The 144179-nt window shown below is 41.6% G+C and overlaps 3 protein-coding genes across 8 annotated transcripts in view; 2 read left to right on the forward strand and 1 right to left on the reverse strand.

The window, feature by feature from the left end:
* Positions 1–9589, forward strand: part of LOC121289413 (vascular cell adhesion protein 1-like) — a 9606-nt gene extending 17 nt beyond the window's left edge. The window contains exons 1-11 of one of the 2 annotated variants that reach the window (XM_041208869.1): positions 1–251; positions 754–1029; positions 1311–1604; positions 2166–2432; positions 2525–2788; positions 4027–4290; positions 4993–5256; positions 6495–6758; positions 7462–7725; positions 7841–8095; positions 8201–9589. The exon at positions 1–251 is cut by the window's left edge and continues 17 nt beyond it. In XM_041208869.1, coding sequence (XP_041064803.1) covers positions 191–251; positions 754–1029; positions 1311–1604; positions 2166–2432; positions 2525–2788; positions 4027–4290; positions 4993–5256; positions 6495–6758; positions 7462–7725; positions 7841–8095; positions 8201–8370 — 2643 coding nt within the window. In that variant the 5' untranslated portion in view covers positions 1–190 and the 3' untranslated portion in view covers positions 8371–9589. The remainder of the gene's footprint in view (positions 252–753; positions 1030–1310; positions 1605–2165; positions 2433–2524; positions 2789–4026; positions 4291–4992; positions 5257–6494; positions 6759–7461; positions 7726–7840; positions 8096–8200) is intronic. The other variant, XM_041208870.1, reaches the window with a different exon arrangement.
* A 30762-nt stretch (positions 9590–40351) lies between these two features.
* Positions 40352–52951, reverse strand: extl2 (exostosin-like glycosyltransferase 2). 3 transcript variants are annotated; one of them, XM_041207739.1, is made up of 4 exons: positions 52782–52951; positions 50134–50546; positions 49232–49302; positions 40352–42260 (listed from the first exon to the last, which is right to left on the reverse strand). In XM_041207739.1, exons 1-4 carry the CDS (start codon positions 52934–52936, stop codon positions 41769–41771), a joined length of 1131 nt encoding a protein of 376 aa, XP_041063673.1. In that variant the 5' UTR covers positions 52937–52951; the 3' UTR covers positions 40352–41768. The 3 variants fall into 3 exon arrangements, with proteins under 3 accessions (XP_041063673.1, XP_041063675.1, XP_041063676.1); XM_041207741.1 differs by lacking the exon at positions 52782–52951 and adding an exon at positions 52645–52673; XM_041207742.1 differs by lacking the exon at positions 52782–52951 and adding an exon at positions 51769–52638.
* Positions 52952–53700: 749 nt separating this feature from the next.
* Positions 53701–119551, forward strand: slc30a7 (solute carrier family 30 member 7). Of its 3 annotated transcripts, XM_041207736.1 has the most exons (11): positions 53701–53862; positions 54053–54154; positions 68096–68209; positions 69047–69134; positions 71356–71482; positions 82896–83075; positions 85460–85516; positions 85732–85867; positions 114146–114236; positions 114338–114487; positions 116839–119551. In XM_041207736.1, the coding sequence occupies exons 1-11, from the start codon at positions 53702–53704 to the stop codon at positions 116884–116886; spliced, it is 1254 nt and encodes a 417-aa protein (XP_041063670.1). In that variant the 5' UTR covers position 53701; the 3' UTR covers positions 116887–119551. The 3 variants fall into 3 exon arrangements, with proteins under 3 accessions (XP_041063670.1, XP_041063671.1, XP_041063672.1); XM_041207737.1 differs by lacking the exon at positions 68096–68209; XM_041207738.1 differs by lacking the exons at positions 114146–114236; positions 114338–114487; positions 116839–119551 and adding an exon at positions 87384–87539.
* Positions 119552–144179: the final 24628 nt, after the last annotated feature.

A 144179-nucleotide genomic window follows, 5' to 3' on the forward strand; every position in this document is an offset into this window, starting at 1 on the left:
ATAGAATGTCAAGGGAGCGTGTTGGAGCACGTGGTTGGGAATTTCTTTTCAGTGCCGCGGGAAATTCCCAAGTCAGACAAACAGCGCTATAAAATAGGACAGCGGAGCCAAGAAATCTGTTAGCTGACTGCTTTCTCTGATCAGAAGTGAACTTCATACCCAGCACCTTGTTTTCAGTGGACGCTGCAAAATGGCCAGTGGAAGACCCTACCTGTACGGTGCACTGACTCTCGCAGTCCTGATCGCAACTGGTAAATCTTTCGATTTGATATCCTTATTCTTACTGTACCTTATTTTTTATTATTACCTACGTGTCATTATAATTAGTTCATCATCAAAAACGAATTAAAAAGACCCTTTTGTCTGCCCTCTCCTCTCATTTAAAAAATAATACTCTTAAAAAGTTTTTAAAAAACTTACACTCCAAGGCTGCATGTCCCTGTTCCATTTTTAACATAAGATCTGTCAAGTTTAAATGATTGAAAACTTGCTATAAATTTGTAAATTTTTAAAACACTACATTTATAAACTTCTCTAAAACTAAGTTTTTTAATATACATGTGTAAATGTTTTAATTAACTTGTGAACTTTTAAGTGAAATTAGTAAATTATAAAGTTATAAGGTTTGTTTTATGAAGTTAATGATCTGATTATAAGCGTTCAAACATTTTTTATAGTTTTGAACTTCTTAAAATATGTGTAAGCTTGTGAAGTTTTTTTTAACAAAATAAGTTTGTAAATCCCCCTACACAGGATCTACTTTCAGTTTGAAGCTGCAGCCAAAGTCCAAGCTGTGGACCCGGATAGGAGAGAAGCTAGTGCTGAGCTGCGAAAGCATAGACTGTCCCTCTCCTACTTTCAGCTGGAGAACCGTTACCGATAACCCTCTTGGGGGAACGGTCAACAGCCAGGGCTCAGTGTCTACCCTCACCTTCTCCCCGGTGACTCGGCAGAACGAGAACACATATATCTGCTCTGTAACGTACAAGGGCGAGACACAGCAGAGACGCGTGCAAGTGAACGTTTATTGTGAGTACTTCATTCATGGCTGACTTGAATTTGTTTTATATTTCGGATGGGGTATCATCAATTCCGGGTGATTTATTTTAAAATAATTTAGAAAAGAGTTTAAAATTGTAGAAAATACAAAGTATTTCTAACCCTTTCAGAAGTCTTTGGTCAATCTTGGTATTATTTGTCAGCAGTTTGAGTCTATTGGTGAATGACTGGATTTCAGTAGATTTGGAATAGTTTAATGGGCAGGAAAGGCTGTTATCACTAAACTGTATTGTTTGATTCTGTGACTGCAGCTTTTCCAGATGAACCAGTCCTGGAGACAGTCGGTCCACTGGAAGTCGGCAAGAATGGCACCTTGAGATGTACCGTTCCTGATGTTTATCCGGTTAGCTTGGAAGTAGAATTGCTGAAAGGAGAGACAAGTTTAAATAAACAGAATTTTTTCCGGACGCCAAAAGTGACCATCAGCAGTCAACTAGTGCCTGAAGTAGGGGACTCGGGGAAAGAGGTCACTTGCCGTGCTCGGTTCCTCATTAACGACATACAAGACAAGTCTTTGGAGGGGAAATTAACGTTACAAGTTCTGTGTAAGTATCGAGATAGAGATTTGACCTCAACTTTCAAGTGGGGAGGGGGAGGGGAACGGGTTGGGGGTTGGGGGGACTCACTAAAAATGTAAAACTCGGTGGCATTTGAGTTGGTTAGGATTATATTCGCTGGAGTTCAGCGAATATAAACCTATAAAATTCTAACAGGACTAGACAGGGTAGATTCAGGAAGGATGATCCCGATGGTGGGAGAGTCCAGAACCAGGGGTCACAGTCTGAGGATACGGGGTAGACCATTTAGCACTGAGATGAGGAGAAATTTCTTCACCAGAGAGTGGTGAGCCTGTGGAATTCACTACCACAGAAAGTAATTGAGGCCAAAACATTGTATGTTTTCAAGAAAGAGTTAGATATAGCTTTTGGGGTGAAAGGGATCAAAGGATATGGGGAGAAAGCGGGAGCAGGCTATTGAGTTGGATGATCAGCCATGATCATAATGAATGGTGGAGCAGGCTCGAAGGGCTGAATGGCCTTCTCCTGCTCCTAGTTTCTGTGTTTCTATTGCACTTACTAAAATCTTTCTTCTCCCCCCTTCTATAGATGCTCCCAGAATGACAAACATTTCTGTAACACCATCTCACACCGTGAGGGAAGGTCAGGATGTGCGGCTGATCTGTGCTACCGACAGCAGTCCCCCTGCCAGAATTGTGTGGAGCAAAGCATCAGCCGATGGCTGGTCAGTGATTGCTGAGGAGAAGCTATCTCTTCAGTTGCCAGCAGCTCAGGTTGCAGATACTGGAATGTACCGCTGTGAAGCCAGCAATAAGCTTGGCGGGGAGGCCAGAGAGCTGGAGATTCACATTCAGGGTAAGTGGACCTTGGTCCAGATCAATTCAATAATATTTGTTTGAAATAGCCTCCTGTTATTCACCCATTTCACTCCGTGTCTTTCTGCACAGGTGCCCCCAGAGACACCCGTCTGTCTGTCACTCCCTCTGTTGTGAAGGAAGGAGACTACGTCAGTGTTACCTGCACCAGCCACTCAAACCCGTCTGCTCACATTGTACTGAGGAAGAAGTCAGAAACTGGACTGACGGTGCTGGACTCGGAGAATGGAACATTTACAATTGATGCAGCTCAGTTTGGTGATGCAGGGCAGTATGAATGCGAGGCCAGTAATGATCTGGGGACAGACAACACAACGGCGGAACTGACTGTTCTAGGTTGGTTCCCTATCTCTGAAATATTTTGATTGTATTTTATATAGTGTAAGATTACTCAACATAGAAACACACCACAGGCACTCACTTCTCCCAATAGCACTGGTCTGTAAAGTAAGGCTGGGGTTATCCAGGGAGAACAGCCTTCATGGGAAGGATTGAACCTGCTAGCAATTATATTTTCATAAATGATGAGCTCAACAAAATGGGGGCTGTTAGCACTGCCAGTTAGAACACGTTCCCATTGTTATTATCCACTGTCGGCATTACATCCGTCCAAGTTAGGTACAACCTGGGCTAGGTACAAAGTAAAGTCTCTCCTATTTACCTCAAGAATCTAATGATCATCATGTACTGAAGTGCTCTCTCATTTCAAGTTTCACTTATCCTCATGGTCTTTGAGTTTGCTTTTCTGTGTCAATGCCAGGGCAGCTCTTGAGTTGCTGTTTGTACCCATTAGAAATTGGCTGGAAGCTTTCAAACTCATACAGGCTATGGGAGGAACAGATCAGAAATACAGTTGTCTATAGCTGGCTCAGAGGACCTTCTCTTGACTTAACAGAAATCATATGGCCAGCAGCACAGGGCTGGATTTTATGGTGGTGGCAGATGTCATGCTGCTGGAGCCAAAAGTAGGGGATGTACCTTCTTCTGTGGTCTGCTGGACTCAGGGCAGCATCTTGTCAGTGGCAACAGTGAAGTGGCAGATGGTGCCTTTGCCACAGGATGCTGTTGCTGCTGGGAGCTTCTGCTTTGGTCAGAAAGTTCCTGAAAAGGAGGCCCTCCCAACCCCCCCGAGCCCACCAAAAAGCCACTAGTTTTACCTGGCAGTCTCTCCATGCAGCGGAGGGCCCTCTAGTCATTGGTAAAATACCAGTAGAGATGGGAAGAAGCATTAATTGGCCACTTAAGTGGCCCGATTGGGCTCTGAGCAGGTGGGCTGCCCACCACCTTGCCCAACACAGGCAAAATGGCATGGGGTCAAAAAGACAAGGGGAATGCCAGCTGCCACCTTCCTAGTGCCAGTTTACCAATTGTCTGGCCTTTCAGTGCATCCCCAAAGGGTTGGTAAAATCCATCTTATTAAGTCACGATATGTGATCTTTAAGCCAACCCACCAACCACAGCTGCCTGGTATTGCTGGGTATTTCTGAATATAACTAGAGTGTTCGATTAATAATGATTGTAACCAAACCAACTTCATATGTGAATATAATGGGAAATATCCTCTTTCTGCACAGGTGCCCCCAGAGACACCCGTCTGTCTGTCACTCCCTCTGTTGTGAAGGAAGGAGACTACATCAGTGTTACCTGCACCAGCCACTCAAACCCGTCTGCTCACATTGTACTGAGGAAGAAGTCAGAAAGTGGACTGACGGTGCTGGACTCGGAGAATGGAATATTTACAATTGATGCAGCTCAGTTTGGTGATGCAGGGCAGTATGAATGCGAGGCCAGTAATGATCTGGGGACAGACAACACAATGGCGGAACTGACTGTTCTAGGTTGGTTCCCTATCTCTGAAATATTTTGATTGTATTTTATATAGTGTAAGATTACTCAACATAGAAACACACCACAGGCACTCACTTCTCCCAATAGCACTGGTCTGTAAAGTAAGGCTGGGGTTATCCAGGGAGAACAGCCTTCATGGGAAGGATTGAACCTGCTAGCAATTATATTTTCATAAATGATGAGCTCAACAAAATGGGGGCTGTTAGCACTGCCAGTTAGAACACGTTCCCATTGTTATTATCCACTGTTGGCATCACATCAGTTCAAGTTAGGTACAACCTGGGCTAGGTACAAAGCAAAGTCTGTCCTATTTCCCTCAAGAATCTAATGATCATCATGCACTGAAGTGCTCTCTCGTTTCAAGTTTCACTAATCCTCATGGTCTTTGAGTTTGCTTTTCTGTGTCAATGCCAGGGCAGCTCTTGCGTTGCTGTTTGTACCCATTAGAAATTGGATGGAAGCTTTCAAACTCATACAGGCTATGGGAGGAACAGATCAGAGATATAGTTGTTTATTGTTGGCTCAGAGGATCTTCTCTTGTTTTAACAGAAGTCACATGGCCAGCTGCATAAAGCCACAAAATGTGACCTCTGAGCCAAACCCATTATCCACATCTGCCTGGTATTGCTGACTATTTCTGAATATAACTGGAGTGTCAGATTGATAATGGGAAATATCCTCTTTCTGCACAGGTGCCCCCAGAGACACCCGTCTGTCTGTCACTCCCTCTGTTGTGAAGGAAGGAGACTACGTCAGTGTTACCTGCACCAGCCACTCAAACCCGTCTGCTCACATTGTACTGAGGAAGAAGTCAGAAACTGGACTGACGGTGCTGGACTCGGAGAATGGAATATTTATAATTGATGCAGCTCAGTTTGTTGATGCAGGGCAGTATGAATGCGAGGCCAGTAATGATCTGGGGACAGACAACACAATGGCGGAACTGACTGTTCTAGGTTGGTTCCCTATCTCTGAAATATTTTAATTGTATTTTATATAGTGTAAGATTACTCAACATAGAAACACACCACAGGCACTCACTTCTCCCAATAGCACTGGTCTGTAAAGTAAGGCTGGGGTTATCCAGGGAGAACAGCCTTCATGGGAAGGATTGAACCTGCTAGCAATTATATTTTCATAAATGATGAGCTCAACAAAATGGGGGCTGTTAGCACTGCCAGTTAGAACACGTTCCCATTGTTATTATCCACTGTCGGCATCACATCAGTTCAAGTTAGGTACAACCTGGGCTAGGTACAAAGCAAAGTTGCTCCTATTTCCCTCAAGAATCTAATGATCATCATGTACTGAAGTGCTCTCTCATTTCAAGTTTCACTTATCCTCATGGTCTTTGAGTTTGCTTTTCTGTGTCAATGCCAGGGCAGCTCTTCAGTTGCTGTTTGTACCCATTAGAAATTGGCTGGAAGCTTTCAAACTCATACAGGCTATGGGAGGAACAGATCAGAAATATAGTTGTCTATAGCTGGCTCAGAGGACCTTCTCTTGTTTTAACAGAAATCATATGGCCAGCAGCACAGGGCTGGATTTTATGGTGGTGGCAGATGTCATGCTGCTGGAGCCAAAAGTAGGGGATGTACCTTCTTCTGTGGTCTGCTGGACTCAGGGCAGCATCTTGTCAGTGGCAACAGTGAAGTGGCAGATGGTGCCTTTGCCACAGGATGCTGTTGCTGCTGGGAGCTTCTGCTTTGGTCAGAAAGTTCCTGAAAAGGAGGCCCTCCCAACCCCCCCGAGCCCACCAAAAAGCCACTAGTTTTACCTGGCAGTCTCTCCATGCAGTGGAGGGCCCTCTAGTCATTGGTAAAATACCAGTAGAGATGGGAAGAAGCATTAATTGGCCACTTAAGTGGCCCGATTGGGCTCTGAGCAGGTGGGCTGCCCACCACCTTGCCCAACACAGACAAAATGGCATGGGGTCAAAAAGACAAGGGGAATGCCAGCTGCCACCTTCCTAGTGCCAGTTTACCAATCTTCTGGCCTTTCAGTGCATCCCCAAAGGGCTGGTAAAATCCATCTTATTAAGTCATGATATGTGACCTTTAAGCCAACCCACCAACCACAGCTGCCTGGTATTGCTGGGTATTTCTGAATATAACTAGAGTGTTTGATTAATAATGATTGTAACCAAACCAACTCCATATGTGAATATAATGGGAAATATCCTCTTTCTGCACAGGTGCCCCCAGAGACACCCGTCTGTCTGTCACTCCCTCTGTTGTGAAGGAAGGAGACTACGTCAGTGTTACCTGCACCAGCCACTCAAACCCGTCTGCTCACATTGTACTGAGGAAGAAGTCAGAAACTGGACTGACGGTGCTGGACTCGGAAAATGGAACATTTACAATTGATGCAGCTCAGTTTGGTGATGCAGGGCAGTATGAATGCGAGGCCAGTAATGATCTGGGGACAGACAACACAATGGCGGAACTGACTGTTCTAGGTTGGTTCCCTATCTCTGAAATATTTTAATTGTATTTTATATAGTGTAAGATTACTCAACATAGAAACACACCACAGGCACTCACTTCTCCCAATAGCACTGGTCTGTAAAGTAAGGCTGGGGTTATCCAGGGAGAACAGCCTTCATGGGAAGGATTGAACCTGCTAGCAATTATATTTTCATAAATGATGAGCTCAACAAAATGGGGGCTGTTAGCACTGCCAGTTAGAACACGTTCCCATTGTTATTATCCACTGTCGGCATCACATCCGTCCAAGTTAGGTACAACCTGGGCTAGGTACAAAGCAAAGTCTGTCCTATTTCCCTCAAGAATCTAATGATCATCATGCACTGAAGTGCTCTCTCATTTCAAGTTTCACTAATCCTCATGGTCTTTGAGTTTGCTTTTCTGTGTCAATGCCAGGGCAGCTCTTGTGTTGCTGTTTGTACCCATTAGAAATTGGATGGAAGCTTTCAAACTCATACAGGCTATGGGAGGAACAGATCAGAGATATAGTTTGTTTATTGTTGGCTCAGAGGATCTTCTCTTGTGTTAACAGAAGTCACATGGCCAGCTGCATAAAGCCACAAAATGTGACCTCTGAGCCAAACACGCTATCCACATCTGCCTGGTATTGCTGACTATTTCTGAATATGACTGGAGTGTCGGATTGATAATGGGAAATATCCTCTTTCTGCATAGGTGCCCCCAGAGACACCCGTCTGTCTGTCACTCCATCTGTTGTGAAGGAAGGAGACTACGTCAGTGTTACCTGCACCAGCCACTCAAACCCGTCTGCTCACATTGTACTGAGGAAGAAGTCAGAAACTGGACTGATGGTGTTGGACTCGAAGAATGGAATATTTATAATTGATGCAGCTCAGTTTGTTGATGCAGGGCAGTATGAATGCGAGGCCAGTAATGATATGGGAAGGCAGATCCAGAGCACAGAGCTCATTGTTCAAGGTTTGTGAGAAAATGAATAAATGTATCTCAACACATTCAACCTTCTAGGAAAAAAAATCTATTATCACATAAATTATTATTAATGAAAATATAACTTTCTTTTCTCACCCGACAGTTCTGACTCTTTGGGCACACCCTTCCATGTTGGTCAGTGAAGGTGAGAATGTCACCATTGGCTGCACTGTTCACAGCAATTCCTCTGCCAAGTTTACCTGGAAGAAATTAGAGACCAACAGTGAAGTCACACTATGTTCTACCAGTGATTATTTTACAATCCATGAAATATCTCAAAGTGATGCTGGACTTTATGAGGTTGAAGTAATCAATGAATTGGGGAATCAAACAGGATTTGTGGAAATAACAGTTATGGGTAAGTAAAATATACTTTTAGCATATTATTGTAAGAGATATTGGTGTTTGGTGCTGGTACTTTACTGAAATTTATTTCTAAACCTATTCTCCTGTCTGTCTACAGAAAGAAAACTAGATGTAATACCCGTTGAAACGAATCCCACAGGAATCCTAGTAACAACCAGTTGTGGGGCACTGGCATCTACAGGAGTACTGCTTAGTGCTCTGTATTATATCTATCGCAAAAGCAACCTCAGAGGATCATACCATATGCCAAGAGAACAGATCTTGTGAAGAAATAAAGGACCGGAGGAATGAACTCACTGTTTAATCTCCAGTGCTCAACAACTCTACTGTTGGGAGCAGCATAGTGAACCGGAGAGACAAATGAAGCATAAGAGTGTAATATGATTATGATTCAACGGCATTACCAACAGCTGGCATCCAGAGAATGGAAGGCGAAGGACACTTGAATTTGAGACACTTTATTGTAGATAGTCCTTAGAATTTATTGAGTATCTTGGAGTGAATAATTCTGTGATATTTATGGATCTGTACTGTATATTATGTTGATGGAAATGATGTACAAACAATTCATTTTAAAATAGTCGTTGGCAATAGCAAATGGCCTATGATGTCTTATCACCCATGGATATCAGGGCACATAATCAGACTTCTAGCACTCAATATTGAAGCTGATATGGTTTTCCACCTGCAGTAGACCTTGTATTATTATTAAATGGATAAACCAGGTGAAACAGTGTTGATCTCCAGTTTATAAAAAAATAATTAAAATAATTCAACCATCTGCAGGGTAATGCTGTAGATTATACTGAATTTTTATGTTGCAGCAGCACTCCCAGCCAACACATATGGGATTGGTTCTACAATTAGTTCCAAGTGTATAGATCCAGGCTGCTATCCACTGTTGTGAATCAAGGCAATGACTGCTGGGTTAGACTAGGGGACTGTGCGCTGGGCTGAGACACCATATGTTGGGCTAGAATCAGTCTCTGAAGCTGGGGCTGGAAATCTTGCCCATTATGACTTGTATACTGTAACATAAATTAAACAATTTGCATTACAGTCCGATTTGGATAATTCAAAATATTTTTTGTGCAAAATTTTAAATTATCCAGTAATTTGAACTAAGCAACTTAATAAAAACAGCATTTACTTTTGTTCACTCAAAAAAACGAAATTAATTTATAATTCAAATTACCTGAATAAACTTATTTGCCAAATGTATTTTTATCACAGCTTCTCTATTTCATGTGAGTTTCCTTGCAGAAAAGAATGTGAAGTGGGGGATAAGAATTGTCTTGACGCTTGGTGATTTGAAAGTTTTCACTGGGTCTATCCTGTACATCCATGAAGGAGTCACCAAATGGAATTAATGTTTTGATTGATTCTAAAGCTGATTGAATATCTGGAACTATTAAGTGTAAATGTTTGACAGATTATACTGACTGACAATTGTGTTTTTAATAAATTGAAGATTTTTTTTTAAAAAGCTTTTGCTGGTGAAATCTTGTGGATACTGCTGGGCTGGGAGTAAAATATAAGCTCAACAATGTCACTATTAGTCTTGACAGGGGATGAGTCCTAAGTGTGACAAGTTTTTCTGTGAAAGGTTTGGCTCTGCATTAGTACAATGATTAACTTTAGTATTGAGAAGGCAACTTAAAATTTCCACACAATTTTGAGCTTCAGTTGAAATAATCTACCCTGGTTCCTCAAACGTTTCTGAAACTGAAATCCCATAGAAATCATGACAGATATTATCTAGTACTCAGAAATAACTGAACCTTTTTTTAAAACAAATTGTTGACATCTAAGTCAAAGGCCATTGAGTACATGATATTACTACAGGATAAAGAAAGTAAAATTAGAAAAAAAAATCATTAAATAAGTTCATTGATGCCAATTTTGTTTTTTAAACTATTGTAAATTACAGGAGGCAGACTATTTATGGGCTTGCAAGCCAAAGTAGCATAAATAATCCATAAACATTGTGACAGAGAGGCTGTTGGCTACAGATGACACAAAGATTGCAAAGCACTAAAACGAGACATCTCCATTGGTGCATATGGCAGTCCAACATTAGTGATTCAATAATTTTGCATTTACTACAATCTTAGTTTTGATATGAAGTCTTTCCTCCTTTGCATTAATTGTGGTGTAAAGCACCCTAAGACAACCAGCCCCAGCTCGCTGAATTCAGGCTGGACTCAGGATGACTTTAGACTAGTGTTATATTGTACTTAATGTATCAAAGAATTACAGTTAAATACAGAAACTGCATGCTAATTGGTCTATACACCATAATTCCAATATGTCAGGATACGTTTCACTCTGAAGATTGAGTCAGACACAAAGAGGAATTCTGCAGTCTGGATATGAATGACAGAGTTTGGTTGATCACAGAAATTTCCTTTTTTATGACACAGCAGTTGGTAAAGGCTGAATTATTTAAAATCCCAGAGAGAAACTTTAAAGAAAACTGTCATTACCTATACTTTCAATTGGTATGTTTGAGATGCAGCTCTGAATTCATAAATGAAACCACCAAGCCGCCAGAGGTTTTTATATAAATTAAATTAAACATTTATTAATTTAACAAGGAATTAAACACATACACATGTCTACAAATTACTACCATAATAACTTTTAAACAAATCCTCAAATGAATCACTCCCAGGTAAACCTTCACCAAGACAACAATAACCCATAGACTTAAACACACACCTGACAAAGCACATTTTATCTTAGGAATTCAAAATAAGGTTCCTTTGCACAGTTATAGGCTTATAGGTGGCATGCCTCTAACCCACACATACAAAACTCTTCTCTGTATATACCTAGCCTTCCCTTTGAATGCAAATTCTCATTGTAGCAGGGCCTTTGAACTCCATCTCTTCTAACAATAAAACCCTTTTCATTGTACCAATTTTATTAGTAATATAAATATAATGCTTGGTGTCTCCTAGCTAGGTGCAAGATTTCATCCCCAGTCTTTGAATGGTTTATTCAACAAAATGCAATGTACCTGAGTCCTGGCTCCAGCTGTGGGCAGCCCGGGGAGTGGCACAAGGAGAGGCCCGGGGACCTGCCCGGGACAGGCAGCCCTGTCGGGGTCATAAGAAGACACCCTCAGATGATGAGCTGTACCAGCACACCAGAATGAACACGCTGGAGTGAGAATTGCACAATGTCATGTTCATCGATGGTTACAGCAAGCATGGTTTCATTATTAATGGGGAGCGAGTCTTTGGCTCATGTGCAGTGATTCCACAGGCAGTCCTACAGTGGGATGTTGGAAGTTACAAGGACATCAGTGAGGACAGTCTTGCTCTGCTTTACATACTGGAGCCTAAAATAGAGATTCTGGTTTTGAATATAGATGATTGAATCTAGAGACTGGACCCCAAACTGTTGATGTTTATGGAGATCAAGGGGATCACTGTGAAGATACAGGATACGTCAAACGCCTGTGTGACATTCAGCCGTGGGGCACAGTATAAACCAGGAAATACTGGGAGCATGTAAGAAAGGCACAGCAATAATCATGGGTGATTTTAATATGCATATAGACTGGACTAATCAAATTGGCAAGGGTAGCCTAGAGGGAGAGTTCATGGAGTGTTTTAGAGATTGTTTCTTGGAACAATATGTTGCGGAACCAACCAGGGAGCAGGCTATTCTGGATTTGGTTTTGTGTAATGAGATGGGATTAATTAATGATCTCATAGTAAAGGATCCTCTAGGGAAGAGTGATCACAGCATGCTAGAATTTCAAGTTCAGTTTGAGGGTGAGAAACCTGAGTCCCACACTAGTGTTCTGGAGTTAAACAAAGGTAACTACATAGGCATGAGGGCAGATTTGGCCCTAGTGGACTGGGCAGGAAGACTACAAGGTATGACCAGTGGAACAGTGGCAGATATTTAAGGAGATATTCAATTCCTCCCAAGTAAAATATATTCCAAAGAGGAAGAAAGATGGTAAGGGGGGAAAAAGCATCCATGGCTAAACAAGGAAGTTAAAGATAAAATAAAGGCAAAAACTAAGGCATACCAAATTGCAAAGGTCAGTGGCAGGCTGGAAGGTTGGGAAACTTTTAAAGATCAACAAAGGGTTACTAAAAAAAATATTAAAAAGAACAAAGGTATATTGTGAAAGAAAACTAGCACAAAATGTAAAAACTGAAAGCAAAAGCTTCTACAAGTATATAAAAGGAAAGAGAGTAGCTAAAGTGAATGTTAGTCCCTTGGAAGATGAGACTGTGGAGTTAATACTGGGGAACGCAGAAATGGCAGAGATGCTTAATCAATATTTTGCCTCAGTTTTCACGGTGGAGAACACTAGTGCCACCCCAATAGTAACAGGTAGTGCAGAGGGTATAGAGAAGGAGGAACTTAGAACAATCACCATCACTAGAGAAAAGGTACTGAGTAAACTATTGGGATTAAAGGGTGACAAGTCCCCAGGACCTGATGGCCAACAACACAAGGTCTTAAAGGAAGTAGCAGTGGAGATAGTGGATGCATTGGATATAATATTCCAAGATTCTCTGAATTCTGGAAAGGTTCCAGTGAATTGGAAGAATGCTAATATAATGCCCTTATTCAAAAAGGGGGAAGGGGGAGGCAGAAAGTAGGAAACTATACACCAGTTAGTTTAACATCTGTCGTTGGGAAATTGCTGGAATCCATTATTAAGGAAGTAGTAATGGGGCATTTGGAAAGTCAAAATGCAATCCATCAGAATCAGCATGGTTTTATGAAGAGTAAATCGTGTTTGACTAATTTGCTAGAGCTCTTTGATGATGTGACAAGCTAAGTGGATAATGGGGATCCTGTAGATGTAGTATATCTGGACTTCCAGAAGGCCTTTGATAAGGTGCCGCACAAAAGATTAATACACAAGATTAGATCACATGGAGTTACAGGTAATATATTAGCTTGGATAGAGGATTGGCTAACCAACAGAAAGCAGAGAGTCGGGATAAATGGGTCTTTTACTGGGTGACAAGCTGTAACTAGTGGGGTGCCACAGGATTCGATCCTTATTAATCTATATTAATGACTTGGATTCAGGGGTAGAAAGTACTATAGCTAAATTTGCAGATGACACCAAAATAAATGGGAAAGTAAGTTGCAATGAAGAAATAAGAAATTTACAAATGGATATGGACAAGTTAGGTGAATGGGCCAAAATTTGGCAGATGGAGTTTAACATGGATAAGAGTGAGGTTATCCATTTTGGTCGGAAGAATAAAAAGACGACTTATTGTTTAAATGGAGAGAAACTTCAGAATGCTTCAGTGCAGAGGGATCTGTGTGTCCTTGTGCATGAATCGCTGAAACCTAGTATGCAGGTATAGCAGGTAATAAGGAAGGCACATGGAATTTTGGCATTTATTGCTAAAGGAATAGAGTATAAAATATGAAAGTGTTGTTCGAACTTTACAAGGCATTGGTGAGACTGCACCTGGAGTACTGTGCACAGTTTTGGTCCCCTTACTTGAGGAAGGATGTAGTTGCACTGGAGGTGGCTCAGAGGAGGTTCACTAGATTGATTCCAGAGATGTGGGGCTTGTCTTATGAGGAGAGATTGAGCAGTTTAGGCCTATACTCACTAGAGTTTAGAAGGATGAGAGGAGATCTAATTGAAGTATATAAAATGCTAAAGGGGATAGACAAAGTAGACATGGAGCAGATGTTTCCCCTTGTGGGGTATTCTAGAATGAGAGGCCATAGTTTTAGGCTAAGGTGTGGTAGATTTAAATCAGAGATGAAAAGGAATTACTTTTCTCAAAGGGTCGTGAATCTGGAATTCACTACCTCAGAGTCCAGTGGATAGCGGGATGCTGAATAAATTTAAGGAGGAAATAGACAGATTTTTAATTAGTAAAGGGTTGAAAGGTTATGGGGAGAGGGTGGGAAATTGGAGTTGAGGCCGAAATGAGATCAGCCATGTTCGTAATGAATGGCGCGGCAGGCTCGAGGGACTGAATTGCCTACTCCTGCTCCTAGTTCTCATGTTTTTTAACTTCCTAATGAGTGAGAAAAGACACACAGCAGCTGCACTGATCTCACTACCTCTCTGTAGAGCTGGAGTAACTCACAGTAGTGTTTGAGGAACCTTTCTGCAATTGTACAGGGTAATTAAACTGTGTCTGTGTCAAGAAAAAAAAAGCACCCAGATTAGCTGGTTTTAATCCAATTAAGACACACACTCTCACACCCATAGACACAGACCCTGCTACAAGTCCAATTAAAAATAATTTCCAATAACATTATATACATTAATATCTTCATGACGCCTTTCAGAGTAATTCTGCTGCTCCAAATTAAAAGGTTGTTCTTGTTTTATTCATCAGACAGGGACAATTCAAAGCACCTGCTAACCCACGTGCAGAGCATCCCTGTTTGCATGGAAGAGAGCACCAGGCACTCAGCTGCATAAGTCTTCCAGAGGTCTGACTTATCTTCCCAGTCATGCAAAATTACTAATTAAACAGCTGCTCACGGGTCCAGGAAGTGAAAGAGTGAATTATATTTAATGACTGTTCTATGTCTGGGGAAATAGAGCAAGGCAAAAATCTTATACACCATGTCTATTGATGGGCAGTGGAGACAGGAGAAATTGCTGCCGGAAAAGAGAGAATCTGGAGATCTCCGCAGTAAGAGGGAAAGCACAAAGAATTATTAGGGAATAAGAGGGGAAACTTAGAGAGTAAGAGGGAGAGTAATAAAAGCACAAGGCAACTGTGAGAAAGAAAAGCACAAGATTTAAAGCTTCTGTGTTGTAATTTGTGTAACTCTATGTAATTGCGAATGGTCGACTTGTTATGCTGTGTCCTTACAACTAAATTAAGTAACTCACCAATGTCTAACAATCCAGTACTAGGGGCTGACTGTTAGTTTGTGTGTGGAACAGGCACCAAGTCATACCAGTTTCAGTCAAAAAATAGTTTTACCAAAACTTGCCGAGCATTATTTTCTGAATAAAATGTCCTTCATTTACCTTGCTCTGTAAAGTTCAAAGGAAGTCAAAGTTTGGGTTTCTGTTGTGCTCAGTGGCTTTTGGGAGTTACCAATTTTATCTTTTATGAAAAGGGGAATTTTACTGAGTCATGCTTCTATTTTTTAAAATCAAGGAGGAACAACAATGTCACCACTTAATGGAATTTAAACTGAGATCCGCAAAGCATCAATAGTGATTGCAGTTACCAGGAACCAAAAGTAAAACCAGAAAGTTCTTGAAATACTTAACTCGTCAGTCAGAAAGTACAGCAATGAGTTTTCTGGGCTTCGGGCTGTCAAGAGCTGCCACACCTCACCACTAGCCATCACTAGCTGGCTGGCCAATGTGGGGAGGGGGAAGGGCCGATTACAGTGTGTGTTGGGGGGAAGAGAGGCTTCAAGGAGGCTCCCGTCACAAGGGAATATGAAGAGTTTTGCTGAAACCCATATGAGTACATAAAATATTAACATTTTACAAAGTACTTTAGAAACATAGATTTTCATATTTATATGTTGATCTGTAATACAGAAACTTTAATAATTATATACTGAATGCTAATATACTGCTTTATTTACTTTTTGTTTTTGTTGACTTCTGGGGTCACCTTCATTTAAAATGGGGTCACATTGGAAAATAGTTTGGGAAGCACTGATTGACAGATTCTAGTCATTCATCAACACCAGAAGAAAGATAAACCAGCCTATAGTTTCCTGGCTTACTGCTATATCCTTTTTCAAAAATGAAACTCATTGCAGAACCTTCCAGTCCTTTGACAGGTAGAGTATCTAAAATCCAGCTAGAAAATACAATAAACAAGAAAACCTCTCACAAAGCACACAGCAATTCAATAAATAAATACAGTAAAAAATTGAAAGGATAGTTTTACCAAGGACAATATTCCTTTCGGAACATTGAGCAATCATTTAACAGTAGATAATGCTAAGGAATAAATTGTTATCTATGAAGGAAGAGAATAGAACCTGAAGACAAGGCAGTTACAACACTCAAATTTTGACCATGAAATCAAATCAAACCCCTTTCTCACCTTACCCTACCCCACTCCAAAAAAAGCAGGAATCTCTGGTCCTAAATTTACCCACCATTTTTGATGGTGGATTATTACATCAGCATTTTCAAGCCTGCTAATTCAGGCGAGTCTCCATCCGAGTCAACGCACTTCAGTTTGGGATGCTTAACTAACCATCCATGTGATCAACTGCATAGCTCCCATTGAGCTATTTAAATGAAGGGCAATAGCGTTGGTGCACCAAATTCCCAGAAGTTACATACACAGTGCACCAGGTATAAGTTAGAATGATTTAAATGAGACATACCTGCTACCAGCAAGAGTGAGGACCAGAGAAAATGAACCTGATGATTGAAGAAAATTTGAGAAGCATTGGACTTAGTAAGTATTTTTAATGTGTTTTCATTTTTGGATCTTCACCTACACAGCATTGGACTTGCCCCTGATTGCCTGAGCAACAATGAGACCACTGGGTTATTTTGCTTTCGCTGGCAGTCAGAGAGTTTGAGGACCGGATGAGGATTCCTTATCAACATCCGATTGTTTGCTCTTATCATGGAAGAGCAGGGGCAGCTGGTGAGGATGCAGGAAAAGAGACTGAGGGAATGTATGATAAGGTAGAGCCCTTCAAGATATTACCCCAATCCAAAGAACCTATAGGTTACACAGATCCTACGAACACCTTAGGGAGGAGCTTTGTATCAAAGTGGCAATAGGTGTACTGCATGAAGACTGGCAACTAAGGTCAACTGCTCTGACAGCACTGCCTGTGGCAGTGAAGGTGATGATCGCATGTATTCCAAGCAGCTATGGTATTCTGGGCAATCTCAGCTTGGGTTCCATCTGAGAAACCTCTGAGAAGAGCGATTCATCCAGTTTGACCTTACAGCAAGGCAGCAACAGGTCGGTCCATTGAAATCTAGAATATTGCTGGCATCCTGAAACCACAGAGTGCAATAGATGACACACATATAGCATTGCAAGCTACAGTTAATTTTCTCAACTTCCTTTACACAAATGTCCAGACTGGAAGTGAGACAAGATGCAAAGGATCTGCCACATCAGTGCACAATTCGTTGGAAGTTGCATGGTATATTGCCCTTAGAAAATTTACCCTCTCTGAACTCTGTAACAGATAATCGAATGAACAGGTTGTCTGTGGGTGCTAAGGTATTGTTTTTCTGTCATGTCCTCCTGCTAAGAACAGCAAGAACAGCAGCTGAAATGTATTACAGAAAGGCACATGTCTCTATCAGGGTAATCACTGGGAAGACCAATGTGGTCTTGAAGGGACTTCTTAGTATCTGGATGGATCTGCAGAGGCTCTAACATATGTTTCAGATTGTGTGTCTGACATATTTATAACCTGCACACTTTTACCACTTGAAATGAGCTGGACATGGAGATTCCGGGAGAGTTGATCTTCCTTACTTACCCAGTTGTTTTGCTTTGAATGGATCATCAGGAGGGCAGTGACCACCGAGGACTCTTCAGTGACAGCTGTCAGTGTCATCAGAACTCAACTTACTAATGAAGTATTCTCATCTGTTTAACAATCTCTTTTAAGGGCAACAGACAGAGAAGTGGGAGTTGCTCTTGCAGAGAGCCAGCATGGCCACATAAGGTTGAATGGCCTCCTTAACAGTGACACCAGAGGGCAGTTGATCTTTGATGAGGTCAATAGCCACAGTCAGGTAGAATGTAAATAGTATTGGGGCAATCAGACAGCCTTGCTCAGCCCCAGTCCAGATTTTAGGGCACTGTTTCAGATTTCTCACAACCTGTGAAAGAATTTTTAAGAAAAATTATCCCCCTTCTTGTGGTTACAATTGTCACATTCCTGAAGTTGAGGGTCATTTTTTTCTCTCCCAAATTTGTAGGATGAGTGCAGAGGAATTTTGATGTGATCAAAAGCCCATCAGCTTGAAGACCTCAGTTGGAATACCATGGGGGCTGCAGCCTTTCTTGTTTATCATCGTTTGATTACTTGTTGCAGCTCTCCCATCGATCATGGTTCACCAATGGATTCTATCACGGTACTGGAGATAGCCTGGAGAGTGTCAGCTCTTCACTGCAGATTCACAGTTGAGGAATTGTTGAAAATGTTCTTTCCAGCTTTGATGGATGGCATTGGCATCCTGCGGATGATGGGGATTTTGTCCATTTGACTTGGGTCCATAGATGGTCTCGGTGGCTTCATGAAAGCTTTGCATATCATGATGATCAATATATTGTTAGATCTGGAATGCTGCCTTTTTGAGTTGCCATCTTGGGTTGCTCAGCCAGGCAATGAAAGCTGCTTGGTTTTGTTCCAGGAGGTCATATGTTTCAGTGTAATTTTTGTTGAATTTAGTCCCAGTGCTGATGATACTCAAACCCAATGATCTTAGCACAGGAGTCTAGTACAACTGACTTTATTTGATCCCACTTTTCTGAAATTGAGTTGGATCTGTGAAGATTTTCCAGAATGGTCATGAGCTGCACATGTCATTCCTAGTTCTTCAATAACAAACCTAAGACCTATTATTAAGTTGCTTATTATTAAGTAGCAGTTAATGTATAAATGTATAGTTCCCAATCTGCCGTCTTACTGTTATCTAACTCCATAGAAATGAATTTTTACCTCCGACTGGCTTTTATCAAGTAATTAAATTGTTCTCATAATTTTTTGTGGCTGTTTACACCAAAAAATGGTTGTTTTACAAAAAGATGTCACTCAGATTGGCTTGTGAAATTCCCTCATTGTGAACAGACAAGAATAAATGGTTCTTTGCCAAGAAATAATAGTGAAAGGAATTTGAATTCATCTTGTGTCACTTGACTAATATTCCTTGCAAGATTTATTGCTTTACTGACCCTTGTCTTCTTATATAGGACAATGGGGCAAAACTTGAGAGGGGATACAACACCTGAGCTGAAAGACATATGTACAACTTTAGTTTAGCGAAATTCCAATGCAATTGAGAGCGCAGGTTGATATCCCTGAGTGGCTGGAAACTGGATGAAAACCAAGCCAAATGCTCAGGAAATGAAAAAACACACAAAAACAGAGAACTGGACATTCAATTATCTTCCTTTTAATACAATCGTGTTCTAGGATTCAGTGAAAGGCAGAATTAGTGCAAACTACATCCAAAATAAACATGTTTGCATATATTTCATTACGGACAAAACATGGAGAGAATATGGTTATAGAAGTGGGGGCAGTTCTGTCCTCTTTGGCTTTTTAGAGGTTTATTTTGTTCAGTTAGTCATAAAGAGTTTAAAACTCTTTATGACTCAATTTTAAATCAATTAAAATGATGTAAGTTTTGTCAATTGAATGCAAAGTTTGAGGGAGGGTCCAATCTAGCTTGAACAGTGACTGTGGTCTTGATATTAACTGTGAGACATGTTAGGTGTTTGGGACCAGGGTGCAGGGAATCTAATGTCTCATGAGAAACACAGAAGTAATTTCAGTGATTCTCTGTGGAATTTTAACGCAGCCTTATATTTGACTTCTGAATTTGGCATTGAAGGCATGGCAACAGACATAATGCATATGACTGGAGCTGAACTCTAGTATTTAAAGCGAGTATTCAAAGATGCCATATGGAGAAGTCGGAAGGTTTGGCACAAAGACAGCCATATCATGAAGGTCTCAAGAAGCTTAGAGCCTGTGTCCAACTTTAATGACACATGTACTGATGGGATCAGTGAGGAGACCCCTTATTTTAAACTGTGCCTCCTAGTTCTAGATTCCCCCAGGAGGGGAAACATCCTCTCAGAATCTACCATGTCAAGCTCCCTTAGAGTCTTATGTTTCAATAAGGTCACATCTCATTCTTCTAAATTCTGTTATGATCTCTGTAGAATGGTGAGAGATTGCAGAGCTCTGAGATTCAGAGGGATCAAGGTGTCCTCGTGCATGAATCACAAAAGGTTAGTCTGCAGGTACAGCAGGTAATTAGGAAAGCTAATAGGACGTTATCATTTATTGAGAGGGGAATTGATTACAAAAGTAGGGAGGTTATGCTTCAGTTGTACAGAGCATTGGTGAGACCACATCTGGACTATTGTGTCTCCTTACTTAAATAAAGATGTAAATGCATTGGAAACAGTTCGGAGAAGATTTACTAGGCTGACTCTAGGAATAGGAGGGTTGTCTTATGAGGAAAGGCGGGACAGGTTAGGCTTGTATCCACTGGAATTTAGAAGAGTAAGAGACAACTTGATTGAAACCTTTAAGATCCTGAGGGGTCTTGTCAGGGTGGATGTAGAGAGGATGTGTCCTCTTTTCGGAGAACTAGAGGTCACTGTTTAAAAATAAGGGATTGCTTATTTAAGACAGATGAGAATTTTTTTCTCTCAGAGGGTTCAGAGTCTTTGGAACTCTTCCTCAACAGGCGATGGAAGTAGAGTCTTTGAATATTTTTAAGGCAGAGCTAGATAGATTCTTGATTAACAAGGGGGTGAAAAGTTATCAGGGGTAGGCAGTAATGTAGGGTTGAGCTTACATTCAGATCAGCCATCATCTTATTGAATGGCGGAGCAGGCTTGTGGGGCTGAGTGACCTATTCCTGCTCCTAATTCGTATGATCATACGTAAACAGATAACTTTTAAAGAGAATTTCAAACTTCCAGTTAACAACTGAAAGAATGACATCATGATTTCACATTTTAAAATTCTTATTGTAACAAATGACTAAAGAAACACTATTGACCAAATGTTATTTTATTTTCATAGGCAACTTATATCTTAAATTACAGAGAGGTTCCCCATTTAATTTTTAGCACAACTAAAAATCTCCCATTATGGTAAGGGACACAATTCCTTGTGTGGACACTTCATCCTCCATGAATGAGTCTAAAATTATTCTCAGCTCCCGATGGCCAGCTTTATTTTTACTTTCCCAAGACTGCCTTTCACGGTGAGGGCTACGTTGTAGATCCCTTCCTCTAGCTCCAAGCTAGGCAAAACTTCTAGCTTCCTTTAAAGCATCACAAAATCAGTCATCAAACTGAACATGAGTTCTCACTCACATTCTGCTTGGTCAATGAGAGTCTGAATTTGCTCTGTTTAAGGTGCAGGCTTGGCTGCTTCTATCTCTTGCTCCCTAACTTTCAGATGGCCATAGACCACACAAGTCAAAATTGCAAACTGTCTGTGATATTCATGGATTTATAGGGAAGCCTGCAACCTGATCTCAAAATGGCTCCCTCTACCCTCTTCCACATGGAATTGGAAACACATTAGCTTTGTATTTAAGCAGGAATGCTAATTCATTATCCTTGATCCTAATTCTTTTTCATCTTTGAAGTAAATCGATAGTTTACAGCACCATTGTTTACAACTTGATACTTCTAACACCTTTCTAGGACTTTGGGAGACTCAGGGTCTACTCATGGTATACTCAGGGGCTCCGGCTATTGACTCCAAGCATAAATATCTTGCAACTCCTTAGTGAAATAATTTGAGTCTTCCTTTGATCCCTAACAATCAAACTACCTATGCTTACTGTCAGGTAGATTGCAGGCAGGTCACATGGCCTCCTTTACTTACCCAAAATTTAAAGACAGGATCTCAAAATATAATAATTTTATTAACTTCATAACTGTAACAACTCCAATGAGTATAGGCCCAACTTGCTAAACCTCTTATAAGCCAACCCCTTCATACCAGGAATCAGCCTAGTTAACCTTCCCTGAACTGCTTTCAAGTATATCCCTCCTTAAGTAAGGAGTCCAAAACTGTACATAGTACTCTAGGTGCAGTCTCACCAATGTGCTTTATAGTTGCAGCAAGACCTTCCTACTTTTATACTATATCCCCCTTGCAATAAAGGTCAACATTCCATTTAGCTTCCTAGTTACCTGCTGTGCCTGCATGCTGACTTTTTGTGAATCATGTACTTCAGGCCAATTAACCCAATATCAGTCTTTGGGAAAATGCTAGAACCTATTATTAAGGAAGTCTTAACAATGCACTTAGAAAGCACAGTGATTAGAACAAGTCAAGATCGTTTTACAAAAGGGAAATCATATTTGAGAAATTTATTAGAGTTTTTTTTTAGGATGTAACCAGCAGGGTAGATAAAGGGAAACCAGTAGATGTAGTATATCTGAATTTCTAAAAGGCATTCAATAAGTAGCCATACAAAAGGTTAATGGGCAAGTTCAGGGCTCATGGAGTTGGGGGGGTAATATATTAACATGGATAGAGGATTGGCAAATGCACAGGAGGCAAAGAGTAGGCATAAACAAAGCATTTTCAAGTTGGCAGGCTGTGACCAGCGGAGTGCTGCAAGGATCAGTGCTGAGGTCTCAGCTATTACAATCTATATTCATGACTTAAACAAAGAGACAGAAAGGAATGTATCTAGGTTTGATGATACAAAGCTAGGTGGAAAGATAAGGTGTAGGGAGGTCATGGAGAGGCTGCAAAAAGATATAGATAGGGTGAGTGAGTGAACAAGATGGCGGGTGGAGTGTAATGTGATGAAGCGCGAAGTTTTTCACTTTGATCATTAGAAAAGCAGAATAGTTTTTAAAAGGTGTGAAACTTGTAAATGTTGATGTTCAGAGAAACTTGGGTGTGCTTGTACAAGGAACAAGGAAAGTTTGCATGCAGATACAGCAAGCAATTAGAAAGGCAAATGGCATGTTGGCCTTTATTACAGGGGGATTGGCATACAGCAATAAAGAAGTCTTGCTACAATTGTACAGGGCATGAGTGAGGCCAAGTCTAGAATATTGTGTGCAGCTTTGGTTTGCATATTTAAGGAAGGATACTTGCATTGTAAGCATTATAGTGAAGATTCACTAAATTGGTCCCTGGGATGAGGGCTGTCCTACAATGAGAGGTTGAGTAAACTCTCTGGAGTTTAGAAAAATGAGAGATGATCTCATTGAAACATATAAGATTCTGAAGGGACTTGATGGGGTAGATGCTAAGAGATTGTTTCCACTGGTCAGGTAATGTAAAACAGTCTCAGGATAAGGGACTGATCATTTAGGACTGAGATGAAGAGAAACTACTTTACTCAAAGGTTTGTGAATCTTCAAAATTCTCTGTCCCAAAGGGTAGCAGATTCTCCATCATTGAGTCCATTTAAGACTGGGATAGACAGGTTTTTGGTCTCTCAGAGAATTAAGGGATCTGGGGACCAGTTGGGAAAGTGGAGTTGAAGCTCAAGATTGGCCATGATCCTACTGAATATCAGAGTAGCTCAATGGGCCAAATGTCTACTCCTGCTCCTATTTCTTGCATTCTTACAAGTTCAAGGACACTCTGATTCCTGGCTCCATTTAAATAATATCCTGTTTACCTATTCTTCCCGCCAAAGTGGACAACCTCACATTTTCCCAATTTTTGCCCCCTCACCTAAACTATCTACATCACTTTCAGACTCTTTGTGTCCTCACAACTGGCTTTCCTACCTATCTTTGTATTGTCAGTAATCATCCGAGGGTTAATTTATACTTTAGGTGATCTTATTTCAGATATGAATTGTATTCCAGTGTAAAAGATTGCTCATTGCAACAGGCGAGACTCTGCACTAGCAGGATTCACTGGAGGGAGAGATCACTGTTACAGGACAAACATACTTGTAACTGGTTTTGCTGATGCACATCCTTGCCACTGGCTATAATACAGCCACCCTCCCAATCTCAAATTGCAGGATGAGAATTGGTGGGGTGGGGTAAAGGGTAGGGTGAAGCCTTGCAAGGGGCAGGTTTAAAAGTCTTTCCAACAAATTCCTTTTTCATGCATCTATATTTGGTTGTGTTAATTTGATTCCCGAATATTTATATTTGATACACAGTTAATAGAAACAAGACAGAATGATGCTGGATTCTTTATCTTGAAGTTGTAGACAGGCAGGTAGGTAAAAAGAAGATATTCCATACCAAAAGTTCTCTGCACAATATTCTCTTTTCACACACAATTAATGCTGTGGAAGTGACCATTAACTATGTGAAAATGTTGTGCTAGGATATATAACAGCAGGTTTGATGGTGAAATTTGATGGTGTTATTTCTATTGGGTACCCTATAGGTAACATATTTTGCTGTAGCTTCCAACTAGTGTCGGAAAGTGCAGACCCACAGGAATTGGAAGAAATAAATGCCCACTTAGCTGGTCAGGAAAATTACGCTGACCCTTCCGTTCGCCACAGCTTCTTGGGACCTGCATCGAAAGACTCCTCACAGGCCCCAGAGAAATGTGGCACCAGTGTATTCAAGGAGGCCACACTCCCTTTTTTAGGGCATGTGCTGCTGTAAACCAGGTAAGTTTAAAGGGCCAGGGAAACTGACAGGCCAGGGAGAGGATAAGTCAATAGGATTTGGGCAGTTGGGTTGGGGGGCGGGGGGGGGGGGGGGGGGGGGGGGGGGGGTGGTGGTGGTGCTTGGGGGTCCAAGGGGCTGGGGGGTGGGAGTGGTGGGGGCAGTCCGTCAGAGGTCCAGAAGTGTGGGGGTGGGGTCAGAGATCCAGGGGAGTGGGGGTGGGGGTGTGGAGATGTTTGCAGGTCCAAGGAGGTGGGGAGGTTCGAGGTTGGAGGGGCTCGGAGACATTGGAGTTCGGGAGATGTCGGACGTCAAAGGGGGTTGGGGGAAATTGGAGGTCAATGGGTTGGAGGTGTCGGAGGTCAGGGGGGTTGGGGGATTTCAAGGGTCGGGTGATGGGTGTCTAGGGATGGTGGGGGTTGTGGGTGATGGGAGGTGGGAGTCTGGTGGGGTAGGCCTGGGTCTTTACTATAGTTACCCAGAAGTTAGGAGAGGTCTTAATTCCTCTAACTTTTTCTGAGTAACTATTGGTAAAATCCTGGCGTTGTAGTTTACCTACAATCCTCAAAGGTATTCCCATGAAAAATAAAACACAACTCTGGACCAACCTGCATTACTCTCAGATAGGGTTAGTTGCACATTGCCTCAATCAAGTACTTCATAAGAAGCGCCCCGCTCAGAATGCAGGTGGTACCAAATAAAGGCTTCAGAACTTTCACATTCCCATTAATGGATTGGGTATTTCCACAACGGAAAGTTCATGCTAAGGCTCAGCTCCAACACAGCTTGGAAATTTTACACCGTTCTGACTATTCAATTCCTCAGGGAAATTTAACTATTGCAGGAAGTGAAACTGTTCATTTAAATGGTAGCTTGGAACATGTTTTTGGCCCCTGTATTCTTAAAATTGTCTAGCTTAATGCAAGGTTCAAGGAAATACTAAAAATAGCAAAAAGCTGTCCGCAGAGATTTGGACTATGACTTCTAAGGAAGACTTTCATTTTTCTAGTGTATGCACTGGTAATCAGGATGTGTTTTTTTGCTGACAGATTGTGCAGTGTTTTGCTAACAGCTGAAACCTCTGACCCTATCTCCCTGTACATGCTTTCTGTTGCTTGATGCTCTGGAACATTTTTATGTTCATTTAAACACAATCAATATTTCAGTGAGGTACATTCAAAGATATTTTTAAATAAACACTCACTAAAATTCAGGCTGAACAGAAACAGCAGATGAAACTTTCAAACATTGGCCTCCAATTTTCCTGCATCAGTATGTTTGTGTTGGGGCTAGATGTTTGACAGCCACTTGATTCCATCACAAACCCACTAGTTCTTCCCCCTGATATCTTAACTAGATATGTGGAGTTCATCGTCACTGGCAAAGTAATCCAGAAGCAGAGGCTCTGTGGACACTGGGTTCAGATCTCACCAAGGCAGCTGGTGCAATTTAATAACAATTAATTAATAATAAAATCTGGAATTGAAATGTAGTCTCAGTAATGGTACTCATGAATCAATCATCGATTGTCATGAAAACTCATCCGGTTCCTTTAGGGAAGGAAATCTGCAGTCCTCACCTGATCTGGCTTCCAGGTGACTCCAGAATCACAGCACTGTGGCTGTCTCTTAACATTCTTTAAAATTATTTTTAATTCTTGAGGTGTGCACATCTCTGGCTAGGCCAGCATTTATTGTCCAGCCCTAATCGCCGTCGAGAAGGTGGGGGTGAGCTACCTTCTTGAGCTGCTGCAGTCCATCTGGTGTAGGTACACCCACAGTGCTGTCAGGAAGGGAGTTCTAGGATGTTGGTCCAGCGACACCAAAGTAACGGTGATATAGTTTCAAGTCAAGATGATGTGCGGCTTGGAGGGAAACTTCTAGGTGGTGGTGTTCCCATGTATCTGCTGCCCTTGTCCTTCAAGGTTGTAGAGGTCACTGGTTTGGAAGATTGAGTGAGTTGGTGAGTTCCTGCAGTACATCTTGTGGATGGTATACACTGCTGCCAGCCACTGTGTGTTGGTGGTGGAGGGAGTAAGTGTTTAAGGTGGTGGATGGGGTGCCAATCAAACAGGCTGCTTTATTCTGGATGGTGTCAAGCTTCGAGTGTTGCTGAAACTGCACTCATCCAGGCAAGTATAGAGCATTCCATCAAACCCTTGACTTGTGCCCTATAAATGGTGGACAGCTTTGGGGAATCAGGAGGTGAATTACTCTCTGCAGAAATCCCAACCTCTGGCCTACTCTTGTAGCCACAGTATTTATATGGCTGGTCCAGCTCACTTTCTGCCCTCTGAAATAGCCTAGTAAGTCACTCATTGTACAAAATCACTACGTAATATTGTACCAGATGGACTACAATGGTTCAGGCGGTGGTTCACCATCACCTTCTCAAGGGCAATTATGGATGAAAACAAATCACTTGCCAGTGATGCCCACATCCCATGACAGAATCAAAAAAAACACTCCTCATTGGACCATTGCTGCTGGGAGGGAGGGAATTACAATGATATATTCCTTAAAATGTTGCAGTCAATTGAAGAGGGGCCATAATGATTGATAAAGCATTCATGGGGATGAAGGTGGAAGAAGTTAGCAGCAGAAAGGGGTTCCAGATACATCTGTGGATATTTTACCAGCTGAAACAAGTGCCAGAAGGGAAAAACATTTGTAGACTGAAAGCTGGAAGGCCAACACGGATGATCCAGGTGCTATGGAAAGAGGCTGTTTTGTACAATCTCCAACACCCAAAAACACAGTAAGAAATAATTCCAATGATGTCACAAGGATGCCTAAGATACATTATAGCACTGTTCCCAAAGCATACCTGCAATAACTAGAGATTTCACTCAGCTGTTTGCCAATCATGATCTGTGTCATCATCTGGGTGTCAGGGAAACCCACAATTATGTAACAGGAAACTTTTGAAAATAGCAAAATGCTAGGTTAATTAATGATGACTACCAATTCACATTGTTATCACAAGGTGTTCTGCTAATCTTGGAAAGGCAGCTGGTTTGAAGGGACAATACACCTTCAGGTCATAGTTGCATGCAGTCATAAGGGTGAATGAGGTCACATTTCTTTACCATTGTGTTTTCTCCATTGCAAAAGAGAAAGCTCACATAAATTATTAGAGAAATGCAATTGGAGGAGCAGCACCATTACTCAAAACCTGAGTCAATACAAGTGGCACTAATTCACTATCAAACCCAAAGTCTGCCTGTCAAACCCACAAGACACTTTTCTTCTCCGCCGATGCTGCCAGACCTGCTGAGTTTTTCCAGGTAATTCTGTTTTTGTTTTGGATTTCCAGCATCCACAGTTTTTTGTTTTTACCACAAGACACGTGCTTACTTAGCTGTACCCTTGTTTGAAAATCTAGATGCAAAGGAATTGACTGAACTTTCATTATCAACAGACCTTGTAACCTGCTGTAACATTCAATCAAGTCGGTGACACAGGAACATTTGCCATAAGGGAAAAACATTTGTAGACTGAAAGACATGTTCAGATTGCCCAATACCCTTTGCTCCTTAGATGTGCTTACGTTACATTGCTCATGATACCTTTCAGTAGTTTGCCTGCAACTGGAAAACTAATGCAACAATGCTCGGTTCTGATTTACTGTCCATTCAGGCACCACATGGGAACTATCCCTGATCTCAGTGAGCTGTAAAATATTTCAGCCAGCGGTTTCCATAGTACAGCCTCCTTTTCTTTTAGCACCATGGGGTAAATACCATCAAAGCCAGTAACCCTGTCTGCTTTTAGAGACCTAATTCTAGCAAGGACTATGTCCATACACACTTCTAAATATTTTGTTTTAGCATCACCTTTATCCAACATCATTGATAACTTAGCGCCATATTTAGTAATTTAAGCCTCAGCCATACCTTGGAACTCCACTCAAATCTGTCCCAGTGGGGGCACATCAGCCTTTTAAAACAGCTTGGAATGGAAAATCTGCTAGTGTGTCCATTTTAAGATTATATATGATAATAGACTGATGTAATTTCCACTGGATTTCACCCCCCAACAAGTGATGCTTTTTAGCACATATATATGCTCAACAGAATACTGAACTTCACAGGCTGGCTTCTAACAATAACTAAAGGAGAGGCATGGGTCAAGTATTTATGTAAAATGACGACACAAATTGAGGCTATTTACAGCCAGGCAGGCACAGTAACTTATGTGCCCTAATGTTACAGTGCCTGCTTGGTTGTAAATAGCCTCAACTCCCTCATATCAACAGCAGGCAGAAGAGGCAGTCTGACATTGAAAAGGGATTTGCGAACTCCAGTCTTAAAACAGATTGCAAAGCCAAGAAAGTAACTACTAGATGAATCGTTTCAATTTTTGAGGAGGTGGTTTTATGCTTAATTCAAAATGGTTCAGAACCTACTACAGTGGCTATCATTTTAATAAATGAGTATAGGTAGAAATAGAGAAAATGAAGGCAACATGTAAAAGGGAAAAGAAAAAGCACAGTAAGTGAAGGAAAGCAGTTAAAGCAAAGAAGAAACGGCTCACTACGAATGAGGGCAACAGATTAAATTCATGTTCTTTCATTGGATGAGTCTGCTTGCTGTTCTCGCAGTGCTCCAAGGTGGAAATTTGGTTGTTTCAAGTTATCAAATCAAGATCCCACTGAACTAGACTGTAAAACAAAAGCACAGAATCTCTCCGTGCAGAAGAGACCCTTCGGCCCATCGAGTCTGCACCGACACATGAGAAATACCTGACCTACCTACCTAATCCCATTTACCAGCACTTGGCCCATAGTCTTAAATGTCATGATGTGCCAAGTGCTCACCCAGCTACTTTTTAAAGGATGTGACGCAACCCGCCTCCACCACCCTCCCAGGCGGCATGTTCCAGACCGTCACCACCCTTTGAGTAAAATAGTTTTTCCTCACATCCCCCCCTAAACCTCCTGCCCCTCACCTTGAATTTATGTCCTCTCATGACTGACCCTTCAATTAAGGGCAACAGCTGCTCCCTATCCACCCTGCCCATGCCCCTCATAATCTTGTACACCTCGATCAGGTCGCCCCTCAGTCTTCTCTGCTCCAATGAAAACAACCCAAGTCTTTCCAACCTCTCTTCATAACTTAAATGTTTCATCCCAGTGAATCTCCTCTGCACCCCCTCCAGTGCAATCACATCCTTCCTATAACATGGCAACCAGAACTGCACAGTACTCCAGCTGTGGCCTCACCAAGGTTCTATACACTCCAACATAACCTCCCTACTTTTTTAATCTATGCCCCGATTGATAAAGGCAAGTGTCCCATATGCTTTTTTCACCACCCCACTAACATGCCCCTCTGCCTTCACGCACGCCAAGGTCCCTTTGTTCCTCAGAACTTCCTAGTGTCATGCCGTTCATTGAATATTTCCTTGTCAAATTACTTCTTCCAAAGTGTATCACCTCACACTTTTCAGGGTTAAATTCCATCTGCTACTTATCTGCTCATTTGACCATTCCATCTATATCTTCCTGTAGCCCAAGACACTCAATCTCACTGTTAACCACCCGGCCAATCTTTGTATCGTCCGCAAACTTACTAATCCTAGCCCCCACATAGTCATCTATGTCGTTTATATAAATGATGAATAACAGGGGACCCAGCACAGATCCCTGTGGTACTGGCTTCCAATCACTAAAGCACCCTTCTGTCATCACCCTCTGTCTCCTACAATTAAGCCAATTTTGAATCCACCTTATCAAATTACCCTATATCCCATGTGCATTTGCCTTCTTTATAAGTCTCCCAAATGGAAAATGCAGAACAATGAAAGAAATGAGCTAGTTTGTGTGTTTTGGTTACCAGCATTTGCACAAAATCCAGGAAGGAACTGAACTGACAGAAAAATGTGGTCATTGAGGAAATGGCAGAGGGTGTAGCAATTCTTATGCAAAATGTGAAATTGGTAAAAAGGTCAAACTATCATATGCTTTATGCTGACAAGAATGATGCTTAAAAAACCCCAAAGAGAATGAAATTTGAGGAAGAGTAAAGAAAAACCTTTAAACTACATGTATGTGAAAGGATTCCATCTTACTCCTTGCCTCTACCACAGGGTGGATCATCAAACTGACCACAACACCATGGAATCAGAGAAACAAAGAACAGTTACAGTACAAAAATGAGGTCATTCAGCCCATCAATTCTGCAGCAGCTCTCTTCAAGGCCAAATCAGCTAGTTCCACTCCCCACCTTACCTCATAACCCTGAACTTTTTTTACAAATAATTTTCAGGTGTTTACCAATTCCCCTTTGAAAGCCCTGATTGAATCTGCCTTCATCACCCTCTCAGGAAGTGCATTCCAGATCATAAACACTCTGCACAAAAAAATGTTTTCTCATGTCACCTTTGGTTCTTTAGCCAATCATCTTAAATCTGTAACCTCTGGTCCTCAACCGCTCCATCAATGGGAACAATTTTTCTCTATCTACTCACCCACGATTTTGAACACCTCTATCAAATCGCCTCTCAAAGTTCTCTAATGAGAACAACCCCAGCTTAGCCAATCTATCCTCGTCACTGCGGTCTTTCATTCCTGGAACCATTCTTGTAAATCTTTTATGCACTCATTCTTAAGCTTTCACATCCTTTCTAAAGTGCAGTGCCCAGAATTGGACACACACTACAGGATGCCATTCAACTGGGTGGTGTGGAAAGGAATTTGTAGTGATAGGGGACAAGAGAGGGGAATAGATACCGTTTTTGCAGCCACAAATGTGAATTCCGAAGGTTGCGCTGTTTGTCCTGTGCCAGGGTTAAGAACATCTTCTCATGGTTAGAGAAGAACTTGAGGTGGGAGGGAAGTTGTCATGGTGTACATAGGAATGAATAACAAAGGTAGAATAAGGCATGAGATTCAGTTGAGCACGTTTTGAGGAGCTAGGGTTGAAATTAATAAGCAGAACCTCAAAGGTAATAATCTCTGGATAACTACCTGAGCAACGCACAATTTGATAAAGCATTAAAAAGATCAGGGAGTGGAATGCGGGCTCAGGGAGCAATGTTGGAAACAATGGTTTTGATTCATGAGGTATTGGCGTCAGTACTGGGGAGAAAGGGAGCTGTTCTATTGGGATGGGCTCCAATTAAACTGTCCTAGGACCAGTGTCCTGGCGAATTACACAAGGGCTTTAAACTGAAAAGTTGGAGTGGGGGTTTCAATGAGGAGAAATTTATGAATCTAAAGAGTCAAGTCCTCAGGACATTGTAGTTAGTTGAATAAAGATAAGTGGAATGTGACAGGAAGGGACAAAATGTTCAATGGTAATAATGTATCTCTGAATAAGGTCGAATCAGGGAAAAATGGTAAAAAGCAAAAATTAAAGGTGTTTTATCTGAATGTATGAAGCATTCGTGATAAGGTAGTCAAACTAATGGCACAAATAGAGATAAATGGGTTTGATCTAATAGCCTTAACAGAGATATGGTTGCGTGGTGACCAAGTAGAAAGTAGATATTCTTGATGTTAACAAAAAATCGTTGATGTTAAACGTGATGTTTTGAAAAGAAAGGCTGAGTAGCCCTGACAATAAAGGAGGTCATAAGGACAGCAGTGAGAAAGGATCTTGGCTCCAAAGAGCAGGAATTAGTATGGGAGAAGATAACAAGGTTCAGAAAACATTGGTGGGAGTAATTTATAGATTCCCCAACAGCAGTCATACTGTTAGGCAGATTAATCATCAGGAAATAAGAGGAATTTGCAACAAAAACAATCTTTATACAGATTGAACAAATCAAAGTCAGAAAAAAGAGATAAAAGCAAAATACTGTGGATGCTGGAAATTGGAAACAAAAACAAAAATAGCTGGACAAACTCAGCAGGTCTGACAGCATCTGCGGAGAGGAACACAGTTAACATTTTGAGTCCGTATGACTCTTCATCAGAAATAAGGAAATATAGAAATGTGGTGAAATATAAGCTGGTTGAGGGGGGTGGGACAGGTAGAGCTGGATAGAGGGCCAGTGATAGGTGGAGGCAAAGAGATTGCCAAAGATGTCATAGACAAAAGGACAAAGGGGTGTTGATGGTGTTGATATTATCTAAGGAATGTGCTAATGGTGACATTAAGGGTAGAAAGCAGGACAAGCAAGTGACAAATGGCCCTAGTGGAGGTGGGGTAGGGGAAAGGGATTGAAATGGGCTAAAAGGTGGAGATAAAACGATAGGTCAAAATAAATTTAAAAATAGGTGGGAAAAGAAAAATATATTTAAAAAATCATAAATTATTGGAAAAAGAGGGATCCGAAAGGGGGTGGGGATGGAGGAGAGAGTCAGAAAAAAAAGTCTGGAGGACGAGTTCATGGAATGTATTCGAAATAGTTTTCTAGAACACCACATTGCGGAGCCAGCCAGGGTGAATTAGTATTCTTATAGGGAGGGATACTTTAGGAAAGACTGATGAGAATAAACTCATTCTGAAATTCTAACATGAGAGTCTGAAACTAGAGTAATTGAACTTTAATAAAACTAATTACATAGATATGAAGGATGAATTGGCTAAGGTAAATTAGGAAATTGAATTAAAATGTATGATGGCAGATGAGCAATGGCAAACATGCAAATAAATATTTCATAATTCTCAATGAATCTGTATTCCAAAGAGAAGTATTAGCTCCCTAGGAAAAGTTATCCATCTGTGGCTAACTAAAAAGAGTAAGAATACATTAGATTAAAAGAGGCGGCTTATAATAGTCAACAATAGTAGTAAACCTGAGGATTGGGAGAGTTTAAGCAAAGGATCATGAGAAAATGGATAAAGAGGGAGAAAATAGAATATGAGTAAATTAGCAAGAAATATAAAAACAGATTATAAAAGCTTCTAGTCATGTAAAATGGAAGAGAGTAATGAAGTAAACTTGGGTCCCGAAGTGGCTAAGACAGGAAAAATTATAATGGAGAATATGGAAATGGCAGAGACATTAAACAAATATTTTGCATCTGTCTTCACAGTGGAATGCACAAAAAACATACCAGAAAAAATGGGGAAACAAAGGGTCTAATGAGAGTGAAGAACTTAAAAGTAATTAATAAGTGCTAAAGAAATCAATGAGGCTGAAAGCCAATAAGTCTCCAGGACCTGCTGGCCTACATCCTAAAGTTACATAAGAGGTGGCATATAGAGATAATGGATGCATGGATTGTGAGCTTCCAAAATTATCAAGATTCTGGAATGGGTCCAGTGGTTTGAAAGGTAGTGCAGGGAGGGGTATGAATGAAGGCAGAGGAGAAAGGAGCAGTGTTGGGGAAGAAAAGGGAGGGGAGGTGATAAAGAAAAAGACAAATGGGTAAGAGAAGGAAAGAGAAAATTGGGAAGGGGAGATGGTACCCACAAAATGAAAGAGATAGAAGGGCTGTTTTCCACCCCTGCCCTACATCATTTATGACCTGGCATGCTAAAAGAATGTGAACATTATCTTCCAGCCCCTTGGCATAAGAACATTAGAATTAGCAAGAGTAAGGGTCCCTCCAAGCTTGCTCTGCCATTTAATAAGAACATGACTCAACCTCAACTCCACTTTCCTGCCCAATCCCCATATCCCTTGATTTCCTTAGAGTTCAAAAATCTATCAATCTCAACTTTGAATATACTCAACAATTGAGCATCCACAGCTCTCGGGGGTAGAGAATTCCAAAGGTTCAGAACCTTCTGAGTGAAAAAATTTCTCTTCATCTGGGATCTAAATGGCTTCATTCTGATTCTATGTCTCCTGGTTCTAGACTCTCCAAGTAAGAGAAATAGCCTCTAAGCATTTACTCTGTCAAGCCCTCTCAGAATCTTTTGTATTTCAACGAGGTCACCTCTCCTCCTTCTAAACTCCAGAGAGTGTAGGCCATTCTACTCAATCTCACCCAATAGGACAACACTCTAATCCCAGGATTCGATCCAATGAATCTTCATGGCACCTTTTCTAAGGCAAATATATCCTTCCTTAGGTACAGGGACCAAAACTGTGCACAGTACTCTAGGTGGGTTCTCACCAAATCTCTGCACAATTACAGCAAGACTTCCTAACTCTTGTATTCAAACCTCCTTACAATAAAGGCCAACACATCAATTGCCTGTTGTACCTAGAATCACCTTCCTTGCTGAAGACAAATGCAAGGTACTTATTTAGTACTTTAGGCAGGCCCTCTCATATACTCAATTATTTGAGAATCTGAGAGCTGAATAAAGTAGTACATGTTCACCACTCTTCTATGATTCAAATATAAAAGTGCCTCAAGATTATACATGTAGTTTGCAGAAGGATCAAGTTTGAAAGGTCAAATTACTTTTCCTTGTTCCTTGCTTTCTTAAGTTCCTTGCAAATTACAACCGTTAGAAAAGTCACACCCATTCTGCGAATGATTCCTCACATTATGATTCATATCATTCCACCCGAATAAAAAAGCCAAAAAAGAAATTTGCAAGAAATTGAAACCAACTCTGAATGAATTAATTCCAGTAAACTATCCTTTTCCCATACCTTTTACATTTTATTTTTCATGTATTAATTCATTTCCTTTTCAAAAGCTTCATGAAGTTTGTTTCAAACACTGTTTCTCATGGGGATTTCCACAATCTAACAACAATGTGCAAAAATATTTCCCTCAACCTCTCTCCATCTCAAATTTACCCCCTCCAGTTACCAACTCACCCATTAGTGGAAATAGTATCTATCTACTTTATCAAAACCCTCCATAATTTCCAATACCTCTGTTAGATCCCCTTTTAACCTTTTTTGTTCTGTTGAAAAAAGCGCCAGTTTCTCTGACACTGATATTTTAACAAAAAACCCTCAAAACCTCTATCAAAACAACCATGGGTTTTACCAGGTATTTTTCTTGTTTACAATCAGTCCTCAATGTGACCCAAACAATTAATAACTTTAGCATAACTGTGAGATTTCATATGAAACACATATCCGTATGAACATGCTTTCCTCATCTTTTTCTGACTAATTGCTTTTTCATATTTCAATCTGTTTTTATTCCTTCCATATTTAGATATCTGTCCTGGACTTATATCTTGTGTACCATTGATAGTTTGACCAGCTTCATGACAACTACACAAAGATAATTAAAAAATAGACAATATTTATGACCTATGTACTGCTGGAATAAATAGGTAGTTGAAGTTGTGGGACTGAATCATATTCCTTTCTGCACATTATCTTAAGTAATGTTTAGCACTGCTCTTCATGAGCTATATTATCCTCCTCAATTTCTTTTCCTCTTCACGAAAGTGCTGACTCGAGCTGCCATTTCATTCACAAGGTCTCGCAGCTCTTTGGTATCTTTTCCAAGTGGTTATTCTTCAAGGCAAACTGTGTCCAGCAAATCAAAATTTTTTAAAAATGTAATATAAAAATCCATCACAAATGTACCCACCTGGCCCTGCCCACCAGCAGGGTCTTCCACACCTGCAGAAGTTAATGTACTTTTAGCTGGCTTGGAAAATCCCAGCCATGTGTGAAAGGATAAAGTTTGATGGGCCAGCCCTCCTGTATCAGCCCTCCTTGTTCCTTGTTTTCTTAATTTCCATCAACCTTAGGAAAGGCTGACTCTTTATCATTCCGCACAGATGTGAACAGCCAACATTACAAATGTTTCAACAAAAGTCCCTAGAAATTTATACTAAGATCCCAACAGATTGCAGCAAATCCTTTTGTGTCTATAAACAATGAATCAGCAGTCTGTTTGACTGGCACCACTCCTGCGCCTTATTCTGCTCTCATCCATTTCAAACATGTACAGGGACTGATGAGGTTACTTGAAGCCCCTTCCTCAAGCCCCATCACCACCAACAACTTTCTTTCCCCACTGCTTTGGAAATCATCAGCTAATTTAACATAAACCACAAACTGAATTTGGGACTTCCCTAATCTGAAAAGCTCAGTACCACACAGGCAGCACATTTTTTCAGAGTCACATGCGACCTCTTTCCCATTTAATTTTTTCATTAGGAACTGTAACAATGACAATCGGGTATTTGTCTTTCTACAAGTTTTACCCTTAATTTATTCCAAATCGTGCCTGAATTGATCACAAACAAGGAATGAAAGCAAGCCTGAACGAAACAATTGTGCACTGTCTAGGTCACAATTTTATATACACATACTTTTTATTTACCTCGCAGGCCTTAAACTTAGCTGGTACTGTTGCCTACTCGATCAACCAGTATGATCCTTGGCTCATGCAAGCAGCAGTCCAAAAACCCAGGTAGAATTCTCCCTAACCCGCAGCCCTCTAGCTCCCTACCAAGTCATCTCTTTTTTGTTTTCTCCCAGCAGTCCTTGCCACCCTCCTTCAGCTCAACATACCAACCTTATCCTATTTCTGCTCATTAGCAATTCCATACCACTTCTCTTTCTAAATTGGAGCATCTAATTGGGCTACATGTGAGATCATGTAATGAAATTGCCGTGAATTTGTCCAGCCAAAGTTGGCAATCCTCAGCTCACCAGAGTCTTGGTCCCATGTGGTCTAGCCAAGAACATTTCTCCTCATCTTGGCCTGCTCCCTGGACTCTGCCCCTCATCACCACTAAACAATTCACTAAAGCACTAAACAATTAAAAACAATTGCTTGCTAACTTGTGTTGAGAACCAGATTTCATTTTAGATGTCAGTTGTGGTTCAGTGGTAGCACTCTCGCCGCCTAGTTAGAAAGTTGTGGGTTCAAGTCCTACAGTAGTCACTGGAGCACAAAATCGGGAGCACTACACTGTAGGAGTTGCCATCTCTCAAATGAGACATTAGACCAAGATCCTGTCAGATGTACATACAGCAACTTTATTTATATAGCATCTTCAATGTAATAAAATATCCCAAGCCGCTTCACAGGAGCATTATAAAACAAAATATGACATTGAGCTACATAAGGAGATATTAGGTCAGATGATCAAAAGCTTTGTCAGAGAGGTAGGTTCCAAGGAGTGTCTTAAAGGAGGAAAGAGTTTTTAGGGAGGTTGTTCCAGAGCTTAGGGCCTAGACAACTGAAAGCGTGGCCATCACTGCTGGAGTGATTAAAATCAGGGATGCTCATGAGACCAGAATTAGAGGAGTGTAGATATTTCAGAGGGATTTGGGATTAGAAGAAATTACAGAGTTAGGGAGGCAGAAGGCCATTAAGAGATTTGAAAACAAGGATGAGAATTTTAAAATCAAGTTTTTGCTTGACCAGGAGCCAATGTCGGTCAGTGAGCACAGAAGCGATAGGTGAATGGGACTTGGTGCGAGTTAAGGCACGAGCAGCAGACTTTTGGATGCTCTCATGTTTACTGCAGCTAAAATGTGGGAGACCAGTCAGGAGTGCATTTGAATATTGATGACTAAAAGTAACAAAGCATGAATGAGGGTTTCAGCAGCAGATGAGCTGAGACAGAGAAAGGCTGGATGATGCTACAGAGTTGGAAATAGGCACTCTTAGTGATGGCCTGAATGTAAGGCCAGGAGTTCACCTCAGGTTCAACTATGACTCCAAGATTGCGAAGAGTGGTTTAATCTCAGATTGTTGCCAGGAAGAGGGATGGAATTGATTTCTAGGGAATGAGTTTGGAGCAGGGACTGAAAACAATGGTTTCAATCTTCCCAATATATAATTGGGAGGAAATTTCTGCTCATCTACTAAGTTTAAGATATCAGATAGGCTGATAATTTAGCAACATTGGAGCCATTGAGAAAGGTGGTAGTGAGGTAGACCTCGGTGTCATCAGTGCATGTGTGAAAACTAATGCTGAGTTTTCAGATAATGTCGCCAAGGGGGATCATGTAGATGAGACATAGCAGCGATATATCCTTAGGAGGCACCAGAGATAATGCAGCAGGAGCACGAGGAGAAACCATTGCAAGTGATCCCGTGACACAATTTTGAAAAAAGAGCAGGGCATCCTGCACAATAATTATTCCTCAATCAACATCACTAAAACAGATATCAAGAGTCATGTGCCAATAGAATGTCACTGCTAGTTCAAGATATTCTCATTTGTACATGGAATTGTTATTTGTGGTGCTTGTAAGCTTCAAGTCTTATGGATGTTACTGTCTGGGTATTGAGCAATGTTCAAAGAATTGGAGCTGGTTGCATAATATGAATGACCAAGTTGTGTGTAATTGTCCGACAAAGCCCTGACTTAGTGCATCATACTGAAACCTGAGCTTTTGATGGGCTTTATAAATAGAGGAATAAAGTGCAAAAGCCAAGAAGTTTTGCTAAACCTATATATAACAGTTCAACCTCACTGTGACTATGGTTCCTATTTCTAGTACCCAAGGGATGTGAAGGGAGGGTTTTGGGGAGTGGAGGAGGGGGGTGGATGGTGGGATAAGGGGCCCAGAAATAGGAAAAGTACCAGGGTCAATGATTTCTTTCCCTGGCCATTCCTTAAGATCATTGCCGCCAACTGTACTTCATCTTTAACCCATTTTGCTCCTTGCCACCAAGGCCCTTCTCCCTTGACAACTCCTTCACTTGTAGATAATTTACAGAAATGAATGACCATCTTCTTTAAACATTAACAAAAAAGGCAACAAGTCTGTTTTGAACCTTAATGCTACACTTACTAAATACCAGAGGGACCTCTTGTGGTCAATGCCTGTAGTACAAGCATTATCATCGCACAAGTCAAACATCAAAATGATTAATCATTTACATTTATCCTACGCAGAGCTTCCCTCTTTCCCCAGACCACTGCCCCCTATTGCTTACTTTCTGAAAATAGTTTTGTTCCTACTTACTACATGCAGTCAAGGATGGATGAAAATCATTAGGAATGTTAAGTTTGTGACATGAAGAGTCTTCAAAAACATAGAATTTTTCAATTCTAATATCCAGAGATCCACTTTGAAATCATGATACAACTGATTTTTTTGATTCAAATTAATTTTGAAAAGTTTAAAGTAACACTGCTCAAACTGTTACCAATAACTGCCTCAGTCTTCAAAGCCAAAATTAGACATCTTTTGGATTGCAATGTTTCCCGCCCTGCCACCTGAAGAGTCAGCAGTGAACGCATCCCCTGCTGATACCAGCTGTCCTCAGCCATTTAACACTAAGCGAGGCATTAATTGGCTAAAAGCAAGACTGCTACCCCCATCTGGTGAGATAGACCCACCTTAAGAGAGGTGCTGGCCAATCTAATGGCCGGCAATTCTGTAGTCCCAGCAGTGTCAGGTTTGAGTGGTGGCTGCTGCTGGAGATACAGCCAGCTTCTGAAGAGGAGCTAACGGGGCCCAAACTAAAAGTATGTCCAGGGTGCCAGCGAGGCCTGGCTGGCAGACTCCAGTGAGGGGAATAGGGGGCCAGATTTGAGGGGCTGGGGGGGGTGGGGAGTGGGTTGCATCCGATGGGCACAGGGATCCCCAAAGGAGGTAGCCCCCCCCCAGACCCACTAGCCTGTCACTAGACCCCGCAGCTAAAGTTGCTAGGCTACCACTTGGAGTGGGCCTTCCCCTGCAATGGGTAAAATAGTAGGCCTCAATAGGCCCAAGGATAGGCAGGCCACCCCAAAGTCTCCACTGCCCCCCTAAAATGGGAGGCGGGTGTCACCAGGGGGTGGGGGCGGTGGGGTGGGTAGGTAGCTGGCAGGCACACACTACATTTTATGAGTCTGCCCGACCTTCCAACACACCTGCAGGGGCCAGTAAAATTTCACCTATGGTTTCAATGTTAAAAATACAGGCAAAAAGTAAAGGGCCTCAGCTCTGACGTGAAGTAAATTTGTGTATAGATGAAAATGAAAAGTTATTGAAGTCCATTTGTTTTTCTCAGTAATGCCAAATCAATCCCTATTGAGACTTCAGCAAGCACACTTTCCCTTAATTGATTTTTCAAACAATATTATCAGTAATACTTCATGATCATTCAATATGGTGTCTGGATTGTGCTTTATCAGTTCTAATACCAGCACATAATCAGCAATAGTATCAAAAAGGTTAAAGACTTGTACTGTATTGGTAATGACATAAAAATGCTCCCAAGATAACTAACAGCAAATGATCTTGTCAAGATACAAACAATTTGAGCACCAAAAGTTTCAATTATTATGTCATTCCTAGTTGTGCTGAAGTTGAATATTTCAAGCAGTTTGATCGCAACTAGAAGTTACATCATATCCTTTGGTGAGTAAATGTACCACAAGAGTTATCTGACCTCTTAATGCTGTTAGAATTAGAGAAGAGTAGTTAAAATATCAGCAAGGCTTCCAGCTCCTGATTGTTGCATGATAACTGTCACTAGAAAGTGCAACACGTAAAGGTTAAAAATGAGCAAAATTGAACTGCTGCAAAATGCTCACAGTTGAATAGCCAGACAACACTCCAACACAAAGAGCAGCAACTGGGCCAGAACAGGAGCATGGCTGACATCAGTGAAACTTTACCCCAATGTGAAACACTGCTTCCAGCAGGACAGATGGAGAAGTGAAAATGAAAAATAGTACATAAAAACATTTTACAAAAATTATTCTAAGCATTATAATTGCTCCCAAGTTTTACTTAAGCAGTACAGGAACCAGGATGACCCAGGACAACAGATAGGAGACTTTGGGAATGACAGTGAAGAAGGGAGATAAAATAGAAATTAATTTCAAAAACTGACACAGCATTTTCTCCCTCCTTTCAAAGAGCATGAAGATAGCAGGTATGGGAGAGAGAGAGAGAGAGACAGACAGACAGAGGGAGACAGAGAGAGGGAGACAGACAGAGGATCCTTTGTTTAGAATTATTGGGAGATTTATTCACTAAAGGCATACACATCATAGTATCCTGAGAACACACATGTACATCAAATTAAAGTCACCAGCAATAGTTAAAAGTATAAAGGACAGGAGTGAAATAAAGCAAATTGACAGAAGCAGAGTGATTCAGACATAACCTTTTCAAAGTATTTTAACAGTGGGTGAGGCACATCATTAATCACTTGTAAAGGTGAAGATATTGAAGCAGACTCAACAATCTACAAATTGGCTACTCCAGTAACTAGTGGCAATACTAGTGGTAATAGTTGGTCAAGACATCACTGCCCTATGGACAAGCAGCAACAAAGACAATTGAACAAAATGCAGTACACAACAAAGCTTCTACAGAATTGCAGACTGTTACATAAAGACTTACGGCAGTTGTAAAAATTAAAAATAGCAATACTTGACAGCATCTGCTTCAATAACAGCGTCTGCTTCAATAACAGCACCTGCACAGTAAGTGGAAGCAAAAGATTCATTTCTATTGCATCTCCCTCTGCTGGACCAGCTGGGGAAATGCATCAAAATCAGATCAATCTTTGTCCAGTCTCAACCTCCTTGTAGAAGTCTGTAATAGCAATTAACACACCAGCAACTGTACCGTGTATTCTTCAACTTTTTGTTTTGTGATTTGCATAGTTAGGAAACCCAAATTGCGAGATCATAATGTTGGAATATTTCAGAGGCATGCTGCCATAGATAGCAGCCAGTTGATTCAGACACCAAGATCTTTGAAGCAAGTGCTCTGCCCGGTGCCACATCCCATTGAAGCCACTGTTGGAATCTTTTTCCAAATTCCTCATATCCACTGGCTTCACAAACACTCCTGATGGCTTCCCGGTAAACTTTGCAACTATAAAATTCATGGCAATGTCGTCACAGTTCTGGGTCTTGTCTATTAGGCTGTGGACAGCTGGGAGTTGGACTTTAAACTTCTCGAGGTAACTGGCATGGAAAAATGCAGCTCCAATTAGCACCATGGAGTAATGGTCACCACTCCCACCCAGTGCGTTCTGGAGTTCAAAACTGCCATAGCTGTAAATTCCCGAGGAAGTTGTGACATGTTTCCGTGGGACAAACCCGACTATTTGATCTGGAAATTGCTGAAATACAAAACAGAGTGAAGAAAGTTTTCCCAGTATCAGCTTTAAATTTATTCCACACCAAATTAAGACAAAGTTTTCTCATGCCACAGTCCTGGGTTGACATTTACCCATTTAATATACCTTGATGAGGTTTCCTCTTAAGTCATAACATTCAAGGCTATGGGCCAAGTGCTGGTAAATAAGATTAGGTAGGTAGGTCAGGTGTTTCTCACGTGTTGGTGCAGACTCGATGGGACGAAGGACCTCTTCTGCACTCGTGATTCTGCGAAGTACCATCTTCCTAAATTCTACAGCTCAGCCCACTATCAATCATTCCCTTTACAGCAGTGGTCATTTTTCTTGTTTTTCTTTGTATGAATACAACAGTTGCTGCACTAACACTTTATGATAAATTAGAGTCTCAGCTTAGATTCAAATCTCTCCATGGCCTCACCCCTTCCCATCTCTGTAAGCTCCTCCAGTCCTGTATTCCTCTGAAATCTCAGCAATCCTCCAATTCCGGCCTCTTGACACGCCACATTTCAATTGCTTCACCACTGGCTGCCGTGCCTTCCACAGTCAAGAGCCCCAGGATCTGGATTTTCCTCCCAAAACCTCCTTTCCCCGACTCTCTCTTCTCCTTTAACAGAGTCCTTAAAGTCTACCTCTTTGATTAAGCTTTTTGGTCACGGTCTCACAACCTCCTAATATGGCTCGGCATCATGTTTTGTTTGATAACCCTCCTGTGAAATGCCTTGGGGTGTTTTACTATATAAAGGTGCTATATAAATGCAATTTCTTGTTGTAAATTTGCCAGAGGATATGGCAGTGAGCCATTCAGACCAGGAGATTTCCGGGTTCAATCCCTGATCTGTGCATGAGCTAAACTTTGACAGTAGTGTACTGGGACCCAGGGTCCACAAGTTAGGGTTTGAAGAGAAAACAAAATGCCAGACTTTGTGCTCCTGATTGCTATCAAATACATCCTGCTCAAATGTGCAATTGTATGAAATCAGACAAGGACAAGATCGAATTCAGTTGCAATATTTCCAAAGATGAACTGCAAGCCAACACTCCCTCTCTCTATGATTACCATTTGGTCATGATAGGAGGGTAGCTGGCAACAGTAGAATTGCACCTGTCGGCATTTTTAGTAGACTAGAAAGAAAAAAATTGGTGGGGGGGGCGGTTAGTTGAGAGGGGAGAGTGGGAGGTGGGAGTGGAGTGCAAACCAGAAGTGTGTCCTTAACCACTGCACCAAAACTTCTTAGTATAGCCTCTACAGTAATGGCTATCTATTTAACTGTCTTATTGCATTGTTCAGGTATTGGAAATAACGAGCCTAATATCATTTGTTGATCTGCACTCAGGATGGTGTGGGGCTTGAAAGGGAACTTGCAGGTGGTGGTGTTCCCAAGAATCTGCTGCCCTTGCCCTTTTAGGTGATAGAGCTTAGGGGTTTAGAAGGTGCTGTTGAAGGAGCATTGGTGAGTTGTTGCAGTGCAACTTGTATACATCTATCCGGCAACATGGAAAATTGCCAAGGTGGGTCCTGTACACAAAAAGCAGGACAAGTATAACCCGGCCAATTACTGCCCCATCAATCTACTCTCCATCATCAGTAAAGTGATGGAAGGGGTCATCAACAGTGCTGTCAAGCAGCACTTGCTTAGCAATAGCCTGCTCAGTTCAGGTTCCACCAGGATCACTCAGCTCCTGACCTCAGAACAGCCTTGGTTCAAACATGGACAAAAGGACCGAAGAGGTGAGAGTGACTGCCCTTGACATCAAGGCAGCATTTGACTGAGTGTAGCATCAAGGGGCCCTAGCAAAACTGGAGTCAATGGCAACCAGGAGGAAAACGTGCTGCTGATTGGAGTCATGCCTAGCACAAAGGAAGATGGTTGTTGGAGGACAATCATCTCAATTCCAGGACATCACTGCAGGAATTCCTCAGGGTAGTGTCCGTGGCCCAACCATCTTCAGTTGCTTCATCAATGACATTCCTTCCATCATAAGGTCAGAAGTGGTTCGCTGATGGTTGCTCAATGTTCAGCACCATTTGCGACTCCTCAAGTTATTGAAGCAGTCCATGTCCAAATACAGCAAGACCTGGACAATATCAAGGCCTGGGTTGACAAATAGCAAGTAACAATCGTGCCAGATAATGACTATCTCCAACAAAAGAGAACCTAACCATTGCCCCTTGACATTCAATGGCATTACCATCGCTGAATCCCCCACTACCAACATCCTGGGGAGTTATCATTGACCAGGAACTGAACTGGACCAGCCATATAAATACTGTGGCTACAAGGGGGAGATGGTTAAATGGTCAGGAAAGAGGTTCAGCATAGAGAATATGAGGAACTAAGCACTAAATTAAAAAGCAGAACTTCAAAGGTAATAATCTCAATTATTACCTGAGCCACGTGCAAATTGCAAAGGGTCAATAAGATTAGAGAAATGAGTGCTCGGCTCAGAGACTGGGGAGGGAAAAGTGGGTTCTGGTTCGTGGGGCACTGGCACCAGTACTGCGGAAAGTGGGAGCTGTACCATTGGGACGGTCTACACCTGAACCATGCTGGGATCAGTGTTCTAGCGAGCCGTGTAACTTGAGAGGTAGAGAGGGTTTTAAACTAAATAGTGGGGACAAAGGATCACATTTGGAAAGGTGTGGTAAATCAAATAGTAATGACAAAGCAAGAGAGAAAGGTATTAATATGGGAAAGGATAAACAGGCTATGACAGGAAGAGAAAGAGTACAAACTGAAGAGTAAATAAGCAGATAAGCCTAGAGGTTACAAAAATAATAAAAGCATAAAACTAAAGGCTCTGTATCTGACTGCATGTAGTATTCAAAGAACAGATGAACTGATAGTGCAAATATAAATAAATAAGTACAATCTGATAGCCATTACAGAGACATGGCTGCAGGATAACATAGTTGGGACCTGAATATTGAAGGGTACATGACATTTAGGAAGGACAGGAAGCGAGGAAAAGGTGGAGGGGTGACTTTGTTAATTAATTATGGTATTAGCACAATGGCGAGGAATGACCTAAGTTTAGGAAATCAGTATGTAGAAGTGGTGTGGGTAGAGATGAGAAATGATAAAGGCAAGGAGTCACTTGTGAGAGGGGTGTACAGGTCCCCAAACAGTAACCACATAGTAGGGCAGAGTATAAAGGAAGAAACAATGGGAACTTATCAGAAAAGTACGGCGATAATAATGAAAGATTTTAATCTACATATAGACTGCAAAAAGCAGATGGGTTAGGGGGTAGCCTAGCTGAGGAATTCATAGAATGCTTTTGGGATAGTTTCTTAGAGTAACACGTTCTGGCACCAACCAGAGAGCTGGCTATACTAGACCTGTGCAACGAGATAGGACTAATTAATGACCTCATAGTGAAAGTGCCCCTAGATAGCAGCAATCATAATATGATTGAATTTTACATTCAGTTTGAGGGAGAGAACAGAGGATCTAAGACTAGTATTTTAAATTAAATAAGGGTAATTATGAGGGCATGAAAATAGAACTAGCCAAGATGAACTAGCAAATTAGGTTAAGGGATAGGCCAACAGAGATGCAGTGGCAGACATTTAAGGAGATATTTCAGAATACACAAAATAGATATATTCCAACAAGAAAGAAAAATTCCAAGGGGAGGATCCACCATCTGTAGGTAATTAAAAAAAGTTAAAGATAGTATCAAACTTCAAGAAAAACCATCTAATTACATAAGGATGGGTGGCAGGTCAGAAGATTGGACAGAATATAAAAATCAGCAAAGAAGAACTAAAAGGTCAATAAGGAGAGCAAAATTAGAGTACAAGAGAAAGCTGGCTAGAAATATAAAAACAGATAGTAAGAGTTTCTGTAGATATTTTAAAAAGAATTAAAGTGAGCATTGAACCCATGGAAAGTGAATCTGAGGAATTAATAATGTAAGATAAGGAGATGGCAGATGAATTGAACAAGTATTTTGCATTGGTCTTCACTATAGAGGATACAAGCAACATCCCAGAAATAGCTGTAAATCAGGAAATGGAAGGGAGGGAGGAACTGAAGAAAATTACAGTCACCAGGAAAGTGATGCTGAGCAAATTGTTGGAACTGCAGTTTAACAAGTTCCAAGGTCCTGATGGATCTCATCCTAGGGTCCTAAAGGAAATGGCTAGGGAGATGGTTGGCGCATTGATTTTAATTTTCCAAAATTCCCTGGATTTGGGGAAGGTTCCATTTGATTGGAAAATAGCAAATGTAACTCCTTTATTCAAAAGGATGGGGAACAGAAATCAGGAAGCTATAGGCCAGTTAGCTTAACATCTGCAATTGGGAAGATGCTAGAGCTTAATATTAAAGACATTATTAACAGGGCACTTGCAAAAATTTGAGGTAATCAGACAGAGTCGATGTGGTTTTGTGAAAGGGAGATCATCTTTAACCAATTTATTGGAGTTCTTTGAAGAAGTAGCATATGCTGTGGTTAAAGAGGAGCCGGTAAATGTACTGTACTTAGGTTTCTAGAATGCATTTGATAAGGAGCCACATCAAAGGTTATGGTGAAAAATAAAAGCTCATGGTGTAGGAGGTAACATATTGGCATGGAAAGAAGATTGGCTAGGTAACAGGAAACAGAGAGTAGGCATACGAATAGGTCATTGTCTGGTTGGCAAGATGTAACAAATGGTGTGCCACAGGGGTCAGTACTGGGGCCTCAAACTTTTACAATTACAGAAATGACTTCAATGAAGGTTCCAAAGGTATGGTTGCTAAATTTGTGATGACACAAAGGCAGGCAGGAAAGTAAGTTGTGAAAAGGACGCAAGGAGGCTACAAAGGGATACAGATAGGTTAAATGAGTGGGCAAAGACCTGGCAAATGGAGTATAATGTGGTAAAATGCGATTGTCCATTTTGGCAGGAAATATAAAAAAGCAGCTTTTGATCTAAACGAGATTGCAGAGCTCTGAGACACAGAAGGATCTAGCTGTTCTCGTGCATGAATCACGAAAGGTTAGTATGCAGCTACAGCAAGTAATTAGGAAATCTAATCAAATGTTATTGTTTATTGCGAGGAGAATTGATTACAAATGTAGGGGGGTTATGCTTCAGTTATACAGTGCATCGGTGAGATCACATCTGGAATACTGTGCACAGTATTGGTCTCCTTATTTAAGGAAGGATGTAAATATATTGGAAGCAGTTCAGAGAAGATTTACTAGACGAATACCTGGAACGGGCGTGTTTCTTATGAGGAAAGGTTAGGTTAGGCTTGTATCCGCTGGAATTTAAAGAGTAAGAGGTGATCTAATTGAAATATGTAAGGTCCTGAATGGTCTTGACAGGGCTGATGTGGAAATTATGATATTTCTTATGGGAGAATCTAGAACTGAGGTCTGAGTTTAAAAATAAGGAGTCACTCATTTAAGCATTTAAGACAGAGATGAGGAGAATTTTTTTTCTCTCAAAGGGTCATAAGTCTTTGGAACTCTGTTCTTCAAAAAGTGATGGAAGCAGAGGTAGATAGATTCTTGATAAGCAATGGGGTGAAAGGTTATCGCGGGTGAACAGGAATGTGGAGTGGAGGTTATAATCAGATCAGCCATGATCTCATTGAATGGTTGAACAGTCTCGAGGGGCCTTCTCCTGTTCCTAATTCGTATGTTCATATGACAGATTCATCTGCGACAGGTAGACTGGTGAAGATGAAGTCAACTAGATTTTTCCCTCATCAACTGCCGCAGGCCCAGTCTGGCAGATATGTCCTTCAGGACTCAGCCAGGTCGGTCAGTAGTGGTGCTACTGAGCCACCCTTCAAAATGGACATGGAAGGCTCCCAGACGAAGTACAATCTGTGCACTTGCCACCTTCAGTGCTTCCTCCAAGTCGTGTTCAACATGGAGGAGTACTGATTCATCAACTGAGGGAGGGCAATAAGTGGTAATCCGTAAGGTTTCCCTGTTTGACTCAACGCCATGAGACTTCATGGGGTCTGGAGTCAATGTAGAAGACTCCAAGAGAAACTCCCTCTTAACTGTATAACACCGTGCTGCCACCTCTGCTGGGTTTGTCATATCCAATGGGACAAGACATACCCAGAAATGTTGGTGGTGGTGACTGGGAGATTGGCTGTAAGGTATGATTCGGCGAGTATAATGATATCAGGCTGTTGCTTGAATCGTCTGTGGGACAGCTCTCCCAATTTTGGCACAAGCTCCCCATTTTAGTAAGGAGGGCTTTGGAGGGTTGACAGAACAGGATGTGCCATTGTCATTTCTAATGCCTAAGTCAACATCACGTGGTTCATTCATCCAGCTTTGCTCCTTTTTGACTTTTCTGTAGTTGTTTAGTACAACTGAGTGGTTTGCTCAGCTGCTTCAGAGGGGGATTTAAGAGTCAACCAGTGGGTCTGGACTCGCATGTAGGCCAGACCAAGTAAAGGAAGGCAGATTTCCTTCCCTAAAGGTCATTCGTGGACATTTTATAGCAATCAATGATAGTTTCATGGTGCCATTGCTAAGACAAGCTTTCAATTCCAAATTTATTCATTAATTGAATTTAAATTCTACCAGATGCCATGGTGGGACTTGAACCTGTGTCCCCTGGGTTATTAGCCTGGGCCCCTGGATTACTAGTCCATTAACATTACCACTATGCATCAATCCCTCCTCATTATTTACGCTAAACAAGATTTTTTAAAAATATATTAAATCAAAGTGAAAGGACTTAGAAAAAGTTACCTTCAATGTAAACAAGCAACTATCCAGCCAGTCAGGAAAATATTTAAAAGCAAACCTATTGCACTGATGGTTAAAATATGAAGATTTGACTCAGCGACTTAATTTTAAAATAATATTATCTATATCATCCCTGTCATTAACTAATGGTTCCTCACAAGATTTATTTTATTCCTTAGTGCATTCTGCTGCCTGAATCACAACATCTACCCAGCCAGTCAGTAAAATATTTAGTAGTATACCTGCCACACTGAGTAGGCAAAATCAAGGTCATAGGCGCTAATTAAAATATCATCATCAAGCATCAAGACAGCTGGAAAAAAAGGGAAAATACATTAAAAATGTTGCTTTATAATCGTACAAATTATCATATAATATACAGATATTGGACAAAATTTCGCAGACATATTCCATAAGAGTAGATAGAAATCAAGGGGAAAATGGAAGTATTTTAAGTACTGAAGGCCATTTTCCCAAAAAGCTTGTCTATTTTTCACTGATCTCGGCTTGATCTACTCACCACTATATCACTCAGTAATTCTTTCGAGAAATGCATCTGTCTTTTCAACCCATTTATACTGTCCATTTAATGGCCTCCTATGACAACAGCTTTTTTTTTGTTATTTGTTCATGAGATGTGGCATCACTAGCAAAACCAGCGTTTATTGCACATGTCTAACATTTTGGGGGGAAAGATTCATGCATGGCTTCCTCCAAACTATCTAATCTTTAGCTGTATCTTCTAGTACTTGGATCTTTCATCATAGTGAAGAATTTGCTTGAATTAACTTTTGTTAATTGTAATCATAATATTGAAAATGTGGGTTTGGTGGCCTTGAACTCACTTCTTCAAAGAGAAACAGCTCCACTTCACAAACTATTTCTCAGAACTTAAATTTAAAAATTTACTGATTGAGAACCAGACTATGAAAACCAGGTGTGGATTGTAACTGAGAAAAGAGTAGCAAGACACCTTTAACAATCAAAGGAGAGGCAGTCCAATGAAAAATTTTAGTTACAGAAATACAATCTAATAAATTTTGTTTCTAATAGCACTGGGGAAGGAGAGAACAAAAAAAAGGTAAAAACCAGATTTAGCCAATTTAGACCAACAATAAAATTTTGATATTTCACAAAAGTTTACCTTTGGTTTCCAGTTCTGGAATCGGCTCCAGTCGGTTCCGCATTCTATTCACAGTCTGTTCCTTAAAAATAACAGGGATGGGATGTGGTCCCAGTGAATCCCATAAGTCTTTTGGCACTTTTATTCCAACACTATTCCAAACCACAATGATTTTGTGTAGATTTGGAATGGCCTGATAATGATTCAGCAGTTTAAGAAGCAGGTCCGTCCTGTTGTAGGACTGCATGATAATGGTGAAGGAGCTCTGAGCATCGGTTCTCTGGTCAACCTGCTCCCTACGGTCAACAACAACTCCACTTTCCACAACTTTGGGCAATAACATGGTTAGTGCAGCTCCCACAAAAAAGACAATTAGGACAGCCATCACTAAATAAGGAGGAAGTGTCCTGCCACCAAACAGTCGCCTTGTAAATCTGTGGATGTCAAAGATACTAAGTACAATATTCAAAAATAATCGAATGGTAAACTGTGCAGGATCCCAACCCACCCATCTGCTGCACCCAGGATAAAGTTCTTAGATCTCTTACCATTTTGCTAAAAGACAAACAACGTAGCTAATTAGATAGAAAAAAGCCAATAAATTTATACTTTTTAAAATATCTTAATCCTATCCAGTCCTTTCACCAAAGATGAGAACAGAGGAACGTGTTAGGACAGCGGTTCCCAAAGTTTGGATTGTGACTCCCCAATGGGGATGCAGAACCAGCATTTAGAGTCACAAGGACCCCCTCTTCCAAGGCAGCAATGGAAACTGTGGAGAGATTCTGGTGGGACGGCCTTGGACTCACTGGATTGATGCTGCTAAACAGCAAAAGGGCGGATGGAGAGCTCAAAGTGCCCCTCAACCTTAGGAAGCACTTCTGGTGATGAGCGCCAAGTAGACCTGGGATGTTTATGCACCAACTTGGCACAGGCCGAGACAGGTGCTCAGTCACCAAGTGTGGGAAAAATCAGGAAGTCAAGTGGCTGAGCTGGGCAGGTGAGTGGAAGCTTTAAGAAGGCAGTTCACCACCATCTTCTGAAAGACAAGTGGAGCTGAGGAACAGGTTACATCCCATGAAAGAATAAAAAAAGTGGTCAGAAGCTCATTTGGGGTCAAATATGACAAGATGGTTGTGAACCATCTGGTTCAGCTTCAAAGAGAGATGGGATCAGTGGCAAGGGAGTTTGTAGTGGGAACTAAAGACAATGACTTTGGTCTTTGCAATATTGAATGGAAATTTCTGCACATCAAGTACAGGATGTCAGAAAAGCAGTCCGATAATTTAAAGACAGTGGATGTTGAGAGGTTGTGATGAGGTAGAACTTGGTATGTGTGTGGAAGCTGCCACTGTTTTCAGATGATGTTCTGAAGGGGCAGTGTATAGGCGAGAAATAGGGGCTAAGGATAGATCCTCGGGGGACACTAGAGGTATGAGTGCAGGAATGGGATGAGAAGCAATTGCAGCCAATTCTCTGGTTACAATTAGACGGATTGGAACGGAAGCAGCATCTGTTGACAAGCTGTTTGTAAAGATAATTCTGATGAAAGATTATGGAACTGAAACATTAACACTGCTTCTTTCTCCAGATACTGCCTGAACGGTTGAGTGTTTCCAGCATTTTTAGTTTGTGAAAAATCACAACTATTCTTACCCAACATCCACGCATGTTCCAGTAGGAGTCACTGTGTTATCTAGTCGAAATCACTGACTAGCCATATCTTGGTTACAATGAGCATGCAGACCTTATTAAAGTACATTTATTTGTCTCGTATGAATGAATGCAAGGTATTTTTTTACTAAACTTATTGCAGCTGGCTAAAACAACGTAAACCGTAGCCAAGCTTACAAGATAGTCAGCAACTTTTATTGCATGACATTGGTAGAGGGGCGCTGAGGCTAATTAAAACATTGACACCAATAACAGTTTACACACCACAAAACAAGGTTGGGAGTTGTGACCTTGTTTTCAGAGAGGCCGAGCTCACCAGGCAATGATTTACTTATCAAGCCGTCGGAGCTCCTGTATCTGAAGTTCTAAGGCAGATGTGTTTGTTCGTAAGTAACCTTTTAAAAGAGACATGGCTTGTCCCATTGGGATGCAAGCAGCCAGAACCACCCAACAAGTGAAAATGGGGGGGGAAAAAAACAAACTCAGGTTACGCACAGGCAGAAACAAAAAAAAAAAGAAAAATCTATTAATTGATTATAATATGTATTTTCAGGCCCCTGCACAAAACGGGGCCCACTCGTCGTCGACGAGGATGCGCCGCAATTAATTGGCGCCCCAGAAACACCGCTCTGGACACGGCCGAGGTTTACTCTCTCCAGACGCCCACCAGCCTCTGTTACCAGGCCTCGGCACCACGGCCATCGTCCCTCACACCCGCTCCTTGGATCGTGGGGAGCAGCGGTAGCTTCTTCACGGGCAGGCCGGAATCTCGAAGAGGACGGAGGGACATGATAACGGCTGGAAAGCCGTGTCCGTAGCTTTAACCACATAAACCCCGCCGCAGCCGTCGGGTCTCACCTCATTATGGCGGCAGCGACACCACCCCCCCCCCCCCCCAAACAACAACTGCACACACTGCCGGCTCCCGAGCTCGCACCTGGGCCGGCAGCGCGCATGCGCTACAGCCAGCCGCTTCTGGGGGGGGGGGCTCTCACCTGGTGCACATGCGCAACAGCCAGCTCACATTCCATCTCAATTCCAACTTCAACTTTCTATTGAACCGTACTGCCCGTTGTGACTCCCAAGAGCAGCTGACCTTCAGGTAATTATCTAATTCCCTTTTCAAAGTCATGATTGAAAATGCCTCCATCGCACTCTCAGGCAGTGCATTCCAGATTCCAGTCACTCGCTATGCAAAAAGTTTTTCCCTCTTGTTGCTGTTACTTCTTTTCCCATTCAACTTAAGTCGGTATCCTCTCATGTTCAACCCTTTTGTCATTGGGGATAGTTTTTCGCTATCTATTCTTGTTCAGACGCTTCATGGTTTTAAACTGCTCTATCAAATCTCCTCGCAACCTTCTGTAAGAACAACTTCAGCTTCTTCAACCTATCCATTGAACTGAAGTCCCCCGTCCCTAGAACCATTATCATAAATCTTTTTTGCACCCTCTCTAGAGCCTTCACATCCATCTTAAAGTGCAATGCCCAGAATTGGGCACAATTATTCCAGCTGAGGCTGAACCAATGTTTTATAAAGTTTCATCATAACCTCAACAAAAACAGAATTACCTGGAAAAACTCAGCAGGTCTGGCAGCATCGGCGGAGAAGAAAAGAGTTGACGTTTCGAGTCCTCATGACCCTTCGACAGAACTTAGAGCTGAAATATTTCAGCTCTTTCTTGGACTCGAACTCAAGTTCTGTCGAAGGGTGATGAGGACTCGAAACGTCAACTCTTTTCTTCTCCGCCGGTGCTGCCAGACCTGCTGAGTTTTTCCAGGTAATTCTGTTTTTGTTTTGGATTTCCAGCATCCGCAGTTTTTTTGTTTTTATAATCGTAGCATTGTCTGTTGTACGGCATGGCACGGCTCTGCCGTGCGTCACTGTACGTCAGTGCGCAAGCGCCCTGCTCGCTGTATGGCACTGACCGGAAGTTGCGGCAAGCAGCGAGAGTCAGTGCAGTTGCCGTGGAGCGGCGGCCGCGGCCTCGACTTTACCATGTTACCCCTCTCCATAAAGGACGATGAGTACAAGCCGCCCCGCCTCAATCTGCTGCGCAAGGTCTCAGGCTGGTTCAGGTAGGCACCAGGGACGGGACGAGGAAGGAAGCGTGGTGGGGGGAGGGCTGCTGGACACCGTGAGCGTCGGCCGGCTTCAGCGGCAGGCCGTGCGGCTGGCGTCTGGCCTGGGGTTCGGGAAGTGAGTACAGGGCCGGGCCGGGCCGTCGGTGTCTCTGCAGCTGACGCCCTTTCTCTTCCCTCCTCCTAGGTCCATCCTGTCGGACTCCACATCCCGGAACCTCTTCTTCTTTCTGATGCTGAACCTCTCCTTCGCTTTCGTCGAGCTGCTGTACGGGATCTGGAGCAACAGGTGAGAGCCGCGGGGAGAATGGGCCCAAGCCTCTCTGCATTGCCACGTCGCGCTTAATAGGAGGAAGTGGAGAAAACGCCACGGGCCGTCTGCACTTCCCCCGCTGCCAGGAATGAAGCCATCACATCCACACACCGTTGGGGTCTGTTGCTGGGCCAATAACAACAGAATGCAATGTTTGACTTGGTTCTGGTATATCAGCTTGTTTGTGAGATAATTGTCAGCTGGGAAGGAAAGAGCTTACATTAATTTAGTGTTTTCATTCAATGTAATTTGAAAGTTCCAAAACCATCATAACAAATTAGGTATTTGTGAAATATAGTCACTGGCGATAATCATGGCAACCTAATTGCTTATGAGTGAAACAACCATCTAATCTTTTGGTTGAGGGATAAATGCTGGCCTGGGCACATGGATTCCAGATGACCCACAAATTACGTGGTGACCAGTGAAATACGTTTGAAGGGTGGTCACTGTTGTGATGTAAGCAACTTGGCAGCCAAGTTGCGCATAGCAAAGGTCTGCAAACAGCAATGGACTGCATCGGTACAAGAAGGCAGTTCGCCACCACCTTCTCAAGGGCAATTAGGGATGGGCAATAAATACTAGTCTAGCCAGCAACACCCACATCCCATAAATGGGGAAAATAGAAAGAGGCAATGAATAAATCTGTTTGTGTTATTGATTGAAATATAACTATGGCCGGACACAAGGAAAACTTTCCTGCTCTCCTTTGAAATAGTGTGAGGGAACACTGAGATCCACCTCCTGACAGATGAGGCCTGGTTTAATATCTGATCTGAAAGAATGAAGCATTCCATTAGTCATCGACACTGCACTAAAGTGTCATCCCAGGCATCTGGGTTAAGTTCCTGGAGTTGGGTTTGAACCCACGATCTTGAGATCAGCTGATCTCCCTTTCCTTGTTTGTCAAGCATACACATTAAAATACAAACAAGTTACAACATGGAAACAGACCATTGAGCCCAACTAGCTTCTGTTGGCCACTTACCTTCTATGTGAGCAGACAGTTCCAACTATATTAACCCACCCGCTCCTACATCTTTTTGTCAAGGTAATCCTGAATGTTGATCTAGTTGCTGCCTCAACCACTAACACTGGAGTTACGTTCCACAACTCTTGAAAGTAATTTTTCCTATGCATTTGTCAATTTCTTGCATTTAATCTTGAAACTGTGTCCCCTTTTCTTGGCTCCACTACTACTGAAAATGGTCTGTTTCTACATACGAACATAAAAGCTAGAAGTAGGAGTAGGCCCCTTGAGCCTGCTCCACCATTCTGTAAGATCATGGCTGATTTGTAACTTCAACTCCACATTCCTGCCTTTTCCTGATAACCTTTCACCCCCTTGCTTCTCAAGAATCTATCTACCTTTGCCTTGAAAATATTCAAAGACTCTGCTTCTATTGTCTTTTGAGGAAGAGAGTTCCAAAGACTCTCAGCCCTCTGAGAGAAAAAATAAATCTCTTCATCTGTCTTAAATGAGTGATCCCTTATTTTTAAACTGTAACCTTCGTTCTAGATCCTCCCACAAGAGGAAACATTCTTTCCACATCCACCCCATCAAGACCCCTCAGGATCTTAAGTATTTCGATTAAGCTGCCTCTTACTCTTTAAATTCCAGTGGATACAAGCCTAGCCTGTCCAACCTTTCCTCATAAGAAACTTGCCCGTTCCAGGTATTAGTAAACCTTCTCTGAATTGCTTCCAACACATTTAAATCCTTCCTTTAAATAAGGCGACCAAAATTGCACACAGCACTCCAGATGTGGTATATACCATGGTCTTGTATAACTGAAACATAACCTCCCTATTTTTGTATTCAATTCCCAACGCAATAAACAATAACATTTCTATTAGGTTTCCTAATTACTTGCTGCACCTGTATACTAACCTTTTGCGATATATGCACTAGAACACCCAGATCCCTCTGCATCAGAGCTTTCCAGTCACTCACCATTTAGATAATATGCTTTTTTATTCTTCCTGCCAAAATGGACAATTTCACATTTTCCCTCCTCATTCCATTTGCCAGATCTTTGTCCACTCACCTTGACCTATCTATATCCCTTTGTATCCTCCTTATGTCTTCTTCATAACTTACTTTCCTACCTATCTTTGTGTCATCAGCAAATTTAGCAACCATGTCTTCAGTTCCTTCAAGTCATTTATATAAATTGAAAATAGTTGAGGTCCAGCACTGATCCCTGTGGCACACCATTTATTACATCTTGCCAACCAGAAAAAGACCCATTTATGCCTACAGTTTCCCGGTAGCTAGCCAATCTTCTATCCGTGCCACTATGTTACTCCCTACACCCTGAGCTCTTATTTTCTGCAGTAACCTTTGATGTGGCACCTTATCAAATGCCTCCTGGAAATCTAAGTACACTGATCCATATCCATAGCACATGTTACTACTTCAAAGAGCTCCAATAAATTGGTTAACCAGATTTCCCCCCTCAAAACCATGTTGGTTCTGTCCGTTTACCTTGAATTTTTCCTAGTGCCCTGTTAATAATGTCTTTAATAACTTCTAACATTTTTCCTATTGCAGATGTCAAGCTAACTGGCCTATTATTTCCTGGTTTCTGTCTCCCTCCCTTTTTGAATAAGAGTTACATTTGCCATTTTTCAGTCTAATGGAACCTTATGTGAATCTGGGGAATTTTAGAAAATTAAAACCAATGCATTAACTATCCCACTAGCCACTTCTCGTGAGAGCCTAGGATGAAGTCCATCAGGACCCGGGGACTTGTCAGCCCACGGTTCCTACAATTTACTCAGTACCACTTCCCTGGTGATCGTAATTTTTCCTGAGTTTTGCTCCCTCCCTTCCATTTCCTGAATTACAGCTATTTCTGGAATGTTACTTGTTCTATAGTGAAGACTGAAGCAAAGCACCTATTCAATTCATCTGCACGCTCTTTGCTTTCCATTATTAATTCCATTATTTCTAGCTAACTTTCTCTCGCACTCTAATTTTTCCCTCATTAATCTTTTAGTCATTCTTTGCTGTTTTTATATTTTGTCCCAATCTTCTGACCTGCCACCCAGCTTTACACAATTATATACTTTTTCGTTAAGTTTGATACTACCTATAACTTTTTTAGTTAACCACGGTTGGTGAGTCCTCCCCCTGGAATTTTTTTCCTAATTGGAATGTACCTATTTTGTGTATTCTGAAATATCCTCTTAAATGTCTACCACTGCATCTCTATTGAACTATACCTTAACCTAATTTGCCTGTTCCCTTTAGCTAGCTCTACTTTCATACCCGCGTAATTGCCCTTATTTAAGCTTTAAAATACTAGTCTTAGACTCACGTTTCTCTCCATCAAACTGAATGTAAAATTCAATCATTTTACGATTGCTGCTACCAATGAAGTCATTAATTAATCCTATCTTGTTGCAAGTCTAGTATAGCTTGCTGTCTGGTCGATGCCAGAACATGCTGTTCAAGACATTATCCTGCAAACACTCAATGAACTCCTCATCTTGGCTACTTTTGCCCATTGCTTTTTCCAGTCTATATGTAGATTAAAAGCCCCCATGATTATCACTGAATCTTCCCGACAAGCTCCCATTGTTTCTTCCTTTATATTCTGTCCTACCATGTGGTTACTCTTGGGGGCCTGTACACCACTCCCAAAAGTGACTTCTTGCCTTTATCATTTCTCATCTATACCCAAACTGCTTCTACATCCTGCCTTCCTGAACTTAGGTCATCCATCTCTATTGTGCTAATACCATCATTAATTAACAGTCACCCCTACACCTTTTACTAGCTTCCCGTCCTTCCTAAATGCCATGTGCCCTTCAATATTCAGGTCCCAAAAAATAATTGGCAATCTAGTTGTGCAAGGCCCCTTGGGGATGCAAGACCATAATATGATAGAATTCTTCATCAAGATGGAGATTGGTGTAGTTGATTCTGAGACTAGGGTCCTGAATCTTAACAAAGGAAATTACGATGGTATGAGGTGTGAGTTGGCTATGATGGATTGGGAAACATTGCTTAAAGGGATGACGGTGGATAGGCAATGGCAAATATTCAAAGAGCGCATGGGTGAACTGCAATAATTGTTTATTCCTGTCTGGCGCAAAAGTAAAACAGGCAAAGTGGCCAAACCAAGGCTTACAAGGGAAATTAGATATAGTATTAGATGCAAGGAAGAGGCATACAAATTGGCTAGAAAAAACAACAGACCTAAGGATTGGGAGCAGTTTAGAATTCAGCAATGGAGGACCAAGGGATTGATTAAGAAGGGGAAAATAGAGTAAGAGAGTAAGCTTGTGGGGAACATAAAAACTGACTGTAAAAGTTTCTATAGGTATATGAAGAAACAAAGATTGGTGAAGACAAATGTAGGTCCCTCACAGTCAGAAACAGGGAAATTTATAATGGGGAACAAAAAAATGACTGACCAACTAAATATATACTATGGTTCTGCTTTCACCAAGGAGGACACAAATAATATGCCAGAAATGTTGGGAACACATGGTTTAATGAGAGGGAGGAACTGAAAGAAATCAGTATTAGTAGGGAAATGGTGTTGGAGGAATTGATGGGATTGAAGGCCGATAAATCCCCAGGGCCTGATAATCTACATCCCAGAGTACTTAAGGAAGTGGCCCTAGAAATAATGGATGCATTGGTGGCCATCTTCCGAGATTCTTTAGACGGTGGATTAGTTCCTACAGATTGGAGGGTAGCTAATGTAACCCCACTATTTAAAAAGGGAGGTAGGGAGAAAACAGGGAATTATAGACCAGTCAGCCTGACGTCAGTAGTGGGAAAAATTCTAGCGTCCATTATAAAAGATTTTATAAGCACGTGGAAAACAGTAGCAGAATCGGACAAGAGTCAGCATGGATTTTTCGAAAGGGAAATCATGCTTTACAAATCTACAGGAATTTTTCAAGGATGTAACAGTAGAGTTGATGAGAGGGAGCCAGTGGATGTGGTTTATTTGGAGTTTCAGAAGGCTTTCAACAAAGTCCTACATAAGAGATTGGCGTGTAAAATTAAAGCACATGGGATTGGGGGTGGTATATTGAGATAGATGGAAAACTGGTTGGCAGACAGGAAACAAAGAGTAGAAATAAAAGGGTCTTTTTCCGAATGGCAGGCAGTGACTAGTGGGGTACCGCAGGGATCGGTGCTGGACCCCAGCTATTCACAATATATATATATGAATGATTTAGATGAGGGAACGAAATGTAATATCTTCAGGTGTGCAGATGACACAAAGCTGGGTGGGAGGGTGAGCTGTGAGGAAGATGCAGAGATGCTTCAGTGTGATTTGGACACGCTGAGTGAGTGGGCAAATGCATGGCAGATGCAGGAAAATGTTGATAAATGTGAGGTTATCCATTTTGGTAGCAAAAACAGGAAGACGGATTATTATCTGAGTGGCTATAAATTGAGAGAGGGGAACATGCAACGAGAACTGGGCGACCTCATACACTAGTCGTTGAAGTTAAGCATGCAGGAGCAGCAGGCGGTAAAGAAGGCAAATGGTATGTTGGCCTTCATAGCGAAAGGATTCGAGTACAGGAACAGGGTTGTCTTGCTGCAATTGCACAGGGCCTTGCTGAGACCGCACCTGGAATATTGTGTGCAGTTTTGATCTCCATATCTGAGGAAGGATGTTCTTGCTATAGAGGGAGTTCAGCGAAGGTTTACCAGATTGATTCCTGGGATGACGGGACTGACATGTGAGGAGAGATTGAGTCAGTTAGGATTATATTCACAGGAGTTCGGAAGAACGAGGGGGTTTTTCATAAAAACCTATAAAATTCTAACAGGACTAGACAGGGTAGATGCAGGAAGGATGTTCCTGATGGTGGGGGAGTCCAGAACCAGGGGTCACAGTCTGAGATACAGGGTAGACCATTTCGGACTGAGATGAGAAATTTCTTCACCCAGAGTGGTGAACATGTGGAATTCACTACCAGAGAAAGTAGTTGAGGCCAAAACATTCCATGTTTTCAAGAAGGAGTTAGATATAGCTCTTGGGGTGAAAAAGATCAAAGGATATGGGGAGAAAGTAGGAGCAGGCTATTGAGTTGGGTGATCAGCCATGATTATAATGAATGGTGGAGCAGGTTCGAAGGGCCAAATGGCCTACTCCTGCTATTTTCAATGTATGTCATTCTGCAGCCACGTCTCTGTAGTTTCTACCAGATTATACTTATTTCTATTTACACTACCAGTTCATCTGTTTTGAATGCTACCTTAGCTTGTTCTATTATCTTTCATAATAGTAAACACTTGAATTACAAAAGCAAAATACTGTGGATGCAGGAAATCTGAAATAAATGCAGAAATAGCTGCAAATTCTCAGCAGTGTGTGTCAGCATCTGTGGAGAGAAAGACAGTTAATGTCCTGGAACCCCTGTTCTGCTGACTAAAAGGATCAGTTTTCCAAGTTTTTCTTTGTATTTGCAAATCCTCGTGGGTTCTAGTGAATCAGTGTTGTACCCTTGCTGAAGCCTAAATCCTTCCTATAGTATGGAGGCCAATACTGCACAGGGTGTTTTTACCTAGGGTCTTAATATTTTATACCATCAGTTTATAGTAAACAAAGCTGCAGAGACTAGTCCCCTCTTCTGCAAGGAAATCTTTCCAATAAAAGATGTGCTTAACATTTCGTCCCATTTCATTTGTAACTTTTATCCTTGAGGCATTTTAAGAAGGCCACTCTCCACCATCTTTTCAAGGACAATTATGAATGGGCAATAAATGCTGGCCTTGCCAGTGACTCCCAGATCCCATAAAAAGAGAGTTCTATTCCATTTAATTAAGGAACCATGGGATCCACTCAGCTACAAGCACATTACTTCTGCTTGCACTATTGCTCCTATGTTTTATTCACATCATCTCAGTTTTTATGTTCAATAAACCTGGAGAATTCCATGATCTTATCAACCAGAATCATTAATATCTCTAGACATATATCCCTAAATTGCTCTGCCCTTTCACAGAACTGAAAGCATCATTATAAAAGCATTTTTTGTAAGAAGTCTGTTTGAAAGCTTCATTGTAGTTGTAGTCAAACGTTCATAACAATTTTTACATGTTATCATTTTCTTCTTTCCAGTTCTCCAGCCCCCACCCTACCCCAATCATGAAGGCATTGATTCCTTGCTGGAATGAGACTTTGGAGGCTTCTGGCATCTTACAAATGTGATCATTATTCATGCTTAAATTTTGACATACGTATCTGCGACCTTTTGATCTTCCACTCATTTTTGGCTGATTTAATAGAAGAGCTCATAAAGCTGTATCTACTGCTTTGAGTGCGATCGTGCAACTCATCACGGATTAATGAACAAACCCGGGACCTGGCTGTTGTGATTATTGGTCATCTGCATATGCGCTGAGATTGGTTGAGTCTTCAACCACTTTTAGGAGCAACAATAATATGCTTGTACAGCATGGATCCCTTGGTGCCTAAACCAAATAAAATAGGGTTTTCTTTTTATATTCATCCATGGGATCTGGGTGTCATTGGCAAGGCCAGGATTTACTCCCCATCCATGATTTTCCATTGAAAAGATGGTGATGAGGTGCCGCCTTAAACCCCTCAAGGATAAAAGATGCAAGTAAAATGGGATGAAATATTAATTTTGGGAATGATTTCCTTGCAAAGCAGAAGACAAGTCTGCACATTTGCATCAGTTTATGGTAAACAAATCAATCCTCCTTTTGTATGCTAAGCTTCGATACTCTTTTTAAGGCTCTGTTAGGGCTTTTGTGCAGTTTTGTTTTTGTGATTTTTTTTAAAAGGGTTTAAATGCACAGGCTCTCAAAGTGGTTTCATAAATAAGAGGCTGAATTAAGTGACCACTATATTTAAAAACAAATTGCATCTTTTACAAAGTATTTACAGCATAGATTCAGGTCATTTCAGTAGGTCCATGCCAGTATTTGTGCTCTTCATGTCTCCCCCCATCCTCCTTCATGTAACCCATCAATAAATCCTTTTATTCCTGATAAGCTTACCTAGTTTTCCCCTTAAAAGCTTCTATTCTACTTACCTCAACTACTCCTGATGGTTCTACATTCTAACTACTCTTTGGTTAATGAAGTTTCTCTTGAATTCCCTATTGGATTTATTGTTGACCATCTTTTATTTATGACCGCTGATTCTAGTCTTGTCTGCAAGTGGAAAAATGTTCTCTATATCAATCCTATCAAACCCCTCCATCATCTTAATCTCTATCAGGCCTATGTTTCTAGAAAAAAAAGTATCCTGACTGTTAACATAAGAAATAGGAGCAAGAGTAGACCATGGGGCCCATTGGACCTTCTCCACCATTCAGTATGACCATTGCTGATCTTCGACCTCAACACTGCTTTCCCACTGCTCCCCATATCCCATGATTTGCTGAGACACCAGAATTCTGTGTCTCGGCCTTAAATGCATTCAACGATGGAGTATCCACAACCCTCAGGTAGAGATTTCCAAAGATTGAAGAAACTTTTCCTCTCCTCAGTCTGAAATAATTGCCCCCTTATTCTGAGACTGTTTTAGCTTCCAAAGCCAGGAAAAACAGCCTCTCTGTCCACCCTGTTAAGCCACCGTTAAATCTTTCTGATGGGCATAACCTTTCAGTTCTGTTATCATTTCGTAAAACTGTTTTGTATCTTCTCTAGTGCCTCTGTCCTTTTTATGATTAAGAGACCAGAACTGATCACAATACACTGTGTGGTCTAATCAAGGGGCTGCACAAGTTAACATAACTTCTCTACTTTTTCTTAATTCTATCTTTCCAGAAATGAAGCTCAGCGTTTTTGTTTTTATTTTTAATGGCCTGATTAACATTTTGATGATTTGTATATTTGTCCTGGGATGATGATAGCAGATTTAAAGGAGGCAGATTATCAGTACCTGAGGAGAGCAACATCTCACATGGAGGCCAGGAAGGGAAATGGAGTGGTCAGTTTGATGGGAGTAAGATTTCAAGAGCAAGTAGTGGATTCCATGGACAAGTTGAGCTCTGAAGGCACTCTTATTTGCTGGGTTTTTGCCCACTCGCTTAACCTATCTATATCCCTTTGTAGCCTCCTTACATCCTTTTCACAACTTACTTTCCTACCTATCTTTGTGTAATCAGAACTTGGTAACCATACCCTTGGTCCCCTCATCCTAGTTATTTATATAATTTGTAAGAGGTTGGCGCCCCAGTACTGATCCCTGTGGCACACCACTCGTCACATCTTGCCAACCAGAAAATGACCCATTTATGCCTATCCTGTTTCCTGCTGGTTAGACAATCTTCTATGCATGCCAATATGCTACCCCTTACACCATAAGCTGTTATTTTCTGCAATAACCTTTGATGTGGCACTTTATCAAATGCCTTCTGGAAATCTTAAATAGAGTACATTCACTGGGTTCCCTTTATCCACAGCAAATGTTACTTCCCCCAAAAATTCCAATAAATTAGTTAATCATGATTTCCCTCTCAAAACCATGTTGACTGCCTCACTGCTGTGACTTTACGTTAGTGCCCTGCTATAACGTCTTTAATCGTAGCTTCTCGTGTCTTCCCTTTGACAGATGTTAAGTTATAACTGGCCTATTGTTTCCTGCTTTCTGCCTGTCTCCCCTTTTGAATAAAGGAGTTATTTTCACTATTTTCCAATCAAATGGAACCTTCCCCAAATCTAGGGAACTTTGGAAAATTAAAACCAATGCACCAACTCTATCTCACTAGCCACTTCTTTTAAGACCCTAGGATGCAGCCCATCAGGGCCTGGGCACTTGTTAGCCTGCAGCTCCAACAATTCGCTCAATATTATTTCCCTAGTGATTGTAATTTTCTTGAGTTCCTCCCTCCTTTCCATTACCTGAATTACAGCTATTTCTGGGATGTTATTTGTATCCTCTATAATGAAGATCGATGCAAAATACCTGTTCAATTCATCTGCCATCTCCTTATTTTCCATTATTAATTCCCCAGACTTACTGTCCATAGGACCAACGCTCACTTTGTTGACTTTTTTTAAATACCTATAGAAACTCTTACTATCTGTCTTTATTTTTATAGTTAGCCTTCTCTTCTACTCTTATTTTTCCCTCCTTATTAGTCATTCTTTACTGTTTTTATATTCTGTCCAATCTTCTGATCTCCCACTCATTTTTGCACAATTATATACTTTTGACAATATATCTTTAGTTAACCACAGATGGTGGGTCCACCCCTTGAGTTGTTCTTTCTCATTGGCATGGATCTAATTTGTGTACCCTGAAATATCCCCTTACATGTCTGCCCCTGCAACTCTGTTGACCTATCCCTTAATCTAATTTGCCAGTTCACTTTGACTAACTCTGCTTTCATGCCCTCCTAATTGCCCTTATTTAAGTTTAAAATACAAGTCTTAGACCCACTCTTTCCACTTTCAAATTGAATGTAAAATTCAATCATATTATGATTGCTGCTACCTAAGGGTGCCTTCACTGTGAAGCCATTAATTAGTCCTATCACACTGGACAAAGCCTGCTCTCTTGTCACCAGAACATGCTATTCAAAAAAACTATCCCGAAAACATTCTCTGAATTCCTCATCTAGGCTACCTTTGCTGATCTGCTTTTTCTAATCTGTATGTAGATTAAAATCCCCCATGATTATCACAGCACCTTTTTGACAAGCTCCTATTTTTTCTTTCTTTTATAACCCGTCCTACCATGTGGTTACTGTTGGGGTCCTGTACACCACTCCCACAAGTGACTTCTTGCCTTTATCATTTATCATCTCTACCCAACCATTTCTACATCCTGGTTTCCTGAACTTCTCTATTGTGCTAATACCATCATTAATTAACAGAGTCATCTCTCCACCTTTTCCTGGCTTCCTGTCCTTCCTAAATGTCATGTGCCCTTCAATATTCAGGTCCCAATCAATGTCATCCTGCAGCCATGTCTCTGGAATGTCTATCAGCTCATATATATTTCTATTCAGTTCACCTGTTTTGTTTTGAATGCCATGTGCATTCAGATACATAGCCTTGGTTTTGTCCTTTGATTATTTGTGTAACGTCTAGCCTTATCTGCTGTTTTATTCTTAGATTTGTACTCTTCTGTCCTTTCCTGTCACAGTCTGTTTATCTTTTCCCATATTAATACCATTTTCTCTTGCCTTGTTTCTCCTCTGATTTGCCACATCTGATCCCCTGCTGTCACTATTTAGTTTCAACCCCTTTCCACTCCATACTACTACTCCATTGCTTTTAAACCACCCCCCCCGCCAATCACTGAGGAAGAGAAGTTGATCGATTCAGAGGCTGATTGAGGAAAGTGATGAAGATAACTTTCATCAGTTCTGATGAAAGGTCACAGGCCTGAAACATTAACTGCTTTTCTCTTCATAGATGCTGTCTGACCTCAGTATTTCCAGCATTTTCTGTATTTATTTCAGATTTCCAGCATTGGCAGTGTTGACTTTTGTCTTCATGTAGGTACGATGGGAAACTTAGTTTGTTATGAGTAGGTGGTAGGAATTTAAATGGGGTGAGGGAGTGGATCAAGGCAAGATTTTCAAAGGGGAAGAAGGTGGTGGGGGAGTAGGGGACAGACCAAACTGTGATTTGGTGCTGAAGGCTGAGGCCACCACAGCAGTTAAGGCCACACTAATGATGTCATTGATAGGGAGCTTGTGCATTTCAAGAGCCTTGTTCACAAATAAATTGACAGTTAAAGTGGGACACTGGGCCAATTTGCTATCAGAGTCAATGTTGGGAAGGCTGTTTGGGACAGGAAGGATGTTGATGAAATGGATAGGGGCGTTCAGAGTTGCTGCTCATAGGAAGGCAGCTATGGGCGTCTTTGTGTAGCTTTCGGTTGAGAGCAGCACTGAGGGAAATTGTAGGCTATCTGAGAAAGAGGCCAACTTGGGACAGTGGCATGAAAGTAAAAGAAAGACTTGCATCCATTCATGCCTTTCATGATGCTAGGGCTTCCCAAAACCCTTTTGAAAAATACTTCATTAGCCATAGTGTAGTCACTGTTGTAATGTAGCCAATGCTGCTGCCTATTTGTATACTGCAAGCTCCCACAAGTATCAATGTGATAATGACCAGATAATCTGTGTTTTGGAATACTGATTGAGGAATAAATATTAACTGGGACATGGTGGATGTGTCCCTTGCTCTTCTTCAAAATAGTGCCTTGAGGTCTCATATGTCCACTTGGGAGAACAAATGGGGCTTCCAACAGCCAAGTTCTCCCTCAACTCTGCACTAAAGTATCCTGGGATGGGACTTGAACCCACAACTTTCTGACGAAGGCCAAATTGCTACCAAATGAGCCACTGCTAATGGTGTGGAAAGTTGAAGAATGTGGGAAGCTTGCCGTGGAGATTTGAGGGAGCTAAGTATCGGTGGGAGGGGATGAAGGATGAATAAAGAAAAATAATGTAAAGGGGAATGGAAGTGATTGGCTTCACTCTGGAGCGATTGCGAAAGCAACTTTAAGCTGACATAGAGATAAAAGCAGAAAACTGCGGATGCTGGAAATCCAAAACAGAAACAGAAATACCTGGAAAAACTCAGCAGGTCTGGCAGCATCGGCAGAGAAGAGCACAGTTGACGTTTCGAGTCCTCATGACCCTTCAACAGTTCAGAACTGTTGAACGGTCATGAGGACTCGAAACGTCAGCTGTGCTGTTCTCCGCTGATGCTGCCAGACCTGCTGAGTTTTTCCAGGTGTTTCTGTTTCTGTTTTTGTTTTAAGCTGACATACATTCAAATGACATTTTTGAAATCTGTTTAGTAATATTGCCACTGATTCCTTTGCAGAGTCTCCACTTTATTCTTCTTGCTCTCCCCTAGTTCAGCTCTCTTTTCCTAATGCCTACTTGATAAGCGATTGGTGACATTACACAAAAGATGTTATATAGATCCAGCAGCATCTGTGAAGAGGACAAGTTCTAACAAAGGGTGCAAACCTGGTCTGCTGAGTGTTTCCAGCATCTGCAGTACTTCGTTCACATAAATGTTCTTCCTATTCCTCTTCCTTATCACTGGGGCTTTGATACTTAGAAATTTTGTGTAGCCCTTTGAAAAGTTGGTGAGAGAGGTTAAACAGGGTATGTTAAAAGAATATTTATTTATTCCTTCTTGATTATTCACCTGAATCGGAAGGTTTCACTCTCCCCATTTTCACCTGTTTTCTGGACCTCAGGACTAACCTGAAGATAGGTGTTTTCTCAAGGAGAGGAAATAACTGAGTTACCCCTTGCTTTGGAACTTTAAAGAGGTTGCGGAAAAGATTTATGAATGGTTTCGGTCAGGTGGTTAGATTGGAGAAGTTGGACTGGGTCTCCTTCCAGAATACCTTGATTGAGGTATTCAAAATTATGCAGAGTAAATGGAAACTATTCCCTTTGGCAGAAGGGTCAGGAATAGGAGGACGTTGATCTTAAGGTGATCAACAAAAGAACAAACTGCAACACGCAGAAAATCCTTTTTGTGCGCCAAATAATTAGAATGTGGAATACGCTGCCTGTGAGAGGGGTGGAGGCTGTTTCAATTGTGGCTTTCAAAAGGATATTGGCTATTATCTGAAGAGAGAAAATTTGCAGGGCTATGGGGAAAAATGTGGGGAATGGACTGGCTGAGTTGCTATTGTGAAGAGTAAGCACAGATGGGCTGGGCTGATTGCTCTCCTGTGCTGTAACCATCCTATTACATAGCAACAGGAGTAGACCATTCTGCCCCTTGAACCTGTTTTAAAATTTGCTGAAATCATGGCTGATCTGTGTCACTTTCAAACAGTCTTGGGCGAGGAAGAGAGAAGTTCATTGTGGTCTGAAATATGATTGAGTTCCATTGTATGGACTGAAATTGAATTTTATATTAACTATGGAGTTCTATTGGAAATGCGTTGACGTTTGTCTGTTGTGCTTTAGTTTAGGTCTCATTTCAGACTCGTTCCACATGTTCTTTGACTGTACAGCTCTTCTGGCTGGACTGGCAGCATCTGTGATCTCCAGATGGAGGTCGAATGATACCTTTTCCTATGGGTAAGAGCAAGTGGGCTTATTAACGTTAAATTGAATAGCGATACCTATATTCGGCAGTCAAGCCTTCCTCCTGTTTTCCCTCCAGCTGATGATTGGCTTTTAGGATGATTGCCGCATTGCTAGCTCTTAACAGAATGAAACACAAACTAGCTGAAAGTTTGTTTTAATCTCCTGAATAAATTTTAAGCTCTCCCTTGCATCTCTGCAAAAGCCATTAACCTGTTGATTTTTGTTTTTATTTGTCTGAAGTAAAACAGAAATTTGACATTATTTCTCCCCCCCCCCCCACCACCACCACCACCACCACCACCACCACCACCACCCCCACCACCACCACCACCACCACCACCCCCACCACCACCACCACCACCACCACCCCATTTGGGTTCTATGAGCATCACAAATAACACAATGTGACAGATCCTTTGCTTTTTTTCTGTAACATTTTAATTTTGCTTGGGGGTTTCAGTTTGATGCTATTATTAATATGCTAATGTGATCTATTCAAGTTTGGGATCAAGAAATGGTTAAATTTAGTAGACAAACTGGAAACGCCTTTACTCTAAATTAAAACATAACCCAAAGTCAACATTATGTTGATGATTGCATTATGATTGTGACAATGCAAACAATGTGTAGATATCTGAATGTACAGATTCAGCTATATCATCAGAAGAAGAATTACAAAATGGGCAATTGGAGCAAGACGCATAATTGTTTACACTCTATTTTTAACAGTTGTGTTTACTGATTTTGAAGAAACCAGTTGATCCTCCTGGTCATGTGGTAGCAAGGTGTTATCCATTTCCTTCACCTGCATCTTGTTTCCTTTGGCAGATATGTGCGAGCAGAAGTTTTGGCTGGATTTGTGAATGGATTATTTCTGATCTTCACAGCCTTCTTCATTTTCTCAGAAGGAATAGAGGTTGGTTGACTGTATGTCAGCTGAGGGATTTCACTCCCAGCAAATTACACTCTGTTCCTGAAAGGAATACATTGATAGTCAGATCTGAATTGTAACCGAAGATTGTGAATGTCTGTTTGATTTATATGGAATTTACAACAGTTGCTTGGTGAAGGGTTCTTTGCTGGGTATTTCTAGATTTTAAAAATAATTTTTGATGACGTGTGCAATAGAAAAGGCAGCTCATACCTCACTGTACAGATTCAGTTGCATCATCTTCAGAAGTGACCTCCATTTTTCTTTGCTCCCACTTTTCTCTCTCGAAGACATTACCTCCTTTCTTCTGAGCATATGCTCCCTGTAGTACTTCAGTTTTCTTTTTGACCTTACACAGCAATTGCCAGTGAGCTTTTCGATTGCAACATCCATCACAGCCAAGCCCAATTCCTAATGCATCTGTGTGCTCATGGTGTCGGCAGTAGTTACTGAATAAGAACCTTAAGCTGAAACCCTGGTTGATTTTTCTCCACACCAACATTCTGGCATCTTGAGAATCCCAAATTTTAACTGCTCCATCATTGTTGCCTTGACCCTAAGCACTGGACTTCACCCCCGAAACCATTCCTCTCCTACTCTCTTTCTTCCTGTAAGATGCTCCTTAAAACCTACCTCACTGACCAAGTTTTGCCCATCTGCACTTAAAACCACTTCGTGTCTCCCATGTTGTTACAGGGGAAGGTGTAGGCTCATCGGATGTTCACTGATGCCTTTGGGAAGGTTGTCCAGATTAGTTTGTAATGTCTCTCCTGACAATGAAGCAACCCCTTCCTCTCTATGTCCTGTAGGAGGTAGACTGCTCCAAAAGAAAATGTATCCTGGTTACAGTACAGTGGTTACAAATAGTTGAAATAGCCAATCTTAGGGAGACAAGTTGAAGAGGAGAAGGTCAGCTTGAAGAAATAAGAGCAGGATACACTTTCTTTTGGAGCGGTCTACTTCATGCAGGACATAGAGCAGAAGGGGTTGTTATGCTGTCAAGAGAGACATTACAAACAATCTGGACAACCTTCCCAAAGGCATCAGTGAACACCCGATGAACCTACACTTTCCCCTGCAACAACAGGGGAGACATGAAGTAGTTATAAGTGCAGATGGGCAAAAAACTGGTCAGCGAGGTAGGTTTTAAGGAGCATCTTAAAGGAAGACAGAGCGTAGGAGAGGAATGGTTTACGGAGCGAATTCCAGTTTTTAGGACCAAGGCAACAATGATAGAGCAGTTAAAATTTGTGATTCTTAAGATGGCAGAATTAGATGAGTGCAGATATCTTCGGGGAGGGGGTGTGTTTATTGGACTGGAGGAGATTACAGGGATGGAGAGGGTATGAGATCATAAAGGATTTGAAAGCGAGGATGAGGCGTTGCTTGACCAAGAGCTGGTGTAAATTAATAGCCGTGGCTTAATGGATGAACAGAACTTTATGTGAGTAAGGACATGGGCAGCAGAGTTTTGGATGACCTCAAGTTTACAGAGGGTGGTATGTGGGAGGCTAGCCAGCAGTGTGTTGGAATAATTAAGTGTAGAGGTAACAAAGACACAGGTGAGGCTTTTGACAGCAGATGAGCTGAGGCAGGGGTGGAGTTGGACAAACTTATGAACGTTCAAATAGGCAGCCATAGTGATGGCAGGATATGTGGTTGGAAGCTCATCTGAATTGGATATGACACCAGGGTTGTGAACAGTCTGATCTAGCTTAAGAAAGTTACCAGGGAGAGGGATGGAGACCAAAAACAATGGTTTTGGCCTCCCTGATTATTAAATGGCGGAAATTTCTCATATCCAGTAATGGCAGTCAAACAAGCAGTGTGGTAATTTAAAGACAGTGAAGAGAAGTGATAATGTGGTAGAGCTGGGTGTCATCAGTGTACATATGACAATAAAATAAAGCCTTTAACAACATTGCTAGAAAACACAACTACTACTTTCTGATGCAGAATTTTTCTAGTGTTTTGTCAGTCGGTTTGCAAACAAAAAAAAAACCCTTTTCTCCCAAAAGTAAATAATAAAGGCCTTTATACATTCCTGACTGCAGTTGAATGGTATTTGAATTGAACCCAGTGTAGCAACATGCTAGAAATCGGACATTCTTAATATGGAATGGAACTTATGCCCCCTCTCATTCTTCTATCTATCAGACTGTATCAACCTTTAGTTTCCTTTCATCTCGGATTATTTTTCTTTCAGAGAGCCCTGGAACCCCCTGAAGTACATCACGACCGGCTGCTGTCTATTTCTGTGCTTGGGTTTCTTGTGAATTTGGTTGGCATTTTTGTATTTAAACACGGTGGCCATGGACATTCTCATGATGGTGGTAAGGGAACAGTTCTGTTAACTTGCAGGTAGCCTGCAAGTGTTCAAATTGTTAGTTTCTTTGAGTAGGTAAAGACACTATCATGGGAAGGAACATTTTCGAGAGACACTAGTAAATGGAGTTACTTTCAGTCTGAAGTGTTTAGTTATATTTAATATTTTAGAAACAACAATTTGTCAGTTCTGACTTGCTCAAGTTCCTGCATTTTCTCTTAATTTTCCATCTCATGCCCCAGACCCCATCCCCAACCAAATGGGGTAAAAACATAGCTCAGAATCAGCAAATTAGATGTGCTGATTTTTGCTGGCCTAAGCTTGCACAGATATCTACATCCTTTGCTTGAGTTATTTGTGAACGAGCCAGGTCAGAAAATGTTAACAGGTTTTTTTGACTGTCAGGGCATCACACCCAATCAACTTGCTGCTCTCATTGACAAAACTTCAATGTTACTCATACTTCAATGTTACTTACACATGTCCCAGAAAACTAGCAAAGATGCTTTGGGGGCAGTGTTAAACTAACCTATCTGTTTGAAACTAGGGTGGGGGTATGTGTAAAAATGGCATTTCATCTCACCTTGTGGGTTTTCCACTTGATGAGTTGGGTTAAAATGACCCCTTTTTGTTTCCATCGTCGAGTGCCAACTGTCATCTTGGAATAAAGAGAGTGGCCAAAGAGGGGTGCCAATCAAGCAGGCTGCTTTGTCCTGAATGGTGTCAAGCTTCTTGAGTTTGAAGCTCCATTGTCCAAGCAAGTAGAGTATTCCATCACACTCCTGACTTGTGCTTTTATAGATGGTGAACAGGCTTTGGGGAGTCAGGAAGTGAGTTACTTACAGCAGAATTTCCATCCCCTGACCTGTTCTTGTAGCCCCACAGTATTTATATGGCTGGTCCAGTTCAGTTTCTGGTCAGTAATAACCCCAGGATGTTGTGATAAAGAAGGATTCAGCAATTGAGTGTCAAGGGGAAATGGTTAGATTCTCTCTTGCTGGAGATGGTTATTGTCTGGCATGTGTGATGCAAATGTTGCTTGCCACTGAACTTCGTCAATGACTTTCTCTCCATAAGGTCAGAAGTAGGATTGTTCACAGATGATTGCACAATATTCAGCACCATTTGTGACTCCCTGGATACTGAGGCAGTCTGTGTCCATATGCAGCTAGACTTGGACAATACCCAGATTTGGGCTGACAAGTGGCAAGTAACTTGCGCATCATACAAGTGCCAGACAATGATCATCTCCAACAAGGGAGTATCTAACCATCGTCCCTTGCGTTACCTCCTCTGTCAACTTCCTAGGGTTATCATTGACCAGAAACTGAACTGGGCCAGCCTTAAAAATACTGTGGGGCTACAAGAACAGGTCAAAGGCTAGGAATTCTGCAGTGAGTAACTCACCACATGATTCCCCAAAGCCTGTCCAACACCTACAGGCACAAGTCAGGAGCTTGATGGAATCCTCTTCATTTGTCTGGATGAGTGCAGCTCCAACACCACTCAAGAAGCTTGACACCATCCAGGACAAAGCAGCCACTTGTTTGGCATCCTAACCACCATTTTAAACGTTCACTTCCTCTGCCACCAATGCACAATGGCAGCAGTGTGTGCCATCTATAAGATGCCCTGCAGCAACTCACCAAGGCTCTTTTACAGCACCTTCTAAACCAGCAACCTCTAACATCTTGAAGGACAGGGGCAGCAGATGCTTGGGAACACCACCATCTGCAAGTTCCCTCGCAAGCCATACACCATCCTTACTTGGAACTATATCATGTTCCTTCACTGTTGCTGGTGAAAATCCTGGAACTCCCTAACGGGGGCTGCAGTAATTCAAGAAAGCAGCTCACCACCACCTTCTCTAAGGTTGTTAGGGGTGGGCAATAAATGCTGGCCTGTCCAGTGGTGCCCACATCTTGTCAACAAATAAATAAAAACAAGCAGGCACCAGACCTGACTGCCATCCTGTTATGATTCTCCCTCTACTTTGGCCTTTGTTCCTGTGAGAGAGTTGCTGACCAGCATTTGACTCCTTTTCCAATGAATTGTACCATCTAACCAGAGAGTTATGCACCTTTGTAATGTATATGTGGCAAAAAGGGGGTTTCAATGAGAATTGTATAGTGGCATCAGATGAGTTTTGCTGCGTAAATTGTTGAAAGTGACATATTCAAAAGGGTATCATCATCCAGAATTGGTAGCCTACTTGTAAAATGGAAGTATTTCTCAAAGGCAACAGGATGTTGATGATATAACAATTAATTGGAATTTATACTTGAGTCTGAGACAATCCATACTGTAGTGCATTGATACACTAATATGTGATAAGATGTACATTTACCTCAACCATTCAAGATGCAGAAGGGTGAGAGGTGCAAGGGAGATGTGGGGGAGAATTTTTTTTACGCAGTGAGTCGTAAATACCTGGAAAACTCTGCCTATGAGTGTGATGGAAGTGGAGATGATGAATGACTTCAAAAGGAAATTGGACAGGCCCCTGAGGAAAATAAACTTGCAGAGCTACAGGGATAGAGTGGGGAAATGGGGCTGACTGGATTGGTCCACAGAGAGCCAACATGGACTCGGTGGGCTGAATGGTCTCCTGTGTAATGATTTTTTATCAATCTTTGACATTTCATGTGCTCTTGGCCTGAGTTTTGCATTTACACATTGTGCCACTAGGAGGAGCCCCAGACTTAAACCTCAGTAAAATACTTTCCCTTGAGGGAGTGAAATAAGACTCCTTGTTCCTTCTCCCATACAAATGTTAGTATTCCATTCCACTGACATCTTCCCTGGCAGGTATTCCCTTTCCACTCTTAATCTTCCTTTTTGTTTATTGTACACAGTTAAAATCAGTAATTTACTTGAAATGTAAATCTGCTTTCAATCAATCCATAAGATCATAAATAGCAGCAGGAGTAGGCCATGTAGTGCATCAAGCCTACTCCAGTATTGAGTAAGATCATGACTCATCTCATTGTGGCCTTACCCCTGCTTTCCTACCAAGCTTTGACTCCCTTGTAGATCAAAATCTATCTAACTCGGCCTTGCGCATATTCAATGACCCAGGCTCCACTGCTCTGTAGAAGAGAATTCCAAAGACTGATGACTATCAGAGAAGAAATTCCTCCTCATTCTGTCTTAAATTGGAGACCCCTTATTTTAAAATTGTGGTCCCCCCCCAAATTCTAGATTCTCCCATAAGAGGAAACATCCCAACTTCCACCCTGTCAAGCATCCTTGGAATCTATATGTTTCAATAAGATCACCTCTCATTGTTATAATTCCAATGAGTATAGGCCCAACCTGCTCAACCTTTCCCCATAAGACAACCCCTTCTTCCCAGGAATCTGTCCAGTGAACCTTCTCTGAACTGCTTCCATTGCAAGTATATCCCTCTGTAAGACCAGCACTGTACAGTACTCTAGGTATCACCAATGCACTGTGGTTGTAGCAAGACTTCCCTATTTTTATACTCCATCCCCCTTGCAATAAAGGCCAATATTCTATCAACATTCGTAATTGCTTGCTGTATCTACATGCTGACTTTTTGTGATTCATGTACAAGGACACCCAGATCATTATATACTGCAGCATTCTGCAATCTCTCTTCATTTAAATAATATCCTGTTTATCTATTGTTCCTGCCAAAGTGGACAACCTCACATTTTCCCACATTATATTCCATCTGCCAAATTTTTCTCCCCTCTCTTAACCTATTTATATCCCTTTGTAGACTTTATATCTTCCTCACATCTTGCTTTCCTACCTACCTTTGTATTGTCAACAAATTTGGCTATATAAGTTGGTCTCTTCATCCAAATCATGAATAAATAGTTGATTCACCAGCACCAATCCCTGTGGCATTCCACTAGTTAGTTTGCCAACATGAAAATGACCCAATTGTCCCAACTCTGTTTCTTGTTAGATATCCATGCTCTATCCATGCTAATATATCACCCCCAACACCATGAGCTGTTATCTTGTACAGTAACCTCATATGTGGCACCTTATCGAATGTCTTTTGGAAATCCAAATGTACAACATCTACTGGTGTCCCTTTACCTACCCTGCTTGTTATGTCATCAGACATATCTAATAAATTTGTCAAACATGATTTCCCTGTCACCAAACCATGTTGATTCTACTCTGCTTGATTTCTTGCTACTACCTCCTTAATTGTAGATTTTTAAAATGTTCCCAATCTTCTGGCCTACCACTAATCTTTGCAGCATTGTATGTCTTTTCTTTCAATTTGATACCATTCTTAACTTACTTAGTTAGCCATCAGTGGTGCCTCCTCCATTTACATAATCTTAGTATCTCCTTAAATATCTGTCATTGCTTCTCTACCATCTACCTTTAACCTATTTTCCTAGTCCACTGTAGCCAACTCTGACTTCATACCCTTGTGGTTGTCTTTATTTAAGTTTACTACTCTAGTTCCACATTTCTCACCCTCATGTTTTGATCATTTACCTAGAAGTTATTAATTAATCTTGTCTTGTTACTCATTTACACATCTAAAATAGCCTGTTCCCTAATTGATTCCAGAATGTTCTGTTCTAAGAAACTGTCCCAAATACACTTTACAAACTCATCCTCCAGGCTACTTTTGCCAATTTGATTAGTCTATTCTATATGAAGATTAAAATTGCCCACAATCATTGTAGCACCTTTCTTATAAGCCCTTGATTTATACTCTGCCCTGCAATGTACTTACTGTTAGGGGGACTATAAATTACTCCCACCAGTAACTTTCCTTTGCTATTTCTTAACTCCGTCCAAACTAATTCTATACCTAGATTCTCTGGCCAAGATCATTTCTCACTTTATAAAAGAGCTATCCCACCTCCTTTTCCTTTCTTCTTCCAAAATGTCAAATACCCTTAAATATTCAGTTCTTATTCCTACCTATGTCTTTGATACCTACATAAACCAGGACAACTGAATTCTTCCCCTCCCCAGATTCTGTTCTTAGACAGCACCTTCCAAACCCATGACCACTACCATCTAGAAGGATGAGGGCAGCAGATGCATGGGAACACCACCACCTGGAAGTTCTCCAAGTCACTTACCATCCTGACTTGGAAATATATTGCCATTCCTTCACTGTCACAGGGTCAAAATCCTGGAACTCCCTTTCTAACAGTACTGTGGGTGTACCTACACCACATGGACTGCAGCAATTCAAGAAGGCTCACCACCCCCACCTCAAGGGCAACTAGGGATGGGCAATAAATGCTGGTCCAGCCAGCAAAGCCCACATCCTGTGAATGAAAAAAAAAGTCCTGAGATGTCCACAACCCTGGCACCAGGCAAGCAACACAGCCTTCTGGACTCAGGCTCTTGGCTGCAGAGAACTCTACCCAACTAACTATTCTGTCCCCTGCTACTATATTCCTTTTCGCTCCCCCACTTGAATGGACTGCTGCAACATTTTGCCGTGGGCAGTTTGCTCATCCTGAATACCTCCCTGTTCTCATCCACACAGCTGTAAGAACATCAAACCTGTTGCACCCAGCAGGGGTTGATGCTTCTCAATTAGTACTTTTTGGATCCCCTTGCCTGCCTCTCTTTCAGCCACACCCTCTTATGCCTGACCATTGCTTAAATGCGGTGTACCTAAGTTAAGGGTTGTGATTGTCTCCTGGAACAAAATATCCAGGTAGCTTTTTCCCAGCTTCATCTATTGCAGTATTCGAAGCTGAGACTCCAGCTCTTCAACTCTGAGCCAAGGTTCCTCATGCTGCAGCCGCTTACTGCAGATGTGTTTGTTGTGGATCATATTGGTTTCCAGAAGCTCCCACATGCTACAGCTGCAACATCTCACCTGCTGTGCCATCTTTATTGTTTATTTAACTAATTAGGTTTCAAGTTTAGAAACAATTATTTGTATTTATTAAGGAGTTTAACTAGTTAAGCTATAAATATAATAAATACTTGTATCTCCTCAGTACCAGTTTAAATAATTGCCCCAGTTTGGAGAAAAAAAGCATTAAAACTCAGGAACCAATCAATCACCTGCTTACCTAATTAGTTCCTCTGAGCTTCAGCTCTCTGGTCTCACTGTCTGCTGCTCCCTCGCTTGGACCACTCCTTTTTGTGTAAAAGACAAAAACAGTTCCTCCTCTCTCAAAATTCCCAAAGTTAAGCACTCTGCCTCACTGCAGTCAGTCAAGCTGCACCTTTGTGCTACTTACTTTCAGCATCTGCAAAACCTCCTCTATTTATACAAGCTGAAATTCTAGAGACCTGATTCAGGCCTAAGATGCAGGTGATCAACATGCCACTTTTTTTTAAACAGATCTGGTAAAGTGACTCCATGTGCTTCCAGATAAAAGCAAAATATTGCAGGTGCTGTAAATATGAAACAAAACCAGAAAATGCTGGGAAAACTCAGCAGATCTGGGAACATCTGTGGAGAGAGAAACAGTTAATGTTTCAGGTCCATATGACTCTTCAGAGCGAAAGAGAAGTAGAAATGTGAAATTTATACTGTTTAAGTGGGGTGGAGCAGGTGAAGATGGATGGAACACCAGCGATAGGTGGGGACAAAGGAGAAATTGACAAAGATGTCGTGAACATAAGGATAAAGGGAGTGTTAATGGTAGTGCTAAGGGCTAATAATGGTGCTGATAGTGGCATAAAGGTAAGAAAGCAGAATAGAACAAGGTAAGCACTGTGTGAAAGAACATGGAACAAGTAACAGATGGCTTTTGGGGATGGTGGTGGGGAAAAAAAGAGAAAATGAGGTGAAAGGGATAAAAGTGGATAAAAAAAAAGGGTTTGAAAGAGGGGTGAGGATAGAGGAGAGAGTTCATGGTCTGAAGTTGAACATAAGAACTAGGAGTAGGCAATTCAGCCCCTCGAACCTGCCCCGCCATTCAATACAATCATGACTGATCTCATTTCGGCCTCAACTCCAATTTCCCACCCTCTCCCCATAACCTTTTAATCCGTTAATAATTAAAAATCTGTCTATCTCCTCAAATTTATTCAGTATCCCAGCATCCACTGCACTCTGTGGCAGTGAATTGCACAGATTCACGACCCTTTGGGAAAAGTAATTCCTCCTCATTTCTGATTTAAATCTACCATCCCTTAGTCTAAAACTATGGCCTATCATTCTAAAATGCCCCACAAAGGGAAACATCCTCTCCACGTCTACTTTTTCTATTCCCTTTAGCATCTTATATACCTCAATTAGATCTCCTCTCATCCTTCTAAGCTTCAGCGAACATAGGCCTAAACTGCTCGGTCTCTCCTCATAAGACAAGCCCCACATCTCTAGAATCAATCTAGTGAACTGCCTGCAAAGCAACTACATCCTTCCTCAAGTAAGGGGACCAAACTGTGCACAGAACTCCAGGTGTGGTCTCACCAATGCCTTGTACAGTTGCAACTACACTTTTCTATTTTTATACTCTATTCCTTTAGCAATAAATGCCAAAATTCCATTTGCCTCCTTTATTACCTGCTGTACCTGCATACTAGCTTTCAGCGATTCATGCACAAGGACACCCAGATCCCTCTGCACTGAAGCATTCTGAAGTTTCTCTCCATTTAAATAACAAGTCGCCTTTTTATTCTTCCGACCAAAATGGATAACCTCACTCTTATCCATGTTAAACTCCATCTGCCAAATTTTGGCCCATTCACCTAACCTGTCCATATCCGTTTGTAAATTTCTTATTTCTTCATTGCAATTTATTTTCCCACCTATTTTGGTGTCATCTGCAAATTTAGCTGTAGTACCTTCTATCCCTGAATCTAAGTCATTAATATCGATTATAAATTGTTGGGGCCCAAGGATCGAACCCTGTGGCACCCCATTAGTTACAGCTTGCCATCCAGAAAAAGACCCATTTATCCCGATTCTCTGCTTTCTGTTGGTTAGCCAATCCTCTATCCAAGCTAATGTATTACCCCTAACTCAGTGTGATCTTATCTTGTGTATTAATCTTTTGTGTGGCACCTTATCAAAGGCTTTCTGTAAGTCCAGATATACTACATCTACAGGATCCCCATTGTCCACTTTGCTTGTCGTATCTTCAAAGAACTCTAGGAAAATAGTCAAACACTATATTTACAGTTCACAAAACCATGCTGACTCTGATGGATTGCATTTTGACTTTCCAACTACCTCATTACTACTTCCTTAGTAATGAATTCCAACAAGTTCCCAATGACAGACCTTAAACTAACTGGTCTATAGTTTCCTACTTTCTGCGCCCCCCCCCTTTTTTTTTTTTGAATAAGGGGCGTTACATTAGTATTTTTCTAATCCACTGGAACCTTTCCTGAACCCAGGGAATTTTGGAATATTATAGCCAATGCATCCACTATCTCCGCTGCCACTTCCTTTGCGCCCCTGGGATGTAGGCCATCAGGTCCTGGGGACTTGTCACCCTTTAATCCCAATAGTTTGCTCAGTACTTTTTCTCCAGTGATGGTGATTGTTCTAAGTTTCTACTTCTCTATACCCTCTGCACTACCTGTTACTATTGGTGTGGTACTAGTGTCCTCCACTGTGAAAACTGAGGCAATATATTGATTAAGTGTCTCTGCCATTTCTGCGTTCCCCACTATTAACTCCACAGTCTCATCCTCCAAGGGACCAACATTCACTTTAGCTACTCTCTTTCCTTTTTTATACTTGTAGAAGCTTTTGCTATCAGTTTTTACATTTTGTGCTAGTTTTCTTTCATAATTTATCTTTGCTCTTTTTATTATATTTTATTATCCCTTTGTTGATCTTTAAAAGTTTCCTAATCTTCCAGCCTGCCACTGACCTTTGCAATTTGGCATGCCTTAGTTTTTGCCTTTAACTTCCTTGCTTAGCCGCGGATGCTTTTTCCCCCCTCTTAACATCTATCTTTCACTTTGGAATGTATTTTACTTGAGAGGAATTGAATATCTCCTTAAATATCTGCCACTGTTCATCAACTGTCCTACCTTGTAATCTTTCTGCCCAGTCCACTAGGGCCAAATCTACCCTCATTCCTATGTAGTTACCTTTGTTTAACTCCAGAACAGTAGTGTGGGACTCAAGTTCATTGCTCTCAACCAAACTTGAAATTTTATCATGCTATGATCACTCTTCCCTAGAGGATCCTTTACTATGAGATCATTAATTAATCCCATCTCATTACACAAAACCAGATCCAGAATAGCCTGCTGCTTGGTTGGTTCCACAACACATAGCTCCAAGAAACAATATCTAATACATCCTATGAAGTCTCCCTCGAGGCTGCCCTTGCCAATTTGATTAGTCCAGTCTATTTGCATATTAAAATCACCCATGATAATTGCCATGTCTTTCTTACATGTTCCCAGTATTTCCTGGTTTTTACTGTGCCCTACTGCTGAACTACTGTTTGGGGACCTATAGATTACTTCCACCAGGGATTTTTTTCTCTTGCTATTTCTTATTTCTACCCAGACTGACTCTACATCTTGTTCTCTAGTGCCTACATCATTCCTCACTATAGCACTGATCTCTTCCTTTACTAACAAAGCTACACCACCTCCTTTTCCTTCCTGCCTATCCTTCCGAAACACTGACTACCTTTTGGATATTCGACTCCCAAACCTGTTCTCCCTGTAACCGCTTATTCGTAATCGCCACCAAATCATACTTATTTATCTCTCTTTGCGCTGTTAACTCATTAGTTTTATTCCGAATGCTATGCGCATTCAGATACAAAGCCTTTAAGTTTGCCCTTTTGTCAATTTTCCCTACTCTTATATGATTCTTTGGTCCAATATGGCGTTCACACACTCTGACCCTCCTTTTCACTTTTTGGTAACCATCAGCCTTGTCACTAACCTGCACTCGTACCCTCTCCTTAAACTTTGATTTTTTATATTTCCATGCAACTGAACCCTCCTCCCCACTATTTAGTTTAAAGCCCTATCTACAACCCTAGCTATGCGATTTGCCAGGACAGTGGTCCCAGCATGATTCAAGTGGAGCCCTTCCAAACGGAAAGACTCCCTCTTTCCCCAATACTGGTGCCAATGTCCCATGAATGCGAACCCATTTCTCCCACACCAATCTTTGAGCCACATATTTACCTCTTTAATCTTATTGACCCTGTGCCAATTAGCTCGTGGCTTAGGTAGTAATCCAGAGATTATTATCTTTGTGGTTCTGCTTTTTAATTTAGCCCCTAGCTGCTCGTATTCCGTCAGCAGAATCTCTTTCCCCATTCTACCTGTATGGTTGGTACCTACGTGGACCACGACAACTGGATCTTTTCCCTCCCACTCCAAGTTCCCCTGCAGCCTAGATGAGATATCCTTAACCCTGGCACCAGGTAGGCAATACAGCCTTCGGGGACTCTCGATGCTGGCTGCAGCGAACAGTATCTATTCCCCTAACTATACTATCCCCGATTACGACCACATTTCTCTTTTCTCCCCCCACTTGAATGGCTCCCTGTACCAAGGTGCTATGGTCAGTTTGCTCATCCTTCCTACAGTCCCTGCTCTTGTCCACACAGGGAGTAAGAATCTCGATCATGTTGGATAAGGGCAAGGGCTGATGCTCCTGCAGTGCTACTTCCTGGATCCCTCTACCTGCCTCACTCATAGTCACACTCTCCTGTCCCTGACCACTGGCCGAATTTAAGGTAGTTAATCTAAGGGGTGTGACTGTGTCCTGAAACACAGTGTCCAGGTAACTCTCCCCCTCCCTGATGTGTCGCAGTGTCCAAAGTTCAGACTCCAGCTCATCAAATCTGAGCTGGAGTTCCTGTAGCAACCAACATTTGCGCCAGATGTGGTCACTGGGGACCATTATGGGGTCCACCCGCTCCCCCAGCATGCAGCTATAACACATCGCCTGGCCCTGCATCTCTCTTTTATTTAATCAGTTTTTCAATTTGTTTTTAAATTTCCTACTGGTCTTTTTATCAATCTGTAAAATATTTCTCCTATTTACCTTTAACCTGAAAGCAAGTTAGAATAGAGAATCAAAATACGCTTTGAACTCAATGTTAAGGTTGGAAGGCTGTAAAGTGCCTAATCGGAAGGTGAGGTGCTGTTCCTCCAGTTTTCATTGGGCTTCACTGGAACATTGCAGCAGGCCAAGGACGGACATGTAGGCTTGAGAGCAGGATGGTGTGTTGAAATGGCAAGTGACAGGAAGGTCTGGATCATGCTTGCGGACAAACTGAAGGTGTTCCTCAAAGCGATCACCCAGTCAGCGTTTGGTGTCTCCAATGTAGAAGAGACCGCATTGGGAGCAGTGCTCCCAGTGTTTTTTTTTTTTAGTTTTATGTTGCAGTGTGCAATTAGCGTACATAAAACGATTTACAGGTCAAATGATTTGTATACTTATATGTAAGTTTTATATTAAGTTCAAACATGTCGGTTTTAACAATCTGTTTTGTTTGTTGCATTAGGTCATGGCCATAGTCACTCGCTCTTCAATGGAGGAATTCCTGGACTGAATCACGGACACAGTCATGGAGAGCATGGGCACGGTCACGGAGAGCACGGGCACAGTCACGGACACAAATCTTTACATAGCCATGATCACAGCCATGGGCATGGGCATTCACATTCTCAGGAGCACCATCATGGTGAGTAATGCAATACCAGTTCTCTATGCATCTACAGTTGCAATGGGTGAATACTTTATTGCCAATAAAACAAACGGTGCTTAGTTTCTGTCCTTGGATTTATCTCTGGTGTGTGGTCCACTAAGCTCATCACCATTATTATGCAATGTTAAAGCAGATTAATTTTTGTTATGTGTCAATTATCAGATAATTGGTGATTATGAAACATAGTTAAGGAAACCAGTGGATTTGTGCCCAGGTTATGACTGATTCTGAAATGTTGGCCAGGTCGCATACCAGGAAAACATGCCATCTGATCCATGCCATCTACACAAGCAAATAGTTCTAATCACATTTACTTGGCTTGTTCCCATATCCCTGAAAACCCCTTCCTCCACCTTTTCATCTAATATTGAATATTGACAATTTCTGTATCAACTAATATGCCTAGAAGTGAAGCTCATAGCCTCTCAGCTCTCTGAAGAAGTCTTCCATCTTCAGTTCCTAAACATCTCTCACTTTTAAACTTGTTTCTGTGCCCCCTTGATCTTGGCCTTACAACGACTGGAGCCAATGGTCTATCTATCTCATCCTTCCATAATTTTAAACACTTATTACATCACTGCATAGTATGCGTTATTCTAATGAACATATTTTTAAGCTTTTCTTAATTCCTCATATCTGGCAGCATTCTAGTGAATCTACTGTATTGTATTCTTCTTTAAGCCTCCATATCCTTCCAATAATATGGAGCCTATTTTGCACACTGTACTCTGTGATCTTAAGGTTTTATATGGGCTCACCATTATCTCTTGGCTTTTATATTATACCTATTCAGAGAGAACCTAAGATTGAGGTTTCTTTTAACTGCTGTATCAAGCTGAAGTGCTGCTTTTAATGTTCTGTGAACAAGTACAACCAATTCCCTCTGGATCAGAATGAAATTATGACCCAAAGCAATGCATGATCTTAGTTTAGTGATCATATTGCAATATGGAGACATGTTGTAGACTGACTTGGCATAAACCTAAGTGCAATCTTAAGAACTACCTAATGGTCCAGTGGATAAGTACACCATCACATTGTGATAATGAGTCACACAGATCTTCCAGACTTTTGGGTTGATTTCTGGGAGCTGATTTTATCCAGCCAGCTGTTTTCAGTTCGTAGTACACCTAGCCACTACGTGGAGATGGTCAAATTGGCTCGAATTCTTATTCCTCATTGATATCTTGGGTGTATGAAATGGGAATGTCTGGGAAGAAAGAGTAGAATTTGGTTCAGATGGCCTCCTGGAATTGACTGTCAAGCTATACGTAAGCAGTGCCATTTTGGTGAAGTTTTGGAAGGTGGGTGGTCCACACAATCATGCATCAGCACAACTCAATGCCTTTAAGAACCAGAAGGGGGCAAAATTGTATTTTAATTACTATCATAGAATAGTTACAGCACAGAAGGAGGCCATTTGGCTTGTCGTGTCTGTGCTGGACCTCTGAAGGAGCAATTCACCTTGTACCTTTTCCCTGTAGCCCTGCAAATTTTTCCTTTTTCATATAATGACCCAATTCCCTTTTGAAAGCCTCAATTGACCATGCCTCCACTACACACTCAGGCAGTGCATTCCAGATCCTAACTACTACTATGTTTGGGAGAAAAACTTGTATTGGAACAGCTAAATATATAGTTTGCAGCTTGTGATTTGAAGCACATTTCTGACTATTTTACGATTTTATCAATGTTTAAAGATTAGATCAGTCCTTCTGCTTCTCATTCTGGTTCTGTTATTCCAAGGAAAACATATGAGTGAAACATGCAGTTCTTGGTTTTTCCAGGGTTAAACATGGGGAAAAAAACTTGTCTATTTATGTACATTTATGAACTACTTGTAAAACAACCTGGTTCTTAATCTTACAGTTGATGGTACTGTGTTTATTTAAGACGCCGATAGATTACAGAATACATAAAACTATAAATCCAGTTAGCACCTGCAGTGTTCTTTAAGGTAATAGCTAAGTGTAAATTTAGCTCAATTTGGGTGACCACATTACAATTTTAACTTAAAACATTCCTGCCCTTTTCACTATTCTAAGTGTAGTTCCTCTACTCCAGCTGTGTGATCAGTAATGATATCCATAGTCATTAAGGCATAGAATGAAGCCATTTAACTCTATGATTCCTTTTATTGATTTCGAGTTACCATTTGAGTAATTGTTTCACAAATAATTAACTGTTGCTACCAAACCAGTGACCAAGCTAAGAAAATGGACTTCAAGATTTATATGCCACAAACTATTCTTTGACATCTCCTGAAACACTCAATTATGCAACTGCCTTGTAACTCACTATCTTCTATCAATGCATATATTGTAGTTTTGTAACTATAGGCACTATATTTTTCTGTACAGAAGATTACCAGTGTGATACACTACAAGCAAAAGGATCCAATAAACAGATTTTAGAAGGTTTGTGAATTGATAATTTTGAAGTAAAATTGCCGCTAACACTCTGAACTGAGCTTCACTATTCCTTTGTCAGAAAAACTGATAAGCAATCCAAGACTTTTTTAAACTTGCTCTTTGTTCTCTAAATGTATGAGGCATTCAGTAATATTTATTTACCAAAAATGGTATTGCTTGAAAGCATAAATAATTTATTCTTCCCCTTTTTTTCATTATAGGAGTTTTTCTGCATATTGTAGCAGACACACTTGGCAGTATAGGTGTAATAATATCTGCCCTTCTGATGCAAAACTATGGCCTTATGATAGCAGATCCTATCTGCTCTATGTTGATTTCTTTCCTTATAGGAATAAGGTGAGTAACTCAGGGTTTCTGTTCTTCTAGTTTTTTGGGTGTTCTTGAGAGTTATTGCAGGACAGTATAGAGTCAAGTTGTGACTAAGAGAATGAGTTAAGTCAGATGAGCCTTTACTGATGACAAACTCACTCTAAGTATGCTTGAAGTCAATGTATGGAGCTGGGGGTGTAGTGGTGCTTTATGGGAATTTCAGAAAAAAACCCTCCTGTCATTCCTTTTTTCTTCACTGTAAAAAGACATTCACATATCTTCTTTCCTGGCACCTTGACAGCTTCCCAGCATTGGATAAAAAGTACTGGACTCCATTTGTCTTTGCCTTTACCCTCCAAAATACATGCAACTCCCCCTCTCCCCTTCCCCTCTTTCCACCACCCCCCCCAATCTCATGTAGTTACTTGCCCTCCATAACTTCCTTCTCACCTTGCTCCTGACCTCTACATCAACCTCTATTCCCATCCACCTATTTGCTCTTTGACCTGACACTTCCACCAATTAGATTTTTTAATTTATTTATAAAGTTGCATAAAAAACTTTGAAAAGAAAATTGTTGTTGAAAGTCAATAAACAGCTTTAAGGGCAGAGGCAGCAGTGGGAAGGAGCATTAATTTCCTTGATCCTGCTGCTTCATTAATCTTATGTGCTAATTCCATTATTTGTAACCATTTGTTTAATGTCATTTGCTTTTGTCAGTAACTGAAATTTCTAATGTCAAATAAGAATGTTAAACATTTTAATTTCATTATGAAATACATACCTATGCTATCCTTATTTCCTGGAATACTTAATTACCCCTTCTCCCCACTTCCCTCAACTTGTCTGGTCATCCATTGGTTAGCGTTTTCTGGTACTTCAATTTATAAGCTCTCCTTTCCTTTCACTGTAAAACCTTGAGCTTTCATCAGACCCACCTTACCTACAGGCCTCATGCCAATTTTTCTTGCCATTAGCTTCCATGCCTTTTCCCCAATCTAAGATATAGCTTTCCTGCTGATACGCCGGCCACTAACTGAGACCAATTTTAAGTTGCTTCGAGTACTTTGAGATTTTACACCATTTGTCAACTTTCTGCAAACACAAGAGGGCCCTTAAAACTGTTCTCAGCTCAGGGGTAAAGGTAACACAGAACACAGTTAAGACCTGAAGGAGGCCAAATAGAGGTGTGATCAAATTCTACCTCCACCCCCTTAATGCTTCTAACCTTGCTCTACCTGTTCCTGGCTTCTCTATCCCGCAGCTTCTGTTACCCATACCTGCCGAGACAAACCCTCTCCACAGTACTTTTGTATTGTGATTCCTGCCCCAGTGCTTCCAGACCTAGAGATTCCCCATAGCTACTCCACAGTACTTGGGAATTCCCCCCAAGCGCATGCAACATCCCCTTGCCAGCACTGCCAAACCTGCAAACTACCTGCTGTTACTGTCAGGCCTCCCTCCTGCCAGTATTCCCAAATGCCAGAATCCCTTCATTATTACTCCCATAGTGATAAATCCTTTATATTCTTCCCACGTTTAGGCACTCCTTCCAATACCTGACATCTACTTCTCATTGGTCCCAGATGGTGAGGGCTCCCTTCCAGTATTCCAAATTGATCCTGGATTCAGAACTCTCATTCCCACAATTCTTCCAGAATGTGGTATTCTCCTTGCCTCCATGACAGCACTCTTTCCTGAATAAGTAAATATTGTATCAGATTTCAGTTATTTGATATATTTTTGAATATGCAGTTTTCTGTGATTTTTGTTTTGCCTCACCCTTCTAAGTATGAACAAATCAAGTTTTATTATTTGCCTCAAACTACTGTGCTCTGTTCCCACATTGAAATGTTGGAGATGAGCTGCAGGAGAGCAATTTTGCTAACAGTAAAAATGGTTGTTACCACTAGGAGATGCTCAAAGCTAAGGTTTGATGGGTCAAAATAAAAGCAAAATATTTGAAATACACAGCAGATCCAATCCACCTATAAAGAGAAAGGAGGTTAATGTTTTAGTTCTAGACCTTCAAACTTTGAAGACATGTTACTATTAGACTGAAATACTTATATCTGAGGTCTATTCTAAACTATTAATACATTGTTCTTTAGCTGGTTTGTAGCTAGCACTGGTTCTGCCTTGGCAACAGCCTATTGTTCTGTACTGTTTTCTGACTCTTGTTATTCCTAATTTCCACCCATACTGATTCTACTTTGATATTCTAAGACCATATCCTTTCTCACTTATGGCCTTATGTCATCCTTTACTATCAGGGTTACCCCTCCTCCTTTGCTATTCTCTGAAGTTCCACAATATTGTGTACCCTTAAATATTTATTTCCCAACCTTGAAAACATTGCAACCATGTCCCTAATGGTGACTAAACCTAGACCATTTACTTCTATTTGTGCTGCTTTACCTCTGCTGGAATCTATTATTAGAGAAGTCTTAGCAATACACTTAGAAAGCATTGTATGATTAGAACAAGCCAGCATGGTTTTACAAAAGGGAAATCCCACTTGATGAAGTTTTTTGAGGATGTGACTGCAAGATAAGGGGAACCAGTAGAAGTGGTATACCTGGATTTCCAAAAGGCATTCAGTAAGGTGCCTCACAAAAGGTTAATGGGAAAGAGTTTGGGGTAATATATTAGCATGGGTGGAGGAATGATTAATGGACAGGAAGCAGAGAGTCGGCATAAACAAAGCATTTTAACTTGGCACGCTGTGACTAGTGTGCCGCAAGGATCAGTGACTGGGATCTCAGATATTTACAATCTATATTAATGACTTAGATAAAGAGACAGAGAGTAATGTATCTAGATTTGCTGATAATATAAAGCTAGGCGGAAAGGTAAGCTTTGGGAGGACACAGAGAAGCTACAGAGATAGGCTGGTTAAGTGAATAAGCAACAAAATGGTAAGTGAGGTATAATGTGAAGTTATTCACTTGGTCATAAGAGTAGAAAAGCAGAATTTTTTTTTAAAAGATGTGAAACTTGTAAATGTTGATACTCAGAGACTTTGGTGTGCTCATACAAGGAATACCAAAAGTTTGCTTGCAGGTCCAAGCAATCAGGAAGGCAAATGTCATGTTGGCCTTTATTGCAAGGATGTATTACAGGAATAAAGAAATCTTGCTACAATTGTATCGGGCTTTGGTGAGACCATGTCTGCAATACTGTGTGCAGTTTTGGTCTCCATGTTTAAGGGGGAATAGACTTGCATTGGAGATGATACAATGAGGGTTCACTAAATTGTTCCCTGGAATGATAGGGTTGTCCTATGATAGGCTGAGTAAATTGGGCCTGTATTCTCCAGAGTTTAGAAGAATGAAAGGCAATCTCATTGAAACACAAAATTCCGAGGGGTTTGATAGGAAAAACACAGAGATTGTTTCCATTGGTCAGGGAATCTAAAACACAGGGACACAGTCTTGGGGTAAGGGGCCGATCATTGAGAACTGAGATGAGGAAAAATTGCTTCACTGAGGTTTGTGAGTCTTTAAAGTTCTCTACTCGAGCAGAATACTTTCAAGGCTGAGATAGATTTTTTGGTGTCTTGGAGAATCAAGGCATATGGAGAGTGTGCAGGAAAGTGGAGTTGTAGCCCAAGGTCAGCTATGATTGTATTGAATGACAGGTGCAGGAGTAGACCATATAGCCTGTTCACCCTGCTCTATTTCTTGTGTTCCAAGATAGGTTGAACCTGTATTTTGATTTTGTGCAGATGGTGGGTGAGGATAGCACTCTTTCCTCTTAGTCCAAACAGTAGCTATACTGTGGGACAGAGAATAAACCAGGAGATAATGAGGGCATGTATAAAAGGCAGTACATTAATCATGGGCGACTTTAACCTTCATGTTGATTGGGAAAACCAAACTGGCAGAGGTAGACCCAAAGCAAGAATTCATAGTGTATTTGAAACAGTTTCTTAGAACAATACGTTGTGGGCCCAGCCAGGGATCAGACTATTTTGGATCTGGTAATGTGTAATGAGGCAGGTTTAATAGATGATCTCAGAGTAAAAGATCCCCTAGGTAACAGTGACCATAATATGGTGGAATTTAGCATTCAGTTTAAGGGTGAGAAACTTGTGTAGGAAACAACTGTGCTAAGCTTACATAAGGGTAGTTACAAAGGAATGAGGGCAGAGTTGGCTGGAGTGGACTAGGAAAGCAGTTTAGCAGAAAAGACAATTGATGAACAATGACAGACATTTAAGAAAATAGTTCATGACTCTCAACCAAGATATATCCCAGTTAGGAAGAAGGATTCAAGGAAGGGGATAAACCAACCATGGTTAACCAAGGAAGTTAAGGACAGCATCAAATTAAAAGAAAAAACATACAATGTAACAAAGATTAGTGGTAAGCCAGAGGATTGGGAAAGTTTTAAAAACCAACAAAAGATTACTAAAAAAAAAAGAGGGAGAAAATAAACTTTGAGTGTAAACTCGCAAGTAATATAAAAGCAGACAGTATAGCTTCTTTAAATATATAAACAGGAAGAGAGAGGCCAAAGTCAACATAGGCCCCTTAGAGAATGAGGCTGGGAAATAATGGGAAACCAGGAAATGGCAGAAGAGTTGAATAAATACTTTGCTTCAGTCTTCATGGTAGAAGATACTAATAGCATTCCAAAAATACGAAATAATCTTGGGGCACAAGGGGGTGGGGGGAGGAAATAAATACAATAATTATCACTAGAGATAAAGTACTAGGGAAACTAATGGGGGTTAAAGGCCGTTAAGTCCCTTGGACCTGATGGGTTGCATCCTAGAATATTAAAGAAAGTAGCTACAGAGATAGCACTGGTAGTAATCTTCCAAGAACCCTTAGAATCTGGAAAAGTCCCAGAGGATTGGAGAACAGCCAATGGAACACCCTTATTCAAAAAGGGAGGGAGACAAAAACCGGGTAACTATAGGCCAATTAGTTTAACATCTGTCATTGGGAAAATGTTGCAGTCTATTATAAAGAATGTAATAGCAGACTTAGAAATACATAATCTAATCAAGCAGAGTCAGCATTGCTTCTTGAAGGGGAAATCATGCCTAACATTTATTAGAATTCTTTGAGGAGGTAACAAGCAGGATAGATGTAGGGGAACCAGTAGACGTAATATATTTGGATTTCCAAAAGGCGTTCAATAAGGTACTGCACATAAGGCTACTTAATAATATAAGAGCCTATTGTGTTAGGGTAATATATTAGCATAGAGGATTTGCTAAATAATAGAAGACAGAGTTGGGATAAGGAGGGCATTTTCAGAATGGCAATCTGTAACTAGTGGAGTGCCACAGGGATCAGTGCTGGGGTCTCTATTTACAGTATATTTTAATGACTTAGATGCGGGAAATGAATGTACTATCACCAAGCTTGTGGGTGACACAAAAATAGGTGGAAAGGCGAGTGATGAGGATGACAAGAAGCCTACGGAGGGATATAGACAGGTTAAGTGAGTGGGCAAAAACTTGGCAGATGGAATATAATGTGGGAAAATATGAGGTTATGCAGTTTGGCAGGAAGAATAGAGAAGTTGAATATTAATTAAAGGAGAAAGGCTGCAGCACAGTGATTTCGGAGTCCTTGTGCATGAATCCCAGAAAGCTAACATACAAGTTAGCAGATAATAGGGAAGGCAAACTGAATGTTGGCCTTTATTTCAAAGGGAATAAAGTACAAAAACAGGGAAGTCTTGCTAAAACTATATAAGGCACTAGTTAGACCACACCTAGAATACTGTGAACAATTTTGGTCCCCTTATCTAAAGTAAGATATACTGACATTGGAGGCAGTCCAGAGAAGGTTCACTAGGTTGATCCCAGGTACGGAGGGATTTCCTTATGAGGAGAGGTTGAGTAGGTTGGGCCTGTAGTCTTTGGAATTTAGAAGAATGAGAGGCGACCTTATTGAAACATATAAGATTCTTAGGAGCTTCACAGGGTAGATGCTGAGAGGTTGTTTCCCCTTGTGGGAGAGTGTAGGACCAGAGGGCATAATCTCAGAGTAAGGGGGCGCCCATTTAAAACAGAGATGAGGAGGAATTTCGTCTCTGAGGGTAGTCAGTTTGTGGAATTCTTTACTGTAGAGGACTGTAGAGGCTGGGTTATTAAGTATATTCAAGGCTGAGATAGATTTTTAATCAGTAAGGGAATCAAGGGTTATGGGAAAAAGGCAGGAAAGTGGAGTTGAGGATTATCAGATCAGCCATGATCTCATTGAATGGCGGAGCAGACTACATGGGCCTACTTCTGCTCCTACATTTTATGGCCTTATGTATATTCAAATCCCTTCCTTGAATTAAGTATGTGCCGAGGCTGATATTGCAATACAGTACTGAAGGAGTTCTGCATTCTCAGATGTTGTTTTGAGGTGATGTAAACTGAGGCCGCATCTCCTTATAGAGGTAGCGGTATAAGGTTGTATGAAACAATTTGAAGGGCAGGTAGCCTTGGTGTCCTGACCAACATTCGTCCATCGGCTAAGACTTCCAAAAATAGATCATCTACTTCGCTGTTGGTGGAATCTTGCTATACAGAAATTGGTTGCCAGGTTACGTAACAGTGATGACACTTTAAAAGTAATAAATTAGTGTTAAGTACTTTGGGACTTCTTGAGCAATTGAAAGGGGCCAAATTAAATGCAAGTTTTCTAAAAGTCTATTAAGAACTTATTCACAAACGATTACATTTGAAACCCTTTTGGAAAAAAATCCCTTTTGAAAGTGGGTCTGGCAATTTAAATTTCACTAGAGCTGCATTCATTGTATCTGGTATCTCCATCACATGACTGGAATTTACTAGTGTTACCAGCCATATTTACTACTCTCATTGGGAAAAATCTTAATCAAGTCAACTTATTTAATGTATGCCATGGGGAAGTCGGTTCGTCACGCTGGTGTTGTATAAATCAAAATCTTCTCTCATAAGTAACCCAAATTTGGAACAGCAGAATCTTCTAATTGCACTACCAGATGATTTTCAGTTCAAGTAGACGTATAAAAAATATACTGTCACTTTTGTTTCACTGAAATCCTATAGTCACTAATACTGTGGGACTGACATTTAAGAATAGAAAGTGGACTGAAACTGCCTCACTTAAACCTAAGAAACTTATTTTGATGAATGTGTTCCATTACTACTGTTTCTTGGCAGTAGCACCATTCTGTCATGTTCCCCGCTTATCTGGTTGCATGTTGCATTGTGTTGCTGTATACTTGAGCCATACAAGTGGCGGTCTTGGATAGTCTGGTGAAAATGAGCAGTTTTCCTTTATCTTGCATGTACAGCTCTCATTTAGTCTTGCATTTATATTGATTATTTAAATTATTCTTTAAAATAAAAAGAAATGTTGAAATAATAAAAGTTGTGCCCTAGGTAGTAATAAGTTGGAAATTGTTGAGTAGTCTGCCCATGCACCGTCCCCCCCTCACCAATATTAAAAGTAGATCTGTTCTATAAATTTTCTGGACAGAATCTGGGACAGGAATGGCAAGTTGGTGGGGGGCTGGTGGTGAGGCAGTTTCAGTGGATTTCTTTCCCTTTGCCAAGCAGCAGGGGCCTTCTTGTTTATTGCAAAGTGTTGGAGGGTTAATTGTGTCCCTGAAAACATTTTTTTAGAATTGAAATGGAAACCACTTTAGGAAACTGGTATGGCCTATAAAAAATATTCTGCTTCCTTAAGAATTAACTCGTCCACTAGTGCCTTAGCCAAATAACCCTTCCACCTTCTCTTTTACCTTTTTCTCACCGTTCCCAACTGTAACTTTCCTCTTATATACCAAAACAAACAGAATCCTTGAGCTTAGTAAGGCCACATCCATAAGATAGATGACTTACAGCTGTTGCACACTAGAGTAGCTGTATCCTCCCAGTGCTTTCCCACATAGAGATCAGCAGTTCCCTGTCTTGATTGGTCAGAATGATTTTATAATATATGGAATTTTCCTGTAAGTTGTGGCCTGTTTTTACTAGTGGAAAGCAATTACTGCACAAAAGTAGCGGAGTGCTGCAGTGTTGATTTCATTCTTTGACAATGCACACTTGTAAATAATTCTGACAGTATTATTGAATTTTGGAACTTTTGTAAAAGCTCTGTTAGTTTTAACGAGAATTTCCTTAAGTAGAACAAGACAACATGGAGCTAACATGGGAGTAGAGCTCTTTTCAGGCCTTTTGGCTGAAGAGTGAACTGCAAGGAATGAGTGAGGCAGTAACAGTCGTGCGAGTCCAGATTAACATTATAAACAAATTAAACAATGCTTCTTTGTTACCTAAACCCCTTTCTGTGGTCTGTAGGTGACTGTTACATTATTAGGTATTGATCTTTCCTACTTTGCTGCAGCATCCATTTTTCCTTATGCTTCTTTTCAGCATTTTTATATGTTAAAGGCAATAAATACAATTTAGTAACTGGAATGATTGAAGTAAAGGTAATTACTCATTGGAAATATTTAAATCAGCTGTTAAAATGCACATTATAATTTTTATTTCTCCTGTTGAGGATTGACCAAATAACCAAACAGCCTCCAGACAAGCTTTAAATTCCAACCTCTTATATTATCAGGAAAATAATTTTGCAATTAAATTTTATTATTTCATGCCTTGCATCATTTTTAAGCTTTATTTCATAACCACTTGCAGGTGTTCAGAGTAGGCTCTAAATTGTTAATGGGGGTGACAAGATATTTGCCTGAACACTAATTTAAACTTCTGTAAGCTTTTCCATTATGGATTTTTTTCCATCATAATTGAGGTGTCAAAAGCATTATATTTATTTCTGTGCCAACATTAACAGTGCAATGTCCTTGCAAAAATTAGTTTATTCTATGTAAGATCTGTAAAAGCTTGAGTATGGCATTTTTTTGTTTAGACCCATCTTTTATGCTCATGTATGAACAGCTCATAGTATTACTCAGAACATAAATTTAAACTATGAAACTATTTATTTTTATACCCTCAAATTATACAAAATACAAATTGAATTACATCTATATAATCACATCTTGTACCTGTACACACCTTTGACACATCTTACAAAGATCCTGCCCCTGAAGTGTGGGTTAGACAGCATTGCATCTGCCAAAGTGTCACATATCCATAGGCTAAATTTCACAAACGGTTCAAGTAATCACTTATCTGTAACATTTCCTCATCAAAAACTCTCCTTATATTATATGTCAACAGCCCTGTTTTCATTGACCTCAATGAGGAGTGCAGGAGGGCATGCCAGGAGCAGCACAAGGTGTCAGTCTGGTGAAGCTACAACACAGAACTACTTGTGTGCCAAAAAGCATCAGCAGCAAATGATAGACAGAGCTAAGTGATTCCATGACCAACAAATCAGACGTAAGCCCTGCAGTCCTGCCACATCCAGTCATGAATGGTGGTGGACAATTAAATAACTCATTGGTGGAGGAGGCTCCAAAAATATCCCCATCCTCAATGATGGAGGAGCCCAGCACACCAGTGCAGAAGATAAGGCTGAAGCATTCACAACAGTCTTCAGCCAGAAGTACCGAGTGGGTGATCCATCTCAGCCTCCTCCAGAGATTGCCATGATCACTGATGCCCATTTTCAGCCAATTCGATTCACTCCATGTGATATCAAGAAATGTCTGAAGGCATTGGATCCTGCAAAGGCCAAGGGCCCTGACATTATTCCGGCAAAAGTACTGAAGACTTGTGCTCCAGAACTTGCTGTGCCCCCAGCCAAGCTGTTCCAGTACAGTTACAACACTGGCGCCTACCCGGCAATGTGGAAAGTTGCCCAGGGATGTCCTATACACCAAAAGCAGGACAAATCCAACCTGGCCAATTACTGCCCCATCAGTCTACTCTCCATCAGTAAAGTGATGGAAGGGGTCATCAACAGTACTATCAAGTGGCACTTGCTTAGCAATAACCTACTCACTGATGCTCAGTTTGGGTTCTACTATGGTCACTCGGCTTCTGATCTCATTACAGCCTTAGTTCAAACCTGGACAAAAGAGCTGAACTCCAGAGGTGAGTTGAGAGTGACTGCCCTTGACATCAAGGCAGCATTTGACAGTGTGTGGCATCAAGGAGCCTTAGCAAAACTGGAGTCAATAGGAATTGGGGAAAACTCTCTGCTGGTCGGAGGGCAATCATCTCAGTGACATCACTGCAGGAGTTCCTCAGGCCCGGCCATCTTCAGCTGCTTCATCAATGACCTTCCTTCCATCATAAGGTCAGAAGTGAGGATGTTCACTGATGATTGCACAATGTTCACCATTCATGATTCCTCAGAAGGAGAAACAGTTCATGTCCACATGCAGCAAGAGCTGGACAATATCCAGGCTTGAGTTGAGAAGCGGCAAGTAACATTTTGTGCCACACAGTACCAGGGGCAATGACAATCTCCAACAAGAGAGAATTTAACCATTGCCCCTTGACATTCAATGACATTACCATTACTGAATCCCCCACTATCAACACCCTGGGGGTTACCATTGACCCAAAACTGAACTGGACTAGCCATATAAGTACTGTGGCTGCAAGAGCAGATCAGAGGTCCTGAATCCTCTGATGAGTGACTCCCCAAAGCCTGCCCACCATTTATAAGGCTCAAGTAGGGAGTGTGATGGAATACTCTCCACTTGCCTGGATGAGTGCAGCTCTAACAACACTCAAAGCTTGACACCATCCAGGACAAAGTTCGCTTGACTAACACCCCTTCCACAAACATTCACTCCCTCCACCACCGACAAACAGTGGCAGCACTATGTACCATCTACAAGATGCACTGCAGAAACTCAACAAGGCAGCACCTTCCAAACCCCGACCACTACCATCTAGAAGCACAAGAGCAGCAGATACATAGGAACACCACCATCTGGAAGCTTCCCTCCAAGCCACTCTCTGCCCTGACTGGAAATATATCTCCATCACTTCACTGTCACTGGGCAAAAATCTTGGAACTCCCTCCCTAACAGCACTGTGAGTGTACTACACCACAGGGACTGCAGTGGTTCAAGAAGGCAGCTCGCTACCAGCTTCTCGAGGGCAATTGGGGATGGGTAATAAATGCTGGCCTAGCCAGCGGCACCCACATCCCATAAATGAATAAAAAAAACATTGGCTACTGGTTCCGTACGCCTTAAATTTAAAATTCTCACCTCGGGAAAACTGACTACCTGGTCACATGCTGTTTGTGGATCCTTGCTGTCCTCAAATTGGCTGCTGTTTCCCAACATTGCTATAATGACTACACTTTATAAGTACTTAATTGCTGTAGAGTGTTGATTGTTGAAGTTGAGTTTAAATCCCATTATGCCCTCATCCCTCCCTATTTCTGTCACGTACCATCCCCAGACTTTGTTCCACTCGCTCTGATCTGTTGTTCAGCTGCCTTCCCTTTGCTGCACAATAGGTGGCCATGCCAGTTATCTGGGTCCTCAGCTCTGGAATTCTCTCCCTCAATGCCTTTGTGCCTCCAATTCCTCTTAAGACTCTCCTTAAAATCTGCCTATTTCACCAAACTATCGGTCATATTTCCTAATATCACCTTTGGCCCAGTGTTCATTATTTGGATTATGCATCTCGGAAGCATCTTGCATCTACTTTTTCAAAGTTTTTTTTTCCCAAATTTGAAAAGAATTGCTGTTTTTGGGTGACACTATCAACTCTGATTTTGATCCTTTTGTGTATTTTGATTTTACCAGTTTTAATAGCCGTATGATAGCTAAAGCATTGTCTTTTTATATTTGATTTGAATAACTTTCCAGTCTTCAAATTATTTTATGAACCCAAAGATAATAAATATAATCACAGATTAGAATCCTGAATGCTTGAAGACTGTTTGAAAAAAGTGGCATATCCAGTTCCATTTCTACTAATGCTATAAATCTAAATTGTTCTAAATTTTAAGCAGTTTCACATCATACTATGGTCTTGATTTGGAATGAAACTTGTAGTTCCTCTGCTGCTGATTGCATATGTATCTGGGGAAGTCAGACCAGCATAAACAATGTAATTGGAATTCCTGGGCACCTGGTGCTGAGGGGGGGGAAACACTTCTCGTGCTTGGCTGGTGACTTGAAGCTGCCTGTCATGTGAAGTAGGTTGGGACAGTGTTGTGTGTAAATTCTTCTACTACTTTGCAGTTTGAATCAAATCCACTTGACAGAATTAGGAGCCTGAATGGTGCTAGGATTAGATACTAATATTCCACTTCAAGGAGTTGGCTTTAAATCCACACTGATAGCATGAAAGTCTTCTCTGTCAATAGGAATCTTGTATGACATGAGTTTGGAACAATTCTCCATGCAGCTTTTTTGACCATGGCACAATAAAGCCTCAGCAATTTTGGAGCACTCTGTGTAGTTAGTATAGGTTTCCAGTAAAAAAAATTTACCTTCATGGGCACAGGCCACAAATGGCTGGTGTGAAGAATGTAGAAGTGTCACATTGATGTAGTACAGGGCATTTGTCTGAAAATGGGTTAAGGCATGTTGTTTGGATAGTGTGGGAGGGATCTTTTATCTGTATCTAAAATTGTAGAAATTGCAGCGTTCTCCATGAAAAGGCCCACGGCTGTTTAGAGACATGAGTTTCTTGGAGTGTTTTGGAAAGAAACATAAAATTGCCAGTTTGCCCCATGCTTTGAGAACAAATTATATTAAATAAAAAGCAACTTTGCCATTGAGTGGCTAATACTGACACCAGTGTATAAAAATACAAAGCTAGATGGTAAAGTAAGCTATGAGGATGACATTAGACTGCAGAAAGATTTAGACAAATTAAATGAGTGGGCAAGGCATGGCAGGTTGAATAAAAGTGGAGAAATGTGAAGTCATCCACTTTGGTAGGAAAAATAGAAATGCAGAATGCTTTTTAAATGGTGAAAGACAGAGATGTTGGTATTCAGAAGGACCTAGATATTCTTGTATATGAGTCACAAAATTAATGTGTGAGTACAGCAAGCAATTAGGAAGGCAAGCAGTATGTTGGCCTTTATTATAATGTGATTGGAGTTTAAGAGTGAAGTTTTGCTACAATTATATAGAGCCTTAGTGAGATCATACCTGGAGTGCACTGTGTTTTTATGGTCTCCTTACGTAAGGGCTAATATACTTGCTTTCGAGAGAATGCAACAAAGGTTCCCTAGACTGACCCCAGGGATAAGAGAATTGCCCTAAGAGGGAAGATTCAATAGATGAGGCCTATATTTCCTTTAAGTTAGAAGAATGAAAGATAATCGATTGCAATGTTCTTAGAGTTTGATGGACTAGACACTGGGAGGATGTTCACCCTGGCTGGAGAGCCTAGCACTAGGATCATAGTCTCATGATAAGAGGTTAGCAATTGCATATTCAAGCCAAAGGCCAATAGATTTTTGGGTATTAAGGAATATGGCAGTAATGTGGGAAAGTGGAGTTCAAGGAGAATAGTCATGATCTTATTGAATGGCAGAGCAAGCTTGAAGGGCCGAATGACTGCCTCCCCCCTATTTCTTCAGCTGGAGTTACTGCCATTCATTCGCAAGGGTTCAGAATTTCATGGATAGCACATTCTGGATGTGGTCACTCTGCAGTTGAAGAGAGGGAATGGGTGACTGCTAGGCAGTAAAGAGAGAACAAGCAGGTAGTGCAGGAGGGATGGGGAGGAAACTTGAAGTTTGGCCCCATAGGCTAGAAGAATGGAGAGAAGTGGCACAGACAGCTGAATAGATGGTCTCAATCTTTGTGACATGTCCATGAGCTCCCTGCACATATTGCTAGAAAAAAAGAAAAGCACTCCTGGTCCCACTACCTCATGGGACATCCTGCCCCACATGCCCATAGGTCAGTGGATTGAGCATCAGCTGTTTAGAAAGTGAAGCCCATTGGCAGAAACTTGTGACCCTGAGTAAACGTCTTAAGCAACAGTTGCTGATGGTACTGTTGGTGAGGGTGCAGGAGTCCATGGAGTGCACCTCATTCTCCAACTGGCATTCAGTTCAGAATACTAGCGAGGGCGATGGTTCCTCTGGGAGTGCAGGGAGAGTCAAGTCCACAGCACTTTGGTGGCTCAGCTGCATGGGGAGGTGGTTGAGGTGGGGTGCATGTCAAAGAAGAAGGGTGGAAGAGCAAAAGTGGTAGGGGAATCAATAGTAAGGGCAACAGGCATTTCTGTGGCAGCAGATGTAACTCCAAGATTTTTTGTCTCCCTGGTGCCAGGGTCAAGGATGGCACTTAGTGGCCGTGGGACATTCTGTGAGGGGAGGGTGGGCGGCCAGAGGTCTTGTCCCTATTGCACCAGTGACATAGGCTAAAGAGAGGGATGAGATCTTGCGGGCAGAGGTTATGGAGCCATGTGAGAGATTGAAGTGCGTCCTTTCAAAGGTCGTAACCTCCAGATTACTCCTGATCCCATGTGTGAGTGAGTACAGAAATAGGGAAGATAGGGCTGATACTACGTGGCTGGAGAAATGATACAGGTTAGAGGTCTTGAGATTCCTGGGACACGAAGCTGCTTCTGGGGGAGGTGAGACCTGTACAAGCCAGACAATTGCACCTCAACAGGGGCTGAGAGCAATATCTTCACAGAGTGGGAGTAGGGATTGCTAATGTTGTCAGGGAGAGTGTAAACTAGCTTGGTAGGGGATGGGAATTTGAGAATTGATTCAGAAGGGTGAAAAATTGGAACGGGAAGGCAAAAATATATTAAGCATGTTTTGAATGCAGAGGAAACAACGGCTAAAATATAACTATTGGTGTTTGGTAGTGCTAAATGGTATATACTGCAGTACAAGAAGTCTAGGGAATAAGACATGAGCTGAGAGCACGGTAGCACATGGCAGTATGTTATAGCTTTTACTGAGTATGGCTGAAATAAGGGTAGGAAATGGCAGCTCAATATTCCTGGTTACAGGGTTTAGAGACAAGTTAGAGCGGGGGATAATAAAGAAGGAGGGTGTTGCAATATTTACTAAAGCAAAATAGCTGTGAAGAGGGATTATCTGGTCAAAGGATCACCAAATGAGGCAGCATGGGTTGAACTGAACAAAAGGAGGAAAAAAGGGGCAATCACGGTGCTGGGAATGTACAATAGATCCCCAATGCTACAAATTAGAGGGAGATAGAGGAGCCAATATGTAGGCAAATCTGAAGTGCCAGAACAATGGGGCACTAATAGTTGGGGGGGGGGGGGGGAGGTTCATTTGCTCAAATATTAATTGGGATAGAATTGGTGTGAAAGGCACAGAAGAAGCAGAAGTCTGGAATGCATTCTGTAGAGCTTTTTAACCAGCATAACACAAAGATTGGCTGGATGGTTAACAGTGAGGTTGAGTGTCTTGGGCTACAGGAAGATATAGACGGGATGGTCAAATGGTCAGTAAATTGGCATGTGGAATTTAACCCTGAAAAGTGTGAGGTGATACACTTGGGAAGGAGTAATTTGACAAGGAAGTATTCAATGAACGGCATGGCACTAGGAAGTTCTGAAGAACAAAGGGACCTTGGCGTGTGTGTCCATAGATCTTTGACGGCAGAGGGGCATGTTAGTGGGGTGGTGAAAAAGGCATATGGGACACTTGCCTTTATCAATCAAGGCATAAATTACAAAAGTAGGGAGGTCATGTTGGAGTTGTATAGAACCTTGGTGAGGCCACAGCTGGAGTACTGTATGCAGTTCTGGTTGCCACATTATAGGAAGGATGTGATTGCACTGGAGGGGGTGCAGAGGAGATTCACCAGGATGTTGCCTGGGATGAAACATTTAAGTTATGAGGAGAGGTTGGATAGACTTGGGTTGTTTTTGTTGGAGCAGAGAAGACTGAGGGGCGACCTGATCGAGGTGTACAAGATTAAGAGGGGCATGGACAGGGTGGATAGGGAGCAGCTGTTCCCCTTAGTTGAAGGGTCAGTCACAAGTGGGCATAAGTTCAAGGTGAGGGGCAGGAGGTTTAGGGGGGGAATGTGAGGAAAAACTTTTTTACCCAGAGGGTGGTGAGGGTCTGGAATGCGCTGCCTGGGAGGGTGGTGGAGGCGGGTTGTCTCACATCCTTTAAAAAGTACCTGGATGAGCACTTGGCACATCATAACATTCAAGGCTATGGGCCAAGTGCTGGTAAATGGGATTAGGTAAGTCAGGCATTTCTCATGTGTCGGTGCAGACTCGATGGGCCGAAGGGCCTCTTCTGCACTGTGATTCTGTGTGATGCAGCGAACCCAACAAGAGAAGGGGCAGACATGAACTGAAAGGCCTCTTTGCTTGCTATAAGTTTCTATGATTTTATTATGTTAAAGGCACAATATAAATGCAGGATGTTATATTAAAAGTGTAGTGTAATTCGTGACAGTATCAGACTGGCTGCAGTTCTGTAAATCAACTTTTAATTGCAGGAAGCATTGCTTGTGAAGTTCATACTACTTATATTACACCTGTGCATTTTGAAAAATGTCTTCATTATTGGGTACTGAAGGCTGAAAACATGCCTGAAATGCTGGAGTTGTTAATAATGGAGGCAAAAGGAATAACATTACAAAATGAATTTTAATCTCTAATGGTACCAAAAGTAGTACATAATTTCATAGTTTGCATTTGCACTGAGAGGGGAACTTGGTTTGTTTTACATGATCATATAAGTTTCATAACTATAAGGCTTGCTTGTGACTTCCCGAGCTTTTAGCTACAACTTAGAGTTTAAAAACACTTCCTTTTGTGGTTTATTGGTTAGGCAACACCCAGATTTGTAAATTTGACTGAAGCCTTGTGCTATATAGCAATCGTTTTTACAAAGCTAGAAAAATATCAGGGTACTTGCAGTTTGGAATAAACGACAAAGATATTTATCTTTAGCGCTGTTGACTAGCAATCAGTGTTTTAAAAATTGTTAAAAGTATCCTGTTACAGCGATCATATCTTGTTTAAAAATCTTGTCTTTTGCTTTTTTTAAAATTGCTGTCTCATAATTTGTATTCCTTTAGCATACATGATGATCAATACTATAACAGCAGTTAATACATCAATTAGTTCACATAAAGGGTAAAGTGAAGCTTGTGATTGACCACCTTTTATCTCTTAAAGTATGTTCAAGTTCTTCATGAAATCCCCTGAAGTCTCCATATGAGCTTTGATATTTTGTGATATTGAAATGTTTGCAACCCTAAGCCTTTGTCGTTGGAATTGTTTGGGATTTCACTTTCATAAAAACCTTCAATGTGTTGAAGCATTTTTTGACCAACATATGGGTTATTCAATGGCATGCCATTCTGTGATCCACATTTAATTCCTCATGGAAGAGATTGCAATTTGTTGACCAAATTCTTAGTGATTCAACACTGTTGTAGCCAACATGTGCGTTGGTGAGTTTGCTCTGATTTCACAGTGGGCAGGAAATGAAAGAAAAAGTAAAGCAAAACATGTCGAAATAACATTAAGTTGAATACAACTGAGATCGGGGAGGTGGTGGCGTAGTAGTATTGTCAACTGGACTGGTAATCCAGAGACCCAGGATGATGGTCTGGGGACTCAGGTTCGAATCCCACCATGGCAGATGATGGAATTTGAATTCAGTAAATATCTGGAATTATAAGTAATGATGAACATGAAACCATTGTTGATTGTCATAAAAACCCATCTGGTTCACTAATGTCCTTTACTTTAGGGAAGGAAATCTACCACCCTCACCTGATCTGCCCTACATGTGACTCCAGATCCGCAGTAATGTGGTTGACTCTTAAGTGCCCTCTGCATTGTATCAAACAGCTAAAAAGTCAACAAAAGGGAATGAAACAGGACAGACCACCCGGCATCAGCCTAGGCACCGGAAACGACATTGGCAAACCCAGCCCTGTTGAAGCTGCAAAGTCCTCATTACTAACATCTGGGAGCTTGTGCCAAAATTGGGAGAGTAGTCTCATAGACTAGTCAAGCAGCCTGAAATAGTCATGCTTATGGAATCATACCTTACAGATCACGTCACAGACACCACCGTCACCATCCCTGGGTTTGTCCTGTCCCACTAGCAGGACAGATGCAACAGGGGTGGCGGCACAGTGGTATATAGGTCAGGAGGAAATTGCCCTGGGAGTGCTCAACATCGCTCTAGCCCCATGAAGTCTCATGGCATCAGGTCAAACATGGGCAAGGAAGCCTCCTACTGATTACCAGGTACCCCCCCCCCCCCCCACTTTCAGTTGTGGAATCAGTACTCCTCCATGTTGAACACTACTTGGATGAAGCACTGAGGGTGACAAGGACACAGAGTGTACACTGGACGGGGGACTTCAGTGTCCATCGAGTGGCTTAGTAGCACTACCACAGACAGAGCTGGCCGAGCCCTAAAGGACATAGCTGCTAGACTGGGTCTGTGGCAGGTGGTGAGTGGTGAGGGAAAAACCTACTTGACCTCATCCTCACCAGCCTGCCTGATACAGGTGCACCTGCCCATGACAGTATTGGTAGGAGTGACCACCACACTTGTGGAGACGAAATCCAATCTTCACGTTGAGGATATCCTCCATCGTGTTGTGTGGCACTACCACTGTGCTAATTGGGATAGATTTTGAATAGAACTAGCAACTCAACACTGGGAAACCATGAGGAACTGAGTCAGCAGCAGCATAATTGTACTCAACCACAATCAGTAACCTCATGGCCCGGCAAATCCCCCACTCTACCGTTGCTGCCAAGCCAGGGGATCAACCCTGGTTCACTGAAGAATGCAGGAGGGCATGCCAGGAGCAGCACTAGGCATACATAAAAAATGAGGTGGCAACCTTGTGAAACTACAGCACAGGACTACTTGCATGCCAAAAAGCATAAGCGGCAAATGATAGACAGAGCTAAGCAATTCCACAACCAACAGATCAGATCTAAGCTCTGCACAGTCCTGCCACATCCAGTCATGAATGGTGGTGGACAATTAAACAACTCACTGGTGGAGGAGGCTCTACAAATATCCCCATCCTCAATGATGAAGCAGCCCAGCACATCAGTGCAAAGGATAAGGCTGAAGCATTTGCAACAATCTCTGCCTCCTGCAGAGGTCCCCAGCATCACAGATGCCAGTCTTCAGACAATTTGATCCACACCATGTGATATCAAACAGCTGAAGGCGCTGGATACTGCAAAGGCTGTGGGCCCTGACAATATTCTGGCAATAGTGCTGAAGACATGTGCTCCAGAACGTGCAGTGCCCCCAGCCAAGCCATTTCACTACAGCTATAACACAGGCATCTAACCGGCAATGTGGAAAATTGCCCAGGCATGTCCTGTACACACACAGCAAGGCAAATCCAACCCGACCAATTACTGCCCCATCAATCTACTCTCAATCATCAGTAAAGTGATGGAAGGGATCAGCAACAGTGTTATCAAGCACTTGCTATCAATAACCTGCCCACTGATGTTCAGTTTGGGTTCCACCAGGGTCACACAGTTTCTGACCTCATTACAGCCTTGGTTCAAACATGGACAAAAGAGCTGAACTCGTGAAGCGAGAGTGACTACCCTTGACATCCGGGCCGCATTTGACCAAGTGTGGCATCAAGGAGCTTGAGCAAAGCTGGAGTCAATGGGAATCGGAGGGGAGGGGGACTCTGCTGATTGGAGTCATGCCTATCGCAAAGGAAGATGGTTGTGGTTGTTGGAGGTCAATCATCTCAGTTCCAGGACATCATTGCAGTAATTCCTCAGGTTAATGTCCCAGGCCCCACCACCTTCAGCTGCTTCATTAATGACCTTCTTTCCATCATAAGTGGGAATGTGCAATGTTCAGCACCATTCGCAACAACTCAGATACTGAAGCAGCCCATGTCCAAATGCAGCAAGACCTGGACAATATCCCAGCTTGTGCCATTCAATGACCATCTCCAACAAGAGAGAACCTAAGCATCGCCCCTTGACATTCAATGGCATTATCATTGTTGAGTTCCCCACTATCAACATCCTGGGAATTACCATTGACCAGAAACTGAACTGGACTAGCCATATAAATACTGTGGCTACAAGAGCAGGTTTGAGGTTAGGAATCATGTGGCAAGTAACTCACCTGACTCCTCAAAACCTGTCCACCATTTACAAGAAATAAGGCGGGAGTGTAATGGAACACTCTCTCCACTTGTCTGGATGAGTTCAGCTCCAACAACACAAGAGACTTGACATCATCCAGGACAAAGCAGCCCGCTTGATTGGCACCCCATCCACAAACATTCATCCCCTCCACCACTGACACGGTGGCAGCATTGTGTACCATCTACAGGATGCACTGCAGGAACTCATCAAGGCTCTTTAGACAGCGCCTTCCAAACCCACAGCCACTACCATGTGGAAGGACAAGGGCAGCAGCAGACACTTGGGAGCACCACCAACTGTAAGTTCCCCTTCAAGCCACTCACCATCATGATTTGGTAACATATCTCTGTTCCTTCATTGTCGCTGAGTCAAAATCCTGGAACTCCCTCCCTAACAGCACTGTGGGTGTACCCTATGCCACATGGACTGCAGCGGTTCAAGAAGGCAGCTCACCACCACATTCTCAAGGGCAATTAGGGATGGGCATTTAATGCTGATCTAGCCAGCAATGCCCACATCCCATAAATGAATAAAACAAAATCTATAGCAGAAACTTGAAAGAAAATGAATGTTTCTATTTAAAAATGCACTGGAAATGTACCTGAACAGTGGGACCAAACTGCTAGGATGCCAAATCAGTAGAAATGCTGGAGCAAGCACACTGCAGAATGCAATATTAGAATCGAAGATTCTCTCGACACTTAATAATATATTAGATGGTTGAAGGAATGGGGGAATAAAGGAATACAGATGGGATTGACTGCTTACTGCTTGTGTGGAGGGTAGGTACCAATACAGATTGAGCCAATTGACCTGTTTCTGCATTGAAATTTCTGTATAAATCTCTATCATCGTTTTCTACAAATAGAGCCACTGATTTTTCTTATGGGCAAATCATTGAGCAACCTTATTTTTGGAAAAGGCAAGACAATTTTGTTCACAGCTTGGGCTTGCAAAGGTGATTACAAGGGCAATATAGGCTGGTCTTATTGTTTCAGGAAACTGGATGGCATAGTGTTTTGGTCACCAATGTGGCCAATTCTCTCACACAAAATAACTAATGAACAGTGTCCTATGAGGTTTCTCCTGTTTACTGACACAATGTTTTGAATGAGTAGTTTTGACCAGTTTGTTTGTGAACTTAAGAAAAATCTTTGGCTTCAAAGAATAAAAGATCAGGTCAGGAAACAGCCATCATGCATGAAGCATATATACCAGAAATAGGAAGAAATGATCTCTTGTATTCATTGGTGAGCCTGAGAAACGGCAACGTGTCAAAAAAAAAAGCGTGCTACTAAAGTAACAAAGACTCAAATGACTATAACTTTGAGAGCGGTCAAGGAATTCAAGACCAAAATATTATTATGCTAAATACAGACAGTTTCCCATTTCATCTGGAGAGCATTCAGTGTCTTAAAGTAGTAAGTACAATCTGCAAGCCCCCAAATCCAATCAGCTGTCCTGTGGATTTAGTTTGATCTGAAGCTTTGCGCTCGTAATGTAGAGAGAGAGAGGAGAGGCAGTAGCCAAAAACAGCACAATAACAAGAAGGAATGGCCAATAAGTCACTTGAGAGTGAGGTAGGCGTCAATGTGGATTTCTCATTTAAGGAAACCAGTTCATTTGTAGTGAATTTATTTTATATAACATGAATTTCAATGCTAGAGTATTAATTGCATGGTGAGATCTGAAACATCCTCATAACTTTTTTACTATCTAAGCTATTTATAAAACTTCTCTAAATACTGCTAGACTTCTCTAATCCTGTTACTTTGGCTGTGAGCGGATCTCTAGTCCTTTCTGTTTGTCATCTCTGCATGAAGCTGGTGCTTATGAAGCCTGTAAAGATGGTGACCTCTGAGAAGTAGATGGTTTTTTTTTTAAAAAACACTTGCACCAACTACAGAATGCACTGCTTGATTTTAGTTTTAGCATATTAAGTATCACTTTTTCACCAAAAAGTAAAAAAAAATTGATTCCAGGCTTTTCAAACTCCTGGATTGAAGAATAGTTCTAAGTTCCTTACTGGAGCTATTTACTCCTCCGCTAAGATAAGGGAAGTTAAAACAACTCCAAAAATGCAATTTTGTAGTCAAAAAATGATGGGTTCAGAAGATGAGATGGCAAACTTCTTTAAATCCATGATGGGTTTATTGTACACTTATTGTAGAAACTTTGAGTTGACCCACTTGAATTTGGTTGCTATTTGCTGAAGAATATAAAGAAGCAAATACTTCTCACTGATCTGTGATGATGTTGCCTGAAAAAAAAACTGCTTTAAGATGATGAGAGTTTACATAATTGGTGAACTTGAATTTTTAAAGACTTGTGTTTTAATTTTGCACCTGTTCACATACACCATGCCACTTATAGAAGAGTTACAGTCTACTGCAATGCACTGGAATATCAAAGACATGATTCAGAAAGAATACAATCCTCTGCATACTTAGGAAGGATATTCTGTTACTGTTCTGTTGTGGTTTAAAAGTAAGCAATGCTAATAAACACGAGGGAGATACCACATTTGACCATATGCTGATGCTCAAACCTCCATGTGACAGTGATTCAGACTGAAAGGATGATCAGAGGAATTTTGTAATTTCTAGGTTTCTGTTTACATAACGGCAGGTTACTTTGAGATGCTTTGTTACAGCTTTCCTCGTTCCAATTTTTAAAAAAAATCAACTGGATCTAGATTTTAAAATGACCAGTACTTCTAGTCATTTCTGATTTGCTATTTGGTACTGTTATGTTAACACAAAATGTGAAGCCAACTTTGTACCATTTTGTTTGGCTTGGCTTTGTCATTCAAAGTCAGTTGTTGAAATTTCAACAAACTACCGCAGAACTTATAGCCCACTTCACAATAGTGATGTCTCATTAAAGCTGTAGCAGGGTCCTTGCAAAAATGAAATAATGTGGTAGAAATTTGAGCCTGTCCACTTTCGGGGGCATAGGGCACCCTGGGTCTGAATGGTGAGACTGGAGGTGCCTTGTATCAGTGGAGTTGCACAGAGCTGCCAGTGAATCATTCTTGAACCTCTGACAATGCTGCTTTGGTATCAACTGTTGGGTGCATGAAAGTAATGTGAGGCACTCTTTCTTCCCAGTGTGGCCTTTACTCAGTGCCACAAAGACGCAGGAACAATTGTTAACTTTTTCAAGAGATCATAGATGCAGTTTGCACATTATGGCTTTATGTTTCGGTAGAAAATCTTTCTCCATGTTAAATCAGACACAGAAGATCCATGGTGTCTGCTTCTAAACCAGAATTCTTTGTGTTTCTGCATTCTGCCAATAATTTTGAGAAAGAACAAGCCAAGGCTGAATAAACTGCTTTTATATGGCACAAACATGCCTGGATTTAAGAAATTTAGATGAGGCATCTGCTACTACATTAGGGAAAGAGCAACAAGTGAATTCAAGTCAGTGTACAACCTATATACAACCTCCCTGCCTTTCATGCTTCTAAAAGCTATACAATGGCCTAAACAAACCTTATCAGATTGAAGTGAGAATCTTCAGTTTTGTGCTGGGATCAAAGGCCGATCAGAAATGTGAGACCACAACAATCAAGTTCTACTAGAAGGAAAGCATGCTAGATCCAACTTTTAAGATGGAGCATATTCCAAGTATATCCAAGAAGGTTCACACACATTGGAAAGTTTGTCATCTCAATCCCTGTATTCCTTTCAGTGCTATATATCTTACGCTTTGGTCAGAAATTATAGAAATGATTACATTCGCTGCCCTTTTATTGCAATACACTCACCTTCACCAGATTATGCAAGACTACCCTTAAGCTGCAGACCACCTTTTGGTCTTAAATGCAAGAAAAGCCTGACTATTAGTTGCCCAATCAAATGGTGTCGAACGTTTACTCTTAAAGCATTAGTTTAGAAGATTTATGGAATATGATTGGAACAAGTGTTGATTCATTGGGACTACTCATTTATCACCGTGAGATTCGAGTTTGTGTAACTATAAGCATTGGTTTTAATTTGTCAATAGTTATGGTAGTACCACCTTCCAAGAGTGGAATATTTTTATTCCTAATATTTTTAGCTCATTGGAGCCAGCATATAATTGCGACCTTGTCTCACAATGGAGTTGAATGAGCATAGAAATTCAGTTTCATTCTGTCCATGACTCCAATAAACAATATGTCTATAATCTTTATATTTTTCATCTGTGGCAATGGACCTCCCCTTTGGCTCAAATCCAACAAATAAAAAAAATATTTTCTGCTGACTGAGCCACATGAAGTTCCTGTTTTACAAGATGAGATTCTATTGCAAAATTTAAGTAATTGAGCAATTAATAATTATATAAATAACTATTTTATGCCTAAATTGGCATGCTTTTAAGCATCTAATATATGTCATATTAAATGTATATTTGAACTAAGGATAACTTAAGTAGTTGTATCTTTTTTAATTGAATGTGAAACATTTGGGCTCCTGAGCTACATGGTTCATGGCGTGTGTAAAGTGCTGTGTGAGAAACCACAATTGGCTTGTTTTCTCAGTTTGATGATAATGAAGGGGTTGTGATATAATGTCTCCTTGTGGATTGGCTGATACTCTTTTTTTGTCCAGTATGTAATTGTAAGGGGATCAGAAGATCTCAGTCTACCAGAGAAAAGGAGCTTTGGTCTTTAAATTTGAGATAAAACTTCATAATTAATATTATTCTAAACCCAAAGTGTCTTTTATAAGTCCCCCTTCTGTTTCCACCCCCCCCCCCCCCCCCCCCCCCGTTATTCTGCAATTATATAAAATATGAATGCAAGGGAGTAGAATTTATGTTTTGACATACATTTCTTAGGAATAATACTTTAGGGAGTGTAGTATAGATTTATCACTGGCCGCTAAGAGTTAAGAGGGAGATTACATGAACTAGCGTTATATTCAGAATTGATCAAAGCTTTTAAAATATTAAAGGGGAACTGATTGGGTGATAAGAATAAACTATTTCCTCTGGTTGTAGAGTCTGGGACTAGAGGGCATAATCTAAATATTAGAGCCAGTCCTTTCAGGATCGAAATTAAGAAACACTTCTATATGTAAAGGGTGGTAGAAGTTTGGATCACTCTTCCACAGCTGCTATTGATGCTAGATCAATTGTTAATTTTAAAACTAAGGTTGATAAATTTTTGATAAGTAGAGGTATTAAGGGCTATCAGTAAATCTGGGGATATGAAGTTAGGTTGGAGATCAGCTATGATTTCATTGAATGGTGGAACAGACTCTGGCTAAATGACCTATTGCTGTTCCTATGCTCTTAATCTCCTGTTTCCGTCTGTCTTCAATTCTAATCTCATAATTTTGTTGAGTTGTTAATTTTGACTACATCTGTAGCTGTCTTCAACTGTGCCATCAGCAGATTTTTTTTAATAACTCATTTTTATATAGGACCTTTTTTATTTTGACTATTTTTCATCGTGAATGTTGAGTTTCTTTCTCAAGGAGGCCAACAGTTGGTTAATGACCCAAGTAAGTTTCTTGTGTCTATCTGAAAGCCGAAAGGACAACCCAAAGTGCGTTATAGTCAATTCAATACTTCTGAAGTGTAATCACAGTTTTAATGTCGGAAATGCTGCAGCTGATTTGCATACATCAAGATCTCACAAACAGCAATGTGATAATGGCTGCGTAATCTGTTTTAGTGATATTGCTTGAGGGATAAATATTGGTCATGACATCAGGGAGGAAAACCCTGTTATATAATACAAGCAGAATACTGTGGATGCTGGAGATCTGGGAAGAAAACTCTGCTATTCTATGTAGAGACAATTTAAAGCCCAAATGACATTTTGTGAGATTTTTACCTGCACCTTGATGAAATTCCAATTCCCAAGAACAGAAGATATTGGAAATCTTCACAGGCACACAATCCTGTAATACGGCAGAGAAAGGCTCAAAAGTACATCGTCACAACTTGTTCGATCCATAATTGCCATAATGGAAAATCTAATCATCAAACATGTGGGGCAACTATAGCACCAATATGCCAGCTCCAGGCAGAAATGGGACCCATGTAAATCTATGGAAGGTCACCAAGGAAGGCGGTAAGGGGACATTCAAAACACATGGCGTTTTGTATTAAAGCTAGTTGAGTTCTTTATCTTCTGTTGTTACAACAAGAAAAGAATGCAGTCAGACCGACTGCTCCAATCTGAAAGTGTGCGAAAGGCTGTAATTACATATGAATGTGCGAATACTCAAGTACCTTAATGGCTTCATAGTAAAGAATTACAAATACTTTGACTAATAGAGTTAACTAAATGTGAGATTCTTCCAGTAGCCCAAATTGTTAGGCAAGCTTTATTTGTGTTGAAACAAATGTAAAAACACATTTTTAGAAAGTGAGTATTAAATATGTGATACTTGGGGATTACAGCTATTTTTTTTAATTGGGGAAGAAGAATACAGTTCAATAATATAGAACTGAGGAGGTAAGGTTTACTTTCACATATTACTGGAAATCTACTTTGACAACATGGCCTGTATTTGTTGCTTAAATCCATATTAATTTGTTCGCTTTTCTATACATTTTAAATTTTGTAATGGTTGAGAAAGTATGTGTTCATTCTAATGGATCTTGTGTAAAATAGGAGTTGTACCTAATTGAAAATGCAAAGCGGTTTCTAATAACTTAATCCACAAAATAAAACAAAGTTCAAAGCAGATATTTTCCATTTAGATTTCCTCTACTTTGCGGAATGGATGATGGGCTTATACTTACGATCAAACAAATCTGGCCTCTTATGTTGTAAACTGTGCAAATGTGCAGCTCCAGTCCTCATACCTCCAGTCCTCACACCACCTGAAGTGACCTAGCAGGTTACTCCATTGTATTTGAGAAGGCGGTATCGCTGTCTTAGCACAACTAGGAATGGGTAATAAACTAAACAAGATCAGAGCTGGCCAGGGCTCTTATAATTACAATAGCTGTTCTTTGCTTTTATATTCTATTCCTTTTGAGCCCATTCTCCCATCGGCTTGCGATCCCACTTTTGAATGTGGGAACTAGTTTAAATGTCTTACATTGCTAGACCCCAAAACTATTTTTTATTCTTCTCCCCACGTGTTTTATAGTCTTGCGTCTAAAGTGTACAACTTAACACTTTATTATCTTGCTGTTCTGCCTAAATGCTTTATCATCTTTTGATTTTTCAATTTACCATACTTTGTAGCTCAATATGATCTGCAAAATTGGACAAAACCTCCTCTATTCAAATCCTGGTTATTTTTCTGTATTTTACCTCTAGCTTGTTTTTATTTGACACGTCCTAAGGTGGTCTCCCAGCACCAATCAATGGGGACACCATTCTTGATATCCACCAATTCATGAATGTTCTTTACCCCAAATCTCTACTTCCCACCTCCCAACCAGTGTCTTAGCTGCCCCACAAGGTTGTCTCCATTCCCCTGCATCTCAATTTTATCTAGCAACATTTAATCAAAATCTATGTTTTTGACATCTATTAATCCTCTACCTGCCACCTCAGTGTCTGGCATGTTAGGTTAGCGAGACATGGCTTATCTTTCAAGACACTCGACCATCTTAAACTTTGCTTCCTGCTAGCTGCTTTCAAGCTACATGGGGACTGCCTGAAAAGAAAACACAGTTAGGGGAAAACCACAGAACACCAAGTTAAAAGCTGGTGCATACGTATTCTTCCAATTTGCAGCGCTTGAAACTTTCACCAGTCTCAGTAGAATAGTTTTACAAACCGGAAGGAAAGTAGACCTCCACATGAATCCTTTCATTCATGGTCAGGCTAATGATATATTCCTGAAAGCATTAATTAATCATGAGAAAGGAAGAAGTGTTATCCTATCATAAGTTCATGACCTAACATTGATGCTAATGACGTTAAACAAATCTATAATTTACACACATCTGTATTTAAAACAAAGTCCATGGAGCATTTTCATGTGTATTGTAGCCAGGAAAGTGGAGGTGTCATCTAGTGAAAAAGCACTGTTGTGAGTGCTTTCACTTCACATCATTCATTTAGTTTTATTTGAAACAGTAAAAATGAATCAGTGCTTAGAACAGAATATTCGAGTGTTAAAGTACACTCAATGCATGTTAGTCTATGGTCTTCTCTTGTCATTAATACTCTTTATCATGAAGTTGGGCAGTAATTAGAACTGGAACTATACTGGTAAAAAAACAATTTGTCATGGAAATTAAATTGTAACAATGCATTTTTAAGCAGTGTTGTACAAGAAGACCATTCTCCTGATTATGATCTTTTTCTTTGATAGTGTTATTCCACTCTTAAAGCAATCCATTGGGATTTTAATGCAACGCACTCCTCCATCTTTGGATCACATGCTGCCCCAGTGCTACCAGCGGGTATGTAGAATGAACATCATATGTAATGTTACTGAAAAAAAACACCTAGAGTGCAGTTAGTATTTTACTGAACTAGAACTCTTTCTCATTTGTTCTTCCAGGTTCAACACTTGCAAGGAGTTTATAGTATAATTGATCCCCACTTCTGGACCTTGTGTAGTGAAGTTTACATTGGCACGGTAAAGCTTCTGGTAGCGCCCGATGCAGATGCACGATGGATTTTGAGTCAAACTCATAGCATTTTCACTCAGGTATGTGAAGAGAAAGCTTAAGCTGTATTATCGTGAATGTTTCTCTTTGCTAATCTGCAAGGTTCAAAAATTGCCTGTGACATTTAAGAATTACTTCTATGATAATGCCAAACTCAAGGCTCTCAAGAAACTTAAACTCTTCGGTGTTTAGAAAATGTTTACAATGTCAGCAAGGAGCAATATTCTGTCAGTTGTGTATCTAAGAAAATGCATAATTAATAGACTCATAGCGTCTTCGGCACAGAAGGAGGCCATTCTGCCCATTGTGTCCGCACCAGTCAACAAAGATCTGACTACACTAATCCCATTTTCCGGCGCTTGGCCTATAACCCTGGAGGCTATGGCAATGCAAGTGAATATCTAAATACTTCTTAAATGTTACGAGAGTTTCTGACTCAACCATCTTTTCAAACAGTGAGTTCCAGACTCCTACCACCCTCTGGGTGAAAAAATTTCTCCTCAACTCCCCTCTTAGCCTTCTACTTCTTACCTTAAATCTATGCCCCCTGGCATTGACCCCTCTACAAATGGAAAAAGCGCCTCCATGTCCACCCTATCTGTGCCCCTCATAATCTTATACACTTCTATCAGGACCCTTCTCAACCTTTGTTGCTCCAAGGAAAAGAACCCCAGCCTATCCAATCTTTCCCCAGAGTTCAGACCCTTCAGCCCAGGCAACATCCTGGTAAATCTCCTCTGCATCCTCTCCAGTGCAATCACATCCTTCCTATAATGTGGTGACCATAACTGCACACAGTACTCCAGTTGTGGCCTAACCAGCGTTTTATACAGTCCCAGCATAACCTCCCTGCTCTTGTATTCTGTGCCTCGGCTAATAAAGGCAAGTATCCCATATGCTGCCTTAACCACCTTATCTACCTGCCCTGCTACCTTCAGGGATCCATGCACATGCACACCAAGATCCCTCTCATCTTCAGTACTTTCCAGGGTCCTACCATTCATAGTGTAATCCCTTGCCTTGTTAGCACTCCCCAATCTCTCAATCCACAAACTGCTCAGCCTCGTGAATGCACCATAGTGCCCCCAGCTGCTGCTCAAGCTCCAACACCTGAAGCTCGAGGCACCTCCTGCACACGTCATCCAGACCAGCAGGAGTGTCTAGGATTTCCCACATAGTGCAGGATGTGCAAATCATGGTATTGAGCTCCCCAGACATAACTAAATAGAATATGGGCCCTTGCTTTTATTTTATCCTTACTCTTACTTGTGTAAAGACTGGATGCTGGATCCTCTAGATAGACTAGATTCTAGGTGCTGCCAGACTGCCTGTCCCAGGGTCCTCCTCTCGCACTCTCCTCTAGGTGCTGCTGACTGCCTGTCCCAGGGTCCTCCTCTCGCATTCTCCTAAACTGGAAAAGAGTTTTGCTCAGGGTCTCTGGCAGTGCAGACTAACATAAATTCACATAATCAGGTGTTCACAAACTTGAAGGAAGCAACCGTTCTGTGTTGAGAGGTTATTTATTGAAGAATGGATTTGCTGTTTGGATTTGACACATCTTTAATAAGTCAGTTACACTACTATTACTTCAGTCTTATTACCTTGGCATATTTCTTGGCAATGGAAAAAAAAGTGTAGTTTATGGTTTGCAGAAAAATGGTTAAAATATGCTAGTTGATCTTCTATTATACTGGTACTGCAGAGTCTTTAGTGAGGAGGCTGGGTAGTCAGCACCTGATGAGCTTGAGGGCTGTTTCACGGTCACTGTGCACAGCAAAGGGAAAGAAAAAATTGCCAATTTCCCTTGCTTGGTATGCTGTGGTTTGGGAGTTTGGACCATTCTGTTCCTTAAGTCAAGCGGAAATAGAGCTGAGTGCTGCTATTGGAGTTTTTGAAAGCATCCATATCAGTAATGTTAGTGGCTGCTTTTTATTTATGCCATTTGATTAGTTATGTACATATGATAAAGGATAGGAAAAGTCCAACTGGCTCCATCACAGTGTCACAACCTACACAGGCCATCGGGTTCACTCTCATAGGTAGTGCAAAAGGAGCTTCTTTGGTGTCTTCTTCCACTTGGTATCTTCCCAATGCTCAGCTGTGACTGTGTGTTTACTGAGTAAAACATTTGCCAAGGCAAGTACGCAGAACCATGTTGCTACAAAAGTAATTGTTACAAAGCCATTCATGTAATAGAACATGATGCAGTGTAATATTTAGCACAGCAATCCACATTCACAAAACTTAAGTTGTTAAACATTTTTATAAATTAAATTTTTTTAAGAAAACAAAATTGAATTATTTACTGATGCTAAGAAATGTTGGTGGGGAAAGAAACACATTCCTGCTTCATTTTAATAGGTGAATAAACTTTTTTTCTCTCTATTCACAGGTAGGAGTAAGGCAGCTTTACGTCCAGATTGACTTTGCAGCTCTGTAAAGTTGTCTAAAAACACATGGGTCCAAAACCCTGGTGCTGGGATCAGGGAATAGAATTAACTGCTGTTGGGTCGTTGGATTGAAACACCACCACTATACAGTGCACTTGAATGTGGACAGAGCACTATTTATTTGCATCCGTGGAAGGTTCTCTTCAAAGGAGTCAAGGAATAGTGAATTAATCTGAATAGTCACTACCTGCTAGATCTGGAGCCACCTTTATGTCAAGGCCTAAAGTGTCTTATTTCATCATGACTTCACCAAGGAATTATAACTGAGTCGGTGTTTTGTATGATGAGCCAAACATTGTGGTTGTATAATCCTACATCCTATTTAGCAGATGTATTCCCACGTTTCATTCTATTCCTGTTCTTGTAAATATTGTTGACCTGACTATCATTCTGCTATGTGCTAATTATTTTCTAATTGGTTGTACGCTATACAGGTTGAATGAAATGAACCATATTCAGTTTCTGAAGTGCCTTTTTACAGTGGACAAGAATTAATATTTGAAGGATGGAAGGTGGATACTGGACACATTGGGAGAAATTTGATAATCATTGACCAGCAGTGTACATCATGGTGACCAGCGTGGTTCTATGGATTTTAATAGTTTTTTTTTAGGTGGGATGTTAAGGAACCTATCCTTTTTTTGTAGTAGTGGGATACAGATCAATAGCTTATTCTCAACATTACCCTTTGTCTTGCTGTCCATTATATGCTGCTGGACATAAAGAAATTCCACTTTCATCATGGCAATTTTGCACACAGGTGACTATGTGTGTTCATCTGGATTGGGCTGGGGTTGAAATCGTACAGTACAGCAAAGGATCCATGCAGAGGTTGCACAGATAGACGTGGATCTCATCAAAACAAATATTCTGTCATAAAATGTTAACAGTATTTTTTCTTAATTATACTGTCCCAACTCCTCCTTTGGTCCTGGTTGTTTGCAAATGATCTGATCTTGGGTGAAATTCAGTAAAACTACAGATGTAAACACCGAGCTTTATTAGTTGCTTATACAAAGGCGAAATAGTGCCGATGCTGGAAACCTGAACTATAAACAGGAAATGCTGGAAATACTCAGCAGGCCAGGCAGCATCTGTGGAGATAGAAATCGTGTTCATGTTTTAAGCCGGAGACCTTTCATCAGAAAAAGCTGTTGCCTGCTCTACTTCACCTTCTCAGCCTTTTTTGTTTATGTTTATAAATTGCTTAGCTGACCTTAGAAGATTCAAAGAGGGACGTTTATGATGTCAGTAGCTTGCTAGAAGGATGAGCTTGTTGTGAGTTGATTCGTTTAGCAAATGGTTTCTCATTATTGTTTGTGCTGGGCCAGTTGAAACAGGTGTTGTAGACCAACCAAGTTTGCTATCAAACAAGAAACTGGATAATCTGATTTCTTTAACAATAAATTGTTACATTAATGAGGCTGCAGGAAAACTGTGATTCTAATGGAACTTTAACATGGAGTTCATTAAGTTGCAGAGTAATGATGAGAAGGCTAACAAATAATCAGTACACAGTGGCACATCAGGAGAAATTGCCCACAGTCATTTTGCCTGTATAATATTGACTTGTATTAAGACAGAATTCCACTAGTGTCAATGATAGGATAGTGTGCAAAGCAAAAGACTGCAATCTGGTTGCATTTTAGAAAATAGATAAAAGATTTTATTTTGTTTTAGCTGTTTCAGCAGTGAGCAGAATCTACTTTTGTAAATTATTGGAATTCATCTAGCAATGAAGCTGTTTGGTTAAATCAGCTGCGTAGGGAAATTAATTTGGAATATGATACAGTATCTTGCAACGGTTGCCAAACTGCATTGTCCAAAGCAAATGTTTACAGCTTGGAAACCTTAGTATGATTGAAATGTTTACACACGCAAGCTGTAATCAAATCCTGTGTTTCTGTGCAGGATAAAATGATGGTACTGCACAGACATTCCCTTCTCCCTCCCCCTCCCCAGATGCTATCTGTAAAACAATTATGTGGTTTGCTTCAGTTCACGTCATTCCAGGTCTGTATCTCTCAATCCACACGCTACAGTACGTGTTCACTTCCCAAAATGTGTGAGTAACTAATGTACAGGGCAAGTTTATCTGATAAACTTCAATAAATAAATACTTCTGCATCAAAGCAAAAGTATTTATATTGCGTTGGTAGGGAAGTTTTGCTGTTCACTTTAAACAAAATAGTCACTCTGTTGGCTGTATAATGCATTGTTGCTGCTTCTGGGAACATTTTCAACATTAAATCAAAGGGGTTCTTTGTTCTGTACCAAGCCTTTGCCTCTCCCCATAAATTAATTGGGCATTTGAGGAGAGAAGAGAGTTGTATTATTTTGTTTAAAAAATATGGTTGTCAGACTGTAGAAATCTTTTGCAGTTTAACGGCTTTGAACAGGACTTTCTGAAATCCCACTTGTAGGCCTTGAGCTGTCTTTCTAGTTGATTTTAAAAATCATTCTAGATTAATCTCTTTTCAGAAGATCGAGAGATTACATTACAGTATTTTTAATAATTTGAAACAGACTTGTAAATGTCACCAAAGCAATTTTAAGTACGCACAACTATGAAATAAAGTCTCTACAGTAAATTGTCTTATCAAACAACTTGCCTGACTTACAGAAATATGCATAATAAATATTTTGACAACGACAGCATTTTGTGCAAGTTTTTAAAATGTTCATTTTGCTCTCCCTCACAGGAATAATTAGCATTAACAAGCTCCTTTGAATTTAATACTAAGTATGGAACATTGCTCCCTATTACTTTCTCTTGCCATGTATACTTTTTCTAAAATCCTGAGATCACTAATCTTAACTTGTAACCAGTTGGTAAACTCAGCAGCTTCAACAGAATGCAACTAAGCTCCATAAATCTCTTCATAAACATGCAATCTCTTTCGAAAAAGAACTATGCACTTTTTTTCATGATCTGTTAAACAAAGTGTCCCACCTCAGCTTTAAAAAATAAATAGTTTGCTTAAAAGACAAACATCTTGCTACTGACCACTGTGCCTGCACTGAGACAGTTAACACTCGCTGGAAAGATGAACAATGGAAAGGTGGACAATGAAAAATAAATTGAAGATACAGTTTGTTGATAAATTAGAGAATTGCGAATTAACAGCTATAACTTTCATCTTTTAATTATCGGGAAATTATGTGGAGGAAGGGGAGATTTTCTCGTGCTTTTTAATTTACGCTGTTGGTAACTCTCCAACAATGAAGGAAGCACGACTTGACCTGGTTCTGGCTAATGAAATGGAGCAAATAAGTGAGCTAAAAGTAGGAAACATTTAGGAAGCAAAGAGCACAATATAATAAAGTTCAGCCTAAAATTAGAAAAGTCAAGGCTGAAAGCAAATTACAGTGAGAATTTTAAAAAAATCTTTACCCAAGTTAAGTAGAAAGCAAATTGACAGCCATTGATGAAAAATGGGGTAAAATTTAAACAGGTTGGAAAGGGCACAAATTGAGTGTAATATAATGCAAGATCTGAGCAGTTTGTTATATGTTTTCTCTGTTGGGGAGGTGTAAATGAAGTTAGTTCAAAAATAGCTGTCGTCCACGTGTTAATCTTTCTCAGTGCAATGCACAACAGAGAGGTGGTGATGAGACTGGGCTGAAATTTTCTTTTACACTTTATTTGAGAAATTAAGGTCTGAAGAGCATTGAGACATGTTTTTGGAACTCCTAAAATTACTTTTGAGAAATGTGAAAGCTTGCTTAATGTGCACATGTTCAGGTACGCAGTGAGTCAATATGATACGTTATTGAAAAAAATGCCATTAAAGACCTATTTGGGGACAACGGGGGAATTCCATCCTAACAGAGGATTGGTGTAATTACAAACAAAGTTTTCACATTTGAAAGTGAATACAATTGATGATGATAAAGCAAATGTTTTCCTCACCATGATGGGGCTAGATGCTTTTGGAGCTGGTGTCTCACCAATGTTGTCCAAGAGCCCCCAGTGCTTTGGAATATGCTGAAATTAATGAAATTCTGGACTCGTATTATACCCCAACTAAGAATTGAGGTTATACCGCAAGACAAGAAAGCGGTGAGACTTGGAAATTACATTCTCGAATTAAAGAAACACTTGTCACTGTGGATATGGTGTGAACTCAGAAATCGACCTCAGAGACATGTTTATAGGAGACTTAAAATACAATAAAATCTAGGCCAAGCTTTTGAGCAAAGGCAATAAGCCGACATGGAAGGAAGCATGCAATGAAGCCATAATGGAAATGGGAGAAAGAAATAGTTGCAATTAACAAGGGAATTCTTCTCAGCCAGGTCCAAGAGATTTCAGCAAGATTCAGGCCACTGCAGCCAAGTTCACTGTCTTAGAGTCAGAAATCTACATGCTACCATTGCCATGGTAACGATCAAACATTTAAATGCCCCTATTTCAAGTCAAAGTGCTATGGCTGTGGGAAAGTTTGTCATATCCAGATAGCATGCAGGAGTAGAGGAAACAGTAATGCTAGAGGTCATGGTAAAACTCCAGGTTGGATATGTTAGAAAGAATAAGGGCAATTAAGATGAAGAGCATTGAATGGGCTGCACCCATAGTGGTAATTCAGAAAGCCAATGCGTCCGTTCTTTGTGGAGATTATAAGCAAACAGTAAATAAGGTGATTGAGAATGATAATTATCCACTGCCTGCCAGTACAGATTTGTTGTCCAATTTAGCCAGTGGAAAGATATTCAGTAAGATAGATTTGTAAAATACATATTTGAAGTTAGAATTAACTGACAAGCACAGAACTGCTTACTATTCATACAGAAAGTTACACGAGTACAAAACGTTACCATTTTGCAGGGGGTGCAGGGTCTACTGTCCTGGCAGCATTTCAGACCATCATGGATCAGGTACTAAGTGAGATGAAAGGAGTGAGCTGCTGCTTGGATGACATGACAGTAAGACAGAGGAAGAGAACATATTGTAAGGTTGAACAAAATCCTAGTTGGGCTTTAAGAGTATGATGTCAAAGCTAAGTAGTGGAAGTGTTGCTTCATGGTGTCAAGTATAAAATTCTTGGGTCGCCAAATAGATGGTGATGGTATCCACCCAATGCAGGAGAAGGGTGAGGGGATTTTGAAAGCAAAGACCCAGAGAAAAAAGAACTTAGAACATTCAGAGGGATTGTTGTGTTTTATTCCAAGTTCATCCCAGACTTAGCTAATATATTCGCTCCGCTGTATCAATTGTTCAAACATGGAATAGATTCAGTGGTCTGTGGAGCATCAAAGCATTTGAATAACTAGTGATACTGTTTTGCCCACCATGATACCAAGAAACAATTGGTTTTATTGTGCAATACTTCACCACAAGGGTTAAGTGTGAAGTTATCTCACATAATGGAAGATGATGCAGCATATGCATCAAGTACATCACGAAGACAACAAAATTACTTAAGCTGATAAAGAAGCATTAGTGGTCATATGTGGTGTTACTAAATTCCACAAATATTCTAATTCTAAATTCAAAAACTCCATTTGCCTGGAGAGTGCAGCTCCCACAATATTGAAGAGGCTGGACACCGTCCAGGACAAAACAGCCGGCTTGATTGGCACCACATCCACAAGCATTCACTCCCTCCACCACCGATGCACAGTAGTAGCAGTGTGTACCATCTACAAGATACACTGTAGGAATTCATCATGGCTACTTTGACAGCACCTTCCAATCCCATGACCACTACAATCTAGAAGGACAAGGGCAGCAGATAGGGCACCACCACCACCACCTGGAAGTTCCCCTCCAAGTCAGTCACCATCCTGACTTGGAAATCTATTGCCATTCCTTCACTGTCAAAATCCTGGAACTCCCTTCCTAACAGCACTGTGGGTGTACCTACACCACATGGACTGCAGTGGTTCAAGAAGGCAGCTCACCACCACTTCCTTAAGGGTAAACAGGGATGGACAATAAATTCTGGCCCAGCCAGCAAAGCCCACATCCATGAATGAATTTTTTAAAATTCACAAACAGTAGGAAGTTCACTTTGTTAACTGACCACCAAGCCCTTATGATGATATTTGGTTTATCCCTAGTGGCAGCTTGGTTTCAATTGGTTTTTATGGAAATTAAATTTTTGATGAAATTAAATATCATAAGTCACCAAATCATGCAAGTTCTGATGTTCTTTTGAGATTTCCTGTGAAGACTGATTCATTTTAATTGCAGAATTACCTGTGAATTAATTTACACACACAAATGACATGCCAGTGTCTGCCAGAGAAATTAGTGAAGAAACTTACAAAGATGTGATGCTTAATAAAGTGCTCAGTTATGTTATGATGGCTGGCCTAAAGAGTGTGATGATGAGAAATTGCAGGAGTATTTCACATGTAGAAATTAACTGAGCGTAGATCAAGACTGTCTCCTATGGGGTCCAAAAGCCATTATACTACCAAGGTTTAGAAAGAGATTGTTAGGGATCGTCTGTATGAAAACAGTATCAAGAAACTAGTTTTGGTATCCAATGGCAGGTAGAGATATTGAAGAGTTGGTGAAAAGTTGTGAAGTGCATCTCAATGAGAAATGATCCAACCAAATTCCAATGATTTAATGGTAAAACACAAGGAAATTGTGGGAATGAGTACATGCTGATTTCTTTGAAGTGAAAGGGAAAGAGTGTTTTGTTTTGGTCAACAGCTATAGCAAATGGATAAATGTTGAGTCTATGCCCAATATGAGAAGTGCCAAAACTATTGAGGTTTTGAGAAGTTGGTTTGCAATTTATGGGTTGCCAGAGGTGTTGGTATCAGAGAATGGTCCTCAGAAGAGTTTCGAATGGCGCTGCAGAAGGAAGTGTACAGATTGTGAAGAGGTATTTGTAGAAGTATTTGCTAGGTCACAAACTAGGCGGTAATTTCCATGTTTCTCTTTGACATAGGCTAGACAATTTTCTGTTCTCTTACAGAACAACCCCGCAGTCTACAACAAATTGCTGACCTTACAAGTTAGTGTTTAAACATGCTTCTAGGGCAAGGTTTCGTTTTCTTAAGCCTGACATCCATAGCAAAGTAAGAGAAAAGCAAAGCAAAGTAAAGATGAGTCATAATGCACCAGGCATGAAACTTAGCTCAGCGCTGGTCAAAATGTCATAGTGGTAAAGCCAACAAGGTAATGATATGAAGTATGTGATTGGAGATGTTGTAAAATGATTAGGTGCATTCACACATCCAGTGAAGATGGGGAACAGACTCCATCAGTGTCATGCAGTTTATTTGCTTGAAAGAGAAAATCTGATAAAGGGAGAGTGTGAGAAACCTCCAAAACTTAAAGCGAACATTGCAAAGAAACTGAAAGTTTGCCGGTATCTCAGAATCCACTGGTAGAGCAGTGGATCAGGTTCTTTGATTAAGGCAAATCAATCAATGTCACAGTCCAAACCATTAAGTGGAGTTGATAGTCTGAGTCAAAGTTCAGGTTTGACACAGTCAGCAATGTTGAGAGAGCAGAGTCAAGCTAATGGAAATGGAAGGAGGCAGAAAGAGAAAGAAGCCAAATAAGTTAATTCAAAGTATGCAGGAAGGAAGAAGAAAAAAAGATGTTTTAATTATTTCTTGTCAATGATATTTTTGTGAAATACATATTGGTGTTAAGGAAAAACATCGTTTACATGTAAATTACTCTAGAAGCATTGATCGTATATGTTTTGGATATGATTACAGTAGAAACAAGTATGCAATCCAATCTTAAATTTTCAGGTATAATTGATGTTGCATTAGTCATACTGTATTCTGGGAACTTACATACATGTACCATTTTACATATTCATGTGTAAATTTTATTAGGTGACAAGGGAGTGTAGTATAGTGCAAGATCTTAGCATTTTGTTATATTTCCCCCAATACTGCCCTCCCTCTTGCAGAGGTGCAAACAGAGTTAGTTTAATAATAAACATAAAAACAAAAAACTGTGGATGCTGGAAATCCAAAACAAAAACAGAATTACCTGGAAAAACTCAGCAGGTCTGGCAGCATCGGCTGAGAAGAAAAGAGTTGACGTTTCGAGTCCTCATGACCCTTCAACAGAACTGAGTGAATATTAGGAGAGGGATGAAATATATTCACCCCTCTCCTAATATTCACACAGTTCTGCTGAAGGGTCATGAGGACTCGAAACGTCAACTCTTTTCTTCTCCGCCGATGCTGCCAGACCTGCTGAGTTTTTCTAGGTAATTCTGTTTTTGTTTTAGTTTAATAATGGCTGCCTGCAGCTTTTTATATTAATTCATGGGATGTGGGCAGCGCTGGCTGGGCCGGCATTTATTGCCATCCCTAATTTCCCTTGAGATGGTGGTGCTGAACCGCTGCCTTGAGCTACTGCAGCATATGTGGTGTAGGTACACCCATAGTGCTGTTCGGGAGGGAGTTCCAGGATTTTGACCCAGCGACAATGAAGGAATGGCAATATATTTCCAGGTCAAGTCAAGATGGTGAGTGGCTTGGATAGAAACTTACAGGTGGTGGTGTTCCCTTGTTCCCTTGCATCTGCTGCCCTTGTCCTTCTAGATGGTAGTGATTATGGGTTTGGAAGGTGCTGTCTAAGGAGCCATGGTGAGTTGCTGCAGTGCATCTTGTAGATGGTACACACTGCTGCTACTGTGTGTCGTTGATGGAGGGAATGAATGTTTGAGGATGTGATGCCAATCAAGTGGGCTGTTTTGTCCTGGACGGTGTCAGCTTCTTGAGTGTTGTTGGAGCTGCACTCATCCAGGCAAGTGGAGAGTATTCCATCACACCCCTGACTTGTGCCTTGTAGATGGTGGACAGGCTTTGGGGAGTCAGGCGGTGAGTTACTCGTCACAGGATTCCCAGCCTCTCACCTGCTTTTGTGGCCATAGTATTTATATGGTTAGTCCAGTTCAGTTTCTGGTCAATGGTAACCCCCAGGATGTTGATAGTGGGGGATTCAGCAATGGTAATGTCATTGAATGACAAGGGGTGATGGTTAGATTCTCTTTTTTTGGAGATGGTCATTGCCTGGCACTTGTGTGGCACGAATGTTACTTGCCACTTGTCAGCCCAAGCCTGGATATTGTCCAGGTCTTGCTGCATTTGGACATGGACTGCTTCAGTATCTGAGTTGTCGTGAATGATGCTGAACGTTGTGCAATCATCAGTGAACATCCCCACTTATAACCTTATGATGGAAGGAAGGTCATTGATGAAGCAGCTGCAGATAGTTTGGCCTAGGACACTAACCTGAGGAACTCCTGCAGTGGTGTCCTGGAGCTGAGATGATTGACCTCCAACAACCACAATCAGTTTCCTTTGTGCTAGGTATGGCTCCAACCATTGGAGAGTTTTCCCCCAATTCCCATTGACTCCAGTTTTGCTAGGGCTCCTTGATGCCACAGTCAGACAAATGCTGCCTTGCTGTCAGGGGCAGTCACTCTCGCCTCACCACCGGAGTTCAGCTATATTTACGTGTTTGAACAAAGGCTGTAATGAGGTCAGAAACTGAATGACCCTGGAAGAACCCTAACTGAGCATCAGTGAGCAAGCTATTGCTTGTGAGCAAGCTTGCAGTGAGCAAGTTCCACTTGATAGCACTGTTGATGACCCCTTCCATCACTTTACTGATGATGGAGAGTAGACTGATAGGGTGGTAACTGGCTGGGTTGGATTTGTCCTGCTTTTTTAAATACAGGACATACCTGGGCATTTTTCCACATTGCCAGGTAGATGCCAGTGTTGTAGCTGCACTGGAACAGCTTGGCTAGGGGAGCAACAAGTTCTGGAGCACAAGTCTTCAATACTATTGCTGGAATATTGTTAGGGCCCATAGCCTTGGCAGTATCCAATGCCCTCAGCCACTCCTTGATGTCATGCAAAGTGAATCGAATTGTCTGAAGACTGAAGCATCTGTGATGCTGGAGACCTTCAGAGGAGGCTGAGATGGATCATCCATTTTGGCATTTCTGGCTGAAGATTGTTGCAAATGCTTCAGCCTTATCTTTTGCACTGCTGTGCTGGACTCCTCCATCATTGATGATGGGGATAATTGTGGAGCCTCCTCCTCCAGTGAGTTGTTTAATTGTCCACCATCATTCTTGACTGGATGTGGGATGTGGCAGGACTGCAGAGCTTAGATCTGATCCATTGTTTGTGGGGTTCCTTTGCTCTGTCTATCATATGCTGTTTTTGCTGCTTGGAATGCAAGTAGTTCTGTGTTATAGCTTCACCCAGGTTGACACCTCATTTTTATGTGTGACTGGTGCTGCTCCTGGCATTTTTTTTATTCTTTCATGCGATGTGGGCATCACCAGCAAGGCGGGCATTTGTTGCCCATCCCGAATTGCCCTTTAACTGAGTACCTTGCTAGGCCTTTTCAGAGGGCAGTTAAGAGTCAACCACATTGCTGTGGGTCTGGAGTCACATGTAGGCCAGACCAGGTAAGGACAGCAGATTTCCTTCCCTAAAGGATATTAGTGAACCAGATGGGTTTTTACAACAATCAGTTTCATGGTCATCATGACTTAGGCTAGCTTTCAATTCCAGATATAGTAACTGAATTCAAATTCCACCAGCTGTCTTGGTAGGATCTGAACCCATATCCCCATTAGCCTGCATCTCTGGATTACTAGTCCAGTGACATTACCACTGTGCCACCATCTCCATAATGCCCTTCTGCACTCCTCATTGAACCACAGTTGATTCCCTGGCTTGATGGTAACAGTAGAATGGGGGATATGCCAGGCCATGAGGTTACAGATTGTGGTTGAGTACAATTCTGCTGCTGCTGATGGCCCACAGTGTCTCGTGGTTGCCCAGTCTTGAGTTACTGGATCTGTTCAAAGTCTATCCCATTTAGCATGATGGTAGTGCCACACAACATGATGGAGGGTATCCTCAATGTGAAGAAGGAACTTTGTCTTCACAAGGACTGTGCAGTGGTCACTCCTGTCGATACTGTCATGGACAGATGCATCCGTGGCAAGCAGATTGGTGAGGATGAGGTCAAGTAAATTTTTCCTCTTGTTGGTTCCCTCACCACCTGCCGCAGACCCAGTCTAGCCGTTATGTCCTTTAGTACTCGGCCAGCTCAGTCAGTAGTGGTGCTGCCGAGCCATTCTTGGTGATGGACATTGAAGTCCCCCACCTAAAATACATTCTGCACTGGTGCCACCTTCAGTGCTTCCTCTAAGTGATGTTCAACATGGAGGAGCACTGATTCATCAGCTGAGAGAGGATAGTACGTGGTAATCAGCAGGACGTTTCCTTGCCCATTTTTGGCCTGATGTCCTGAGATCATGGGGCCCGGAGTTGATGTTGAGGGCTCCCAGGGCAACCCCTTCCTGACTGTATACCACTGTGTCACCACTTCTGCTGGGTCTGTCCTTCTGGTGGGACAGGACATACTCAGGGATGATGATGATGGTATCTGGGTATGATTCTGTGAGTGTGACTATGTCAGGCTGTTGTTGGATGAGTTTATAACACGAGCCTCCAGATGTTAGTAAGGAGAACTTTGCAGGGTCGACAGGGCTGAGTTTGCCGTTGTTGTTTCCGGTGCTTAGGTCGATGCCAGGTGGTCCATCCAGTTTCATTCCTTATAGGTTTTCTAGCGGTTTGATACAACTGAGTGGCTTGCTAGGTCATTTCAGAGGGTATTGAAGAGTCAGTCACATTGGTATGGGTCTGGAGTCACATGTAGGCCAAACTGGATTTCCTGCCCTAAGGGACATTAGTGAACCAGATGGGTTTTTATGACAATCGACAATGGTTTCACGGCCATCATTAGACTTATAATTCCGGATATTAATTGAATTCAAATTCCACCATCAGCCATGGTGGTCCCCAGATCATTACCCTGAGTCTCTGGATTACTAGTCCAGTGACAATACCACTATGCCACCACTTCCCCCAGCTGAGCATATGTCAGTTTTATGCAGTACAATACTCAACATTAGCATGTTCTAAGTAAAAACAAAAGGTAATGTATTAAAGGTTGGAGTTCCACAGATAAATAGGGAGATTAGGTTAAATTTGAAAGGTAGGTATGAATTGCTTACAAGACAGATAATGTAAGACTTTATAAATAATAGTAACACAAATACTAGAAATGCCAAAAGCGAGCAAGAAAAGGGGGAAAAAAAGAAATACCAACTCCTGGCCAGGGAATTTCCCCAGATTTATTCCTGCTCTGCTATTGTACCTTCACCGGAAGTGCAGAGTAAACAAAGTTTCTGCCACACTTCCAGCCTAGTTACGTTAGCGGAGTAGGAGCAGTCGTTCCCAGCCTGGAAAGATAAAGGATGAGAAAATAACATAAAGCCATTCCCGTCAATGATGTAACCTTACACTCCATTCACCCAGCCCAACACATGGGAAAAAAAAAACATAGATAATTCAGGATAAAAGCTGGAAACATTGCTTTCATTTCTTTCCTAATAACTCAGGAGGACATGATTACCACAACTTATCACAGTAACAAACTAGCAGCCTGCCTCTAACTGGAAATGTCCTTTCGCAGGACCTTATTGGGAACGAACTGCCGGGGGTGGGGGGTGGGGGTGGCGATCAGAGTCAGGTTGTCCCTCCGCTCCTACTTACTTACCTGAAATATTTTTCGATCCTGTCCTCACCCAACCTTCTGACTCAGACTGGGCGAGACCTGTGCAGTGCAGCACATTCCTGGGGCCTAGAGTCAAGGGCTGCAGAGTTGGATGTAAGGAAGCCGCGCCCTCTCTTTTGCAGGACTAGCTGTCATAACCCAGGTAAATTAAAAGTCCAGCCAAGTTTACAGTTACTTGACAGGCCAGGGAAAAGGTAAGCGTCAAAGGTAGGATTGGGGGAGGGGTCAGATCAGGACGGGCCTCAGGATGAGGGTGATGGTTGGGAGTCAGGTCTGACCGGACAGCGTGGATAAGAGATGGGAGTCAGGCCCTGAGGGGAAGAAGAGTCCCCATTGGGGGTGGGTTGGGGAGTTCTGCGAGGCTGAGGGAATCCCGTGGGGAAGAGGGAGTCCCTGTTGGGGGGTGTAGTCAGGAGGTGGGGGTAGTCCCGTGGGGTTGGGGGTTGGGGGAATCCCATGGGTGGGATTAGTTGGAGAAGTGGGGGAGTTCCCTGGGGGGGGTTCAGGGGGCTGGAGTGAGTCCCATGGGGGTTCAGTGTGGGTGTGTACAATAGTTACCCAGAAGTTAGAAGTGGTTTTATTTCTTCTAACTTTTATTGATGTAACACATTTGGAACCTTCTGAAGTTTGAGATTTAAATTTTCAGATGGTGCAGGACAATTTCACATGGAAAACTTGCACTTCTCAAGCAATTGGCATGCAATCCTTACCTGGGAACTTCAGGGAGTGGGGTTTCCCAGCTCATCTTTGGGCTCTGGAGCTCAGTTTCCCGCCAAAGGACTGTAACGAGTCCATCCATACTCACCATATGTCTGAACAGTTTGTCCTGAAGGGAGTGATTCTCTGTGCAAAGAAATACCTTGTAATCTAACTAGGAATTACCTCTAGTCCTAGAGTCTCTCCAGATCAATAATCTCCTCAACTGGACTGCATTCAGTCACCTCAACATTTTAGAAAAGTAAATTATATCCTGTCTATGCTATCTTTCTCCAAAGTAAATAACCCTAAATCTTGGAACCTATCTTCGTAGCTAAGAACTCCAAGATTTGACACCTTAGTCACTGTAAGGGTCTCAAATTGTTCAGTTTGCGAAGACCAAAACTTGTCAAAGTGTGAGCATATTAGGTCCTTATATAGCCTCAGAATAGCATCTTTCATTTTGTACATTGACCCCCTGTCTATAAAACCTACAAGCCTAATTGCTTTTCCAATAATGAGTGGTCAGCTTATACCACCAGATGTCTTTCATGAGCTATTACCTTAGTGATTATCCCACCATGTTATAAACATGCCTGGAGCTCCTCACCACAAGTGCATGGTGCTGCACCAGTCCACATTAAATTACATCTGTTACACAATGGTCCATTCATTCACTCAATTCATTTAAATCAGTATGAATTACTACCTCTATGCATATTTTTAATCACCCAAAAAATGAAGATTGATATTATTTAAATGTTCCTTTGATTTTTTTTCCATTTGTGATCCAGTCTTACAAGTTGAGACCAGCAGAGTTTCATCCGTAACAAGGCCCCAATTAAATACACTCTCATTAATTACACTTCAATGATTATGTGACTTCAACCAGTTACTTAATAGTTTCCTATAACTCACAATCTGCTTGCTGTAAAGAGTTCCTGGTGTCAGTTATCCACCTGCAAAGCTTATTATTTGACAGATCACCATTGGGGAGAAGAGTCGCTCCTGTGTCTCCAAGGTGATATGCCAACTGATGGAAGTTTGGAACAAAGTCAATCCCTGGAGTAGATTCAGTAAGTCAATCAGGCAAGCAAGCAGCATGCTACTGAAGATTGACCAGCCAACTGACTGATTAAAGAATCCTGAAAGCCTGTATTGGAGGTAGAACATTTCCAACTTGGCTCCAGGTTATCCTGTAAGACAGCATTGTCATGGTTGGACAAGCAATGGGAGGCAGCTCTGGTAAGCGATGTGGTTTAAGCTGGTAAAAATCCGGCAGTACCAATGTGTGCACTTGTGACTAAAGACTTAACTTTGCCCATATTTCTGGAATGTAGGAGAGATGGTACACTGCATTGTGGGAAAAAAGAAACTCTTTGGTTTGGCCAGATTTCTCAGTGCATTAGAGGTTGTTCAGCATAGTAATGAGTTTCCATACAAGACAAACTAGCTAAGCAAAAAAATATACTGTAAATATAAATTCACCCAAGCTGGTAAAGGGCAGGACAATTTTTCAATTGCTTTCCACTAACAGATGCTGGAAAGGGAATCCTCCATTCTGAATGTTGTAGAAGCTGCAAACTTTTTGATGAATCGCTTCCTCCCACCCTCCTTCCCATCCTGCTCCTGCTTTTTGATTCTCATTTTCAAGAATCTGTTAGCTCTTCAGTACAGGTCCATGAGCGATTAAATCACCATCATGTTTCTATTTATGGAATTGCCATCAGAACAGATGAGATATTGTTTCCCCCTTGCTGATAATAGTTCATGTTGATTTTGTTGTTACGTCAGTTCAAGATCTCAGGTATGTTCAGTTAGTAGAATACTACTAGCACAGAGGCAGCTGACAATTGGCACATTCCATTCCAAGATATTTTATTTGACCTATCCAGATCTGACCTGCTGCTAATCCATTCCAGACACATAACTAATCACTGCCTCTGGCTTCTGTTCAGGCAAGGAGAGTGCAAGCTGGGCAGTTTCACTTTCAGTGGCTTCCTGTTTAGTGTATTGTTCATCCTGTTCGTGAGGAGATAGTGTAGGGCCCCCTGTTTTGAAATAAAGTCTCACAAAATCACAGAATTGTTACGGAGCAGGAGGAAGCTATTTGGTCTACCATGTCTGCATTGCCTCTCCAAATGAGCAACACACCAACTGCCATTTTCCCACCTTCTCCTTGTAACCCTGCACATTCTTCCTGTTCAAGTAACAGTCTAATTCTCTTTTGAACGCTTCAGCTGAACCTGCCTCCACCACACTCTCAAGCAGTGCATCTCAGACCCTAACCACCTGCTGTGTGAAAAAGATTTTCCTCATACCCCTTTTGCTTCTTTTAGTAATTACTTTAAATCCGTGCCCTCTCGTTCTCGATCCTTTCACGAGTGGGGAGCAGTTTCTCCCCTATCCAGACCCCTCACGATTTTGAATGCCTCTATCAAATCTCTTCTCAGCTTTCTTTTCTCTAAGGAAAGCAGTCCTATCTTCTGCAATCAAATTGCATTTATTTCATTACTGGATTCAGCATTAGATGTTCAGCACCTGCAGTATTTCGCTTTGGTATTTAATTTCATATAGATCCAAGGAAAACAGTGGCTTGATTGTGAGGATTTTGCTTTGTTTGTATTTGTAGAATTATACCTTCCAGGACAATGTTTTCTTTTAAAATATGAAAGGATATTGCATTGTCTGGACACTTGGGGAAGCTGACCTGGATTTTTTTTTAAATTGTCATAAGTTCAGCTTGGAATGTGAACAAGCATATCTTTTCCATGAAATCACCTGACTAGGATGGCACTTGAGGGGGGAGAGCTGTTTGCTTATTGAACTACAATCACTGTAATTGACAGGTGGGAGGTGGGTACTAGTTTAAAGGCAAAGGCCTGGTGATTTACTGGAAATCACCTGATGGAGGAGCTTTTAGTTTTGAACAGTTTGTTTTAAACTCAGTTGGGAATGAACTGAGAAAGTGAAGCTGCCCAGCTCGCATTCTCTTTGCCTTGCCTGAAATAGAGCGGCTTTCGATATCCAGCTAGGAATCCTCATCTCGGTGGAAGTTGTCTGTCTTTGGAAGCCTGAGAGGCTGAGACAAGGAGGATTAATCCAACTCTATTCTCTTCCATCTGAAGCTCTGCTGGTGAGATCCTCTAGGCATCTACTGGGACTAGCAACCTGTCTTCATACGAGGGAGTTCCAGATCAATCGCTTTGAAACCCTGTGAACCTTATCCTTTATTTTCTAAAATAATTTCTTCAACTGCCCATCTCTGCAGAGACCCTGGGGAGAATCATCCCAGATTTGCACGAAATGCGGTAGCAGGCGGGTTAAATTACATTTCACCCACTAGCCGCTATGGTGGCTTCTTACCCCATGTCATCAAACCCGCTGTATTAATTATGCATTCCCAGTAACCACACTGTTTCCATGGCGGGCGGGCTTTCATTCAACCACCATGCCCACCTCGCTGCTTCATCACGCCGGGCACCCACATTCAAAGTGCAGCCTTGCACACATCTCTCGGTGCTTCCAGCCCAGGAATGCTGCATAGAAGACAGAATGGCCTGGAAAGGCAAAGAGACTGCAGCCCCCCCAACTTCAGTGTCGAGCGTCTTTTGAACACCATGGAGGCCAGCCATGATGTACTCTACCCCCTGCTCTGGCCACAAGATGGGCAGCTGCATTGCCAATCCAATATGGGAGGCGGTTGCAGCAGTGGTCAGCACCAATGCCCTGCAAAAGAGAACAGCCACCCAGTGCCACTACAGGATGAATGGTCTCATCAGTTCTGCCAGGGTAAGTCACTCTTCTCATCACTTCCAGCTCACACACTCACAAACCCACCACACGTCCACAGGGATCTCACAACTCAAGGGACAACACCACTAACTGTCGCACACACTCCCACCTCTACATCAGGCTTATATCCTCTGGAGCTCGCACCCTCACCCCATCCATGGCTCCGCTCACCACCCCAACATTCCAAGCAGTGCCCTGTGTCCTGCCCATACTGTCTCCATCTGTTTCCATGCAGGAGAAGCCTGCTCACATCAGCATGGAGTGGTCCCAGACTGGGGTTGGGGGACGGTTGGAGTGGCCCACATTAGGCCTCTCATTCACTTTGAGGAGTGTGCCATTGTGCTGACTGATGAGGACATGGGCCATGCCTGAGGTGATGGTAAGGGCGAATACCCTCACGAGGATCCTGCACCACATCATCCCTCCCTCAACGCAAATGTAAGTACTCTCTCTCCTGCTCTTGACCCTGCTGCCATGCACTAATTATCACTACTTTGGTTGACAGGGAGCTCTGCCAAGTGAGCAACACCCTCAGTCAGCCAGTCCCTCAGCTCCATCCACGTCCCCACCTCCAGCCAAGAGGACACCTCCTCCATTGAAGAGCCGGAAATAAGCAGCCTGGAAGACCCATCACAGCGCTGACCCACACCCTCCACCAGCGCAGAGACACACACCTCGGTGAGACCTGGATCTAGAGCAGGCTCGGGTTCACAGTCTGGTGGTCACCATACCAATACATGCCTGCAGCAGGAGGAGGCAGGTTCAGCTGAGCTCCCCGGCACTTGGAAAACTGCTGGGGAAGAGGCAGATGATGAGCCTCTGGATATGGCCTTCCAGATCATCCTGGAGAGTCAGCAGGAGGCGTGAGAACATCACGCAGAGCTGATGGAAGCCCTCAGCAGAGTGGCATGTGAGTCAGAGATGTTCATCCGCCTGGGCTCTGATGAAGTGGTCCCTACTTTGTGCATACGGAGGTGTCCATGGGAAGGATGGTGGACGCCATGGATACCCTAGTCCAGCAGAACACAGAGATGCACGCAGACATGCACTCCATCGCAGGAGCCATGGGTAAGTTCCTGCAGTGACAACATGAGTGGGAAACAGGAAACCTTGGTGTCCCTCCAGGTGCTCCTTCCCCTCAAGGAGTCAGGCCAAGGCCCCCAGGCACCCGAAAGGGGGAGCAGCAGCAGCTGGACACCCCTGGGTCATCCGCTCAGGAAGCTCAGAGGCTGTCCTCTCCCTCCGAGTCCTCTTTGCCTGTGACCCCCTGAACCTGGTCCTCTGTCACCGCAGAGGGAGCAGCCGGCCAACGAGTGATTCTGGAGGGAGAAGTGTGTGTGGCAGGGCCTTTTGGAGCCTTGTGCCAGCACCACTCCCACGCACATGGATCCTTCACATATAACACTCATCTCAATGTCCTGAGCATTTTCAGTGCTGCCTGCTGGGGTTCACTTTTGGTTGTCCATTGACGCTGACCTGCATCTCTGCCCACCCACTGACCACACTCACATGCAGCACCTCATCTCGCCCACCGCAACTGTCGTTTCACTTTCGATTTGGACAGCACGGTCTGGATTCCATTTCTCATGCGCTTCCCCATCTTTTCCCCTCCCCAAGTCACTCATTTCCTTTCCCCATCACAGTTGACCCCCGCAGCTTCACTTTCCACCTCCCCTCCATGCCCTGCCAGCCACAACCCCTTTCCTTCGGGGACGTCCAGGTGAACATGCAAGTTCCTTCCCAAAAATCCCACTCCCATCCACATTCACCTCCCCGATTTCTTCCTTCCCTCTCCCAGGGTCTGTATCTCCCTCCGAGTCCCCACCAATCACCCTCACCATCCCTTCTACCACTTGCCCTCACCCTCCCAGCCTACCACCTCGATCTGACCTTGGTCATTCTCACCATTCCCTTGTTCCACGCCCACCCTCAGTTCACTCCCCAGCAGGCAGTCATGGACCCATCAAACCCCTCCCTTGTATGTTCACCTGGACACCCCTTCTCCGGACTCCCTCCCCCCTTGGAACGCCTTCCAGCCCCCCTTGGAGCACCTTACCCCCTCAGAACCCCTTCCTCCCTTTGAGCCCCTTCCCCCCTCAAACCCAGGCTCCCCCTCCCCTTGACCCTCCCCCACCCTGACGCCACCCCCGCTTATTCCTTCCCTCCTTCAGACATCCTTACTTCTTCCTCCAGCCTTACTCCCTCCGCTCTCCACATTCCTTCCCCCCTCCAGACTCCGTCCGCTCTCCACATTCCTTCCCCCCGCCAGACTCCTTCCCTTACACTTTCCACCCCCCCATATACCACGGGTTGCCGTCTTCTCCCCGTTACCCCTGCTCCCTCTGTACTCCTTCCCCCCTCCCAACCTCATCCCATCCTGACACCTTCATTCCCCTGCCCCCAAACTGACCCCAACCTGACACCTTCATGATCCCCCTCCCAACCTCAGGCCCCCCCTCCCCCGACACCTCTTCCTCTCCCACTCGATCCTAGACCTTCCTCTCCCACCCCCTCGAGCATCATCGGTCGTGAGCAGACCCTCAATGGTGACGTGAGCTGCTTCGCAGTGGAGCCATGTCCATGAGAATCCACCCAGTGTGCCATGGTCATTCCTCCAGTGTGCCATCGCTGCCAGGGTCTAGCATCTTCTGCTCCTCGAATGTCCGCGATATGAGAAAGGCCCTGGCAGGTAAGTCCCAACTTCTGCATGTCACAGTTGTCAAGATGTGTTCTGCACTGGTGTACAATCCGGCCAACATGGGTGGATGATCCAGCTTAGGGGAGTGGGGGTGGGGGGGTCTGACTCCGGCGGGCTGGCCTTACAATGATATGCTGATGTATTACAATGAGATTCCCAACATCCAATGGCAGGCATTGTGGCCGCTATCCACAAGCTGATCAGACGATTGCAAGCTGGTTTCACAACGTCGTGAAACCAATTTCTGGCCTTCTCACCATGTTGTCCGCTCGTGCTCCTGAGTGTGCCTGATGCCAGTGGGCACAGAAAGTTCCACCCCCTCTCTGTTTGTCCTTTGTTTGTTCATGTGTGTGTGTGCTGGGGGAATTTTAAGAGGGTTAGATAGTTACACTTCCTGATTACAAATTATGTGTTAACCAGTTCTTGCAACTTGTTTTAAAAAATAAATTTTGTTTTATAATAAATCAATAATTCTAAGTTTATTGAAAGAAGCCTTGTTAAAGTCTCTTTTATTCTGGGTCTAGCTGTAGCGAAGGTAAACCATTGGCCGTTTTGGTGAATGAATTAAACTTTTAAACTAATGGTGCGACCTGTGAAGTAGCGGGGCTAGATTAACTGCGCACTCCTCCCATCCCAGTCGTAACTAATATTATCTGAACAATTTTTGTGATGAATGTCAGTTCTGTAAAATGGAGCACGATTCTCCATAAAGCATCTAGGGAAAATCTGACACCCAAACTATCCTGGCCATGTACTTTGCTGAGGGGCACCTCAGCTCCAGTTCCTCTTGGCCTCCGACAGTGTCGTATCAAGAGTTTTGCAAATAACATTCCAATCCGGCAAACTCCTACCCACAAGTCATTTTTTTGTGGAGAAAATAAACACATCACCTCCCATGCTCATAAACACATCACCTCCCATGCTCATACTGCCATGGAGATGCAGGCTTGCTTATTTGGTCATTCCATGTAACAAGTTCCATTCCATGTGGCAGCTACAATCCCATCATTGGTGCCTGTGCAAATTGAAGTAGCTGCTTTCCCCTGCGACAAGATTTCCATATCTCTCTTTTGCCTTGTTCATATTTCACCCCTCTCCTAATATTCACTCAGTTCTGTCGAAGGGTCATGAGGACTCGAAACGTCAACTCTTTTCTTCTCCGCCGATGCTGCCAGACCTGCTGAGTTTTTCCAGGTAATTCTCATGAGGACTCAAAACGTCAACTCTTTTCTTCTCCGCCGATGCTGCCAGACCTGCTGAGTTTTTCCAGGTAATTCTGTTTTTGTTTTGGATTTCCAGCATCCGCAGTTTTTTGTTTTTATCTCTGTGTTTAATTGACTGCCACTCCTCTTCAAGAAATGCCTACCTTGAAGAAGTTCTGCTCCTCTCTGTGACAAGATTTCCATATCTCTCTTTTGCCTTGTTCATATTTTACCCCTCTCCTAATATTCACCTAGTTCTGTCGAAGGGTCATGAGGACTCGAAACGTCAACTCTTTTCTTCGCCGCCGATGCTGCCAGACCTGCTGAGTTTTTCCAGGTAATTCTGTTTTTGTTTTAGCTGCTTTCCTTTCCAGGCCAGACAGCATATAGTGTTCTTGCCACAAATAAAACCTCAGTCTGGGAAAGAGAGTAGGTACATGAGTCTCAGTTATATCTCAAACAGAGATACCTTCCCTAAGTAGAATTCTGACTCCTTTGATATTTTCTGAGTGCTCTAATAATTCTTTTTTTTTCATACCCTGTAGGAAATTATCCAGAATTAATTGGTTCTGGAGAATCATGTTTATTTGCCCTGATGTATTCAGAATTTCCCTGTATAAAGGACTAGTTTTGAGAAGGTTTTCATCATTGCTGTTATTCAACTTACATAGCCAGGCCCTGTAGTTTTCAAATAGATTTTAGGAGAGATTTTGAAGTGCTACATTGTTATTTTTTCCCGCTGTAATATGTTTCATTTCTAGCTGATTCATCGTGCATGGGCTCAGTGGGAGCTAGCTCTGTGTTAAAATGTGGCACAATTGCTTGTTCTGAGCACAAAATCTGTTGTTCCCAACATTTTTCAGAGTGTCTTCAGATGGCCTTTAGAGCACTAATATCTGAAATTGTCAGGCAAATGATGGTTACGCCAATAATCTCTCTAAATATACCATCTCTCTCAGAAAAAAAAACAAATGTCTATCTAGGGCAGCTTGGTACATCGGGGGTGGGGGGAGGGGGGGGGTGCAGCTGTCCCAGTTCTGGTTTAAAATAGAATCATAAAATGGTTACAATGCAGAAGGAGGCCATTCAGCCCATCATATCTGTGCCAGCTCTCTGGAAGAGCAACTCAACTGGTCCCACTTCCCTGCCCTTTCCCTGTAGACCTGCAGTTTTTTTTTCTCTTCAGGTGTTTATTCAATTCTCTTTTGAAGGCCATGATTGCATCAGACTCCAACACACTCGCAGGCAGTAGTTCATTTCAGATCCTAACCACTCGCTGTGTAAAAAGAAGGCTCATTCACATGAAAATTGTCTCTTGCTTTCCTGAGGATAGATAGAACTATTAGAAGTTCAGAGCACAGAAAAAGGCCATTTGACACATTATGGTTTGCTGACTCTTTGTTTCTTTATGTGTTAGTCCCTTTCAAGTGATCACCTTGGTACTAGAGAAAGCAACCAAAGACCAGATAAAACTCATTTTGATCATTCTCTATTGGTCCCATCAGCTATGGCTCTGGATGACCTTGACTCTATGCTGTGCCTGTATTCTTTTACCCGAACAGGTAGGACTTGCTCAGAGATGGACTTTTTGATTAACAGCATGACGATTGAACAACAGTGACTTCTAAATAAAGGCCTTCACTTGGTTAGTGGCCTTACTGAATTTCAGAGATGTTTCTTTGACCCAGTTATAGGACGTTAAGCTTGTGGTGTTGTGAGGTGTGGCATGCGATCTTTCCTGTCTGTCTGATGTGAGGTGCATTACATTTCAAAATATCTCAATGATTGTTTACGATGGGTATAAATGGGGATGGACATGGGCTAGTATCATGGATGGGCTGAGATATGGCAGTCAGCTTTTACAACAACAAATTGCACTCATATAACACCTTTAATGTAGAAGAGTGTCCCAAGGCATTTCACAGAGATGTGAGGAAAACGTAGAATAAAGTAGTCCAAATTTAAAGTATATCACTGGGAATGCAGGATTATCTAAATTCCAATGCTATTAGAATTCAACAAAAATTGCACAAATGGGTATAGGGTGAGGTATACCAAAATATTTTCAAATGAACAGTGGAAGTTACATGAAAGGCATAGGAACAAAGGACTTAGAAGCAGGAGTAGGCCATTCAGTCCTTCCAGTCTGCTCCATCATTTGATAAGATCATGGCCAAACTGGCTGTGGCCTCAACTACACTTTCCTGTCTTCCCCCCAATACTCTTTACTCCCCTGTCCATCAAAAATCTACCTAACTCAGCCTTGAATAAATTCAATGACCCAGCTTCCACTGCTTTCTAGGGAAGAAAATTCCACATGCTAATGACCCTCTGAGAGAAAAAAATTCTCTTAATCTCCATCTTAAAAGGGATACCTCTTATTCTTAAACTGCGTTCCCTAGTCTCCTCCACAACAGGTGACATCCTCCCAGTATTCACCCTATCAAGTCCCCTCAGAATCTTTTATATTTCAATAAGACCTCCTCTCATTCTTCTAAACTCCAATGGGCATAGGCCCAGCTTGTTCAACCTTTCTTTATAAGGTAAGCCCTTCACCCCAGGAATGAGTCAAGTGAACCTTCTCTGAACTACTTCTAACACAATTATATCCTTTTTCAAATAAGGAGACCAAACCTGTCCACAGTGTTCCAGATGTGGTCTCACCAATGCCCTGTACAGTTGCAAAAAGACTTCCCTGCTTTTATATTCCATTTTCCTTGCAATAAATGCAAACATTCAATTTGCCTTCATAATCACTTGCTATACCTGCAGACTAACTTTTTGTGATTCATGTACCAGGATCCAATTACCCAGATCACTCTTTACTTCAGAGTTCTTCAATCCCTCTCCATTTAAATAGTATACTGCTTTTTTATTCTTCCTGCCAAAGTGGACAAGTTCACATTTTCCCACATTATACTCCATCTGCCAATTTTTGCCCACTCATTTAACCTATCTATATCCTTTGAAACTCTTTACCTATCTTGACAACTTACTTTCCTACCTATCTTGGTGTCATCAGCAATTTTGGTTACCATACATTTGGTCCCTTCATCCAAGAGATATTGATATAGATTGTAAATAAAGACCCCAAACACTGATCCCTGTGGCACTCCACTAGTTACAGCTTGCCAACCCAAAAAAGACCCATTACTCTCTAGTCTTTGCTTCCTGTTAGCTAACCAACTTTTTATCCATGCTAATATGTCACCACTTATATCATGTGCTCTTATCCTGTGGCACCTTATCGAATGCCTTTTGGAAATCCAAGTACACCACATCTACAGGTTCCCCTTTGTCCAACTTGCTTATTATTTCCTCAAAAAAAATCTAATAAATTAGTTAAACACAATTTCCCTTTCATCTAATTCAAGTTGGCCAGTATGATTGCAGAATTGGGCAAAGCCCAATCAACCAGGATAATGTGAATGATCTTATTTTAAGTAGTCAGTTCAACGTAGGCATAGAAGGCCCTAACCTCACTGAGTACAATCAAGTAGCAATCCTAAATAGCAACACTTTGATCCTTTGTTTACTTATCCTTTTTCGATACATCTTTCTCTCAAGACCCATGAAAAGAGTTTTTTTTAAATTAAAGATAATGACAATGACAGGAGGTGGAAATGTGGTAATATGAAGTATTTTGTAGCTGCAGGAGTCAATTCAAGAGGAGAGATAAAGGTAACACGGAAAGAAGACAGGGTGTCAGCACAGCATAAAAATTTATCTTTGTAACTTTCTCATGTTAAACATCACGATAATTGAACTGTAGTTCCTTGTGTTCTAGTTTCACGTAACTGCACAAAACCGAACAGAAGATGAACATGCAGCAATCTTTATGATGCAGGGTGATTTTAATAACTCAAGTTCAAAACGGTTGAGAAATGCTTTGATAAATCGGATATCTCTGAACAGTGGGACCCACCCTATGAGTTATATCAGCATCAAAACTAAACACTGTTCTAATATCAGAATTTCCCTGTGATTATAAATAGCAGCAACCATTCTCTGACATGTGAATCAGGAACTGCTGATGAAAAATGGAATTTGCTGCTACTACTTCCCTGGGAATATATAAACAGTTAGCAGCATCATTGTCAAAGGAAGTATTACAAAACTGCAGTTTAATTTGAAAGCAATTAAACTTCAGCACAGGATTTAAAACCAGGAAATCATTTTTCTTTAGCTTTATCTCGCAAAAGGAAAGTTGGAAATGAAGTTGGTGAAATTAACGAATAAACCAGGATACCTGGAGCCAACCTAGGAAACATTTAAGAAACTGGACAGCGACGATGTGCTATATGAAATGAAACAATCTAATCTATTTGCAATCTCTTAATAATTCCATACACATTGAGACACAGTGGGGTACAGAATGTTGCAGGGGACATAATGAGTTATTTCAAGAATCCTGTGAATTGTTTTATTTATCTAAATGTATTCTGCATGTATAATAATCCTGTTCTCTGTCTCTGGGAGCAGAATAGCCTTTGTACAATTTAAAGTTTTATGGTAATTTATCGTCCGCAGAAGTGAAGTGATCCCTTGAGCTTCTATGGAATATTGGATCTCTGTATAGCCTCCTGGGATGTGTGGAGAATAAACAGATGGAGCTAGAGAGGACATAACAGAAAAAATGATCCAAGCAGCTTCACTGGGTTAAGTGACAGTGAACTAATAGCAAGCAGGAATTAGAAGGATTTTACAGGGGTGGCTGAAAAGTGGTCAGTTAGACAATTTTTGAAAAAGGAGAGCAATGCAGCAATATGGAGGGGTTTAAGGGTGAGAATTCCATAGACTAAGGACATGATAGCACCTTGACCTGACATCAGTGGTAGTTCAGAGGGAGGGGATACATAGTAATTCAGTGTAGAAAAGCAGAGAGTGAGTTAGGACATAGGACTGGAGGTTGTGTAGGTAGGGGGCAGTGAGGCTATGGAGGATTTCTGAATGAGGACAAAATTTAAAAATTAACATGTGGATAACAGAAAATCAGTGGAGGTTGATGGGGTCAGTGTTAATAGATGAGATAAGGACAAAAGAGATCAATGATGGTAATTTTGAGGGGGTGATACTGGCAGTGCAGAAAGGGTAAAATAATGCATGTGGATAGTGAGCAGGTTACAATGGCAAACATTGGACTGAGGTGGTTGAGAGCTGAATGGAAAGGATTTAATGAAGCAAAGAAGTCAAATGAGAGCTGGCGGAGAAGAAGTTATTGAATGTTGTAGGAGAAGGGCTGATGTAGGGGTAGATGGTGCTGAAGGGGGAACAGAAAACACACAGTGAACTGACTGGATAGCTTTTTTTCTGGACCTGAGGCTTTAGTATCAATGAGCTCTTTCCACTGGCATTAGGAATGAGGATGGAGAAGGGAGGGGTTTGAAGGAGATATGGCTTGCAATAAAGAGGAGCTTGAAATGGTCCTCACTCTTCAGAATGATCCTGTGGTTGTAAGGAGATGATGTTGATTAAGATGGTTATGGCAGTCATCCAACCAGCTGCAAGCCAAGGTAAAACAGCCATACCGTGAAAGTGGGGGAAGGATTCTCCTCCAGCCTGTTCCATCTTCAAGTACATCTGAGAGCCCACCTCCAAGCAATTCAACCACAAGAAACCTTGCAGCTTACTGAGAATCATCTGCTTTTACCTGACCTCGTCTCCAGCTACAGCAATTCAGCTAAGAAACTACAGGTCTGCTATGAAAGAGACTGATGTCATTTCAACTTGTAATTGTACTGTTTTTTTTCTCATCAATTCTTTCTGTGCGTGACTGTGGGTTGTAACTTTTGAGCTCCAGGACAGCGTAACTGGGGGGTACCCAAAAGATGCACTGGGGAACCCCCACCCCCGAATGTTCCCGGGTAAGGTTTGCGTGGCAATCGGCAAGGAAGTGCAATCTACCCCTGGGCAATTGCCCTGCACTGGGGTCCATCTGAAAATGTGATTTAAATCACAAAATTCGGATTATTCCGAATGTCTTACATCAATCGTTACCCAGGAAACATTGTAAAAATTAAAACCACTTACAGCTTCTGGGTAAATATTGTACAGACCCATACCAACCCCACCATGGGACACCCCCATGTGAAGCCCCAAACCCACCAGGGGACTCCCCCCACCCTGTGACTCCCCCCAGTCACAGGACTCCCCCAAACCTTGACTAACACCCCCAAAGACTCCCCCCTCTCCCTCCCCCACAGAATGACCCACCACCTACTAAACTCCCATGGGGCATTCACCAACCCCCTACACAAGGGAACACCCCCAAACCCTGAGGGGAAATTCCCC

This window comes from Carcharodon carcharias, chromosome 16, assembly GCF_017639515.1.
Source record: "Carcharodon carcharias isolate sCarCar2 chromosome 16, sCarCar2.pri, whole genome shotgun sequence".
In the NCBI taxonomy this organism is placed as follows: Eukaryota; Metazoa; Chordata; class Chondrichthyes; order Lamniformes; family Lamnidae; genus Carcharodon; species Carcharodon carcharias.

Bases quoted from the DNA above. Each gene is read 5' to 3' on its own strand.
- extl2 (XM_041207739.1), bottom strand. From the start codon at position 52,936: ATGGAGGCATTTTCAATCATGACTTTGAAAAGGGAATTAGATAATTAC. The intron at 50,547-52,781 runs GTGAGAGCCCCC...TGACATCCACAG, and splicing joins CTGTTGCGCATGTGCACCAG to ATTTACAAGGCGACTGTTTG. The intron at 49,303-50,133 runs GTAAACTTTTGT...CTTTTTTTCCAG, and splicing joins TCCAGAACTGGAAACCAAAG to CTGTCTTGATGCTTGATGAT.
- slc30a7 (XM_041207736.1), top strand. From the start codon at position 53,702: ATGGCACTGACCGGAAGTTGCGGCAAGCAGCGAGAGTCAGTGCAGTTG. The intron at 53,863-54,052 runs GTAGGCACCAGG...CCCTCCTCCTAG, and splicing joins AAGGTCTCAGGCTGGTTCAG to GTCCATCCTGTCGGACTCCA. The intron at 69,135-71,355 runs GTTGGTTGACTG...TTTTTCTTTCAG, and splicing joins TTTTCTCAGAAGGAATAGAG to AGAGCCCTGGAACCCCCTGA.